The following is a 144,179-nucleotide window of genomic DNA, read 5'->3' as shown; positions in this document are numbered from 1 at the left end:
AATTCATTCCACCCTATTTTTTTTCACGATGGAGGCGAAAAGAACGGCTATCTTCCCTTTCTTGGTATTTTGGTCAAGAGGGAGGTAGATGGTAAGTTGGGACATTCCGTTCATAGGAAGCCTTGATTTATATCTACAAGCTGATAGTTATCACTTTCCGGCTCAACGTGAAGGAGTATTTCGTATCTTGGTTCGCAGGGTCCTTGTCATCTCAGACCTGAAGAGCTTGTCAGCTGAGTTAGCTCATCTTGAAGTCACATTTTGGCAGAATGGATATAGTGAAAAACAGATCAGACCGTCCGTTGCGCTGTCGATCAACTGTGCACCGGATGAGTGGTAATAATACTGAGTAAGCACCAAAATCCACAGCCTTTTGACTTACGCAGGGAGCATTTCAATCAAGATTGGTCGTATTTTGCGGAAATACGATGTGAGATGTATTTTTAACCACCGTCTAAGATCAGGGTCCTTTCAGGTTCCGTAAAGGATGATCTTGGTTTTGCGTAAGGCAGATGTCTACCGTATTCCTTACAGTTGTGGCACGTCGTATATCGGTCAGACTATCAGAAGTGTGGAGGACCAGTGCACTGAGCACAAGCGGCACACACGCTTACAACAGCCGAGCAAATCCGCCATTGCAGAACATTGTCTTAGCACCGGTCATCCTATGGAATACAACAACACGGAGATCATGGCATTCCCGTCCAGCTATTGGGATAGTATTTCTAAGGAATCTGTTAAAATTAAATTAGTAAGTAACCTTGTAAACACAGACGGTAGTTTACATTCTGCTTGGAATCTTGTTCTCTCTTGTCAAAAAATAGGTGGGCAGAAAATGGTTCAAATGGCTCTGAGCACTATGGGACATTACATCTGAGGTCATCAGTCCCCTAGAACTTAGAACTACTTAAACCTAACTAACCTAAGGACATCACACAAATCCATGCCCGAGGCAGGATTCAAACCTGCGACCGTGGTGTTCCTATACATGGCCTTGTCGATTTCCTGATTGACTTTTGTGGACTTTTTTGTGCGACGCGAGGTGTGGAACATTGTTTACAAAAGTCTGTTGAATCAGAAGATCTGATTGCCCCGATATTAGCAGCATCTGTATGAATTAAGGACATCCAACAGCCTTTGACAGTGTTAGACAGAACATGAACCACCGGTGTAGCCTCTGTTTACAAGTCAATGAAGGCATTTTTGAACTTCTGCTGTAAAAAATGGCTCAAATGGCTCTGAGCACTATGGGACCTAACATCTGAGGTCACCAGTCCCCTAGAACTTAGAACTAATTAAACCTAAGTAACCTAAGGACATCACACACATCCATGCCCGAGTTAGGATTCGAACCTGCGTCCGTAGCAGCAGCGTGGTTCCGGACTGAAGCGCCTAGAACCACTCGGCCAGATGGGCAGAGTTCATGCTACTTCAGCCACCGATTATTAATTACACTATCGATAACTTCTGACATCGGCCCTCTTTGGTTTGTGATGGCCCTAGTGTTTACGGTGTGTGAGTGTGTGTGTGTGTGTGTGTGTGTGTGTGTGTGTGTGTGTGTGTGTGTGTGTGAGTGAGTGTTGTGTAATTTTTCCGGAATTTCTCTGGAAACCGAGAGATTAAATTCCATTGCACAGCGCTTATTGTTGCAGTTTCTCCTTGAAAATGGCAGAGTGTGCTCCTGTCAAAATATCGGCGGTTATCGGCGACGTCACGCGGCTGCATTCTTGTAATTTATCTGAACAATGTGTACGCCAAGAGAAATTCACGTCGAGCTTGTCCTGTTGAAAAACGCCACCACCATACTGTCGCATGAGAGGTAACATATAAAGAGACATGATATCCGTGACGTAACATTGTGCCATCACAGTTGCCTCAATCATTGCCCTGATATGAAGTCATACACGACGGCTTCACTGGACTAATTGCGCTGTTCTCTCCAAAATACTGGAAGATCAGGACCTCTCACCAGGTCGCCGCCATACTCACCGACGACGGTCGTCAGGTGTAGTGAAAAACCGCTGGTCGTCTCTCAAGACAGTGTAATGCTATTTATCGGAAGTGCGTGCCTCCCGGTCACGGCACTACTCCAGCCATTGGTGTTGTGGTGCTAGCGGCAGTCTACATATGCAACAGTAATTCCCTAGTCTGGCTGCTGCTTGTCTCCTACCAATGGTGTGGGATAACACAGAATGTTGCGGGGAGTCCATACTTGTCTTCCAATGGCAGGCGCAGTTGTAAAGGAGTTACAGCGTGCTTGGTGCATAATAAAGCGATCCTCCTTTGTGGTGGTCAGATATGGCCGACTGGAAACTTGACTACGAGTAACCTACTCTCATGTTCCGATTGCGGTCCAACATTAAGCCTCTGCTATATTCGGTTGCCCCACAAATTTGGATATTGCACGATTCGAGCAGCCGGCCAAATGGAGACCCACAATGAGATCCCTTTCAATCTCTATCAGGTGCTGATGACGCTGTCTCATGTGAGTACGTGGCATCTCCCTGTCCTTCACAGAGGTCACTCAAAATAAAATCTGGTGCTGTTCGTAGTCCCTACTACACTACTAAGTCTTGTAACACGAAGCAGAAACAACACTAACGCACTCTGGTGGTGGTTTTTTCACCGAGAATTGCCATCATTTACATACTTACTGATGGTGTGTAAGTGTACTAAGTTACACTCACATTCGGACAATATCTACTGAATCTTCATTTCTTTTCTTGTGGTGCAATATATTAACAGCAGCCTGTATGGCGAGAAATGAATTACGAACCATCCGGCGTCATTGCAGTCAGCAGTAAAACTCAATATAAAGTCAAAACTAAAATGCATGACTTTCGCTAATTATCTGTCGCACACTGTCACAATCAGTTTACATCCTTCCGTGCGGAGTACATTCTGCCTGCTTTGGCAAGCTGTGATGTTTGACGATTGGAAATTAAAGGTGTACGTAAAAGTCGATGCCAAAGACAGACTAACCTACAGTGGAGTTGATAAAGTAACTGTGAGAAATCTCTAAACAAGATCTATTTGGTAAGTATTGACCTCCAGAAAACGCGAAAAAATAATTTCTCGATGACCTATGGAACGTTTTAAAAAGAATCTTACTAAATTTGTTAGTAGATTTTTTACGGTGTAAGAAACACATTAGTCCACTTCATAACAGAAATGAATCAGCAATATTCAAAGCACAGAGTTGAAACTGCTTAACTCGCGCCAAAAACGTCGAAGCTGGTTTCAACTGCCGGAACAGGAATGAGAAAGGAGTTATTTTTACTCATTACCATATGAAAGTAAAAACAAAAATCGACGTAAATTGCACTAGTCATCTGTACATCTGTACTAATGCGTTGAATTAATACACTACTGGCCATTAAAATTTCTACACCACGAAGACAGCCAGCTACAGACGCGTAATTTATCCGACTGCAAGAAGATGCTGTGATATGCAAATGATTAGCTTTTCAGTGCATTCACACAAGGTTGGCGCCGGTGGCGACACCTACAACGTGCTGACATGAGGAAAGTTTCCAACCGATTTCTCATACACAAACAGCAGTTGACCGGCGTTGCCTGGTGAAACGTTGTTGTGATGCCTCGTGTAAGGAGGAGAAATGCGTACCACCACATTTCCGACTTTGATAAAGGTCGGATTGTAGCCTATAGCGATTGCGGTTTACCGTATCCCGACATTGCTACTTGCGTTCATCGAGATCCAATGACTGTTGGCAGAATATGGAAACGGTGGGTTGAGGAGGGTAATACGGAACACCGTGCTGGATCCCAACGGCCTCGTATCACTAGCATTCGGGATGACAGGTATTTTATCCACATGGCTGTAACGGATCGTGCAGCCACGTCTCGATCCATGAGTCAACAGATTGGGACGTTTGCAAGACAACAACAATCTGCACGAACAGTTCGACGACGTTTGCAGCAGCATGGACTATCGGCTCGGAGACCATGGCTGCGATTACCCTTGACGCTGCAACACAGACAGGAGCGCCTGAGATGGTGTACTCAACGACGAACCTGGGTGCACGAATGGCAAAACGTCATTTTTTCTGATGAATCAAGGTTCTGTTTACAGCGTCATGATGGTCGCATCCGTGTTTGGCGACGTCGCGGTGAACGCACATAGGGAGTGTGTATTCGTCTTCGCCATTTGGCGTATCACCCGCCGTGATGGTATGGGGTCCCATCGGTTACACGTCTCGGTCACCTCGTGTTCGCATTGACGGCAATTTGAGCAGTGACGCTACATTTCAGATGTGTTACGACCCGTGACTCTACCCTTCATTCGATACCTGAGAAACCCTACATTTCAGCAGGATAATGCACGACCGCATGTTGAGGTCCTGTACGGACCTTTCTGGATACAGAAAATGTTCGACTGCTGCCCTGGTCAGTACATTCTCCAGATCTCTCACCAATTGAAAACGTCTGGTCAATGATGGCCGAGCAACTGGCTCGTCACAATACGCCAGTCACTACTCTTGATGAACTGTGGTATCGTGTTTTTGCTGCATGGGCAGCTGTACTTGTACACGCCATTCAAGCTCTGCTTGACTCAATGTTCAGTCGTATCAAAGCCGTTATTACGGCCAGAGGTAGTTGTTCTGGATACTGATTTCTGAGGATCTATGCACCCAAATTGCGTGAAAATGTAATCACATGTCAGTTCTAGTATAATATATTTGTCCAATGAATACCCGTTTATCATCTGCATTTCTTGTTGGTGTAGCAATTTTAATGGCCAGTAGTGTATATGAGTGGCCTAGAACGCAAAAGAAAAAACAATCGGGTAATGTAACAGTCCAGAAACTGGAAAGCAGAGCAATTTGAAATGTGTGTTATCACAAAATCCATAATATTCAACAGACAACAGAGTTTTCACACACACACACACACACACACACACACACACCTACACGCACACACAAACCCTCCTCCCCCCCCCCCCCCCACATGCCACAGATCACCATCTGTCCTAATTTAGAGAGCAGACATGCCTCCAGATACCACACTCTGTGAATAGTGGTGGTCGTCCGACCATTTAGTGTCTAATGGAATACCTCTTTCCATGTATGCTCACGACAGTAGCACGTGAACATTCCACCAGCTTCGCCGTTTTCGAGATACCCGTTCACTGCTCTTCATAATAATAATCCACCCTTTGTCAAATGCGTTTATCTCAATGGATTTCCCCATTTGCAACCTATATCTTCGCTAGGGTGATCCCCTTTCCGTGTGTACTCCGCTTACATACATCTCTTACCGCGTCTCGTGCCCGCAGCGCCACGAGGTGGCATCGAACTTCGCAGTGGTAGTGGCCCTCATCTTTCGGTTTATCATTGTATCAGTGTTGGTGAAAGCAATTTACCTACGTCCTTCTGATGTGGCGGTTGCCCGCACGGCCACCTGGTGTGCGAAGGAAACGATTACCAGTCGGATATAACAAAAAGTATTAGTCTAGATGATGAAGTACTTGATATCAGATAGGTCAAATGATTCTTTGCGCACAACAGACTACAACAGATTATTTATTCTTTGACTTGAACACATTATCACTGAATATGATCTATTACAGTTAGTTGCTAACGTAACTAACCAAATCACTAATGAGCGAATGCACCATGACCACCTACTTAATAGCGTGTGTACGCACAGGTCAAGCATTTTCTGTAAATTATAAGCCGGTGTTTTGTGGACGCGGAGCTGGTGCCCATTAACGTGCTATACGTGTTACAACGTGTTCAAATGAGACGAATTTGTTGGTCAAGACATCAACGTGAGATCGCTATAATTTTCGTCGTACGACTGTACCACGGTTCTGGCCTTTTAAGTGGACAGTTACCGTGCTGAAAGATGCCATCGCTCTTGGAAAAGTCATCAAGCATAAAAGGATGCAGTAATATTCACAAAGCGCACAGCTGTCTTGGTGCCAGTGATTAATGTACCATACGTCCCATGAAAACTCAGGCGAATGTTCCCCTTAGCATACTACTGTCCTTGCCAGCCTGCGTCTGCGACGAGATGCAGGTTTCGCGCAACCACTCGTCTGGATGACAGCATATCTTAACACGACCAATGATCGATAAACATGACAGTTTCGACAAGGCGACACGTTTTCATTGATTCACGGCCCAGTCTCGATGATCCCGTGCCCGCTACCATCGTATCTGGTGATGTCAATGACCCGACATGGGAACACGTAGAGGCCGTCTGTTTAGCTCCACGTTCAACCATGCGCGCTGAGCAGTGTGCTTCGAAACACTTTTGCCTGCACCAACGTCGTACTCTGTTAGATCTGCCACAGATCGCCACCTGTCCTACTTTATACTGCAGACAAGCTTCCGGACCATGGACTCATCCACGAAAGAAGTGGCTTATAAAGCGTTTGATCTCTCGATTCTTGAGTATTGTTCATTTATCTGTGATCCCTATCAGGTAGGACTGATAGAGGAGACAGAGAAGATCCAACGAAGAGCGGCGCGTTTCGTCACGGGATCGTTTGGCTGGTGAGAGAGCGTTACGGAGATGCTAAACAAACTCCACTGGCAGATGTTGCAAGAGAGGCGTTGTGCATCACTTTTGAAATTTCGGGACAGAGCATTTCAGGAGGAGTCAGACAGTATATTACTTCCCTCCACATACATTTCGCGTATTGACCACGAGGAGGCCGCGCGGTATTAGCCGAGCGATCTGAGGCGCTGCAGTCATGGACTGTGCGGCTGGTCAAGGTGGAGGTTCGGGTCCTCCCTCGGGCATGGGTGTGTGTGTTTGTCCTTAGGATAGTTTGCGTTAAGTAGTGTGTAAGCTTAGGGACCGATGACCTTAGCAGTTAAGTCCCATAAGATTTCGCACACATTTGAACATTTTTTTGACCACGATGAGAAAATTCTAGAAATTAGAGCCAATACAGAGGCTCACCCTACAATCATTCTTTCCATGCACTATTCGCAAGTGGAACAGGGTTGAAGGGATCAGATAGTAGTACTGAAAGTACCCTCCGCTACACACCATTAGGTGGCTTGCGAAGTATGATGTAGATGTAGACGTGGACTTTCAAGCACTTGTCGCCTACTCGTGATTTCACCGTCCCTCAGCCACTTTCCACGCATGCATGTGACGTAAACAGCCGATCAACTTAGCTGTTTACGAGGTATTTGTTTCCGACGATAACAATATACCCTTCGTCAAAATCGCTTATGTCAATGGGTTTCCCCATTTGTGGCTAGTGTCGTTGCTAGAAAGATTCTCCATTCGCCGCTGCTCCCCTTATATACCGGGTGATTATAATTAATCTGAGGCTGTTGAGAGTGCTGCATTCCGGTCTCTATACATCGCAGGACGCTGAAATATAGTAGATATCATCATCAATCGGTGCGCTGGCAGAGCATACTCAAAAAAATTACAGTTCCACATTTTGTCACCAAGTAATCACATGGCGCTGCAATGAATCAGAATATGAAATCTTTCCTGTTTTGACATCAGTATGCTGTTTGTCACTTCGCGACGCGTCTTGATTTCTTTTGTGAAGTGACTGTTGGTTTAAAGTGTTAAGGAGGCTGAAGTTTTCCGTACGAACACAATGGCTATTGAGAAGAAAGACATTACACAGCTGGTACAGTTGTTTTAGCAGAACGGCCGCAGCAGCAGAGCTCCTTTGCGGGAATATCGCCTACAACAGCTGCGAACTGGGCCCATGTTAATAAGTTGCCTAAAGAATACGAATCTGATCGAGATATCTGAAGAAACAGATGAATTAAGCGTTGCAACAGGGAGAATGAGGCGGCCCATTCCCCTGGCAGCTACTGGTGAAATTGCTGTAGCTGTAGCGGACCGTGCAGCACATGCCTCAAATTCTGCAGCCGGTGCTCGAGCTGTGTCAGGCGAACTTAATCTGCCCTGGTCAACAGTTTAAAAGATTTTGGGGAGCATTTTACACTGTTATCCCTGCAGGATTCATAATGTGCACCAAATGAAGCCCCAAGATAAGCTACAACGCTTTGACTTGATCTTTCCTTTTTTGATACGGAAATGGATGACGTATAGCTGGGAAATATTCTTTGGACGGACGAGACACATTTTACTTTGCACGATGCTGTAAATGCACAGAACTGCCGCATGTGGGACTCTAATCCTCCACATGTTGTGCATCCAACTTATGTGACTGTGTGGTGTGGTTTCAAAAGCTCATTCACTCTCGGTCCGTTTTTACGAGAGGAGACGACACCTCGCGGTCGTCTTAGGAGTACAGTGACATCCGCACGTTATGATGACCTCCTTGTGGAACACGTTATTCCAGCATTGCAAGAACGCAACTGTGTCCACATCACTATTTTCATGCAATTTGGGGCGACACCACAGGTGAAAAATTTGCTTCAAGAAAGTTCAGTAACGATCGTATCATCTCTAGGCAGTTTCAAAATGTATGGCCTTCCAGATCCCCCTACCTAATTCCATATGACTTCCGATTTCCGAGATGTTTGAAAGATCGTGTCTCACAGGGATACATCCGGACTCTTCCTAATCTGAACGGCCTTGCCGCAGTGGATACACGGATTCCCGTCAGATCACCGAAGTTAAGGGCAGTCGGGCGTGGCCGGCACTTGGATGGGTGACGATCCGGGCCGCCATGCGCTGTTGCCATTTTTCTGGGTGCACTCAGCCTCGTGATGCCAATTGAGGAGCTACTCGACCGAATAGTAGCGGCTCCGCTCACAGAAAACCATAATAACGACAGGAAGAGCGGTGTGCTGACCCCACGCCCCTCCTGTCTGCATCCTCAGCTGAGGATGACACAGTGGTCGGGTGATCCCGATGGGCCACTTGTGGCCTGAAGACGGAGTGCCGTCCTGATCTCAGGTTTAGCATATGGAAACATATCGCTCTGATTTCAGCAGATACGCGGGGATAACTGCCGACGTTGGAAAATAACGCATGCAGCATGTCGTACTGAACAAGTGTTGTAACTTGTGACCACATCTTAATTAACGTACCGGAACCAATGTTGTCATGTGTTTGATCATCCCTCCCCTTTTCCTGCACCCAAACCACATTGTGATTGCTTACAGCGCCATATTCTCACTTTATGGCAGAAAGTGTAACTATTATTTTTTCAGCATACTCCGCGAGCGCAGCGGTGAATGGACATATCTACGATGTTCCAGCGTACTTCCTGTGATGTTAGAATCCCGCAAAGCATCACTCGCAACACCGTCAGTTTAATTTAACCACCCAATATTTCCCCTACTGTATCACGTGTCCGTAACGCCACCATGCAGCGTTCAATCTGGAGGAAGTCAGTTCTCACAATGTTTTCGCCGATAAGAGTCAGTTGTGTGTCATTGCTCACTGTACTTGTACTGGATCAAACTGTAACAGCAGTTTTACATGCACTCTAATGGGTGAACATTTATGTAGTTAGTTTTCAAGTTTGGCTTTTTGTTTGATATATCCCGAAGTTTGATTCAGCGATGAGTTATGTGTAATTTAGACTCAATTGTAAACAGGAAACAAGTGGTCCTCGACCTCTAAATTTAAAAAAATAAAAGTCTCATTTTTTGTTGAAATGTTACGTACAGACATAGCTACCAAATAAGTTTATTACTTACAATTTAATTAATAATACTCGAGTGTTTAATAATGCAGTCTATAATATTTCCACGTACAATATTCGAGAGGCTAAAGTGATCGAATAGTCTCAATGTCTTTTAAAGAATCCCTAGTCTTTGGAAATTATATTTATTTTAAGCCGTGGAAACTTATGACAATACTCAACTTGAAGCTCATACTGCTTCTGTTTCTCCTTTTTTGTATGCAACTTATTGTCAATCTCCATTACGTTAACTCATCTATCAGGCGGAATATTTACAACTTCCAGTTTGTTAACTAGGTGTACACCAGTGATATGTCATTGTTAACGATCTCTCTTAAAGTACTAGTCAGTCAAGTCAAACGTGGTAAAAAATGCCTTATTTTCTTAGAAAGTGCTCGATGTCATTAACAGGGATTTCTGGTATTTAAACGTGTTACTTGAACACTTTCACTACTTTCGTCTTTAATTTTCATTTAGGAGATAAATTAGGAACAAATAATTTCATGGTGAGAAATGTAGCAGCCAGGTAACATAAATTATTTTACACATGTTGAAAGTCGCATAGGTGATATAACGATAAACAACCTGATGTTTATAATGTTTTGAAAAAATGCTGAAACCAATAAACACTATGGTGTCGAAGAAAGAAAAAAAAGCATGTATTGAATATACCTCTTACACTATGATTTCAAATTGATTGTGGAGCATAAAGGTTTCCATCACAAAAATAGCTTACGTCATACTCCTCACGCGATGGATAGCCCATGGGTCACAGTAAGATACTGCACCAAAAACACCACTCACAGTGTGGGTCTTTAACGCACGTTTAACTTAATCCGTACGCAAATGTTATGAGAAATCTTTAATGTTTGTTTCTTATTCCATGCAACTAATTCCCGTGGAGATAAATTTTCTCCTGCAAATGAAGACGCATGCCTTGTACTTGTTAAGACTGCTGTCCTCTCACGAAAGTGAAATGGTAGTCGGTGACAATTGACTTCCACCATATTGAATGCAGTATGGTGGCCTTGTGGACAAGTGACGCAGTAAGGAAAGTACTCAGTGGTTGAATTAAACTGACAATGTTCCGAGTCCTGCAGTGCGGGGTGAATACATCGCATGACCCTGAAACATCGTAGGTATGATCTTTAGTAGGTGTACTCACGGAGTAAGGTGAAAAACGTAATAGTTCCACTTTCTGCCACCAGATAAAAATATGGCGCTGTAAACAGTCATAATGTGGTGAGAGTGTGGGAAAATGGGAGGTCTGGGTTTGGTCGTAAGAAGGAAAGGCTCGTCTGCCGCTCCTGTCTCCATGTCTTGGCTCACTGCCCAAGACGGTACGTAATCAACATGTTATATGAAATGCGAACACATTCAGTCAACGAGGATGAAGTAAACAACCTGTCTTTATTTGGTATTTAATGAATTTATTACTCAGAAGCAATATATTGGAAAGTTTACGGTATTCGTTTTTCTAGATTTTGCGATTTTGAGAAGCAAGTGGCAACTCTTCCGTGTATATGAAATAAACGAAACTCCATCCACAGGACCTGGAGGGAGCAACAGTTCCAACCGACAGCCGTGTCATCTTCCGTGAACGGCGTCATTGAACGCGGTGTACCAAAGAAAAAACCCTAGCAGTACGAGGAATCGAATTCAGTTGTATTCATAACAGTCAGTCGCACTGACCACTCAACGGACCCATCTTTTACTCCTTCTTTTAGCTCAATGAATTCTTCTCATTTGCGAAACTTTTCATCTCAGAGTAGCACTTGCACCCCACATCCTAAATTATTAATTGTTGTATATATTACAGTATCTGTCTTCCTTTACAGGTTTTACCCTGTACAGCTTGCGCTAGAACAATTCAGGTTGTTCATTGATGTCTAAACACATCCTTTCATTCCCTCCCTTCTTGTCAGTGTTTTCCATATGTTCCTCATTCCCTATATCATCAGTCCTCCTAATCTGCTACGTTCTCCTGTAGCACCACATCTCAAACGTTTCGATTCTCTACTGTTGCGTTTTTCCTGTAGTCCATGGTTCTCAGAAATGTATTCCTCAAATGAACGCTAGCAATACCTAGGCATTTTCCATAACGCGCATTACCAAGGCGAGGAGGGGCAGGATAATTCATACCCACCCTAAAAAATTAAAAAAAAGCAAAAATCGTTAATTTTTGTTGAATGATATTAACAACATACTTTTTAAAGAGGTACTGATGTGCAGACTGGGTCCAGATCTCGAAAATATCCTTTAGATGATATACGCGCTTTCAGTAACATACCGATATCATGACCACCAGAAAAAAATTTAAAAACGCAAGTTTCGTTCATTTTTGTTGATTTTTATATTGAGCATACTTTTCAAAGAGATACCGGGTTGTTAGTAAGGCCCTGAACCTGGAAATATGGAATATGACATTCAATTGGAGAAAGCGACATCTACTACTGAGACTTAAGTTTTTGGGTATGGTTAATGATAAATTTGTATCACATGTATGGAATCGAGCAGATGAAATCATTAAAAACAATAAATATTTTCATTTGACATATGTCTGGAATCTGGTAGAAGAACTCATCAAAAACAATAAATATTTTCTACAAGCTTTAAATAATAAGTAACTGAATAGGTTACAATATTTTGGAATGATTGGCATAAAATTCCCCCACCCCAATTGTTATTGCGAGGTTTAAGGCCTATGTATTGGACTAGTAGATTTCTTTTGTTCAGGAAATTCTTTTTTGCTTGTCACAGTCCGCTTTTTATGTCCTTCTTGATTCGTCCGCCATGGATTATTTTGCTTCCAAGGTATCAGAATTCCTTAACTTCGCCTACTCCGTGACCACCAATGTTGATGTTATGTTCCTCGCTACCCTTATTTCAGCTACTTTTCATTACTTTCGTCTTTCTCTGGTTCACTCTCAATCCAAATTCTGGACTCATTAGACTGTTCGTTCCATACAACAGATCTTGTAACACTTCTTCACTTTCACTGAGGATAGTAATGTCATCAGCGAATCTCATCACTGACATTATTTCAGCCTGAATTTTAATCCCACTCTTTATTTTATTTCATTCCTGAGTGATTTATACTGCTGTATTCTTGTCTGTCCCAGAGCATTTTTGTACTTCCGAATTTCCGTCCATTAACTGAAGTATTTCCTCTGTTAGCCAAGACGTCTTCGCAATTGACTTCCCAGTATCTGTGTTTGTCTTTCCAACATGTGTTATTGCTCTTTTCACAGATGTCCACTCCTCTTCACCTTAACTGCCTATTGTGATATTCCTTATCACTGTATCCACCTCTTTAGCGAACTTCAAACGAGTCTGTCTATTCTTCAGTAGCTTGGTATCCCATTTTCTTCCACACAGATGCTTCCGTACGATCCTCTTGAACTTCAATCTATTCTTTCCTAAATTGCGAACTGAGACTATATCTGCTCCTCGGTACACCTTACGACCCAGTGTGTGATTTCGAAATCTGTCTGACCATCATGTAATCCAACTGGAATCTTCCCGTATCTCAAGGCCTTTTCCGTGTGTATCGCCTCTTGCGATTTTTGAACAGTGTGTTTACTATTACTAACTGAAATTTATTGCAGAACTCAGTCATTCTCCTCTCTCATTCCTACTACCAAGCCCATATTTTCCTGTAACTCCTTCTTCTATTCCTGCCCCTGCAACCTTGTTGCTACCCCCATGGTTATTAGACTTTAATTTCCCTTTACATACTGATTTGCCAATGGCCTTGCTGCAATGATAACACTGGATCCGTCAGATCACCGAAGTTAAGCACTGTCGGGCTTGGCTAGTACTTGGATGGGTGACCGTCCAGGTGTGCCGAGCGCTATTGGCAAGAGGTAGACATTCAGCTTTTGTGAGCTGAACTTAGGAACTACTTGAATGATAAGTATCTGCTCCAGTCACAAAAACCGACAGGGGCCTGGAGAGCGGTGTATTGACCACGTGCCCCTCCATATTCACACCCAGCCTATCGGCTGGTGGTACACAGCAGCGGTAAGTACAGTTGGGCCATTCGAGGCTTCTTCGGGGGGAGTTAATTACACAGTGGATTCCCCATTCAGTATCCTTATATCTCTTCTCCATTTCTTCATCTTGTGCTTGTGATGTAGGCGTGTATAAACGAACTATTGCTGTCGGCGATGGTTTGCTGTCTAATCTGATGAGAACAACCTTATCACTGAACTGTTCACGCTAGCTGACTCTCTGCATTACCATCCTATTCATAACGAATCCTATTCCCGTTACACCATTTTCTGCTGCTTTTGATATTATACCATTTCCGTCTGAAAATAAATCCGTGGTTTGAACTCGAGATAAGGACGACTGAGATCGGCGACCGGCCATTCTGATTCAGGTTTTCCATGATTTTCCTAAATTGCTCCAGGAAAATACCGAGTTGTTTCCTTTACAGGAAACGGCCTATTTCTTGCCCATCATTGAAACAAAGCTCTACTCCGTTTACAGGTTGAGAAATTATTTATCCCGACAAACTCTAGGAGGTTGTACGGGATACCAAAAAAAAACAATTTTCTGTAATGTCGTATATACCTGCAAGTATTTTTTAATTAGATAGAGTGCGGACGAATCAGACGAATCTAAGGAACGTGTTTCACGAGCGCTTGTTAATCCGTTTCATTTACAGCGGGAGCACAACCTGGAACCAGATGATTATCCACTCAGAGCTCAGGTTTTGCCGTGGTACCTAGAACAGATGGGTAGAGCGTGTGCCATGTGAGTAGCTGATCCTGGGTTCGAGTCCCGGTCGGGACACACATTTTCAACTGTCCCCGTTGACTTATATCAAAGCCTGTACGCAGCTTGGGGTATTCGTTTCATTGTAATAATATTTTGGATTCCGCTCCTATGCGAGTATCTGATTTCATTATCTACCCAATGCCGATGATCTACCAATAGCAGCAGAAAGATTTTTACTCATTAATATAACTTCTCCGGAATAGGTGCGGAAATAGCTTTTTATAAGTGAAAGCGATACTGCGTTTCGACAGTGTTCAACCATCCATGAACATCAGTACAGTCCCTTGGAATATCTCAGCAGAGGGATCGAAACTTCGAGCACTGGAGGAGTATGAAGAGGAAAGTACCCGTCCTAATGACTCATAAGATTTTATCATCGATACACGATTCAGCTGCTACAAACGCTTCATGACGGTGATTGACAACAACGTATAGACTTTCTGTGAATTCATTCTGGGCGTCTAGATCGAAAAGAACAATACACGCTGAGGTGACAAAAGTCATGGGATAACCATACGCCCATACACAGATGGTGGTAGTATTGCATAAACAAGGTATAAGAGGAAAGTGCATTGGCTGAGCTGTCATTTGTACTCAGGTGATTCTTGTAAATACCTTTCCCATGTGACTATGGCAGGACGATCTAGATGCCGGAATGGTAGTTGGAGCTAGGCGCAGGTGACATCCCATTTCGGAAACAGTTAGGAAATTCAGATTTACGAGGTTCACAGTGTCAAGAGTGAGGCGTAAATAACAAATTTCAAGCTTTATTTTTCACCACGAATAACGCAGTGATCGACGGCTTTCACTTAACGACGAAAGCAACGGCGTTTACGTGGAGTTGTGAGTGCTAACAGAGCACGCAACACTGAGTCAAATAACCACAGAAATCAATATGAGACGTACGATGAACGTATGCGTTAAGACAGTGCTGCGAAATTTGGCGTTAATGGTCTATGGCAGCAGGCGACCGACGACATCGGCTGCAGCGCCTCTACTAGGCTCTTTATCATATCGGTTGGACCCTAGACGATAGGAAAATCGTGTTCTGGTCAGATGAGTTCCGCTGTCAGTTGGTATGAGCCGATGAAAGGGTTCTAGTGTATCGCAGACCTCACGAAGTCATGGACCCAACTTGTCAACAAGACACTGGTGGCTCCATAATGGTGCGGGCTGTGTTTACATGGATTGGAATGGGTCCTTTGATACAAGTGAACCGATTATTCATTGTAAATGGTTTTTTTCGCCTAGTTGGAGACCATTCTGGTCTTCAAGTCCCAAACAACGAGGCAATTTTCAGGGATACAATGCGCCCTGTCACCGGACCACAGTTGTTCACTGTTGGTTTGAAGAAAATTCTGGACAATTCGAACGAATGATTGCCGTCCCCCCTCCCTTCCACCAGATAGCCCGACAAACTCATAGAACATTTATGGGGCAACACTGTGACAGCAGGTGGTGCACAAAACCTTGCTCCGGCAGCACTTCCACTTTAATTAGCGGCTAGAGAGGCAGCATGTCTTAATACTTCTCCAAGTGACTTCCAATGTCTTGTTGAGTCTATGCGACGTCTAGTTGCTGCAGTATGTAGGGCAAACGAAGATCCGACATGAGTTTAGGACGTATCCAATTAGTTTTGTACCTCAGAGTATGTTCACTTTTAGTGAGGTTTTGCCGTTACACCAAAACGATTTACGACTCTTACTTTTTGCGAGAAAGACATTGCAAGAGTGACGTACCTGGTTATGTTGGAGATCTTCCTTTATCCACAATTTCGACGATATGCTGAGAATTTCAGTGAGAATTTTAGTAAGCTGCCTGACGTAAGGATTCGCATTGCATGGTCGCCTGATCTATCTTTGTGCTAATGTACTCCCCTTATAAAAACTTCCGGTGAACTGCGCCGCCGCATTGTAGTGCAAGAGTAGCGAATGGAAACTTGGTCTTAAATGTATTTGGAAAATTTACATAAAGGTCGTTATTCATGTAGAAGATATAGTCTTATGAAAACTTCGAAATTTTTTTGAAATTCCGTGTATTTCCGGTAGGGATAACATTTTTTAACCCGGGGGCTAATGCTTATTCAATAGTGGCGTAAAAAGGAGCATTGAGAGTTAGCACAGTGGAGAAGTTCCACTACTGTACTGCGTGGATCCAGTCGGCCTAAATGCCTTGTTGTAGCACAGGTTTAAATACCTCCTTTTTACATGAACTAGTGGCAGTTCTTGTAATAGATAAAACTACAAAATTTATATAGAAACATTTACACTACAGCTCTTTTGGTAAAAAAGAGACTCATATAATGAACTTAGCTTATGCTTGCTTCCATCTGTGTGTAAGTTCTCACAGTTACGTCAGTTGTTGTGTAGGCGAGATAGAAGGTCAGAGTGAAAAGCGCCGAGTAGTTATTGTGTTTACGTGTCTTTCTTATGTAATTACAGGAACTAACATGAATGTGAGTAATAAAACCAATCGTTATGAGCAACAGATTGAGAACCAACCAATTTTTTTGTGTGTGGTCAGTCTCATAGAATTTCTGAATTGATAGTATCATATTGGCCATCGACAGCATTATTTATTACAGTTTCTACAATTGACCTTTGGCCATTTTCTGTTGGTCACAGATGCTGAAAACACAGCAGTTGGTCAACACTAATAAAATGAATGTAAATGACTCGAGCCTTTGTGGCCGTGTCAGCATTTGTCACATTCATTATCGGTATGTAACGGATGGGATTAAAACTCTTTGAACTAGATCTGTCCTTACTGCACCTGCCGGTAGCGAACACCGTGTAACACTTTTGTCGAGTATGGACTACAAATATTTTATGTAATTTCTTTCTCTTCTTATGCTTAATGTAACATCTCTGTCACCAAGTTCTTTGGTTAAGCATCTATGTAAATGTTTATTCATATTTTCTGTCAATTTATCTCACTGAAATCAATCTCTGTATGTAATTTTTAAATCTATGTTCTGTAAATGCTGTTATGTTAAAACAGATGATTCACACATTGCAATTAGGTTTGTACATGAAGCGCAAGGAGTCTTCATGACACTGTCAGTCGGTGGGCAGCATGCGAATCATTCATATCCTGTACGTTGAAGGAGGCAATAAAAGCAGCAAGACTGAGTAATAATGCCTCGGATGTAGATAATAATTGGCTATTTGTTCATGGCATCTATTGGTAGGCTCTGTACTACAAAGCACGGGGCCTAGAAGATAATTTTCATCGCCTTTACCAATCAAGAGCCACGAGTACATTCCCCGCTTTTACTGTAGCCACAGAAGATCGCCACCGCGTCTACATATATCTCAAGTAAAAGTTCAGAAATGTACTTACATGTACAAGTTATCTGATTTATTTGCAAATAACAATCCGTTTTAGTTTAACTTGTCGAGAACCTTGAATCACTCGTCTGTCATTTTACCTTCACAGGACCCTTTTCCTAATGATGCAATATATCCATGTGTTCTATTTAATTGACCTGCAAAGCATTTATTGCTATAATAGTGCTCATTAACTTCTGTGGAGTGATAAATTCCTTTAGAGCTCATTTAGTTTTATTTCTGAAATACTCCACGTAATTTTTCATAAGTGAAGAGTTAATATATTGCATAAGTGTAAATGCAAAGAGGAGAAGTAATTACTTTATTTAAAAGTCATCCTTACTAAAGTCTATATTCAATATTAAAAGTAACTGAATAACACAATGATCTTAATAAGGTGTTATTGGTCATTGCAGTTTAAGAACCAACTTAATGATTACCTGGTTCACAGGTTAGTAAAGGTGTTTACACTCATGTATTTGTGCTTAAAAGTGTTTCCTTATTGTGTCTTACCTGAAGTGTATGGTTCTGATCTCAGTCAGATGATAAAATAGCTTCTAGGTCCCCTTGCTAAATGTTGAGTCAGTATTAGCATCATTATTACAGTAAAAGCTCTAAGGATCTATAGTAAACATGTTAATGACTTTTGTGTTATTTAAAGCTAGACTGGCTACTTATATTCAGCCTATGAAAGATTCAGGGTCCCCATGCTTCATTTATTATCTACTTGATGCAAAGATCAGAAGTAATAACAATTTAAAGATTATTTAATTTTATCCATATTTCGGAGCTTAAAACGAGACTGGAAGTACGAATTAAAACACGCCTTCACTCACAATTTTTCGTATTTTTAAGTACACGATGCATTTCGGACCCTGTCGGTCCACCATCAGGTGAAATTTGTCTTAATACATGCTTTATTTATCTGTTGAATGAGGTGAAATGCATATTCCTGTAATGAAAAGGTGTGATATTAGGTTACGAATTTCGTAACCCAAACATGGAAAATATGTGTGAAATATGGGAAAAGATGAACAGTGTAAACCTTACCGCATAATCAAAGAAAAACGATTTTAACGTTTTAGTACCAGCATACACTTTTTTCTCCATCGTTTTCGTGCATATCACTTCATTCAAGAGGCACGTTTTCATACACGTTTGTAAACACTTAAAGATGTTTTTGTACGTGGTGTAATCAAATATGAATTTATTCGTAGTGCTAAAGACATCATTATTAAAAATGTGACATGCAGGAAACAACTTTAGAATAGTTTTTTTAAAACTACTGAAATAATTGTGTCTTGCGAAATCTGCTTGTTCATTTAACACAGATCCTGGTTTTTTGATTTTCTGGAAGTATATCTCCAGTCGTTCTAACAGATTTAAGGTATTCCTATTGGCTGCATTATGTAGTACTACCAAACTGTTTTCTAGACGATGACATATTTCATTTCCAAAATATTTTGTGAAATGACTGGTTTTTTGAAGTGGGTGAGTCTGAAAGCATTTACGTGTTCTTAAAAATAGGTTTTGAAGTTTCTGCCTGTTTTCCCTATATACTCGCAGTAGGCAGGACAACTGGGGCATGATACTTTGTACACTCCATTGTTGTTGTATGTTTGCGTATTCGATGTTATGTTATGAACGAGTAAGTTTCCTAACTTATTATTAGTTGAGAATGCAACTGTTACATTTGTTTTTTGAAAAGGTTAGCGATTTTTTGTGATATGGGGCCCAGGTACGGGATACCGACAAATATTTTCTCTCCTTTCACAGTGTGGCTATTCGTTGTCTTACTTTTGTGTATTTGTCTGTCTAAATTGTTAATTGTTTCGGCTGTGTAGCCATTGCTTATGGCAATGCTCTTTATTCTATCTATCTCATTCGTGACATTGGTTTTCTTTTAAATCAAGAGAGTCTACTCTGTGCAGCATGAAGCTAAATGCAGCATGTTTCTGTGTGGTGGGACGGCATGATGAGTTGTCCAGTGCTATGTCTGTGTGTGTGCGTTTCCTGTGTACGCTGAAGCCGGCCGGAGTGGCCGTGCGGTTCTAGGCGCTACAGTCTGGAACCGCGAGACCGCTACGGTCGCAGGTTTGAATCCTGCCCCGGGCATGGATGTGTGTGATGTCCTAAGGTTAGTTAGGTTTAAGTAGTTCTAAGTTCTAGGGGACTGATGACCTCAGACGTTAAGTCCCATAGTTCTCAAAAGCCATTTGAACCATTTTATGTATGCTGAATTTATGTTTTTGTTGGTGGTTGGTTATTTTAAGATTTAGGAAATTTATGCTTTTGTTGTCCATATGTTCTACTGTAACTTTTATGGTTTTGTGGAAAGAATTGAATATTGCCAGTACTTCTTCAATACCATCTTTTGTTCCGCCAAACACCAGCAAGGCATCATCAACGTATCTCCAATAGTATATTATTTCATTTTTTAGTCCATTGTTTTCATTAAAGAAATTACTTTTCACATTATTGCCAGAAAGCTTGATATACTGTTGCCCATGGGAAGACTCACTTTCTGTTGGTAAACTTTCCCATTAAATGTAAAGTAATTGTGAGACAATATAAGCCGCAACATGTCCTTTTGCACATATTTTTCGAGTTTGACTTACGAAAGGCATAACGTAAGATCAAACCTTCTTATAACAGGAATATGCAATTCACCACATTCAAGAGAAAAAATAAGCATGTTTGAGACAAATTATACCTGATGATGGACACAGAGGACCCTAAATGCATCGTGTACTTAATAAAACACGAAAAGTTGTGAGTGAAGGCGTTTTTTTAATTCATACTTCCAATGCCCTTAAACATCATTTCGATGTTAGTGTTTCTCCAGAATTAATGTGTGAAAACTCCTCATGACCATATGAGTTGTGCTCCTCCCTTGTGCATTTAAATTATGTAATAAATATTAGTTTTCTGATGGTGAATACAGAAGTTGTATGTTAGTGAAAGACAGTTTGTTGCCAGAACATTTTAAGATGAGACCTATCTTGCTCAGAGCAAGCTTCTGTTACAATACTCCTAGATTGTGCTGCTTTTTCGTGTCCTACTTGAAGAAACAAATTTTAGTCCCAAGTAAAGCTGTACGCATTAGATAATTTTTTAATGAATAGTATAATTAGTTGTAGCCCTTTGCCTAAACAGGCATTTATAGAATTTACAGTTTACTTTACAATTCCCGACAGCAAAACTACTGCTCCATATCAAACATACTCTTTTGGTTAATGGAAAATAGTCCGATACCTTTTTCATTACACACAAACATGGTCAAAACTTTAATTCCTTTCACAGGAGTAACATTATGGGCGAATTGCTATTTTGATAGTAGCAAATAGTGTTATAACCCTACTGTTAAAAATAGAAAATGACAAGATCGAAATTGCAATCATGGAAATTATAATAAATAATATAGTGGAAGGCGAGTGCGATATCATTTAAAAGATTGTGAGTTATTTTACTTATAGGAGAAACCAAGAACCACCATCCATGACACTGATTTACGATATTGTGGAGGTGGTACCTTCAATCGGTGGTCCTACCTCATCTGCTGCCAGACTCCTATACCGGAGGTCTGTCGTTCGAATGCGGGGCAAAGCGGCTGTTCGGCTGCTATCACCCCTCGGACAAACAGCTTACTGTCTGTCTCTTCTCATGTGGGCAGACACTGCTGCTGCCATGAGCCACCTCTTCCACGATGGGTATACAGCGTGATTCTCCGCGTCTCTGCACACCCGTCCTGTGCTGCCAGGCAGTCTTTAATATATGAGTATGAGCTGCCGCTCGCTCCTGAGGTCAGCGTCCTTGTAGAATCGCTGCTGTCCTCATCCTCTAGAAGCACAATGCCGCAATCTGAGGCCACGCCTCCTTGCCAGCTGCCTACCCCTTATGTCCTGGGGGCACTGACTTCTCCAGTTATCATCACGATTGTTATAATTGATGAACAATAAGTGAATGTCGATGTTGTCACGATTAAACTTCGGGTGGCTACGAGGCATCGACTCGCTGCTCCACTGCTACCTTGACTAGGATTTTCTGACCTCTGTCTAACTGATTCCATCAGCCACCATGAAGGCCTGGCATCCCAGGCTCTATAATATATTGTTGCTGTGGTTTTCAGTCCGAGGATTGGTTTGATGCAGCTATCCATGATAGTCCATCCTGTGGAAGCCTCTTTATCTCTGCGTAACTATTGTACACTAGATGCACTTCAACCTGCTTGTTGTAATCAAACTTCGTCTCTCTGTACATTTTTGTCTCTAATACTTCTGTTTGTCAGATTGTGCCTGAAATGGGAATACATAAAAAACTGGAGTTATCGTGTAGCGTGTTGTATTTGCACGTGGTGTGCTTACTCTGTGTTACTGTTTGTAAAACTTTATACGAACTGATAGCGCAATGCAACGTCCAATACTAATAAAGAAATACAGTCACTGCAAAATACATTCAGCCTCTTAGGTACTGAATCCTCTGGCCCAGTTCAAGACTGTTAACTTTGGTCCCTGTGTATATAACAAATAGATAAAATTGTCTTACCTCTACAACAGCAACGGTGGATCGCGTTATATTCTGCTCTCTCATGAAGAAAAATTAAATATAGTAGCTACAGGTTCAGAAGTGTGCAATGCTGACCGTAATACTTCGAAATATACATGAATTTCTATTGGCTGATAAATGAAAACATATAAGAAATATGGAATGTTTTTAAAAAGCGTATGTCCTGGTCAGGGAGGTGGTAGTTATTTGGGTGAATGACTAACACTGGCGTTTGCATTGGTGAAGTTGTATTCGAAGTTAAGTTAGGCTTTTCAAAACATCTGACAGTTGAAATTACGATACTCAGAAAAATTACATCCATTTTACTAAATGAAAACCCTTCTTTGCTGTCGTAGTCACAACAATGATATTTGCACAGCAAGTATTTTCTTACTAATTATCAACCAACTCATATAAATTAACGCGCTGGCAAAAGGAAAGTAATAAAAAATAACTTCCAGAATGAGATTTTCACTCTGCAGCGGAGTGTGCGCTGATATGAAACTTCTTGGCAGATTAAAACTGTGTGCCCGACCGAGACTCGAACTCGGGATCTTTGCCTTTCGCGGGCAAGTGCTCTACCAACTGAGCTACCGAAGCACGACTCACGCCCGGTACTCACAGCTTTACTTCTGCCAGTACCTCGTCTCCCACCTTCCAAACTTTACAGAAGCTCTCCTGCGAAACTAGCAGAACTAGCACTCCTGAAAGAAAGGATATTGTGGAGACATGGCTTAGCCACAGCCTGGGGGATGTTTCCAGAATGAGATTTTCACTCTGCAGCGGAGTGTGCGCTGATATGAAACTTCTTGGCAGATTAAAACTGTGTGCCCGACCGAGACTCGAACTCGGGACCTTTGCCTTTCGCGGGCAAGTGCTCTACCAACTGAGCTACCGAAGCACGACTCACGCCCGGTACTCACAGCTTTACTTCTGCCTCATTCAAGTTTTTTGTAATATTAATCCAGTAATCCTTTCTTGTCACAATTATATTTACATTGCTTCATTTCAGTTTACATTTCATTATAAAATCACTCATCATTTTTAACTACCTATTTTACGTGCGGTATAGCACAACATGAGAAAATTCCTACATTATAGTCTAACAGTTGGTGGCTTTACAGGGATCACCACAAAAACTGCCTACTGCATCCTCTTTCGTGCGCTGACTCATACACACTCACTGTTGTGCGCCAAGCCTTCTCTTACTCCAACACTACAATCTCAGACCAGAAGCAGAATCTTTGGCTCTGCCGTCGTGCAAAGTCAGCGATCCGCTTTATAGAGTCCATCAGAGACACACATCGTTTACAATACAATAGTTTCATTTTAGTTTACATTAATATCATAACAATATTCGGGTGCCACATGTAAGTGTACCCCAGTAGACTCCTCTCATCATGAACTTATTTTCTCTCAAATAGGAGGAGGAGGAGGAGGATAATGAGGAGGAGGGGGAAATTAGTGTATAACGTCCCATCGACAATGAGATCATTAGAGGCGGAGCATAAGCTCAGATTAGGGAAGGAGGGAGAAGGAGAGTGACCGTGTCCTTTCGAAGGAACCATCCTGGCATTTGTCTTAAGCGATATAGAGAAATCACAGAAAACCTAAATTAGGATCGCCGGATGTGGGCTTGGACCATAGTCCTCCCTAATGTGAATCCAGTGTGCTAACCACTGCGCTACACTGCTCAGTCCCTAAATTCGATTCAGTGCCTCTTCATTAACTCTTGCCTATCTGAGAGCTCTACGGAACAATGAGTATATAAAACCAAGCACAAATAGTGTTGCGAGCACACCGGCGTCATTTATACTTTGGAAAACATGGTTGGCATCTGCAGTCACAATATGACAACGCAATAGACCAGAAAGAGGCATTGTTTGGATATCATGGACCTACAGGACGTTCAGGTGCATCTTCTGTAACAGAGAGAATGGCGAGGAGTGTTCTCAGGGGCGAGAGGTAGAGAACGTTACCTCTCCTAAACAGTAGCTGGGTAATATCTGTTCACACAGTGAACTGCAAACGAAATGGAACGTCCATAATTTAAAAAATAATCATTTTGACCACACACAATGTAGAAGAGCGTCGATGAAGTTTTAAGAAAACACCGATCATCAGCTTCAGCAAAGAACTTCACAGCCTACAATAGATTGATGCTGTTCATTACAAGGAGCATAAATTTGTTTTTCATAGTTAGACATCTACAGAAAATCTAGCAGCTATGAATGAAATTACAGAGTGGTACCACGTCCATGGCGTGAGTGAGACCCTCAAAGGGCTGTTAGGTATTTGTATACATAGGTGTACAGGGTAGTTCACAGTCAAGTGTCAGGTCTTAAAAATCCTAACTGTAACGTCGCTACAGTGGTGAACGCGTGCGAACATAGGCCGAAGGGCCGTAGGCGTGTCGTGAAGTCATCAGGGCACCACTCCACTCTCATCATACTGTATGGTGGATTGTAGAGTTGCATCTCACACTGTCTTCCACCCTATCGTCTGCATCGTATTATACATACCATGTGGATAGCTGCATATTGATTACGTTATTAGTACTCTTGATGATCACAAAAAATTTGATTGTACACTTGACAGCAAAAAAAGTGGGTCACGCCTGAATTCCAACGTGTAGGCTGCACCTGAATGTATGCAACCAACATAGCATATCTGTGTTGCACATCGTCGCAACCCTCCACAGTACAGTCATTGTAAGATACACAATGGCTACTGCTAGAGACTACTAGAGAATACCGGTCTTTATGACAGTCCATCCAGATGTAAAGTAACACCACAATAGTGCAGAAGAGATCAGACAGTCCTTAACGTTTGTAAACCAAACTTAATTACAATAAGTGACATTTCAAATGTTATGGAACAACTAATTTTGTCACATAAATCGTTCAGTAATCCTTAGGCACAATGAAATATTTGAGACAGTATATGGATTTATGAAGTTGTATGGCGATTGGAAACAAGTTCTTTGCTGTCTAAAAGGTTTACCCAACACATGCTGAACGCCGTTCAATGTTCAACGTGGAGTGGTTTCGTATAAGCTTTATGTAATACTAAGCAGGTAAAAGAAAACGTGATTAACGGCGGCAAGCACTCTACGGAAACCCTAACATTAACAGCGAATCACAAGTAATATCATTGTTTACATTACTCATCGACAGTTACTTGTACACAAAGTTGTACTTTAAATGACATGACCAACGTCTTCGTTCTGGATCCGGATGCAAACCCAGAACGCAAAGCCATTGTTAACCAAGCAAAGCTTTGTGCCTTATCGAGACTCGATCACAAGACAGAAAGAGACGTCAAATATTGAAGTTTGCACCAGTATCAGTTATCAATTCTCAACTTGAACGTAAATGACGATAATGTCTGTACGAAACCAGGAACCCTAACATGACAATTACCTTGTTGGTAATTAACCTCGAAAGACGTTGTATATTGTTGCATTGTCAAGGAACAAAGAATGCACATGTTGAAAATTGAAATGCCATCATGTAATGCTGGTGACATGGATGTGAACCCAGCACCTAATCGGATTGTTGAATAAGTAAGTAAAATCAGTATATAGATATCACAGTTTGTCACCAGTAGTGAGGTTGGAACCTTAAATAACGACTGGTTGTATTGTCTGACCTGGATTTGAACCCGGTGCCTACTGCCGTCGTTGTCTAACCAGGAAAAGACGAGAAATGTCCAACGTTGGTCCACTATTAGCGAGATGTGCGCACGTTTAACTAGAAATAAGGCGACGAAAACGTCTATGCTGACTGAGAGTCGAACGCCGCACACATGGTTATGAAGACACGTTAATAATCAAATTCTTATTCAGTAGTAGCTAGGAGTAGCATGTTTAGTTGCAAACCTTAAGGCCTTTCTCATCCCTAGTAACGTGTTGCCTAATATCTGCGATATCATGGTGATAATTTACAAGTGGATTGACTGCCGTGAAGAGCAATGTTCTCTAGTAGTCGTTTATCATTGAGATGTAAATGAAGTGCCTCAGTAGAAAGTAATTTCCGTCGGGCAGCACGTATTGTTTCAGAGACACTGAGTACATGTTGTAAGTGCAGAAAACGTGTATTATATACTACGTATTTACTATTATTTGGAGAACTGCCGCAAAACCTGTTTACTTTTAATTCTTCTTAGTTGTCGTGGTTGGATACACGTTTTCTTAAGGCTACATCTAATACAGTTGGTTGGTTGGTTGTTTGGGGAAGGAGACCAGACAGCGTGGTCATCGGTCTCATCGAATTAGGGAAGGATGGGGAAGGAAGTCGGCCGTGCCCTTTCAGAGGAACCATCCCGGCATCTGCCTGGAGTGATTTAGGGAAATCACGGGAAACCTAAATCAGGATGGCCGGACGCGGGATTGAACCGTCGTCCTCCCGAATGCGAGTCCAGTGTCTAACCACTGCGCCACCTCGCTCGGTACATCTAATACAGAGTGCTTATAAGAAAGAGTAGTTTCCTGCGTCATTCTATTGCTAGCTAGGTGAAATATTTTGTGGTAGCTACGTTTAAAATGAATGTATTTTTGAACGTATTGTTCGTCAAATATTTGAATGAATCGTCAACTGTCGGTGTGCCTGCACACGTTCTAGCATAATAGCTGTAGCTGCGTTAGTTTATAGTACAGGCTTGGGTAGTTTAGGTGTAACTTTTGATCCTTCAAGGGGTGATCGTGGCCTTGCGGCCCGGGTCTGTACTAGCCACTGCTCGCGAGCTACGGGCCAGCCAGGCTGGCCGAGGCGAGACGGAAGTGAGCGAGCTCGTGGTGGCGTTGGTGGGCCAACAGCCCGGCACGATCCAGCACGGCTGCGCCGCATGCCTCTGCCGCTCCGTTTGACGTAAATATGTTTCCCTCCTCTCCTGGAATCAGTATAAGAGCGGCAAGCAGAAATACACATCAGGATGTCTGCCGTAATGGCTCACTGCGAGAGGTCTATTCGAGATAGAGTCGTCGCTCTCATTGAAGAAGGAGGATGTTCCTTCAGAGAAGCTGGCAGACGGTATGGCGCACCAAATACCACTGCAACGAGATGGTGGAGGATCTGCCTTCAAAGAGGCACCACCAACAGGGCTCCTGGCTCAGGCAGGAAGAGAGTGAGCTCACAGCATGAAGACAGGGACCTAGTGTCTAGGAGCAGAGTAAATCCCTTTCTGAACGCGAAGCAGTTACGGCGGGAGACCAAGTTCCCCGGATCCAGTGATACGATTCGCCGAAGGCTGAGGGACGCTGGACTGCAAGCACGACGATCCGCCGTCAGACAAGAGCACAGTGAAGACAACGTTTCATACCGGCTAGCATTTGCGGAGCTCCATCTGAGGGCGTCGTGGGACAACGTCATTTTCACTGGTGAGAAGGTGTTTTCCACCAGTAACGACGGTCCACGAATCGTTTGCAGGCCGCAAGGGACTCGCCATCGACGCGAATATGAAACCACGACGAGAAGAAGTGGCCGGCTATCTGTTAACTGCTGGGGTTGGATTTAAGTGAGAGGGGCGGGAATTCTTCACAGGATAGACAGCGTGCAGTATGCCCACATATTGGAAAATGTGATGCTTCCGTCAGTGCGAATGCTGTACGCAGAAGGGGACGTCACATTGCAAGAGAACCATTCTCCCATTCACAAGTCTGCATTTGTTCAGCAGCGGCTCTCTACGATTGGCGTCAACGTCATGGACTGGCCGCCACGGGCGGCTGATATGAACCCCATGGAAAACATGTGGACTGAGGTCGCCAGAACATTAACAGAGAACTGGCCACGAAACCAACGAACTACTGTGGACGCTCTTTGGGACTGCGTCCTGGAAGCCTGGGAGAAGTTGATTTTTCAGGCTGTTACGTCCGACGCTTATACATTCTATGTCAAGACGCATGATATAAGTACAAAATAATGAAGGATTCTGGGTAAAATATTAGAGTGCATAAAATGTTTTGAAATGTATTCTTTTTCGTCATTTTTCCTCATTGGGAGCTAGTGGAAGATCGCGTGGCAACAGAAAAGATACAATTTGTGTTAGTTTTCCTTTGAGTTTCCTTTTTAATTCAAGTGGGTTTCTTTTGAATATATAGTTTTTTAAATATTCTATTTTGATTTCATTTATACGCTGTCAAGATACTTATAAACTAATCAGCGTAGATGGAATCTGTCACAATGGTTTTTGTTATTTCAAACACATCTCTCTCTTCCCCTCCATCCATGAATACACCCTCCGTCCTCCACACAATACGCAAACGATTTCATATTATGTTTACTCGTTGTCAATATCTCCTCTATTCTCTCTCACACTCTCTCTCCCTGACACTATCGCCGCAAGTGCCCTTCTGTTCCATTCCCCCAAAACTTTATAAACAAATCTAGCAGTTTCCATTGACGCTACATTTTCTCTTTTAATTGCTGCTGTCTTTACTCTCTGTCATTCCTCTCAACACCTATGAAACCGCATTCTTTGACCTCCCCTTCCCTATAACCCATTCTCCGTTCTGAAAACAGTCCTTCCTTATCTCTCGGTCCTAAGATAAAACGAACTGTGGCACACATCTAAGAAAGCAATAGTTTGCAAGAATTTCACGCTTATATTTTTGCACTTCTGCACTTCTATCCATTCCCAGATCCCGCCCTGCTTCCTGTTACCCGTCCCTTGACATCTGCATCTACATCTAAATGAATACTCTGCAATTCATAATTATGTGCTTAGCAGGGGGTTCTGTGCTCTGGGGTATTAGTCTTGTATTGATGAGTAAAACGTGTAGGTTCACATCTCACGTCAGGCGTAGATGTTTAAAACACACAAGTAACTCCCCTTCACCCCAAGTAACGCCAAATGCAGAACGCCAATAAGCTCCGTAGTTCAATATCCGCAGTAAAAATAACATCCCTTCGCTGCCGACGGGGGCAGAGCGGCATTCGTTTGAGCTGTGACAGATGGAGAAACCCCGGAAGGCAGAGACTCTGTCAGCAGCAAGCCGTCGTAAACTAGAAAACGTATTCCATTTAATGAACCAATGGCCATGTAAGTTCACAAGGCTCTTACTTTATTTGAAACTGAGAAGTTGAAAATTGTGATGCTGGACTGGGATTCGAATTCGAGTTCACTGTGTTACCCAATATTGCAAACTCTTCTAGGCCTCCTCGAAAGGCACGTATCTGGTTTCGAATCCTGATCAGCACAAAATATTCATTATTTCATTTCAAGCCCTAGCATGTGCACTCCGAACTACTAGTGAAAAAAGTTGCATTTTCAACGTCTCTTCTTGCGTTGTCAGCTGTAACGTGTAAGTTTCACCTCACAACCACATGATGAGCTTTTTATCACAACATTAGAAGATCAAACTTTTCCTTACATCTTTTCAAGTTCAAACATTCCTCTCCATCCTACTGGGGAAAATGGATTTGAGTTTGACGTTGTGTTCGTTGTGATCACCAACGACGATATGTTGCGGATTCAGCTTCTAGCCAGCAGAGTATTTTCCATCACATCATTGAAAGTGCACACATGCCACTCCTAGCTATTATTGGAAAAGAATTTGATAGTTAAAGTGTCTTCATGACCACGTGTGCGGGGTTTGAATTCCATTCAGCACAGAACTTTTCGTCGCCTTATGTATAGCTAAACATGCGCACATCTCGCTACTGGTGAACCAACAATAGCTATTTATCGTCTGTTCCTGGCTAGAAAACGACGGCGCTAGATGCTGGGTTCGAATCCCAGTCAGGCAAAAACAATTCTATCGTCATTTAAGGTTCCAACATCTCGCTATTGGTGAAAACATTTGATATTTAACTTCTGATTATACGTACTTCGTTAACAATCCGAATAGGTGCTGGGTTCTCATCCCTGTCACAAACTTTACATGATGGCATTTCAATTTTAAACATGAGCATACCTTGTTCCTTGTGAATGACACCGTATTAAACTTCGTTGGGGGTAGTTCCCAGGAAGGTAACCGTTATGACAGGATTCCCAGTTCAGTACAAACATTTTCGTCATTTATTTTCAGGATCTGAACTGATAACTGATACTGGTGCAAACGTCTATACTTCACGTCTCTTTATGCCTAGTGATCCGGTCTCAATAAGGCACAAACAAAGCTTAGCTTAGTCAGCAATGGCTATAGGTACTGGGTTTGAATCCAGGTCCAGAACGACGACGTTGGTCATGTCATTTAAAGTGCAAATTTGCATACATGTAGCTGTTGATGTGTTACGAGAGCAATGATATTACTGGTGATTCGCTGTTAATGTTGAGATTTCTGTAGAGTGCTTCTTGCCGTTAATCGCGTTTTTTTACTGGTTCATCCAATATCCAGTTCCCAGAGCCACTCGCCGTTGAGCGACGTTCAGCACGTGGATGGAAAATCTTTTCGAGAGCGAAAACCATTTTTCCAATTGCCGTACAGCTTTGTAACTCCATGTATTGTCTCAAGTATTTAATTTTGACTAAGGATTACTGTACGATATATGTAAAATAATCTGTGTTCTCAGAACTTTTGGAATGTCACTTGTTGTAATAAAGGTTAGTTTATGAGTGTTATGGAGTGCCTCATCACTAAGAACGTGTTTTCTAATATGTTTTGTATGACGATATTAGTTGACGCTTAGACTGACTGCCATAAAGACCTTTGGTGACTAGTAGTCTCTTGCGGTACCCATTGTGTGTAGTCAAACGACTGTACCCTACGGGGTTTTGGTGTTTAGAGGACCTGCAACACAGCTATGTTATGTTGGTTGTATTCGGCAGTGACCCACTTTTTTTTGCTGTCAAGTGTACATACATTTTTCATATGCACCATACTCATAATACCTCTGACGTATTTCCTGCTGATCCCTCACGTCTGTGAATACGGGAATAGCAGGCCAATTGGAAACTAAACTCATTTTACGACAACCCTAGCTGGAACACACTAACGAAAGGGAATATGCAAGTCATAGCACATGAATGCGTCCACAATACATTATATTTCAAATAAACTACATTTGATTCCGCAAGACCATGTCTTCAGTGTGAATGAAGACAAAAACTGGGACTAAATTTTAAGTTATGCATCGAAACTGAAATTTTATGTCAGTACCAGTTGTAAGCTGTCAGTTGGTGTGGTAAGAGTCTTCCTCGCACAGCTAGCTCATACTTTACTCCCTGTGCATCGAGTCGAGATGGTTATAACACAGAGACGAAATGCATTTTGCATTCTCCGTTTCACCAATTGAAGTTCAATTATACACGTGTGGAATGATTTTTCGTACAGACTACGCCACTAAACCTCTGATAGTGTAAGTAATGGTTCAAATGGCTCTCAGCACTATGGGACTTACCATCTGAGGTCATCAGTCCCCTAGACTTAGAGCTACTTAAACCTTACTAACCTAAGGACATCACACACATCCATGCCCGAGGCAGGATTCGAACCTGCGGCCGTAGGAGCAGCGCAGTTCCGGACTGAAGCGCCTAGAACCGCACGGCCACATCAGCCGGCTGTAAGTAATGTACAGCTCTCCTATTGCACAACTGATCTCCAAGATGGCCTTATCCCTTTTTATGTAATTTTTCATGTATGAGTTTGTTAAATACTTCGACTATGTGTCTTACTTTCCAACGACTTTGGGTGAAAGGCAACACTTCAGCAGCAACAATGAACGCACGATCGATTTCCTTCCCATCCTTGACACAATCCGAGCTTGTGCTCTGTTTCTATCGACTTTGATGTCGGCGGGACGTTAAACCCAATCTTCCTTCCTTCCTTTTCCTTCCTTCATAAGTTCAGAGGACCTAGATTTAATTCCCAGTGCTGTCAGAATTTTTTTCCTGTTGCGTGGACCGGAAAAAAGGTGCTATCAGCTTCGTGAGGCCATATGAGGATCTCTTTTAACTCCAAGGCCTGGAAAACAGACAACGGCCAGGAGAGTGTTGTGTGTTACGTACGGGTACGCCTTACACACCAGCAAACTTTCTCGCCACAGAAGTGCACCAGAGGCCTAGCCTAGAAGAGTTTACATCAACAGATGACAGACCTTCAATCATGGAAGCTGCCTAGGTAAGCAGGTGGCAGATCAGCGCTGCCAGAGGTCGCTGGACCTGCGCATAAATTTGCCTCCGAGGGCCTTGTGATAACAAATATTTTCCCTAGTATCTCTAAGCGACCTGGGTATTTAGGGTAGCGCAATGCCGCTTAAAGATCTCCCGACTAATCCTGTGCCAGGCACTTTCTGTTGAAATGTGGGTACATTTCCTCAGAGACTCGATCGGAAATTACGCTACGTATAGCGCCGTGCCTCAACCGCCTCCGCCAACCGAGGGAACCGTCAGTGTCTGCCTTAACCATCACTCGGACCTGCATCGGTGACGACCAGGAGCTTGGTATGGCAGCCGACCTTTTGTTTTACTTTCAAATGAATATTAACTTCGACTGTCTCATCATGATGGCCTTCGGCATAGGTTCGAATATGTGTAAGTTCAGTGCTAATCACAAACTCTCGCAAGCTATTGTAGTAATTAACTTTTCTCCAACGAAGAAGTATTTTGGTTTATGTACTTTTGACTATAACTGTTGTACAGGGTGGGCAAGAAGATCCCGTACCCCTTGTTTAGTATCAAATATAATTATGCAGGTTGCTGTCTTTGCTTCTTCTTATCAACAGTTGGAGTTCATGTTTACTTGTTTTTGGTTTCGCAGTCACAATCGAGTTTTAATTTGTAGCCTAGTTACACCACTCAGGAGCGCTTATTGACAAGTGTGTATCCACACGAACGACAACACACAGAGCAGACAATGACGCAGATTATGGGAGCATTCCAGGAAAAGTTTAATAAGGTTCCAACGCGAACGACAACTCTCCTGGATTGGGACAAAAGTGATTTTGATTTTGGCATTGTAAAGGCAGACGGGGAATGGAAGGAAACCGAGGTGAGGAGAAACATATGCCGGAGTCTGTTCTTCGATTGAACAATTTCCTATGACGTCAGCACGTAAAAGAGCTTCGAAGATCTCATGAAAAAGACCTTCAGATCAGATCTTTTCGTTCGTAAACAACTTGCCGGATACAGACCAAAATGAGCGCGTTTTAGCATGCCGTGCTTTGTTAACTCAGTTTCAAAAATGCATTGAAAAGTGCAACGGTTGTGCCTTCGGATGAATGTACCATTTATTGCAACTCACGTACAAGAAATTTTGTCGTTTTGCCAAAGAGAATTCACATTGCACAGATACAGTCTTGTGAAAGGGGATGAAACTTTTTGAAACACATTGTTATGTGGAACGCTATTCTGTATTGCAGGCAGTCCCAGCTGCTCTGAACTGCTCCTACTTCGAACGGCGAGCGCTGCTCTCTGTGAGATGCCGACTCCAAAGCGGTATCTTCTCTCCATTGAGTTTTTGGAGGTGTATCAGTCCTGGACAGTAACAGACGTATGCGATACGCAATGTTCATTATCACTGCACGTAACGTCTGGACCAAATGTCAATATTTTCTCAGAATTGCCGTAAGAGAAGTGTAATTTTCACAAACAGCAGTGTATTGTACGTTTGTTAGATCACTTTAATTGAATAAAATCTTGTGTCACACTGTTTATAGCGTTCAGAAAGGTGACAACTTACTGAATTGCCGAGGAACCTTTACGTGCCATAGAAGTAAATCTGCAATTCTATCTACATCCGGATCCCTGTCCAGCTATTGTCGGGTCTGGGTGCTGACGAGTCCTCTCCATTTGGTTCGGTCCTCCCACCACTTTTCTTCCTCCTCTTGCTGACAGGTCACACCTCTACTTTCCACAGATATTCTCGCTCCCACTTCCACCGTGTTGTTGGGCGCCCTCTAGGTCTTTTTCCATCCATCTTTATTTAATTCTTCCATAATTTTGGGGAGTCTCTGCCCATGCAACCTCTTAACATGCCCGTACCATCTTAATCTCTTTTTTTTTCAATTTATTCTCTCATACTTTCTTGTTAAAGGTCCTTTCCAATTTCTACATGCCTTACTCTATCCATTCCTGTTTTTCCCTTAACTGCTCTGAGAAATTTCACTTCCCCTGCTAGTAGTCTGCTCCAGTCCGTCATTGTCCATGTTTCTCCACCATAGATGACAATAGGGAAGTAATAATTCTTATACATAAGGAGTTTTGCTGTTTCTGAAACTTCCTTATTCCAAATCAGGTGTTTTATTGTTTGGTAGAAATTGCCTCCCTTCTGTAACCTCCTATTAATTTTGTTGGTTATTCTTCCATCCCTAGATATTTCACTCCCGAAATAAGTGAACTTTCTACCACTTTGAGGGGGTCTCCAGTCAAGGTAATATTTCCGTTGATCCCTTTCTCTCTTCGAAATACCATTACTTCACTCTTATGTTTACTCATTTTTAATCCATATCTTTTCATTAACTCCTTCCACGCATCAAGCTGTAACTGTACATCTACCTCTTTATCACCCCATATTACCATATCATCTGCAAAAATCATCTTTTTGTCTTTTTCTTTTACTATATCTTTAACTACCCGATTCATTCACTCCATCACAACATTAAAAAATGCAGGAGATAGAATACTTCCTTGCTTAAGTCCTTGTCTTATTTCGAAGTATTCAGAGTTCCCCAGTGGTGTTCTAATTCTACAGTTGTGTCCTCTGTACATTGTCTTTATTACATTGGTGTATCCATCTTCTATATGTATCTTCTTCATTTCTTCCCAGAGTCTTTCCCTTTTAACTGAGTCATATGCAATTATTCAATTATAATCTGCAATTATGTCACACAATTTACGGCATTCAGAACAACGAAAAATTGTTGACTTTTTGATACAGTTATAGATTTAAATCTGCATTTATATTGCCGATACATCTGTTTATTAATTATTTTAATATTGAACTGACTACAAGTATGTTATCTTCCTCATTGACAATTATCACTTTCCTACATTGTTTCCGGCAATGGACATTTATGAAGAGATTTTACTAACTGACATTTTAAATCTCCTACGGGGAGACTTGATTTGGAGCGCTCATTTTAGCGCTCGGCTAATGGGGAGGGGCCACCTCCTGCCGCTTGTTTTCCCTCACGAGGATCACAACCGAGCTCCAACCCAGTCCCGACATAAACTCCCAACTCTTACTAACTTGCCTACACTGGAAATGTATGTTAATTGTCTTCATCGTCCATAATACATTGAATGACTTTTCTTTCTCATAATATCCTTTCTTAGTGTCCGTACAGAGGGAGGAAGGGTAGGGAGTGAAGGGATACACCTTCCACGCCAGCCGATATTGTGGAGAAACCTTCTATATCTGTATCTACATCTTACTCCGCAAGGTACCTCGTTGTGTGTGGCGGAGGGTACTTCTAGTACCACTAAATGATCCGATCTACCTGGTTCCACTCGTGACGGGCCCGTGGGAAGAATGGTTGTCGGTAAAGTCTCTGTATTGGTTCTAATTTCTCGAATTTTCTCGTCGTGGTCATTACGAGAGATGTATGTGGGAGGAAGTAATGTGGTGTTCGACTCTTCCTGGAAAGCACTCTCTCGAAATTTCAGTGCTAAACTTCTCCGTCATGCACAACGCATGTCTTGTCTTCCAGTGGAGTTTATTGAGCATCTCGGTAAAGCTCTCGCGCCGACTAAACGAACCCGCGACGAAACGCGCAGCTCTTCGTTGGATCTCCTCTATCTGTTCTATCAGTCCTACATGCCAAGGATCCCATATTGCTGGAAAATACTCAAGAATCTGTCTAACAATCGCTTTATAAACCACTTTCTTCGTCGATGAGTTATACATTTTTTTAAGATTCTTCCTATGAATCTCAGTCTGGCATCTGCTTTTCCTACTGTTTGTTTTATGTAGCCATTCAATTTAAGATCGCTCTGGCTAGTTACTCTTAGATATTTTATGGTAGACACTGTTTCCAGCAGTTTCTCATCAATAGCATATTAGTACAGTAGAGATTTTCTTTTCCTGTGTACGCGCAGTGAGCCATGCGCAGCTATTGTTCATGCCGTTTATTGCTTGTCATCTCGTCTTTACGGTACTGTCGCCTCGTTTCTTATTCGATTTTCTGGCATCACTAAGTTGCTGTTTTGCTTGCCCGTGAGTGGCAGCAGTGGCGCTTATCGATATGTGCACTGTCGTACTGTCTCTGGAGCGACCGCTAGTATTTCCGTGTCGTACTCTGTCGGAGTTCAGTCGGGACGCAGCGCCAGTGAGGACCGGACACACAGTACTCGCCGACCGCTTGCAACGCACATGACTGTCTGACGGAAGGAGACTGGAGCGAGAACGACCGTTGGTTGGTCGTTCGGTCGGCCGTCTCATCAGGCGACGTGTATTCTGTCCTTTGACCGTTTCTGATCCTCGTCAGTTGGTCATCTTGCCGCACGTCGGTCGGTTCCTTACTTGTGCAGAGATGTCGGGTGGCCAATGGGCAAGTGTTACCACTGCATGGTTGGGTCCGAGCCAGTGTGCCCGGGTCGCCGTGTCTCAGAGTTCCGAACGGACGTAGAGTTGAGTCGGGATGGAGCTGCAGTCAGGTACGGGCAGCTAAGACTCGCTCGACCGTTGCTCACACACATAACTTGATTGGGGACGACCTTGGTTGGTCGTTCAGTCAGTCTTCTCATTGGACGACGTAGGTTTGGTCCCCGACCACTTCGGCTTCTCTCTGTGTGTCAACTTGTCATTCGTCATTGTTGTTCCACAGTGATTGCTTTTGCGATTTTTTGAGTTCCTGTGTAAGTATTTTCGTGGAACTGTGTCTAGCCTGTGTAATTTAGACTGACCAGTTATGTTAATGCTGTCTGCGTACTGGATTAGGCCGTTGGTCGGTTGGGACAGTGCAGCGAGGAAGTTTCCGCGACGGGGGGATTAGCGTAGTGTTCCGCAGTGTGTGTTTTCCTCGCCGTGTTGATGCTGTCCGTACGTGTGTTGTTTGATAGCCTTTGGTGTTGTTCATATTTTTGAGTGGTTATTGTGCCTTGGCTGTATTTATACGCCAATATTTCAAGACGTAGTGCTGCTGGTATTTTCGTCCTCGCTGACATTTTCCGTTGTGCCGTTGGTCGGACGGAAGGGAATTGATTAGGTTGTTGGTCGGTCCTTCAGCCGTCCCTGGGTTGGGTTGCCATCCGATTATTTAATCTTACTTGGCTACCTGACTCGCATAACTTTGTTAGTTACCGCTGGAACACTTCTGAGCACTACTGTTCTGTTGGTTTTCGATTGTGATTTTCGTTTAGCCTGAACTACTGAGCGAGGCCTTCAGCCGTCTATTAAATTAGTTTGTTTTGTTTTTAAAATAAGGCCTTCAGCCGACTTAAACTAAGCTTTCAAGATTGATCGGCTTAAAACTATTTTAAACAGGAGATGTGCCTCCATTTTAAATCCTTGTTATCTAGGCCTTAAGCCCCCAGTTCTTATATGTCCAGTGTGTGGCCTTGAGCCGAGTATTTATGTAAATTTTTTTTTAACTAAGTGTGTTTTCCTAGCCGTGTTGATGCTGTCCGTACCGCGTGTAGTTTGACAGCATTTGTGTGAATTCCTTAAAGCGATTTAATAACTTGTGTTCGGGCCTTTAGCCGTATTGTTTTGAATTAAGTGTTTTTAGTAAAATAAAATTTGTGTGTTTTGTGCAACTGACAGTAACTAATCTTGGCCCCTTTCTACAACCATAACCTGATCCGCTCAGTCCTGCGAAACCAGATTTCACGCAGTATGTTACATTTTTGTAACTTCAAGATCAACTGCGAGAGCCTGCACCATTCCTCAGTTCAATTCAGGTCATTCTGCAAACTTATACTGCCTTCTGGCGTTGCTACTTTGTTATAAATACTTCCATCATCTGCGAACAGTCTTAAAGAGCGTCAGACGATCCCCACTAGTGGGCCGCGCACTTTCTCCCGCCGTCCCGCCTTCACTTGTACATGTTCCATATTTTCCTTCATCGATAGTCTCAGTTCACTGTTCTCGCGAAGTCCTCGCTTAAGACAGAATTGCACCTCTTGACACGACTCTATACTTATTAGTTGCAAACTCTTCCACTTCCTCGCTTAATATGAGGTTAAAGCGATTAATTACCATGCTGTTGAGTCCCGTGGAAACTCCATTCATTATTGTTTTAAATATTACAATAAAAATATGTTCTTGGCAGGAGTTCAACGACTGCGTATTATACTACATTAATAAATTACAACGTGAGGTATTTATAGTAGAAAAATTAATAACTTTAGAATAAGAGTCTACGGAACTTCACAATTAGTACTTCGTCAACGCTGCCAGCGTCTCCACCACATCACACTATGCTATGAAGGGGACGTAAGAGCAAACGGTCACCAGATAATACAGATACAAAGAGACTGGACTATTTCAATGTTGGTGGAAATTTTACGTTTAACAAGCAAATAGTACTGAAACCATATGAATGCGTGGTGTCTGTTCTTTCGGACATGCTTAGAAGAACAGCCAACACGCGAAATCTGCAGCTGTGATACATATTGTGTAAACTGAAGTCGGAGTGGGGAGTAAGGGTAGGAAAGGGAAGGAGCTAACGACATCAGCTGCATTGGGACTGAGCCGTGACCGCTCCAGTTAATTTTATCTTTGTCTTCCCGGTGTCTTCTTTCACTGGCGTCCCGATAGGCGGCACGCGTTTAGCTTGCAGTTTCCGTATATGATCGCTGGCTCAGAGAGTTTGAAATAGGTCGGCAGTGGGTTCTGAGGTGAGAACGGATAGGAGGGGCGCAGCGGAAGGGTATCACGAGCGCATTTTAGTGCGCAACGGTTTCTTCGGCCGTTAGATCTGTTTGTGCCGAGATCGACATGTCACTCCTTTGGCTAGTGGCAATCATTTTGCTGTATCGACGGTGTCCTCCTTTAATATATTTTGTGTGGGATCTAAAATTTAAAAACCTCTCTCATACCGACCTGATTTAGGTTCACTGATCAGGATAGTAAAAACATGCGTATATTAAGGGAATTTTCATTGACAAAGCAGGCTTATCACATTCACACAGTTCAATACTGCTCTATCCTGATTAAATTGAGCTTAACTTAAATTCCATAAGGCAGTGAAGCAATTTCGAAGTCTCGGTGCGACAAAAATTGTCAGTCGATCTCCTGGAAACATTTGTAATAATTATTAACTTTCGGTGATCACGTGGGGAAGACCGGAGATCTGCTGGTAAGACCGTGTTAGTCTATTTATTTGAAGTAACTGGATATCTTGAGCATACAAAACGGCAGGTTCGTCCAGTGTAAATCAGACGTTCCCCACTGATCCCGTGCAACACAGCGTAGTAAGCAGACACTGTCAATAATAATGAGTTAAATAATACGCGAAGACACTTACTTTAGTTTAGTTCACGTATTAAATTCCTTCTCATACAGAATCTCATCAAGATGGCGACTAGCCCAACAATACATACATATACACTCTTCTTTCACGACTAATCGGCAAGAAGTCCCCTATTCTTTTCATAAGAGAAAACATAGATAGCAGAAAAGCTATTCCATGGAGTAAATGGATGCTCCAAGGAATAATTGGGCTTGAAACTACTTTGCATTGATAATCGGTAAGATAAGAAGAGATATTTCGAGATATGTACTGAGTTATATAATTTATAAAATTTCTGAAAATATCGCGGAGAGACCGCTGCAAGATACATTACACTCCTATAATCTACATTGGATTTGCAGTTCCTTGTTTATCCATTCTGTCAGGATCTGGACGCTTATAGTTTTGTCCTCAGCATTTCCTCGTATGCAAGGACCATTATTGGAAAATTTTGTGGTCCCACTCGCGCTCTGATATCGGTGCCTCTGCTGTTGGTACCTAATGGATCATTCGAACATCGTAATTCATTGTAATTAATATTGACCGCATTGTATTATTCCTTAGCATTTACTTCATTGGTGTAAATTCTGGGTCTAAATTAGTGACTGTCCCTGTGTTGGCAATAAAGCGTACCACCGAGACCATTGCTTGCTGTAGGTTACCAAGGCCATGGGTTCCTAGTGAAGCTTAACTTTCGCCTAATGTGTATGTAAATTTGCTGTTTAAGCTTTAGTGTTTTTGTATTGTATGGAACCGGGAACCTAGAAACGACGGAGAAGCTTCAAACCCGCCGTACCCCTCAGCGGCTCACGACCCCACATCAGGCTACAGCAGCCCATTCACCCCACCGCCGCCCCACACCGAACCCAGGGTTATTGTGCGATTCCTCCCCCAGTGACCCCCCCCCCCCCCCCCCAGGAACGTCTCACGCCAGACGAGAGTAGCCACAATGTTTGCGTGGTAGCGTAATTATGGTGTATGAGTACAGAGACAAAGTATTTGCGCAGCAATCGCCGACATAGTGTAACTGAGGCGGAATAAGGGGAACCAGCCCGCAATCGCCAAGCCAGATGGAAAACTGCCTTGAAAACCATGCACAGACTGCCCGCCACACCGGACCTCGACACAAATCCGCCGGGCGGATTCGTGACGGGGATCGTGCGTTAGACCATAAGGCTAACCGGGTGAGCTAGTTTTAGTGTTTAGTGAATTGTTTACTCAGTTTTATTCACTTGGTCATGAGCCGTGTTTCATAATTCCTGTTCACTGAGTTTGAGTTTTTTTAGTTTTGGAAGGTTTGTAATTTTACCTTTTAATTATTTTAACTGAAATTCCCTGTATTAATGTGTGGTTTGAAACTTGGTTCTAGACCGTTGTCAAGCCTGAGGATTGATTCAAGGAAACACTGTTTGTAGCGTCTAGTTACTAAGTATTCTCTTGGACGGGTAAGATTAAGTATTTATTTGTTCCACCTGTTTGACTGAAGTAAGCACCTGCCCGTGCAGTTTTAAAGTTTACGTAACTTGGTCGGGGGAGACGTTAACTATTATATTTTTATACTCCCTTACCAGCGGTTTAAGAAGTAATATTTGCTAATTTCTTTTATGATCGATTTCTTGGAATTGTAGCCGTGATCTCTTAAGAAGCAGACTTTTGTTGTTCATGTAATTTGTATTTATGTAGTCTATATCTCAGGATGTGGTTAGTTGGCAGCGCCCCCTAGCCTTGCGAAGCGCGAGCCCGACATTTCGGTGGCTAACGGCCGCAAGGGCCTCTTGCTATTGCGCCCCTGCACATGCCTCCCGGCTGAGCAGAGGTGTGTCCGCTATTGCTGTACTGGGACTGTTCTTCTCGGCGCCTTGCCATCTTTAATGATGATGATGTTTGGTTTGTGGTGCGCTCAACTGCGCCGTCATAAACGCCCATACAAAGTCCCATTTTTTATTCAGTCCAATTTTTTTTACACAGTTCAATCTAGCCACTGTCATTAATGATGACGATGATGATGATGAAATGAGGAAGACAACACAAACAACCCGGCCGGAAATCGAACCCGGGACGCTGTGATCCAGAGGCAGCAACGCTAGCCACTAGACCAAGAGCTGCGGACTTATCTTCTTTAAGTTTCACCTTTCCGTTCTTAAGGCTCTGATGGACTTCCTTTAATATTCTGCCTAAAATCTTATATGTGTGCGATGCTGTGATTAAATTTTGAGGTTGTTCCTTTGCCTGTTCAAATATTTGCGTATATACTTGGTGTGCTGAAGAAAATTCCAATGTAATTTCCGTTCTGATTGCTAACTCCTTAGATTTCTGTTTATTATTACAACTCACTAACCCTTGCTTCAGCGTAATTTGTCATTGTATCTGTTCTGTGAATGTAAGAAAATTTGTCGGAACTGTCATACTTGAGTGTTTATTCTAAATTACTAAATAAACTTCACAGTGAGACTCTTTAAGAATGTGCAAGAGATATCTTTCACGTACTTGTTGTTTAGGAGAGGTTTTATTATGATTCATTTTTTTAAATTTGTTTCTCGCACTAATTTCGTGGGGAAGCAGGAACTGAAAGTTTAGTCACGTTACTGTTTGGTTAGAATTTAAAAAGGCTTGTTTTCATTTAACAAACCTTTTATGTTCAGAGATAGTGGGATATTATTGTATTTTATTTGGTGCTACATATACATTGTAAATAAATGTGTTTTACCTGCACCCTTTTAGACAAACGCCCTTTCTGTGGTTTCCTGAGACCATCTAACCTAAAAAAGCCCCTAGTCCTTTCCACACTGTCCCCGCTACCCGTGTAGCCGCTTTTTATATGTAGTAGTCTCCTGACCTATTAAGCAGAACCCAGAAACCCCCCACCTGATGGCGCAAGTCAAGGATTCTGCGGCCTACACGGTTACAGAAACGTCTGAGCCTCTGATTCAGAGCCTCCACTCAGCTCTGCACCAAAGGACCATAGACGGTTCTGTTGACGATGATGCAGATGGTGAGCTCTGCCGTAATCTCGCAAGAAAGACTGGCAGTCTTTACCATTTCAACTAGCCGCCTGATATCAGAGAGAATCTCCTCCATCCAAAGCGATACACGTCATTGGTATTGACATGAGCCACCACCTGCTGTTGGCTGAACCCTGTTCTCTCCGTGGCATCTGGAAGCACTCTTTCCACATCAGGTATGATTCCCCCCCCCCCCCCAGTCTGCACACGGAGTGCACGCTGGCTTCCTTCCCCTCCTTGGCAGCCATGTTCCTAAGGGGATCCATTAGACGCCTAATGTTGGAGCTCCCAGCTCCCAACTGCCAACAGACCCACCCTCTGTGAATGTCCAGACCTTGCAGGCTGAGAAGCTTCCTCTGGAACACAATGAACGACTGCATCCTGCTTAGACTTCGTCAGTCACTGATAATGCCTGAAACATGTTCATCAAATGAACTGGGGAGGCCCTACAATCGGCTCCTCAGAAAGTCTTCGCTGCCTGCCAGACTTTGGAAGGATCTCCCACTCGACCATGGGTGAGGGGTCAAACTCGGTGCAGGCAGTGCCAGTGGTGGCCACAGTGGTGGACCGATCGAGGGGACACATGGACATGCTCGGGGTCTCTTGCATCCCCGCGTCCGACTTCCCACAGCGATGTCCCTATGGCAGCAGCCTCAAGCTGTGTGATGGAAGTCAACAGTGCCTGTTGCTATGAGTGAATAGTCACCATATTGGCTCGCATCTATACACAGCAATCACCGTTTCTATCCATTACCGAAGTCGCTCATGTTTGATACTTGTAAAGATATGTAATAAACGGCGCACTTGCCATATTAGCAGCAGGAACTCGAAGGGCTCTCTCACTGACAGTCTAACCGACACTGCTCTTTTCTAGCCAAAACAAACAAAAGCCTGTACGATACGAGGGTCGATATAAGCATTGATAGCAACGGTGGTACTGTTCACTTCACTGTTTTTAAAATAAAAGGTTGTGCCTAGTAAGCACTCAAATACGGAAGAAAGTACAAAAATAAACCAGTAACTACACAGATAACTGAAAATACGTCGCTCCTGTTTGAAGTTCGTAAAAATATGTAATAAACGAATGGTGTACTTGGCTTATTAGCTGCAGGAACTCGAGCGGCTCTGAGGATGTGATCATTCAAAGAATAAATGATGTGAGAATTGTGGACCCACCATGCCATGTGATTCTTTTCCTATTCCAGCCTATATCAAGAGTTTTCAGAGACTTAACGTGCAATCGATGAGTGAAAATGTTTGCCGCACCTGTGATTTCCCGCTTATTAGGCAGCTGTGTTAACGTCTGTTCCCACAGTTACAGTGTTTATTGCAAATGTGCAGACTATGTTGGCTCGCCTCCCAGTCAACTGCAACTCTCATCTAACGCCACCTACGCACAGTCCTCGTCCATGACCTCCATGCACACTAATTTTAGATTCCCACTGGAGGTAGAACGTAAATGTGCATCCTAGGTGAAAGTTGTGGATTCATTGCCCATAGAGGCGATTCAATTATATGAATTCATAGTGTCTATTTAGCAGTTTAGAACACATTTTCACTCATTGTCTCTGATTCCGTATAAAGTCCTGATACAGGTAATACCATTAGTTGCTTCTCTTTCCTTTCCTATCTCCACAATCCATCTTCAATCTACACAATATGTAACACAGCTGCAGGTTTCTCGTAGTATCTGTTCTTTCGGACACATCCAAAAGAACAGACACCACACATTCATATAATTGATTGGCCTCGATGGGCTATGAATCCACAACTTTCAGTGCGGTTGCAAAGTTACATTCGACCTGCAGTGGGAATCCAGAATCAGCCAGCATGAAGGACATGGACGGGGACATTGGACAGGTGGTGGTAGGTGGGAATGTGAGCTGACTGGAGGGAGTGCCAAGCAGTCCACGCATTTGCGATAAACACTGAGTCTAGGTGGCACAGTGGTTAAAGCAACTGCTTAGTAAGCAGGTAATTGCAGATTCAAGTCAGAGTCTGACACACATTTTCACTAGTCACTGCTGACACTGTGCAAAGCCTCAAAGCATCTGGTGTCATTATTTCCTTCCTTTTCCTTTCCTTTCATCCCCCCTCCACCCCCAATTCCCCTTCCCACTCCCCCCTTCCCCCATCCAAACTTCCCCAATCCCCTCCCTCCTTCCCCCATCCACACTTACCCCATCCCCTCCCCACCTCCTCCCCTCCCCTCTCCACACTCTCCCTCTCCCACCCACCTTCAGTTTACATAAAACTGAAACTCATTGATACCAGAAACGCAGCATTATGTACTCTACACATCCGTTTCTTTGGAGTGATATTCAAGAAATATAGGATTGTTTACTTGTGGGAACACAATCATGTTTACACGTAATCTCATAGTGTTACAGTCAAGTAACTCAGCTGCAGTGAACCTTAGATTATGAGTTCTTCCACGTTTAGTACGTCGAACAGACGTGACATACTGGTAACAATATTAAATATCCATATAACAACGAAAGACTAGCCACGATAACAAATTTTGTGGTCACTATGCCAAACTCCTAGAAATAAGGAAACATCGCTTTCTTTAGGGTACAACTGCTTTGTTTCAAACAGGAGACTCTCTTGGCGCTCTCGGTAGACGAATATCTATATGGGGCTATCATATAACTTCCGTTTGATGGCGTTGCTGCAGCGTATATGCAACGTAGTGCGACTCTGATGCAGGATTATAATCACCGACATGTAGGCAAGGCATTAGTGTAGCGTTCGTATCTTTTCTGTGTGCGTTTGGTAAACGCGGAAACGTGAATTATGGTAAGTCATTACCAAATGCTTCCAGACAGAGCTATCGTGCTGTTACTTCTCGCTTAGCTGCCAAAGGACAAACACCAGCAGGTATCCATCGGAGAATAATTATGTGTATAGTGCATTAAGGTGGAAAATCTGGGAAAATTGCGACAGGGGCTACTGCTGCTTGATGATAACGAACATTCCCATATGGCAATGTCGTAACGCAGAAGTTATGTCAACTCAAGTGGGAAACACTCGACTAACCGCCCAGCAGTCCTGATCTCTCCCAATGCGATTATCACGCATTCTGTCCCTTAAAAAAAGGCCCTGAAGTGTCGACGATTCCTGTCAGACGAGGACGTGCAGCAGGCAGCTACGGACTTCTTCACGTGGCGAGACAGGGTGTTTTACCAGACGGGTGCATTATGGGATGCTCAAGGCGATTTTGCCTGACTGGCATCCCGATTCTGTACCGTACGGCCTTCAAACGGAAACTTTTGATCGCTCCTTATCTATTTTGAGCAGCTGTGTCCCTTACTCTTTTGGAATGTGTTATTAGAAACAAGAATTTATCGTTGTTCTTTTAGTGCTGCCAGTGAGGTTCTTAATCGAAGTTAGTTACATTTCTTTTTAATTACTGTATTTCCGTAGCTTAAGTCCCTATCATTGTCAAGGAAGATAATTTAATCGCCAAGATCGCATTCAATACTATTTATTCCTGATGACCAGTTTCAACCATTCAGACTGTCATCTTAGGTTCTTTAAAAAACTTGTTGCTGTACGCTCTGTTGCATTATCACTGCGTCACACATGCCACCTTGACATTATAGTGAACAGTAGGTAGTATAATGCCTATCATTGTCAAGGAAGATAATTTAATCGCCAAGATCGCATTCAATACTATTTATTCCTGATGACCAGTTTCAACCATTCAGACTGTCATCTTAGGTTCTTTAAAAAACTTGTTGCTGTACGCTCTGTTGCATTATCACTGCGTCACACATGCCACCTTGACATTATAGTGAACAGTAGGTAGTATAATGCCAACACGGCATGCGTGATACTGTCATAGTGGAACAGGACGTAAAACAAGTGTTTTTAAAGTCAGAAGATGACAGCTTTCACTGTTGAAATCTGCCATCAGATGTAAATAGTATCGAATGCGATCTTGGTTATTAAATTTTCTTCAAAACAGTTACAGATCGCTCCTTCTTATATCTAATTTTGAGAAATTTCAATCATTATCAAGGACTTACTTTCACAAGTAAGACTAAAAGCAAACAGATTAAGCTTATCCAATACGGGTATTATAGAACCCGTGACTGTTAATTGAATGTAAATACATAAAACTGCAACCAGTCACTTTTTTTTAATAGTTATTTATTATTCCATTAACCGGTTGCAGAACCTTTCCAGGTTCATCTTCAGACGATTTTCTGGAAATTACATCACTATTTGTAGCATAATGCTGGGTGTTGGCTCTGTGACAAGAAGATTTATTTACTGCGATAATATTTTTCGTTAGTATCCATCTGTCTGCTTTCGTTCTGATGGCCAGCTGGTACATTATTTCACACACTTTTACACAATCTGTATTCATGTAAAAGTGTGTGAAGTGATGTACCAACTGGCCATCAGAATGGAAGCAGCCAGATGGACGCTAACGAAAGAAGCCCCCCATACTGTCGCAGTAAGTAAACACCTAATTTGCATCCATATCGTCAGATACACAATATCCATGGAGACGTTAAAGCGTGTTCCATCTTCTTGTCACAGAGTCAGCACCCAGCTTAATGCTAGAGATAGTGATGTAACTTCCAAAAAACCATCTGAAGATGAACCTGATATGGTTCGAAAACCGGTTCGTGGAATAATAGATAACTATTCAAAAAAGTGACTGGTTGCAGTCTTTTGTATTTACATTAAAAACAAGCACGCTGTAGGTAATTACAGGTGGACCATTTTCAGTCTAGTACTTCTTTCACAAAGTCCCAAAGCTCTTTCTCTGGACACAGGACTTTATGTTAATGGAGGTTCGTATGAAACTCACGACTTCTTTTAAATTCATCGTGTACTCACCTCTGGACCACTGTGTGCACATATCTACTTTTATTGCAGCAGCATGACTAGTAGTCAGTCATAAAATATGAAATGTAGATACTGCTCGTTATAAATGAAAAGGATGTCCTATAGGAAACTGGGTACAGGAGAGTAACATGAAAAAAACGACATAGTTCATGAGCGGAGACCACTGTTAAACTTTCAAGCGTTATCAATTTATCTAACAAAACTGCGGTGTCACAACGATATTGATTCTAAAAGCATTACAAAATGTAACCGAATGAAAATAAATTATGGTTACATACACATATTAAGTTAATGGTGTTTGTTCTGTACAGTAAAGAAATAAAAGTACGTGTATCTGTACATTTCATGTGACGAATTGCTAAGACGAGACCTTAGGACACTCGGGCTACACATAAAATCACGAACAATGTCGCCACAACACTGGTACGACATGACTGCCATACGTCAGACGAGTTGCATTTTACAGGTGATGGAGAGTCAAGCTCGCAGTTAAAATCGATCTCTGCGCTAATTTAATAGCTGAGCTTATGGACATTCGCGTCCTTCGAAGTGCTCATTGTCACATCTATCTACTGGTTTACAGTTCGTTAACACGTAACTGGCGAAACATATGTAGATCACGCGTCTTCCGGTGATACATGCAGGGCAATACTAACAGTTAGCTGAATCTACGGCCTAGCCCTGATATCTGCAAGGTGATACGTTGTACGGCGGAGACTTCTGCCGATGATCAGAGTAGGGCCGAGGAGATGCTTGGCTTCCTTTCACACGTTCGCCATCTTCTTTCGTTGTCTAATTTCGGTCACAGCAAGCTCCAGGGTCCACGGTATTACACACAGCAGGCCAAGGACGGTAAGAACCCAGATACTTGAACTAAAGCTGCCAGTCAAATCCTTTAGTTTACCTGAAAAACAGAAACGGAATTGTATTAACGAGCTGATGCCTGTGAATTGTAGCATGGAATTTAACATTTAAATTACAAGTTTTACACATTCGGAGGGCTTAAATTTGCTGTTACAAAATGTGCTACAAACTATTTTGATTTGATTCTTGATTGAACTATAAAAACTGAAAGAGAATGATTGAAATAACATTACATTACTTCCTGTAATAAAACTAGTACGTAATTGTAACGCTCAATCTACAATGCGTTTTTCTCTTTTTTCATTTGCTTTGCTCTGCACAGTTTAATACTATTTTTGCAATTAATTTCACGTAATTTGGCAAATGTAAAAAATTATGGTGAAATCAAAGATATATAGAGTGGACACTGCGCATGACGTCTTTTTACTGAAACCAACATCTAAGTCTCGTGACTCGGCGCACGAAGCCGATTATGTCATTACGCATTTATAGTGCACGATTTACGACAGATTAGATTAGATTAGATTAATACTAGTTCGATGGATCATGAATACGATATTTCGTAATGATGTGGAACGAGTCAAATTTTCCAATACATGACATAATTAAGTTAATTTAACTACATACTTAAGTTAATATAACAACTTTCTCATTTTTTTGTGTTTTTTATTTTTTTATTTTTTTAATATTTTTTTGTTTTTTTTGTTTTCTTTTAATTTATATCTAAAAATTCCTCTATGGAGTAGAAGGAGTTGTCATTCAGAAATTCTTTTAATTTCTTCTTAAATACTTGTTGGTTATCTGTCAGACTTTTGATACTATTTGGTAAGTGACCAAAGACTTTACTGCCAGTATAATTCACCCCTTTCTGTGTCAAAGTTAGATTTAATCTTGAATAGTGAAGATCATCCTTTCTCCTAGTATTGTAGTTATGCACACTGCTATTACTTCTGAATTGGGTTTGGTTGTTAATAACAAATTTCATAAGAGAGTATATATATACTGAGAAGCTACTGTGAATATCCCTAGATCCTTAAATAAATGTCTGCAGGATGATCTTGGGTGGACTCCAGCTATTATTCTGATTACACGCTTTTGTGCAATAAATACTTTATTCCTCAGTGATGAATTACCCCAAAATATGATGCCATATGAAAGCAACGAGTGAAAATAGGCGTAGTAAGCTAATTTACTAAGATGTTTATCACCAAAATTTGCAATGACCCTTATTGCATAAGTAGCTGAACTCAAACGTTTCAGCAGATCATCAATGTGTTTCTTCCAATTTAATCTCTCATCAATGGCCACACCTAAAAATTTGGAATATTCTACCTTAGCTATATGCTTCTGATTAAGGTCTATATTTATTAATGGTGTCATACCATTCACTGTACGGAATTGTATGTACTATGTCTTATCAAAATTCAGTGAGAGTCCATTTACAAGGAACCACTTAGTAATTTTCTGAAAGACAATATTGACAATTTCATCAGTTAATTCTTGTTTATCAGGTGTGATTACTATACTTGTATCATCAGCAAAGAGAACTAACTTTGCCTCTTCATGAATATAGAATGGCAAGTCATTAATATATATTAAGAACAACAAAGGACCCAAGACTGACCCTTGTGGAACCCCATTCTTGATAATTCCCCAGTTTGAGGAATGTGCTGATCTTTGCATATTATGAGAACTACTTGTTTCAACTTTCTGCACTCTTCCAGTTAGGTACGAATTAAACCATTTGTGCACTGTCCCACTCATGTCACAATACTTGAGCTTGTCTAGCAGAATTTCATGACTTACACAATCAAAAGCCTTTGAGAGATCACAAAAAATCCCAATGAGTGGTGGTCGGTTATTCAGATCATTCAAAATTTGATTGGTGAAAGCATATATGGCATTTTCTGTTGAAAAACCTTTCTGGAAACCAAACTGACATTTTGTTAGTATTCCATTGTTACAGATATGTGAAGCTACTCTTGAATACAATACTTTCTCAAAAATTTTGGATAAAGCTGTTAGAAGGGAGATTGGACGGTAATTGTTGACATCAGATCTATCCCCCTTTTTATGCAAAGGTATAACAATAGCATATTTCAGTCTATCAGGGAAAATGCCCTGTTCCAGAGAGCTATTACACAGGTGGCTGACAATCTTACTTATGTGTTGAGAACAAGCTTTTAGTATTTTGCTGGAAATGCCATCAATTCCATGTGAATTTTTGCTTTCAAGCAAATTTCAGAGGGAGAAGTGGGTGAGATTTCAATTGTATCAAATTGCATAGGTATGGCCTCTTCCATTAACAGCCTAGCATCTTCTAATGAACACCTGGATCCTACTATATCCACAACATTTAGAAAATGATTATTAAAAATATTTTCAACTTCTGACTTTTTGTTCGTAAAGTTTTCATTCAATTTGATGGTAATACTGTCTTCCTGTGCTCTTGGTTGACCTGTTTCTCTTTTAATAATATTCCAAATTGTTTTAATTTTATTATCAGAGTTGCTGATTTCAGACGTGATACACATACTTCTGGATTTTTTAATAACTTTTCTTAATATAACACAGTAGTTTTTATAATGTTTGATAGTTTCTGAGTCACTACTCTCTCTTGCTGTCAGATACATTTCCCTTTTCCGGTTACAAGATATTTTTATACCCTTAGTAAGCCATGGTTTGTTACAAGGTTTCTTATGAGTATATTTAACTATTTTCTTGGGGAAGCAGTTTTCAAATGCATTTACAAAAATGTCATGAAATAAATTATATTTTACATTGGCATCAGGTTCACAGTACACCTCATCCCAGTCTAACTGCTGTAGGCTTTCCCTGAAATTTGCAATTGTTAAATCGTTGACTGAACGTACTACTTTGGAGGACTGTTTAGTATTGCTGAATGCAGCTATGTCATATTGTAACTAGCTGTGCACTATGATCAGAAAGACCATTCTCAACAGGCTGAGCATTTATCTGGTTAAACTTATCTTGGTCTATAAAGAAGTTATCTATCAGTGCGCTGCTATCCTTTACCACCCTAATAGGAAAATCAATAACGGGTGTCAAATTGAAAGAACCGAGTAATACTTCAAGGTCATTTTTCCTATTACCCTCTTTCAGAGAATCTACATTGAAGTTCCCACAAATAATAATTTGCTTCCCCCTGTCTGACAGATAGCACAACAAGGAGTCCAAATTTTTCAGAAATAGATGAAAATTTCCTGATGGGGACCTATATACAGTTACAATTATAAATGTGCCTTTATTTAATTTAAGCTCACAGGCACATGCTTCTATATGTTTCTCTACACAAAACTTTTTTGTTTCTATACTTTTTGCACAATGATAACTTTTGACATGTATGGCAACTCCTCCTTTCTCCATATTTTCTCTCATTACATGTGCAGAGAGCTTATATCCACTTACATTTACCTTATCCATATCAGTAACAATGTGATGCTCAGACAGGCATAGTATATCTATTTCATCCTCAGCTTCTAAATCTTCTAAACAAACCAGAAGCTCATCTATTTTATTCTTTAAACTCCCAAAATTTTGATGAAATATACTTACATTATTTTTAATTATACTTTTATGAGAACCTTTCCTTATTCTAACATTTGCAGTACTCTCCTGTCTGAGTTTCTCATTTTTTTACTGATCAAATGTTGTGTTGTTGTGCTTTTTCCTAGATACAGAAGTAAAGACCTTCACACATGCTCAGATAAGTCTTTCTTTGTATCCGTCAACTTAGGTAATGTGACGAAAATCTCAGTTGTTGAAGTGAATTACTTTAAAATACTTGCAGAGATGTTTCCATAAGTTGAAAGTTAGGATGTATGTTGGTCTGGGGATGTAAAACTTGGTGAATGACTAAGCTTTTGAGATGACATATCATTAATATGTAGCTCACTACGCCAGTATAATCCATAACCCATTACCCTGTCCTTTCGATATGCACTTCAGTTTCCCTCAAAAATTTCACTTTTGTCTATTTCGACACTTAGCCAAGTTTCTGTTTAAGTCAGTTCCTCGGTTTTTAAGTCTATTTCAAACTACGTCACTCTATTTGATGTGTTTCATCAAATTTCACAAGGAACTGAAACCTCATCTGTAAGATGTATTTCTTTGTGTCGTGAACCATAACGCCAGGATCTTGAAACGTAATTGACTCAATAGGTGAATAATATAGTAGCAAAGACAGAGACTCATTAAGGTATACAGCACATGCGTATTCCATAATCTAAAGCCTAGATATAGAGAGTCTGGCATTCCAAGATGCTGATAAGTAGATGTTTAACATGTTGGTAAGTGAATGAAAGATTATTTATGTTATTGAAAAATCTAAAACGCACTTTTGCATTCAATAATTACGTCGTTGTTAGATATAACATAATATCACAGAATTTATACAAAAGTATTCTTGTTCAGAATATGATTGTACACAATAATGCCATATTAAACAACCACTGCATACATTTGAGGAATTGTTAATCCTCTAAAACAAGTACCAAATACAGAGTGAATTTAACGTAAAATAATTTGCATCTGTGAAAAATATTGTAAATTCCCAGAAAGTCTGTAATATTTATTAATAATTGGAGGAAGTGTTAAGTAAATTATGATGTATAATAATTTATAAATTCATTCGTTAAGTGACAAATCAATTGTCACTGATTATCTGATAATGAAAATTATTACATTAATTATTAAGAAGACGCCATTACTATCAAGGCAGTAACTGCAAAGTCTGTCTTACTGTCTTTGTGTTTGTCTCAGAGTCTTAGTCTTTGTGAAGTATTTGAGTTTTCTTAGACATAGCAATGAACCACATGTATTTTCTATAAAAAGTGGGTGATTTTACAAAATTGCCGTACTGTGGATTAACAAAAGTTTTTTCCATTATAATCAAAATTTTTATTGATTTAATGTGATAACGCTGTATAAAATTTAAGAATGAGAAAATATGCAATACTTAAATAACATGTACACCAAAAAATAGACGTGGTGCTAGTTTCTTTTCGCAGTTTCAACAGAAAATACACAATGTGTAGTATTTACTTGATTTCGATCTTTTGAATGTAGAAGCAATTACTATTCAGCAGCTAGCCATTCGACAGTATAACATGGTTTAGACATAAGAATAGAAGACCCAGAACAAAGTTCTCGGATTAGAAAGGCTGTAAGACAGGGGACAGACTTTGGCCCCTACTGTTGAATCTACACGTCTAAAAAGCAAAGCCACAAATGAAAGAAAGTTTCAGGAATGGGATTAAAATTCAGGGAGAAAGATTGTCAATAATAAGATGTGTTGATGTTATTCCTATCCTCAATGAAACTGAAGAAGAATTACAGGACCTACTGAATAGAATAAACAGTCAAACGAGAACAGAATTTGCATTGAGACTAAACCGAAGCAATACGAAAACATCAGAAATAAGCGTAGCGACAAATGTAATATCTACGTCGGCGACCATGAAGCAAACGAAGTTAAGTAATTTTGCTAGCTTGAAGTCAAAATAATATGTGGAGGACGAAGCAAGGAGGATATAAGATGCAGACTAACACGGAGGGCGTCATTAATCAAAAGACGTCTACTAGTATCAAACTTAGGGCTTAACTTCAGGAAGAAATTTCTGAGAAGGTGCGCTTTGATCACAGCATTCTGTGGTAAGTGAATGATGAACTCTGGGAAAAGCGGAAAAAGAGGAGAATCGAAACATTTGAGATATGGTATTATAGAAGAACGTTGAAAATTGAGCGGTCTGACAAGATATGGAACGAGGAGGTTCCTCACAGAATCGACGAAGAAAGGAATATATGGGAAACACTGGCAAGAGGAGACAAGGATAATAGGCTATGTGTTAAGCCTCAAGGAAAACTTCCGTCATATTTGAATCAGTTGTAGAGGGAAAGACTGTAGGAGAAGACAGGGATTGGATCACATCCAACAAAGGGAGCACATGTAACTCTGAAATGAAGACTTTGGCACAAGACTGGTGATTAAAAAAAAGTAGATTATAGAGTATATCCTTTACCTATAGATCTCTGGGCTGGATGGAGAGTCACCTAATTGGAAATAGCCTTATGAGCAACCCAAACACATAAATCTAAGTGTCGTAATCGTCTGAGCCTTTTAGGGAGGCCCTACAGATATTTACCTAGGAGAGGCCCGAAGGCGACGTTGAGGAGCCCAGTGAAGACACTCTGCAGTCCGAAGGCAGCGGGGAAGCGATCCGGGCTGCACACCTCTCCCAGGACCAGTGTGAATACGCACAGGATGAAGCACTTGGAGTAGCCCAGCAATGCTGACAGCACCATAACGGACGTGTAATCCGCGAAGAAGATGTACACTGCAAACATAGGAATACTTACTTGTTTGACTTTATTTATACTTCAAGTTCCATAGGACCAAATTGAGGAGCAAATCTCCAAGGTCATGGAACGTGTCAGTTCAAGAAATTACAATGTAAAAGTAATATCAGATGAAAATAAAACGTTTATGAACCTGAAAAAAGTCAAGTCATAAGTTTATGTAAACTCAATCAACAGCACAACAAGAATCAGCTTAATTTTTCAAGGAACTCCTTGACAGAACAGAAGGAGTGATCCATGAGGACACTCTTCAGCTTAGATTTGAAAGCGCCTAGATTACTGCTAATTTTTTTGAATTCTTGTGGTAGCTTATTGAAAATGGATACAGCAGTATACTGTGCACTTTTCTGCACAAGGGTTAGGAAGTCCGATCCACATGCACATTTGATTTCTGCCGAGTATTAACTGAGTGAAAGCTGCTTATACTTTGGAAATAAGCTGATGTTGTTTACAAGAAAAGACAGTGAATAAAATATGTATTGTCAAATATAATGTCAAAATAACAAGACTGGTGAACAGGAGTCGACAAGAAGTTCGCAACTTACACCAATTATTGCCCGAACTGCCCGCTTCTGAGCGAAAAATATCCTTTTAGAATGGGAAGCGCTACACAGAAATATGATAACATATGACATAAGCGAATGAAAATAAGCAAAGTAGACTAATTATCGTGTCCAACGATCACTTACTTCAGACACCATTCGAATAGTAAAAATGGCAGCATTAAGTCTTTGAAGAAGATCCTAAATGTGGGCTTTCCACGACAGTTTTCTTCTATTTGAACACCTAGAAATCTAAACTGTTCTTCCCAAGTTGACAAATCCGATGAAAGTGTCTTGATGTTCTTAAATCTTGCTTCCATTATCAAGCACAGCGTCAGAAGTCTACCTCCCATACTTTACCTTTCCTACATCGAATATCATCGTCGTTTAACTGATTATCAGTTTTCTTCTTCATTATTCTGTATATTATTCTTGTCAGCACTGTCGACGCATTAGCTGTTAGTTGTGCGACAATCCTCGCTCTTATATGTCATTACTCTCTTTTCGACTGTGTATGATACTTTTCCGAAAGTCTGATGACATGTCTCCAGACTGGTAGATTCTACAAACCAACATCTCACAGCAAGTCTTCCAAACCTCAGTTAAACCCTGGCTGTAAAACTGGATGCTTTATGTTTTCGATATCAACTCCCAATTTTTCTACTGTTATGTCATCAGGCAATTTCTCCGCATCGCAGAGGCTTTCAAGGTACTTTTCTCGCCTATCTGTTCTCTTCTCTGGGTTTAATAGTGGAATCCCTCATGCATTCTTAATTTTGACGTTTTCGTTTCAATTCACGGAAGTTTGTTTTGACTTTTCTCTGTGCTTAACGACGATTGACTATTTCGTTTCCTATTTCTTCCCATTTTTCCTGCAGCCATTGCGCCTTGGTTCCTTGCACTTCGTACAAATTTCACTACTAAGTAGCTTTTGAATTATGTATCGCTCTATTCCTCTCTTTTCATGCATGTTTTTTTAATTACGTTCTTTCGTCGGTCCAGTTGATTTGTTAGATTATCCACGATTTCTAGCAGTTATCTTCCTTGTACTCATAGCTGTACGCCTTACTATCCAATACTTCGTTTCTAAGTCTCTGTTCCACAGTGAGGCTATCCATCTGGAATCTTCGCGTCTCTCAAGGTCTTTTTCAAGTCTGTTTCCTCCTCCAAAGACTTTTGAACACTATATTCGCTAATACCCCCCCTCCCCCCCTCCCCATGAACCATGGACCTTGCCGTTGGTGGGGAGGCTTGGGTGCCTCAGCAATACAGATAGCCGTATCGCAGGTGCAACCACAACGGAGGGGTAAAATATTCCGGACGAAAAATAGTCCCCCATTCGGATCTCTGGGCGGGGACTACTCAAGAGGACGTCGTTATCAGGAGAAAGAAAACTGGCGTTCTAATGATCGGAGCGTGGAATGTCAGATCCCTTAATCGGGCAGGTAGGTTAGAAAATTTAAAAAGGGAAATGGATAGCTTAAAGTTAGATATAGTGGGAATTAGTGAAGTTCGGTGGCAGGAGGAACAAGACTTTTGGTCACGTGAATACAGGGTTATAAATACAAAATCAAATAGGGGTAATGCAGGAGTGGCTTTACTAATGAATAAAAAAGTAGAAGTGCGGGTAAGCTACTACAAACAGCATAGTGAACACATTATTGTGGCCAAGATAGACACGAAGCCCACGCCTACTACAGTAGTACAAGTTTATATGCCAACTAGCTCTTCAGAAGACGAAGAAATTGAAGAAATGTATGATGACATAAAAGAAATTATTGAGATAGTGAAGGGAGACGACAATTTAATAGTCATGGGTGACTGGAATTCGGTAATAGGAAAAGGAAGAGAAGGAAACGTAGTAGGTGAACATGGATTGGGGGGGAAGAAATGAAAGAGGAAGCCACCTGGTAGAATTTTGCACAGAGCACACCTTAATCATAGCTAACACTTGGTTCAAGAACATAAAAGAAGGTTGTATACATGGAAGAATCCTGGAGATACTAGAAGGTATCAGATTATATAATGGTAAGACAGAGATTTAGGAACCAGGTTTTAAATTATAAGACATTTCCAGGGGCAAATGTGGTCTCTGACCACAATCTATTGGTTATGAACTGTAGATTAAAACTGAAGAAACTAGAAAAAGGTGGGAATTTAAGGAGATGGGACGTGGATAAACTGACTAAACCAAAAGTTGTGCAGAGTTTCAGGGAGAGCATGAGGGAGCAACTGACACGAATGGTGAAAAGAAATACAGTAGAAGAAGAATGGGTAGCTTTGAGGGATGAAATAGTGAAGCCAGCAGAGGATCAAGTAGGTAAAAAGACGAGGGCTAGTAGAAATCCTTGGGTAACGGAAGATATATTGAACCTAATTGATGAAAGAAAAAATATAAAAGTGCAATAAATGAAACAGGCAAAACGGAATAGAAACCTCTTAAAGATGAGATCGACAGGAAGTGCAAAATGGATAAGTAGGGATGGCTAGAGGACAAATGTAAGGATGTAGAGGCTTATCTCACTAGGGGTAAGATAGATACTGCCTACAGTAAAATTAAAGAGACCTTTGGAGAAAAGAGAACCACTTGTATGAATATCAAGAGCTCAGATGGAAACCTAGTTCTAAGCAAAGAAGGGAAAGCAGAAAGGTGGAAAGAGTATATAGAGGGTCTATACAAGGGCGATATACTTGCGGAGAATATTATGGAAATGGAAGAGGATTTGGATGATGATGAAAGGGGAGATATGATACTGCGTGAAGAGTTTGACAGAGCACTGAAAGACCTAAGTCGAAACAAGGGCCCGGGTGTAGACAACATTCCATTAGAAGTACTGACAGCCTTGGGAGAGCCAGTCCTGACAAAACTCTACCATCTGCTGAGCAAAATGTATGAGACAGGCGAAATGGGAGGGGGGGGGGGGGGGGGGGAAGACCAAACAGCGAGTCATCGGTCCCATCGGATTAGGGAAGGACGGGGAGGGAAGTCGGCCGTGCCCTTTCAAAGGAACCATCCCGGCATTTACCTGGAGCGATTTAGGGAAATCACGGAAAATCTAAATCAGGATGGCCGGACGCGGGATTGAACCGTCGTCCTCCCGAATACGAGTCCAGTGTGCTAACCACTGCGCCACCTCGCTCGGTCGACAGGCGAAATGCCCTCGGGCTTCAAGAAGAATATACTAATTCCAGTTCCAAAGAAAGCAGGTGTTGACAGATGTGGAAACTACCGAACTATCAGTTTAATAAGGCACAGCTGCAAAATACTAACGCGAGTTCTTTACAGACGAATGGAAAAACTGGTAGAAGCCGACCTCGGGGAAGATCAGTTTGGCTTCCGTAGAAATATGGGAACACGTGAGGCAATACTGACCCTACGAATTTTCTTAGAATCTAGATTAAGAAAAGGCAAACCTACGTTTCTAGCATTTGTAGACTTAGAGAAAGCTTTTGAGAATGTTGACTGGAATACTCTCTTTCAAATTCTGAAGGTGGCAGGGGTTAAATACAGGGAGCGAAAGGCTATTTACAATTTGTACAGAAACCAGATGGCAGTTATAAGAGTCGAGGGACATGAAACTGAAGCAGTGATTGGGAAGGGTGTGAGACAGGGTTGTAGCCTATCCCTGACGTTATTCAATCTGTATATTGAGCAAGCAGTAAAGGAAACAAAAGAAAAATTTGGAGTAGGAATTAAAATCCATGGAGAAGAAATAAAAACTTAAAGGTTTGCCGATGACTTTGTAATTCTGTCAGAACAGCAAAGGACTTGGAAGAGCAGTTGAACGGAATGAATAGAGTCTTGAAAGGAGCATATAAGACGAACATCAACAAAAAAAAACGAGGATAATGGAATGTAGTCGAATTAAGTCGGGTGATGCTGAGGGAATTAGATTAGGAAATGAGACGCTTAAAGTGGTAAAGGAGTTTTGCTATTTGGGGAGCAAAATAACTGATGATGGTCGAAGTAGAGAGGATATAAAATGTAGACTGGCAATGGCAAGAAAAGCGTTTGTGAAGAAGAGAAATTTGTTAACATCGAGTATAGATTTAAGTGTCAGGAAGTCGTTTCTGAAAGTATTTGTATGGAGAGTAGCCATGTATGGAAGTGAAACATGGACGATAAATAGTTTGGACAAAAGAGAATAGAAGCTTTCGAAATGTGGTGCTACAGAAGAATGCTGAAGATTAGATGGGTAGATCACGTAACTAATGAGGAGGTATTGAGTAAGATTGGGAATAAGAGGAGTTTGTGGCACAACTTGACTAGTAGAAGGGATCGGTTGGTAGGACATGTTCTGAGGCATCAAGGTGTCACCAATTTAGTATTGGAGGGCAGCGTGGAGAGTAAAAATCGTAGAGGGAGACCAAGAGATGAATATACTAAGCAGATTCAGAAGGATGTAGGCTGCAGTAGTTACTGGGAGATGAAGAAGCTTGCACAGGATAGAGTAGCATGGAGAGCTGCATCAAACCAGTCTCAGGACTGAAGACCACAACAGCAACAACATATATTTCGTGTTTTCGAAGATTTTCCTGCAGAATCTAACATGCAAAATTACCTTGCCATGTGTTTTTTACCCATTAAAAGTGAAACTGGACAAAATATGAAAAAATACGTATTGCATTATTTTGACCCTTCTACATAATCTTTATCTTGTATTCTTTTCTTTTGTTTCTTCTTTTTCATTTACTGCCCTGTCAGGAGGAGAACTATAATGGGAAGATACATGCAAAGAGCAAAATGAAATCAATGTTAACTGAATCTTCCGTCGGTTCTTGCTAGAACAACATTATAATACATTAAAAGCGCTAGTTTGCTTTTGTTCTACAGTATTACTTTTATTGTGTTAACCGGTTTCCGGCTTACAAGGCCATCTCCAGACATTTACCAAAGAAGTTACAGTGTTTGTAAACAATAATGGAAGGAAGTTACACATCTAGGTTGTAGCAAAACGTACAGCGTATAACATCTTTGACAGTTTGGTGGTAATGTTATGTAAAATGTAAAGGTTGAATAGTAAATACATAAAAACCGAGTTAAAAGTGAAAAACAGGAACAGGAAGCCCACATAAGTTTATATTAACAAACAAAGCCAATAAAATAAAATAAAACTAATACATCACAAGGTTACTTGTGGAGGTATAAAACATGGACAGTAATACACAAACCAACTACAAGAAGAAAGAATTATCAATTTATTTACAGAATGTATCAGGAACTCAAGCAATATCAGTAAGATAAATAGAAAGGAGTAGATGCAGGAAACTGGAGGAGTGGAGGGAACACACAGTAAATGCTATCTTTGAGAGTGTGGTGGTACTGCATTTTAAAATGTAAAAAAGCTGAACAATACACTAATTAAATTTTATTGGTTTTGTTTATTAATATAAACTGTTATGTAGGCTTGTTGTTCCCGTTTTGTGTTAAAGTTTTTTCCTGCATACTTCGTTTTTATTTATTTACTGTTCAAATTTTTATTTTTTACATTGCATTTCCAGCAACTGTCAAAGATGTTATTTGCTGTACGTTTCTGCTTCAATCTAAATGTGTAACTTCTCTTCCAGTGTAGTTTACAAACATTGTAACTTATTTAGTGACAATACTCAGTAGATGTCTATAGATGGCCTTGTAAGCCGAAAACCGGTTAACACAATAAAAGTAATACCATACAACAAATACAATGGATGTTTGATTTTAACGATATATTCTAGCGCTACGGAGTCTATCTGAGCAGGTGCTTCGGCCATCAGGACATTATCGAATGTCTTCTATTCATCGTAGACGTTAAACTTCCTTCTATGATGCGACGAACAGATGGTATTCGATTGAAAACAACACTCTTTACGTAGACAAATTTCATTCATTCCTTTTGACTGATAATAAATCCAAACAATTTTTTTCGTACGCAGCACAGGCCATCGTAGAATGCTTATATGCACTAGAAAAGTAATATTATCAAGTATCAAAGAAACTATCTCGTTACTGCTCTAATTTTAGTTGTTAGTGTTTTCTCTGTGTTTGGTATAGGACATAATAAATCTGTCTGCTGTTATAGGTCAACTCGTTCTTAAGCAGCGGTGTACCATGTCACAAAATGGCAACAATGGCTGTGAGTTGTGCATCATGAAATCGTAAGCTTTTGGTTCGCTGAGATACTCACTTGTTCTGAGGAGAACAGACACGGCAGCACTGATGAGGAATAAGATTCTGTTGTTGGGGATGCAACAGGCCCCTATTACCACAAGGGTGAATCGCCCTAGCAGGTCCGCCACGCCCGCAACTGACATGCAGAATGCGGATTCCTCGCGGCTGAGGTTGTTGTGGAACAGGTACAACGGCAGCAACGTCATGAACATCATGTCCACGAAGAAGATCAGCGACGTGCCGATCAGGACGTTAGTGAATCGGAGGTCTTGCATTAGCCGCAGATCCAACAGGTCTATGATTACTGTCCACCACCTACAAAAAAAAAAAAAAAGAAAAAAAAAAAACACAATTTAAAAGACTTTCATAGTAAAATGTGTTTGCTGCAACAGGAAGAATATCACACTATTTCAAGAAACATCATCCTAGTTACGGCTTATACTTTTGTTGACTTTTTCGTGTTAGCATTTTTTGCATACTCGGTGTAAGTTGTACAAGGTGACAGCTAACTAGTAAAATGCGTATAACAGTATCTACCTATTTTTTGTGAGATTGGTTACTGAATATTGTCAGTATTACTTACGTTTGGATTTATTTTTTCTACACTATAAAGGAAACATCGTGAAAATTTAATGAAACTGAATCATAACTAGGTACGTATGTACTGCAACTCTGTACGAATTGATCTTACCAGGAGAGAAAAATACCACTATTTTTTAACTTTGTCTTCTACCAAGATAAAGACTGCCACTCTTTGCGCCTCCTAGCCCGTAGCTTCCAGGGAGAGCACCATGAGTCACCGTGTAGCCACTGATAAGTTCAGTGAACTTCAAACAGCTGCAGTGGCCCCAAGTAGTGAAAAATCCAACAACTGATGTTACACTGCCTCGGCTAGAAGAATATGGATGCGCACAAGGCACGTTAAGGCTCGAACCATAATCTGATAATACAAGGCTACATTCAATGCAGTGGGAGTAATATGAATTGGGAACAGTTGTACTTGTCGTGTTGAGCTTAGGTATGACTTGCTGCAGATGATCTAAAGCTGCTGCAGTCTGCTGAGTGGAAGCTGCATGGAAATTTTCAGCTGTTCTAGGACAACATTACACATACTTATTTTAGTTTCGTGAAGAAGAAAAGCTGCCTTTATATGCTTATCATATTTTAACAAGAAAATACATCTGATTTTTGTGATATTATCATTCCAGTTATTGAGATCTGTATTTTACACATAGTGCTTCCAATTTCTATGCTGTTTTGCAGAAAATTTAGTTGTGACTTATAAATGTAACATCTTGCCCAGTCCGTTAAAGGAGCTGTGAAGATTTAACCCATGCAGCTTCAATGTGGTATCTAAATCTCTGTTCGTACAAGTGTAATTAAGATTCGACTAGAGAACAACAATCAGTAACACACAAATATCAGTAATATTTTCTTCGATGTTGTTATAAAGGAAATACTTTTACCTGTTACAACGTCATGTACGATTCGAATAGAAATTATGAACTAAATTTGTCATTATAATAGCAAATCAAAGTTTTACTTATTTTTCTTATGATGGAACATATCTGGTACTGACATATGGATAGAAACTTACTGCCTGCTTCACCATCTTGATCATTGTTATAATCGAAGAGCTGTGCAACAGAGAATACCGATAGTTAGTTGTCACTATAGTCGACATAATCATCTCCAGAGATTCAGCAACTGTATTAGATATTTAAGATAATTTTCATTTAATGTTCCCTCTCAGTTGCACATTATTTATTAGATTACGCGCTTCGAACATTCTGAATCATTTTCAGATATAAATATCTGATATGTGATTCTAAGTAGACAAGACAGGTTGCTGACACAACTACATAGATCTAAGGACAATCCAGGGTGATCTAACCATGTAATCTAATAGAATATATGTAAATGAGACAGAAAAATAAATGAAAATTATCTCAGTTGGTCAGCTGGTTACAGCATAAAATAAATAATTTCCCTATGGCGACCGGTGAGCGATGGTTTAACAGATTTACAGATGGAATTTCTGAAGATGAGTTGTGCTATTTCCTGCCTCAGTTATAAGTATGGGCACTGAACTGGTTATTGTATCCAGTGTATTCTCTTGCCCGTTTAGTTGTTGTTTCCAATGAAGCACTCAACAAAACTAACTTGGATGAATTGCCAATTATGAACTCCCTCAGCATAAGAATAATATATGTTTGTTCTATTCGGAGTGTCAAGATGTAATTAAGAAATGGTGTGGGTGGCGTACTCAATGATAACATAACAAATGAATATGTAATTATAACACATTAAATAGCAATGTAATTGGTGAAATAGCAATACAGGTAAAGACTAAACCTAACAGTAAAAATGTCTTCATGAGTAAAATTTGCAACTAGAGCGTAACAAAGGTAGCCAGTGAAAATACAAGTGGGAACATGCTTCAGAAACGATGATGTGAGAATTGTAGGTAACGAACCATTAAATGAAATTAGCAATTGTTAGGAGTGATTGAGTAATGATTGCGGATTACTTGTATTAATAATTAATATTAATTGATAGGATAATTTTGCAGCCACTGAAATGATTAAAGTTCGTTTATCCATACCAGTATGCTCCTGAGGAACTGCAGAACTATCTTACTGGTTACTGCACAGTTATCATCTCACATTCTTTTATTTAAGACGTTGTCCGCCGCTGGTAGCTGAGCGGTAAGCGCGACGGAATGTCATACCTAACGGGCCGGGTTCGTTTCCCGGCTGGGTCGGAGATTTTCTCCGCTCAGGGACTGGATGTTGAGTTGTCCTTATTATCATCATTTCATCCCCGTTGACACGCAAGTCACCGAAGTGGCGTCAACTCAAAAGACATGCACCAGGCAACCGGTCTACCCGACCGACTTACTCTGCGGACACCCTTCTTCTTCATGCTACATGGCGGACTTAGGGAGAATCTACTGGAATTCAGACTCTAGTTTTCGTTGAGCACCTGAAGCACTTTGAGTACTATGAGTTGTTTCTACTGTTCACAAACGACCAAAGCTTTGGTTCGCAGAAACACATTTATTAATTTTGAAGTACGGAATCCTGATTCCCATCAAAGTAGTATCCTTGATAATGCACACCCTTCTCCCAGCACTCCCGCCACGTTGGAAGCACTTCTGCAAGGCGTATTTTTGAACGGTGAAAAGTCAATGATGCACGCGAATGTACGGGTGCATTATCAGGACGGGTCTGCAGAGTATTGGCTACCCGCAAATCCAGACAGCGTCACAAGGGTGACGAATAACTGTCTGGTATTATTCCCTTTAGGTGGTTTGCCTTGTAGAGCGTACTCACGGTGCATCACCCAAAGACAGTCTAAGGAAACGGTCAAAATGATACTGCTGCCATCTTTTAAGAGGTTGTACCATTCCTTTCCCCGCGAGTTGTTCATGACTTCTTCCCCGAAAACGTTTCAAAACTTGGGAATGCTTTCCACTTGGGCACTGTCAGGTTCTTTTGTTAAAATTTGACGCAATATATCTGCTCAGTTTCTTTCGTCACCTTAAAACTTACTGGAATCCGACGAGCGCTCACTACACGCCGTCACTCACAGGCCAGCTGCCAGTGACTGACGCTTTCTATAGGCGGGAACAAAAGCATGGCTGCGTTCATTGTTCCCCACCACAACTCCATCAAATGTAGTCTCCCGCGCTCTATTGATTTACGCAGGGAAGATGATGGTCCGACAATTTTTGAAGACACCTGGTACATCTAAAGTAGAACAGTGTGTGCTTCATTTCATGTAGGCAATTTCCAACCCACCAAAAGTGTCTCTGTCTATGAGCTGCAAGCAGGAGTTTCTTTTCAGAGATAATACCTGAAAGGGGCTGCGGGTAGGGAGACGAAGTGAGTGCTTTTCCCAATTATTTCCAATTGACATTACCATTCATATAAGCTGCCCCTTCAGAGTGACATGGAGAGTTCGCATTGTCGTAATTAAGACTAAGGACTACGAAACCTCACGCATCAAATGGGTCAAATGGTTCTGAGCACTATGGGACTTAACTTCTGAGGTCATCAGTCCCCTAGAACTTAGAACTACTTAAACCTAACTAGCCTAAGGACATCACACACGTCCATGCCCGAGGCAGGATTCGAACCTGCGACCGTAGCGGTCGCGCGGTTCCAGACTGTAGCGTCTAGAACCGCACGGCCACCCTGGCCGGCCCTCGCGTATCCTTGCAGTGTATGCAAATTGGTTTATGTCTCAGGAGATGAACCAGATCTCAGGTGACGTGATTCGTACATACGAAATTTATATGGGAAGTCCAAAACAAGCGATAGTACATGCCATCTTGAGCTTCAAGTTCACAGAATGTCTTGAGTAAACATCTTCATGAATGTCCACTCATCAGTTACAGTTTCTGTAGAACCCCAGTAAAAATTACAAAACCTGCTCCATTCACGTGGCATGTACATAACGGACTGAGTATTTGCTTTTTGCTTAACAAGTTTGGCTTTAAAGGTTGTTTCAAAATCAATATAAGAGTTTTAAGACTTTATAGCATTTATTACATTTTACTTACAATTTTAAATAATACCTAAATTGAAAGGGAAACTCAAACAGTTTTTGTTACGAGCATTCAATGTGAGCACCATTCATCACACCTTGGGTCGACAGGCTAGTCCTTCCCAAACCTTGATCAGTGTGTCTGGAAGAGTAATCGTTTGACTAATGCTGTTTCTAATGTCAGGTGATCAGCTGGTACAGAGGCCCATACACATGATCCTTAATGAACCGCCCAAGATAAAAATCGCATGGCGTCAGGTCGTGTGTGAACATGGAGGTCATTCAAAACAAGCTCTGCTGTCCAGTCCCTTGCGCCCAGTCCAGCAGTCGGGAACAACATCGTTTAACCAATCGCGTACTCAGTTATGCCTGCGAGGCGGGACACCGCCTTGCTGCCAAATAAAGTTCTGTGGTTCAGCTTCTTCCAATTGAGGAAAGGACCATAGCTCTATCGCATCAAGATAACAAACACCCCTTACAGTTGCTTCATTGGAAAAGAAAGGCCCATAAACTTTTCCCGGGTAGGGCACAAGTAAACATTCAATTTATCGGAGTTTCGTTACAGCCGTATCAACTCGTGGGGGTTTGCTGAACCCCAGGTGCGGACGTTATGTGTGTTGGCACATAAACCGTAGTCTGTTGGTTTTAGATCTTGTAACAACTGCAAACGACAAGGGTGTAGTTTTAAGCGTCTTCTTCGAAGTCTCCACACAGACGCCACTGAAACTCCAAATCACGACTAGCTTCCGAAATGATTTCTTGGGGATATGCGTGAGAGAATTTCCCGCGTTCAACACGTTCTTCAGTCACCCTTAGTCGTTCCATACTCTTCCCCTTGCACACAGGTATACAGACAAAACTGTTTGAGTTGCTCTTTCATTGTATTATTCATAACTGTAAGTTGAATGCAATAAATGATACAAAACCTTGAAACCTGTGTATTCATTTTGAAAGACACTGTACTTTATTCGCAGAATCAGCTATCATCATTAAGGCCATTTTTCTTATATTTTTCGTTATAGATATGTAGCGCCTTCAGGTCGCAGTCCACTTCACGCCTATCCGCTGGCAATGTCGTGAACAATTCGAACCGTAAAATAAGCCCTCTCCAAAGAGAGAGCACAACGCTACCTGCCACTGCTCAAGGATTGGAGAGCGTGCGGCTGTCGGACGCGCGACTTTGTAGATACAGGCGGCACTCAATAAGTATCACAACGCATTTTTTTCTGAAAGCAGGTTCATTTTATTCAGGATTTCAATACATCTTATTGTTCTCCACTCTTTTGACTACGAAACCCTACATTTCAACATGATCTCCGTTCAACGGAATGGGCTTTATGTCCGCATGGTACCACTCTACTGGACAACGTGGGAGCCAACGTCTTGTCTCATCAATAACCTACCCATCGTTCATGTACTGCTTCCGGCGGAGTGAATCCGTCAATGGGCCAAACAGATCGAATCTGAATGTGCGTGATCTGGGATGTAGGATGGATGGAGAAGAACAGTGCAAATGTAGTTTTTTGAGCTCCTCCCGCATGTGCGGAATACTGGGAAGACTCGCATTGTCACGGAGAAGAAGAAGTTGGTTTACGTTTTTGATGTGACGAAGATGTTGAAGTCATTTCTTCTATTCATTGTAGCACAATGAACTTCAGCGTTGCACCATTATGGAGAGAACAGAGTCCTGTCCAGAGTCTCAGAAGACCTTCGCCATGATTTGACCAGCTTTTTCTTTGGAGGAGAGGTGGTATGGCGCCACTCCTTGGATTGCTGTTTTGTTTCTGGTTCGAAGCGATGAACCCATGTTTCTTCACCTGTGACAAAGTTTGAGAGAGGACAAGTTTTCGCATACGAAAAATTATTAAAGATTTTATAACTAACTGACGCTCTTGAGCGAGACTCCAGGAAGTTAACAGCCTGAACAGATGTTGATGGAGCTTGGTAGGGCGCTAAAGGCATGACGTATTTTTATGATTCTTAGCTCATAGAAACGGCTTGTTGGGAGTTGAAAGCAATTGGTGGCGATCCCATCTCTTAGTAAATCTTGCTGGACAGGTCCACAGCCATACAGGGCAGACAGGCAGCCCCTTGTCAGGACAGGGCTCCAGCAGAACAATGCCACGATACCTGCCATGGCGCTAGCAGAAGCCTGGGCAGGGGCGATGGTCTAAAGCAACAAATCTACACACTGGAGTCATAAACTGGGCATTGTGTGCAGAGCCACACGAAATAAAAATTCACAGGTTTTTGTGTACGCCGATTACATGAAGCCAGAGAGCCACTTCCCTTGGCCACCCCTGTTGTTTAAGAAAACTCTGGCATCTGAGAAACATTTAGAGATGGATTCTTTATTACACCTCTTAGCTAGGACTAACAAGCTCCAAGGCACCGGTGATTTAGGTAAAGATCTTTGAGATTGTATCTGTTCATTTAATGCTGTGGAAAGAGACATGACTTTGGAGAAAATCATCTTTTCCTCTGAGTGAGAACTTAAAAAAATGGCGGTTTCGTTTGTCATGTGATAGGGGAGATTTAGCGCCTCTATAGCCTTGTGATTGGCTGAAGACAGTGTGAAGGGGCTGTCGTTCATGCATTTTATGGGAAAACTGAATTTTTTCTGGATAGGTGGGAAGCACTTGGGAGCAGGACTTTGGTTTGGTAAGGTCTTCTGGTCGAAGCTCTGGCATGTGTGTTAGGTACTTGGGACCTGTCCTGAGACTGATTTCACTTGCAAGTAGTTTAGACTGGGGAGCCTGTAGCGAACTTACTCTACTGCCAGTGTGACTTCAAACATCTAGGACTACTCGTTTGCCGAGGGCAGACTTATTCGCTCTTGGTTTACCAGTTTTGACGTTTGGTATCCTTGTACACTCTGTCGTATAAGACGGTACGACCAGAAAACGGGTGTGTCACACACTGAAATCTACCGTCATTTCAGGGCTCTGGTAGAGATCTGTCTGCCTGATCGCTAGACCATGAGAGTTTTGCATTTATTTCGTGGCCGCGATCGATTCACAGGTGCCGCCTCCACATCTCACCTCCTCTGCCACACACATCTCGCCAGGTGCAAGTCACGTGGGCGCACGAAGTAGACAGGGCAACGTACTGCCGATCCGTCATTGTCAGGGTGTACAGATCTCAATCGCCACTTGCTCTCAGCAGGACCTATGTAGCGAAACTTCAGTAGATTTGATCAATCAAAGTCTGCTCAGCGTCAGATCAATTCAGCTTGCGTTATCCACATTTTTAGGGCCAAAGTACTTGACTCACTGATCACCTAGTTTAACTGTCTTTGCCAACCAGGCGCCACTCAGTGGAGTGTTTAATCATCTGTTAATTGTTTAGGGAATTCAATCTGTAACTTGTTCTGTATAATTTATGTCTTATTTGGTAAAATAAATGTTGTTAGTACATTAAATTTTGCCAACATTCTCAATCAATTAAATAGTCCAAACAAGTTACCCTTCAAGTTCGATAAAAGATTTTCACGATCAGCCTCGCAACAAAGCAATTCCGCACTGACGATTCTTCGTTGCATTTTACAGCCTTCTGTTAGGAACCCAACGGACACACGCCCTAGTGGACGAGTGTGTCAGCACTACCAACAGAGACGTCCAGTCGCACAGCAAGGTGTTTGATTGTGATCCATCTGTCATCTCGAATGAGAGTGTCCGCAATTGCCGACATTGCAGGAGTCACAGCTGCATGTGGCTGGCCGGCATGCGGGGGATCGGACAGGTTTGCACGACCTTGTTGAGATGATGTCGGACGCCTCGCCCGACGACTCACCGTGCTTTTGTTCACTACCAGCTCTCCGTAGACATTCTGCAATCGCCTACGAATAACTGCGAAGCTCTCGTTTTCTGTCAAATGAAATTCAATGATAATTCACTGCTTGGAACGCATCTGTGTTACAACGCCACTTTGAAGGCCACGTGTTGTGCCGCCACATATCGAAACTGCGAGGAACTACAGCGCCCGAAGCGGGAATATTACGCGATGTCGCACAACAAATCCGCATGTTTTCAACCGAAATTGACCGAAAAAAATTGTGTTGCATTACTTATCGAAGACCCCTCGTACTTAATAAATGCTACACTTCACATAAAGACAACACCTTTTAGTGATTTGCACAACAAGAAGATATATAACTATTACCACTTATATATACTATTGTCATCCCGCTGTATTACATAGCGTGCGTCAACGAACCGCACACACTCCGATCCTCGTGCCGTGGCAGATAGCGGTGTACTACCTACTAGAGCGCGCGGACTTTGCGGCGTTGTTCGCGACGCAGCCAGCGGATGCGTGTGGTGTGACCTCTGAATTGAGGTCGCTACGGACATTCCATACATTGGCAATTATTATAGTCATTTCAGTTAGTGGCAGTACGCCTTTGCTGTCACCGTACCGCAGTCGCCAGTTAACGCAAGGAAGGGTAATAATGTTCGTTATCTGTCTGCGACTTGGGTAAACATTCGTACGTTTTAATTGTTTGTGTGTATTGCGAGATCGGGGTCCGCCCAACGTCTGCACAAACAAGCGTAGGAAACCAGCCTGAAAATTACTGTCAGGTTGCCCCGCGTGAGGAGCCAGCACTCACAAATGCATTTCGTGGATTAGATGAAGTGGAGTTGATCTTCTTGTCTCTGTGTTAGAGCGTGTGCTATATACGAGAAGGTACACTTTCTGCACTAAGATTACACTTAACAAACATAAAGTTTCGGAAGGGGGATCGAAAACCTGAGAGCTGATTTGCTACCGTCACGTCCACTTAAATGCCTACTTGTATGTTTTTTAAGGCATGCAACAAAGCGACCGCTACAATAAATTGAAAAAGTCTCACGTGGTTAGATGCGCCACAAAGGACGCAATAACGTCCGCAAACAGAACAACCTACCACGACATCGAATCCTGAAAGCAAATCAAATGTTCTTGCTTTCTCTGCGGCAGATGGTTGTGAGGTCTGGGCGGTTCCAAGGGAACATAGGAGTGAACAGCACGAAAACAATAAAACGATCGTTATGGGTGAAAAAATGAATGAGCAAACGGGAGAGGAGGGGAAACTTGATATTTCTTCGGAAATAACTTTCTTTCGAGAAAGAGTACCTGTTTCTAAATTACTTGAGAGCAATTGAAGCTAATTATCGATTCCTATTGAACTTTATGCAACAAAAATTAAGAAGCAGCACATTCTGATCAGGAATGCAATTATGTATTTCGAGAAGTTATCGCCAACTCTAAAAAGCCCACCGCACCTACTCGTAATCACGGATTTCTTTCAAATTTGTACTTTCAGGACTTGGCCAGACATAAGAGTGACATAACTGAGTGCTCCAGATGACTACACGTTTTGAAAAAACATACGCCGCGGGTTGGGCGAGGCAAGATGCATTCATGTTAACGTTGTCTGCAGGCAGCAAGAGGCGCAGCGGAAAGAGAACAGAACATCAATTCAGGGGTCGTGGGGGTCGAATTCGTACGCAGTGAGTTACGTTACATACACCGCAAACAAGCTGAGATAATACTGAATGTATTGTATTTATTAGTATTTTAATTAAAGGCATGGAAACAAAAGCAAACGAAAATCTGTGGTTGCAAATTCATTTCCAAGAAAGAACTGTACTTAAAATGTCCACGAGGAATTTACAAATAATTATTCAAAAAGGTATTTTAATTAAGCCTTACTGATTCCCGTATTCCGTCAGTTTCATTCTGACCTTTGAATAGCCCTCGGCAACTGCATGCGAACAATAGGTTCCCAGTGCATCCGAAACGGCCCATCGAGAAGGAAAAAGAACTCACTTCCAGAGTAGACTGAATCAAAATACAATCCTTTTATGAATGTAAAGCAAGTTCGTTCTTCTATCGAAGCTTTAAAATAACTACGTAATTGTAAAAATGAGACGCTTATAACGCGTGCAAGATGGAAACTAAGTCTTCGTTTGTTTCCGCGATAAACATCACCCCAGCACCCGTAAATCATCAACTGTAAAATAATAAATCTATTTAATGTTGTATGTGAAGTAAGCATTACATACACTTCTTAGAAATTAATTTCCGGTCGTAACTTTCCTTTGCCTTTCCTTTTCACGTGTTTTATGTTAATAGTAACAAATAAAATATATTGACATTTATTTCGAGTTATTTGCAATGTAAGTAACGTAAAAACTCAAAGTAAAAGAAATTTCCACACGGGGACTCAGCTCCGCGGCCTTAGGATCACCGTTCTGTACTGTTTTCGCTGCACCAACCAGCGGATGGCAAATGCAGTTTGGAATTCCTGTGTGATGGTCTGGATAGATGTCTCCCTATTACACGTTATGATCCTCTTCAAGTGTCGGCGATCTCTGTCAGTCATTAGACGAGGTCGGCCTGTACGCTTTTGTGCTGTACGTGTCCCTTCACGTTTCCACTTCACTATCACATCGGGAGCAGTGAACCTATGGATGTTTAGGAGTGTGGAAATCTCACGAACAGACGTATGACGCAAGTGTCACCCAGTTACCTGACCACGTTCAAAGTGCGTGGGTTCCGCGGATCGCCCCATTCTGCTCTCTCACGATGTCTGATTACTGAGGTCGCTGGTATGGAGTACCTGGCAGTAGGTGACAGCACAATGCACCTAATACGAAAAGCGTATGTTTTTGGGGATGTCCGGATACTTGCGATCACATAGTATACAGGGTGTTACAAAAAGGTACGGCCAAACTTTCAGGAAACATTCCTCATACACAAATAAAGAAAAGATGTTATGTGGACATATGTCCGGAAACGCTTAATTTCCATGTTAGAGCTCATTTTAGTTTCGTCAGTATGTACTGTACTTCCTCGATTCACCGCCAGTTGGCCCAATTTAAAGAAGGTAATGTTGACTGCGGTGCTTGTGTTGACATGAGACTCATTGCTGTACAGTACTAGCATCAAGCACATCAGTACGTAGCATCAACAGGTTAGTGTTCATCACGAACGTGGTTTTGCAGTCAGTGCAATGTTTACAAATTTACAAATGCAGAGTTGGCAGATGCCCATTTGATGTATGGATTAGCACGGGGCAATAGCCGTGGCGCGGTACGTTTGTATCGAGACAGATTTCCAGAACGAAGGTGTCCCGACAGGAAGACGTTCGAAGCAATTGATCGGCGTCTTAGGGAGCACGGAACATTCCAGCCTATGACTCGCGACTGGGAAACACCTAGAACGACGAGGACACCTGCAATGGACGAGGCAATTCTTCGTGCAGTTGACGATAACCCTAATGTCAGCATCAGAGAAGTTGCTGCTGTACAAGGTAACGTTGACCACGTCACTGTATGGAGAGTGCTACGGGAGAACCAGTTCTTTCCGTACCGTGTACAGCGTGTGCAGGCACTATCAGCAGCTGATTGGCCTCCACGGGTACACTTCTGCGAATGGTTCATCTGACAACGTGTCAATCCTCATTTCAGTGCAAATGTTCTCTTTACGGATGAGGCTTCCTTCCAACGTGTTCAAATTGTAGATTTTCCACAATCAACATGTGTGGGCTGACGAGAATCCGCACGCAATTGTGCAATCACTTCATCAACACAGATTTTCTGTGAACGTTTGGGCAGGCATTGTTGGTGATGTCTTGATTGGCACCCATGTGCTCAATAGAGCACGTTATCATGATTTCATACGGGATACTCTACCTGTGCTACTAGAACATGTGCCTTTACAAGGACGACACAACATATGGTTCATGCACGATGGAGCTCCTGCACATTTCAGTCGAAGTGTTCGTACGCTTCTCAACAACAGATTCGGTGACCGATGGGTTGGTAGAGGCGGACCAATTCCATGGCCTCCACGCTCTCCTGACCTCAACCCTCTCGACTTTCATTTATGGGGGCATTTGAAAGCTCTTGTCTACGCAACCCCGGTACCAAATGTAGAGACTCTTCGTGCTCGTATTGTGGACGGCTGTGATACAATACGCCATTCTCCAGGGCTGCATCAGCGCATCAGGGATTCCATGCGACGGAGGGTGGATGCATGTATCCTCGCTATCGGAGGACATTTTGAACATTTCGTGTAACAAAGTGTTTGAAGTCACGCTGGTATGTTCTGTTGCTGTGCGTTTCCATTCCATGATTAATGTGATTTGGAGAGAAGTAATAAAATGAGCTCTAACATGGAAAGTAAGCGTTTCAAATGGTTCAAATGGCTCTGAGCACTATGGGACTTAACATCTGTGGTCATCTGTCCCCTAGAACTTAGAACTACTTAAGCCTAACTAACCTAAGGACATCACACACATCCATGCCCGAGGCAGGATTCGAACCTGCGACCGTAGCAGTCGCGCGGTTCCGGACTGAGCAAAAGTAAGCGTTTACGGACACATGTCCACATAACATATTTTCTTTCTTTGTGTGTGAGGAATGTTTCCTGAAAGTTTGGCCGTACCTTTTTGTAACACCCTGTATATTAACAGAAAGGTATATCATATACTTTTCTGTGGCCCATCGAGAGATATATATAGTTGTTATACATTAAAATGCTCTGGACAGATTCTCCCAGGTGCTTGACATCAATCGGTTTCTAGTGTTTCTTCACCGATTCTGTAGTCAAACGTAATCTATTCTTTTCTTGTGGGTACACTTCTGTTGAGGCTTCTGTTGATGTCAGTCTCTTATGATGGTGTCGTCAAATGATTATTGCTTCCTTATGACTTGTACCAATGGGAAGAGAGAGCACTCTAACCTTTTTGACTGGTTTTCCGTCGTCTGCATGGCCTGTTCCGGGAAAGGAATGCTGTTGAAGCTGGCGATAGAGATGCGTGGACGCAGGACGGCGTCGCTGATCCTTGCCACGTTGCTGCTGCGCCGCCGCTCCTGCAAAAATACATCACACACAGAAGGCGTTTCAGTAGCAGCTGATTAAACTGGGAAGGTTGCGCTGCATCCAGGGCAAGGTATGATTCCCCTACCCTCACGCAGGGCAGCCGTGTGGTCAGATGTCTTGCCCTTTGTAGTATAACCATGAGCTGTAGGGAAGCGTCCATTTCACGGGTGAGTCGAAGTTTGGACCGAGGGGTGAATCATCTGACACACCAGAGACTCGTTACAAGCCTGCCATTATTTTGGAAGTGGACGGAGACGGACGTGGAGACGCAATAGTAGTGATTTCAGGTGGTATCATGTCATGAGTGGAGCACGATTGTCAGTCCGTGTGCCTAACAAGGATGCTATGGGTATTGCGGTTTATACGACTGAGAACGACAGCCTTCAACAGCATATATGTCTTGTTCTTGATGCATTATGGCCTAGGTTCAGTTCTGATAGACAATAATGTCCAGTTAAGCAAGGATGAATAGAGCACGATTGCCTGTATTATTGGGACATGATACTCCCAGAATGACCAACGCACTCCCTCGTCTTAAATCCTGTTGAGGATTCTTTCCTCTAGGTGTAACATGGCGTTGATGAAGAAGTCATTAGGGACGGCGCTGAAGCTGGTATCGGGGAAGTACGGAGAAGGAAATACGTCGTGCCCTTTGAAATGCGCCTTCCAGGCTTTGGGCTTAATCTCTGCAAGGAATCTACGAGTAACCTAAATCTGGACTGAAGGAAGACATCGAAGCAATACAGATGCGGGCTGCTACATTTGTTACCGGTAGGTTCCAACAACACGTCAGTGTTACGGAGCTGCTTCTTGCACTCAAATATGAATCACTGGAGGGAAGGCGGCGTTCCTTTTGAGAAACGTTGTTGAGAAAATTTAGAGAACCGGAATTTGAATCTGAATGCCGAACGATTCTTCTACCGCCAACAAACACTGTGCGTCAGGAACACGAAGATAACGGAAATTAGGGCTCATATGGAGGCATATAGACAATCGTTTTACCACACCTCTATTTGCGAGTGGGACAGGAAAGGAAATGACAAGTAGTGGTACAGGATTCCCTCCGCCACGCACCTCACGGTGGTTGGCGTAGTAGGTGTAGATGGCGTAGATAGATGGCCGTCCTACCAAATATGAATCCAGTACCGAGTGAGGTGGCGCAAAGATCAGCACAATGGGCTCGTATTCGGGAGCACTATGGTTCAAATCCGTTTCAGCCCATCCTAATTTAGGTTTTGGTTATTACCCTAAATCTATTAAGGCATATACCGAGATAGTTCCTCTGTAAATAACAAGGGCGATATTCATCCACTTTCTTGTCTAATCTGAGATTCTGCTCCGTTTCTAATGACTTCACAGTCTATGGGATATTAAACTCTAACCTTTCTTTTTTCGAATTTACTGTCTTGCCTCTGCGTCACCTCGCTCGATTCTAGCAGGAAGGCGTACAGCGCTAACAACACCGACAGCAATGACAGTCTCTAAAATTATTTGTGCATAAATGGAAGTTGCTGCTACCAGCCATGTTGAAACAACCCAGGCGAGATATGTGCCTTATTTATTCCTTGTAATGGCACCACACATCCTACTGACACTTTAGGGATACTGGAGACGGGACACCCAAATCTCATTATCACCGTCTTGCCTGGTATACAGAATGTTGACAAGGTACGTCCAGAACACTAATTATCGCCTTATCACACGTTGTTTCGTGGCCGTGGAAGAGAAGATTTTAAATCACTTAAGACGATGTGACGAGATGATTCCATTGCAAAAGGACAACAAACCCGCCGAATACAAGTCAATGTTCCGACTGTAACAACCACGTTACCAACATTACGTTCAACTACAGTTTTCCTTGCTTTCGAAGAGCTCTTAAGTTATATGTAAGAGGACAAATGGCTCCTGATTGTCATTTACAGGTTTGTAGTTTGTTAATTATCTCTATTCAAACCACCTCCATTACCGAGCTCACTAGACTTCGGAGGTAGCCAGTTCAATACTGCTGGTGGAAGGGATATTCACCGCCAGTATTTGGCTAGTAAGTGGAGGAAAGGTTCCACATCACCCGACTTTGCGCCAGTGTTCTGCGTTAAATTAGAAAGACCCTGCGAAGTGCCTCAAGTACATTGGTTGATGGCGATCGGCGTATCTGATTGACAGGTTAACCTCTGCATCTCCTCTGCTGGTATTCAAGAGAGCTGACTATGCGACAACACCAGGTTTCATTCACCCCCATTGCTTCAGTCATAACAACACAAGCGCAACCCCACACTACACAAGCACTCATCAGTTATCCACATTTGACACTTCGTAATAAGCAGAGCAAGGCAACGCCAAACCACCTGCACCAGGACTTCGTCCATGACGCCCACGCTTGGTTCCCGTGTCCGCCACTTGTATTCTTTTTTTTCTATTTTTGTTTGCCTTATTTGGTCTTCAGCATTATAACACTATTTAGTCACGCTTGTATTATGAGCGTACGGCCAACTTTGACATCTGTCCACGAACTCCTCCGCGTTCAGGAGAAACAACTTTCATCGTGATTTGGTAACTCTTGTCTTGTCTAATAGACTTTCTTGTGGGAAAATTGTGAAAGAGGCATCTGAAAGAGATCCGTGCCCGCTTAGATTTACAGGAGGGTACTGCAGAGGATTTTCGTTACTGTTGTTGCCTGTGTGAGTATCTGCATGATCCTCAAACAGAAATGGATCGGTAAAAAAATCGTTCAATAAATATACAGTGCCCCTGTGGTTAACATCGCGAACTGCATACCGTCCCCCTACATGATGTATGCGTGTAGAATCCGCAGATAATTCTAAAAACTTTCGTTTGCGTTATCAATATTTTAAAGTGGGTTGCAAAAATATTGCTTCTTAGAAGCCAGTGAACCAAAAACGTGCAAAAAATGTTAACTTATTGAAATCCCTAAAGTCTATAATCAGGCTGTTAGAAGAAATTGTAGTTTTCAGCAGATGTATTACATTGTTATACAATTTTATTCATCAGTATGTAGCCTGCCATGATCATTTCTTGTTGATAAAAGGAAGGAAGGCTGATCAAAAAATTAATCGGTCAGTCGACGAAGAGGTCATTAGAAACGGAGCACTACCTGGAATAAGGCCAAGATAGTGAATGAAATAGGACGCTTTCATTTGAAAGGAATCGTTCCAGCACTCCCTTTATGGATCAGTGAAACCTACAGATCGGTTCCCAAGACAGGGCCTTGAGTCATACTCCTCGCGAGTGTGAGTCATTTGTGCTAACTACTGACTCATCTCACTCGGTTTCTCGTTGGTGCTGTTGTGGTCATCAGTCCGAGGACTTGCTTGATGGAACTCACCATGCTAGTTAGCGCTGTACAAGTCCGTTCGACTCTACGTGCTTACTGGGACCTACATCCATTTGCACCTTCTTGATACACTCGAACCTTGACCGCCCTGTAAAATCATTCTCTGTCCTCCCACGTCTCTCCATTACCAAATTAACAATTCTTGACGCCTCAGGATCTGTCCTATCCAACCATCATTTCTTTAAGGAAATTTGTGTCATCAATACCGTCTTCACTGATTCTTCTACTTATCCATACAATCTTCAGCAGCATTCTGTAATATCTCGTTTAAAAAGTTTATACACTCTTCTTGTCTGCATTGTTTATCGTCAAAATTTCACTTCCATATAGGGCTACGCTCCACCTAAATACTTTCAGAAAAGGCTTACCAACATCTAAATGTAATGGTTATTTTATCCATGCTAGATCTCGTGAACTCCGCGACCGTTAACGAATGTTATCTACCAAACATGAATGGTTTTATTTTAGAGCCATAACCAGCTTCGGGCATTCATACCCATCTTCAGATGGCTAAAGTTTCCAGTTACTTCAGTGTTTTCAAAGCAACAGCATCTCCGGCACTGCACAAGAATATTTCAATTAAAACAAAAATCTTGTAAACTATTTAACCTAGTGTGGCTGGTTGCGATATTCACCACATTTAAATGTATATTCGACACGCGGTTCACTCCTCGTTCTCAAGGTTAATACTAAGTACGTATCTATGAGTGCGCTCTAACGACTTGTCTGGAATAGCGGTGATAAATTACATTCTCAGAATCTCATGCTTGAAAATGGCTTAATGCTGAAATTGCAATCGCATAATAAAATACTAAAAAGCTAAAAGCAAAATTAAATCCTTTAAAAAATTGTAGAAGCTCTGGACCCTTACTGAAAGAAAAAACTTTATTTTTTCTGCCTGAAATTTTAACACATGTTCCAAATTTGTCTTTAGTTCCCTTCACTGCCTGTTCAATGTAGGCAATTAATAACATGGGGGACGGGCTACAAACCCGTGTCGCTGCCGTTTCATAAAGTCTTCCCTTTCATATCCTTCAACTCTTATAATCGCTTCGGGTTTCAGCACAAGTCATAAATAATCGTTCACACCATTTATTTCATCCCTGATAATTTCAGAGTTCCAAAGATTATGTTTCAGTTCACGTAGTCAAATGCTTTTTCTTCAATCCATCTTCTCAGACAAGTCGTAAGTTCAATATTGCCTCAAGTGTTCTTGCGTTTCTCTAGAACTCTAATGCATCCTCCTTCAGGATAGCGTCAACAGGTCGTTCCTTCTACAGACAACCCGTACTACTATTTTTCAAGAATTAATTATTAAATTGATTGTTATTGTTCATAACCTACAGTAATCAGAGATGCGTTGCACTGATCTATTTTCGATTCACATTACTATAGAACGGTTATGTGTAGAGAAATAAACTCAGTTATCCTCCCAGCAATAATATTAACACAAAATGCCCACACGGTGTTTTATTAGGGAGGCTTAATCAGTTCTCTTTCCATGTTCCTTCGATTTGAGAAACATGTGCGGCTTCCTTGTCCTAGCAAAAAATCGCTAGTGCAGAGTGAGGGAAGATGTTTGCAGCGGTCTACATGGTAGCACAAACATTCGATACAGGCACGCTGCAAAAGTGTGCGGTAACTTAGTGACTATACTGTCTTGATCTGTGGGACAACTAACGTGAAAGAAGTCTAATATTGATCGTTGTTGATTGAGGTCTGTGTTCTACTTTTCTGTTCATTTATGTTAACACAGTTAACAAGGTGTGACTTCTCTAGTATTAAGCACCGCTGAATTAAAAGAGAAAAGCAAGTGTTCCTTGCGAAATGCAAATATGGTTCCCAGTAAAAAGCTGTGTACGACGTTGAAAACTGATCAGCCGCTGTGGGCAATACAGTGGCACTGTCTTAGCACACAATGATCCTGCGAGCCAGTAGACAGGGCAACAGCGTCAGATTCTGGTAACTGCCAACATTGACGCATGTGGCGATAACTACATGCTGTTCTGAAATAGATGGTTGTTATGCGTGTGGCACAAACAAATTGTTGGACTTAATGATCAGAATGTCTTTGTACATCCAGCAAATATCAGCTGCAGAGAATCTGTAGATTATTTGGTATACGAATCCGTGATTATTCCTGTCCAATAATGTCTCTGTCCCTTTGCAGTTGTCAAGAAGTGATATGTACTATCAGTAGCTGTTTTTATAGTGTTTATAGTTGTTTGAATTGTCCTTATAAATTATGGTATATACTGCCACAAACTGTTCCATTCTTGTCAGTCTCACAAGCTTGACGCCAATTTTTCTTACCGTCATGTATGCCTTTTACAGAATTATATAACACCATAGTTTTACTACTTTCTACTTGTTTCATTTATATGTAAGTAGTAGGGAGAAAATAATGCTACACTTGCACTAGTTTTCTGTTTACAAAGCATTCTAGCATATATTTTCTCTACGAAGATTACACTGACTACGACTGCATTATGCTTAGATCATGTATTAGCTATCTACTAAAGGTGTTGAACAGGGCCTGAAAATGATTGCGATTTTCTTAGATGCAATATATTGTATTTAAGAAAGCTATAAAGATCAGCCACCCAGGAAAGTATATACGCATTACTTTATGTTTAAATATTTTGCGGGACATTTAGTAAAATTTTCATTGCATTTCACAGTGAACTGTACAATTATGAAATCCTTTAGGAGTCCGCTAGGCGCTATTAATTTCTTTACGATTCTGCTAAGCCTTACGACTAAGGATTCCGTAAGTAGTAACTACTTACAGCTTTAGTACTGTGCTCTGATTGTTGTATTTAAACTTCAATTAAATAAAGAAACAGAGAAACTGTGTGTGGCAAGGTCATTGTACTCACATTAGAATTGTTGCTTTTCTCGATAAGATCCCGTTTTTCTTCTTCTCGCTGCGTCACCAGGTCATCCGCAGGCATCCTCTCCTCCTCGTCCAGATTAATAGGGCCGTTGGAAGTCTCTTTCTGCTCCTCAATGTCTTGATTGACTTCCTCATTCTCATAATCCACTCCCGCTATCTTTCCAATAGCTCCCTTCCTTTCTTCCCCGGCAACATGAGGTCCGGATTCCTGGTCTGTCAACTTACGATGGGTGTCGGCACCCCCCTCATTCTCCTCATATCTTAGAGGTTTCATAGGAAGAGCTGCGGGTATAATCAACAGAACAAGCGCACTGATTATAAACTGAGTGGTTCTGAAGCCGAGAGCAGCAACTAGTTTTTGTGTCATTACGGGCACTCCAACTCCTCCCACGCCTATTGCAAACTGTACGAAGCCCATGACAAAAGTCCTTTTGCGGTCGAAATATGAATTGATTGAGGTAAAAATCGCTGGTGCGATGAGTCCAGACCCAGCACCTGCAAAAGAACAATACATGATTATTTCTACTGAACGAATACATTGGACAAAATAGTGCCCCGTTGGCAGCCCCTTGAAATAATGCTTCCTGTGGGAACACCGCTACCCTCTTACATCAAAAAGTGTGAAAGTGTGAAAGAGTTTAGAAACGAGTCCCAGTCAGAACAAAAATAATGAAACATAGTTAATTAATTTAATATACACACATCAAAAAAGTTTTGCATCACCCCGGTTCCCAGAATTCCTGAAGATAGACGTTGACTGTGGACACTGTATCACAGATTCAGTCCCTTTGACTGTTAAGAGATGTCACCAAACCCGCCCAAAGATGTAAATAACCATGCATGAGCAGCGCCTATTAGACGGAGGGGGTCCGACAGACGATCAGTTCCAGACACACAACCAGCCGCGGCTCGTGTTGTCTGCAGTTAAACCACGCCTAGACGGTCAATACCGCAATACGATCGCGACCGCATTGTTACTTTGTAGCAGGATCGGCTATCAACAAGGGAAGTGCCCAGGCATCTCGTGGTGAACCAAGCGATATTGTTCAGACATGGAGGACACACAGAGAGACAGAAAATGTCGATGACATGCCTCGCTCAGGCCGCCCAAGGGCTACTACTGCAATGGATGACTGCTACTTGTGGATTATGGCTCGGAGGAGCGCTGACAGCAACGCCACCGAGTTGAATAATGCTTTTCGTGCAGCCACAGTACGTCGTGTTACGACTCAAACTGTCCTCAAGAGGCTGCATGATGCGCAACTTCACTCCCGACGTCTATGGCGAGGTCCATCTTTGCAACCATGAAACCATGCAGCGCGGTACAGATGGGCCCGATAACATGCCGAATAGACCGAGGATTGGCATCACGTGCTATTCACCGATGAGTGTCGCATATGCCTTCAATCAGAAATCATCGGAGACGTGTCTGGAGGCAACCCGGTCAGGCTGAACGCCTTAGGCACATTGTCCAGCGAGTGCAGCACGGTGGAGGTTCCCTGCTGTTTTGGGTTGGTATTATGTGGGGTGGACGGAGGGCGCTGGTGGTCATGGAAGGCGCCGTAACGGCTGTACGATACGTGAATGCCATCCTCCGACCGATAGTGCAACCATGTCGGCAGCGTATTGGCGAGGCATTCGTCTTCAAGGACGACAATTCGCGAGACCATCGTGCACATCTTGTCAATGAGTTCCTTCAGGGTAAGACATAGCTCGACTAGAGTGGCCAGCATGTTCTCCAGACATGAATCCTATCGAACATGCCTGGGATAGATTGAAAAGAGCTGTATATGGACGACGTGGCCCACCAACCACTATGAGGGATCTATGCCGAATCGCTGTTGAGGAGTGGGACAATCTGGACCAACAGTGCCTTTATGAACTTGTGGAGAGTACGCAACGACGAATACAGGCATGCATCAATGCAAGAGGACTTGCTAATGGGTATCAGAGGTACCGGTGTGTACAGAAATCTGGACCACAACCTGTGAAGGTCTCGCTGTATGGTGGTACAACATGCAATGTGTGGTTTTCATGCTCAATATGATGTTTATGTTGATCTCTATTCCAATTTTCTGTACAGGTTCCGGAACTCTCGGAAACGAGGTGATGCAAAACTTCTTTTGATGTGTTTAGTATTTCACCTTCCCGAAACGGATACTAAATTTCCACACATACTGTAATAATTACAGTAAGAGTCTAACAATGCTGTTATTTAGGAGAGAGATACCGAATGCTTATTGCTGGGAAGGATAATCTTGGAGGTGTGTCTGGGGGCTGCCTGCCTGCACCAACGTTTTCCAGTGCTTTTGCCTTCAGGCACCTACGCTATCTCACAGGTTGTCTCTCTACAGGTGCACTTCTAAAATTGTCAACAGAGGTGACACACGCTTTTGGTGAACTGGGGAGTCTTATTAGTGGGACTCCTCGCCATTTTATTCACGCATGTGCCCAAGTCGCACCCTCCTTCATCCCTTCCTGTGATCTCGCCACAGGTATACGTAGAACAGGAGGGCTGAAAAGGTATAGGCAACGTTTGCTGCTTCGTCTAATGCTCAAATTTCATCCAATGCTTTCGTACGGCCCCTAGTGGTTCTAACTTGTACATGAGAGCAAACTTGCGCTCACGCTGCATTCCAAAGGGATGAGATCATGTTCAGTGGGTTTACAGCCCCATAATGCCTTTAGAGAAGTGTTTAATCATCTAGTAGGTGTAAATTGTATCAAAGGTTGTCAAGAATATGGTCCTGTTGCTCATCGGATTGCGAACTGTTGTTTTTTTACCGCGAAATTCGTGGGAATGAACGTACCAGGGTAAGGAATGATTTTATTGATGCCCTTTATGCCACTCCTTAGGGCATACTCTTGTCGATTTTGATCGGCGGTGAATATGGAATGCTTTCGTCGACCACACATAAGAAAAAGGCATGATTTCAAACCTGAGCGTCATGGTTATGACCTCCATTAAGTAGGTGTCACAAGAAGGGGTGAAATGTGGAAAAGAGCGTCTCGGGCGACCTTTCCATTGTGCGACACATCCAGGGTGACGCTGGGCAGAATTGTGGTAAATCTGATGCCAACGTCGTGATATTTTGTATTTAATGCCATTAGTTCGTGCGTGGCAATGGTAATGAATTTCGAGCACGGTTAACTACTGAGTCACTGTTATTTTCAATGACTGTTAGTACGCAATGTGTAATATATTTCAGCCGGGGGGGTTCCGGTATTTGCTCTATTAATTGCTGTCAGTTCGTGTGTTGCAGTGGTGATGAATTGCGAGTGCGGTCTAGTATTTAGTCACGTGGTATTTCAGAGGTCCAGAGGTAGATTACTTTTCGCAAATTGGAAGCTGTTTACAGTACCATGTCGTAGTGATTCAATCTAATGCTTTGCGCACTCAATTTCCGTCATCCTCTCTTGCATCTCAGGTTGTTTACTGTGTTTCCGGAAGGCGTATATAGAAAACTCGTATTTCTTTGATTGCCAGAAATCCTGTTCACGTTCACATACATGTACTGTAAAGCCCAAGTGGTACATATGAACTGTTTGATTATTTTGAGTTTTCTGATTAGTGGTTCCCGTGTATGTTCTCTTCAGTCATTTTCGTAATTTTCGTGAGTAATCTTGCAGCACGTGTTACGCGACACACTGTTGGATTCACGTGTTGCTAATATCCTCTTCTGTTAATTTACTGATTATCTACGGTTCATTTAATGAAGTAGTTCAGTCATGCACACTTTCTCCCATGAATTACTAATAAATATCCCACCCTCTGCACGTATAATTTTCAGGTCAGATCAAGGAGAGTTTCGTCGATGACGCAGGGACGGAGATTTGCTGTGGCGGATTTTTATGGAATGTATTTTGATGTATACATGTAATTGCGCAGAACATAATAAGAGGCATCTAGCTTTTACAACAGCGCGTTCAGATATCTTCCTGAGCTACATCAGTACCGTATTCAATTACTTTGGTGAGAAATTTATTTTCAGTGCTACATCATTCCGGTTTATTTCAGATAAGAATATTGTGATTACATTCAAGGGAATCAGCCCATTGCACCCTGCTTAGCTACAAGCTAACCACATTTACACTCTACATTTCTGAGAGGCATTTATAAGTGATTACACCCTCTTGGATGTTCAGTTACACAAGCTACACATATCTGTTTGACGTTGGGTAGATATTCTGTATGTGTTTGTTATTGTGATTAGTTCTTTTGCTTACTTCGCAGTCAGGTAGCATTTACAAACTGATAATTGGATCATGAACATTCATGTAACAGTACTTAGCTTCATGAATAGGGGCTTAGTCTAAATTCATTCAGTTCTAAACGCAGCGCTCAACTTGCATCATATGGTCCCAGTTCAACTTCTACATGAGAAAACCGTGTGATTATATCGCCTTCTGAATCCCTCCAACAAGTTGTGGAGTTTCTGAGACCTATCAAAATTGGTTCAAATGGCTCTGAGCACTATGGGACTTAATATCTGAGTTCATCAGTCCCATAGAACATAAAACTACTTAAACCTAACTAACCTAAGGACATCACACACACCCATGCCCGAGGCAGGATTCGAACCTGCGACCGTAGCGATCACGTGGTTCCAGACTGAAGCACGTAGAACCGCTCGGCCACACCGGCCGGCTGAGACCTATCCTGTGAAGGTGAATACGGGGGCTTTCACGATGTAAGCGCTCGCTTTTCATGGCCGTTAAGTACAACGAATGTCCCGACCCTAAACTATACCGTCATGTTGGATTAATAATAAATATGTGTGGCCCAACGGCCTGGTATACAACATGCGCATACAGCAGTATGGCATAACGTGCAACTACTGAATTTTTGTACGGTAAGTTTTAATTAGTCCTAGCGTATTTAAGGATTTGATTTTATACTGCATTTAATTTTTAACCTACTACTAAGGCACTGAGTTCGTATAGCTTCTGTTTATTAGCATCCTTGAAAATAGCCTAAAACCGAAATTTTGCAATAGCCCAACAAATAAAGAAAACAACTGAAACTTCAGCCAGTGTCAAGACATTTAAACAATCAACTATTAAAGTACGCGAGAGTGTGTCACATACGCATCCCGTTACATGCCATCAGTGTCTCATATATGCCTTAATGCTCACGATGAAGGATAATCACAAAGTTCTACAATTTTTAATTTATTCAAGTGCAATGTAATATAGACAGTTACTGGAGCAATCATTGTACTTACCCATGATAACAGAGCAAAGTATGAACTGCACGAGAGACGTCCCAAGTGCAATACACCCGTTTCCTAATCCGTATAGCAGGCCGCCCATCATTGCAATCTGTCTGAAGGAGAATCTCCTGAAGAGTGTGTTGCATAAGAGTCCTGGAACAAACAGAGGCAAAATATTCTTCGATTAGAGATTACAAATCTGCCAAAACAAAATGCCTTTCTTGGGTGGAAGCAAGCAACCCTAAAGACACATTATGTCATTGTGGCTGAAATGAGGTGACTACATCGTTTCAATGGAAGGTCGTCTTTGTGCTTGATAGAAGACAATTGATTATTACAGATATGACGCAGGGTTTAACCTAATGCCCTGGTTAATGTAAGACATTTCTTAATCCGTTAAAATTTTTGTCTCTGAAAGCCGCTTCAATAAAGCAAGCGACATTTCAGGAAACGGATTTACAGTAAATGCGAGTTAGGTCAGATCAGTGAGCACTCACACTGCTTTCGTATTTCTCTCTCTCTGTCTCTCCCTCTTCCTCTCTCTCTCTCGGTCTGGTTCATGTAACTTTTTGTTTGGTAAATATCCAGATGTAACTATAATTCCTGAGACCAACAGCTTCTTATCATAACTATTACTCTATTTTTAGTCTTTATCTGGTATAGGAGAGACTCACTAAGTACTCAGAGCCGTATTTTACTAGGAAAAGTACAAAGTGTTATTTAAGGATATGGGTAATACTCAAGACAATATCCCCATGCTTACGTAACAGTATGTTTCGTATGACGTCCCCACGAAATTTTATAATTCCTTTGAGTTTGTGAGACAGATTATTTATTACGAACCGATATTGGAATATGCTCTTGTTTAACATAGGAAACAGAAGATCAGGCGGCGCCTGCTTCGAATATGCACTGATGAAAAAGAGGATTGAACCACCACGAAGGAGTTATAAGACATAAACAAAAGTTGGTAGGCGTGTTTCAACATCTGAAAGATTTCGCGAGAGTCGCATAAGAGCGGCACTACGAGTAGTAGCGCCAATATAAGGATGCTAATCAGGTTTTCTCTAAATACACGCTGTAAAGGTCTTAAGCGTTATTTATCTTTGAGATTGGACGTGGTGAGTTGATATTAGTAAAGAATGCCTTTAAGACGATCAAGACGCCTTTAGCAACACCTGACTGAGTTTGACCGAAGGCATGTAATAATACTACGAGGAGCTGTGTGTATCTTCTGCGATATTGAAGGAAGTTTTGGTAGGAATGTAGCTATTGTACATGATTAGTGGCAGGGGTGGTCACGGGAATGTACTGTCACAAGAAGACCGGGTTCCAGACGGCCACGAGAAACTACCCGCAGGGAAGACCATCGTGTTCGGCAATAATAGTATAAAACCTTCATTTTAAGGCTGATTATTTACGAAAATGTTGTATTTTAATGAAATATAGGTGACTCCTTTTTTCTGATACGTTCCTTTCGTCATTTTTCATTTTCCTAACAAACATATCGACTTTTTTGTTACATAATTGACATTTAGTATTGAATTACCGACCTTTGCATGGACATGAATCTCAACTTTTCGCTCATTTCTTTAAAAAATATAGTTGTTCAAATCAATGTTAATAAATCATGTAGAATACCTTCATGATTTACATTCCTTTCAGTTTGTCATCTTATGAATTCATCTTTGTATGTTAGTAAGTTAAAGTTTCCCGCTGCGTTTTTCTATCTGTATGTAAAGGCTAATTTCAGGAACCACTGTGGGAACTCTGACAGGTTTTCACCAATAGACAGACTGGTTCACGAATTAGGTTTGCGAGTATAATTTATTACCACTACACCAGACAAATCGTCCAGCCATAGGTAATTAGTGCTATTCTTGCAAAACTAGGGCTGGTCGTTACTTAAACCCTACATTGTATAGTAAAATTCTATACAATTAAATAAGACCTTAACTGCTGCTTTAAAGCCTATTACATAAAAATGCTCTTTAGAGGTTTTTGGGTATTACTTATTACAGTTTCGCCTGGTAGCACCCTGGCTGTGTGCATGTAAGGAGACAGGTGACGGGACGATGGTTGCTGGCATAGGGCAATGTAGCACGTGGCGCTCCGTTACCAATACCAGAAACGTCATTCTGCTGCGCTTACTGAAGCGTGCACTTTGTGGATGACGTGGAATATTTAAGCGCTGATTTTCATATTAGTATAGGTACGATCGAGATGCTTCAAGAATGTAGCTTCTGTTAGAGCTGCCATGAAAAAACACAGTTTTAAAATGAGAAGCAATAGTGACAGTTTGTTGAGCAGATATAAATTTGTCTAGTGTGCCGCTTGGCTTCAAATTCTAGTTGTCATGAGGTTCTTCGACTTCGTGCGGTGGCGCCAGCTGTAAGCGACTGGTTGAAGGGCGCCCGGACAGCCTGAGCAGGCAGTCTGCTGTGATCATGTCGAAATACTGTACTTGAAAACTGCGGGCTCCGGTTGGTTGACGCAGCATCGGGAAGCTAGGCATCGTTAGTCGTTTGACTCTCGGCCACATTTTCTGCGGCACGCTGCTGGATAGCATTTCTGCTGGAATTGCTGTCTAATTAGCTACGACACCTTGGAATATTAGAGTGGGTTGAACTTCAAGGAGTGGAAATCTTTTCGATTAGTTATACGGCATTCCAAGGAGTATTAAACACATGCGGTACGTTTCTTCTGTTACCTAACGTGGCTTGCTTAATCTATACTGTGTCCTCCGAGATTGTGGATTTCTTACCTGCTGTTCTGAGGTTTCGTTTCTGAACTCGCGTGTTGGGGCTTAAATAAGGAAAATTGTTCTGAGCTTGCAGACGTAACAGCACCTCCCTTATGGCAGTGGATGTTGCTGACATAACTAACTGAGCACTGGAGCTGAAGTTTCTGGAGTTGTTACCACTGTGGGTCTTGGTCGTTGATCTTGTACGGCCAAATTGTGAGAACTGAGATAGTAACATAAGTTTTACCCAAGTGTTTGCTGTATTAAATTGATTTAATATCCTGGACCACAGTCGTGGCCAGAAAGTGTGATGTAAAAATTTCATTTAATGTATTTTAAGACAGATGTTGTAGTGATTAGTAGTTCTATCTTTGCCACATTGCCTTGGGGTTCCAGAACGTATGTGGGGCTGGTAATGATAGTGGGTTAATGGGCGTAATTTTCAGTTATTTTATAGAAATGCTTGTTGCATGTTGAGCCTTGTTCTGAAAGAGTTTTGTTTTAAGGCATATTCTCTTGTGTAGAATAATTACTGTGCAGAGTGTAGTTTGTGGGTTTATTAATGTGTTCTGAAAAGCTAACTATGATTAAACTGGAATATAATATCCATATCTGGGGAGGGGCAGGAAGGAAGATAATACTCTTCTAATAGTAAATGAAGTAGAATTTAGTTTTCAAGCAAGGTTCTGAATATGGGCCTTCCACGACAGCTACCTCGACGCCCAGGAATTTGAACTGGTCAGTCTCACCAATCACATTCCCCTTCTATATAATCAAACAAAAGTTTTTGTTGAATTGTTGACTTCCTGAAACTTTCTGGCAGATTAAAGCTATGTGCCCGACCGAGACTCGAACTCGGGACCTTTGCCTTTCGCGGGCGAGTGTTCTACCATCTGAGCTACCGAAGCACGACTCACGCCCGGTACTCACAGCTTTAGTTCTGCCAGTACCTCGTCTCCTACCGTCCAAACTTTACAGAAGCTCTCCTGCGAACCTGGAGAAATAGCACTCCTGAAAGAAAGGATATTGCGCAGACATGGCTTAGCCACAGCCTGGGGGATGTTAAGGTAGAAGACGAGGTACTGGCAGAAGTAAAGCTGTGAGTACCGGGCGTGAGTCGTGCTTCGGTGGGTCAGATGGTAGAGCACTCGCCCGCGAAAGGCAAAGGTCGCGAGTTCGAGTCTCGGTCGGCACACAGTTTTAATCTGCCAGGAAGTTTCGTATCAGCGCACACTCCGCTGCAGAGTGAAAATCTCATTCTGTTGAATTCCTTGTTACCAAATGCAAAAACTGAGTTTTACTGTGATTTAATATCAATTTATGTCTTGAACTGCATTATTTAATACTGTGTCAATATTGCACACAACATCCTCCATTACCAAGCTGATGTCATCAACAAACAGAACCGAAGGCATATCATTTATATATAAATAAGTAACAGTAACAGCTCCAGCACCGACCCCTGGTCACCCCACCATACCCCTCCCCCGCCCCCCCCCTCCCCCCCCCCCACGTAACTGTGCCCCGTTGGGATTGTACGTGGTAGCCGGTCGCAGTCCTGTCTATCCTTAAAGTAAGAGGTGATCAGTAGTGAACTACTCTCCTTATTCCATAATGGTCCAACTTCTGCCCCCATATTTTGCGATCAACACAAACGAACGCCTGAGTTAAATCATAGAAGACGCCTAGCGTTCGCAACCTTTTATTTAATCCGTCCAGAGCCCTCTAGAGAAGAGAGAATATTACAGTTTCAGTTGTTAAACCATTTCTAAAATTGACAGCAAATTATGTGAACTGACGTCTTGTAACCTGTGGACGCACCCTCTGTATAAGTATCTGCCAGTGATACTCTTCATATGACTGTATTTATGTAATATTATTGCTCTATTCCGTAGGAATTAAGCTTTTCCCTTAAATTTTTTACTAATAAATTGTAAGTGTTTAATTAATAAATTTTTGAGTTGTAATTCCGTACTTTAATAACCCAAACATCGCTCGACTACACCATGTGGAACACTAGAGAGAGTCAGAAGTACAAACAGTGGCCCAACGTGGCGCTCACCCCAGCGTTGCCAGTTAGCATAGTAAGCAACGGCTGGGGCGTGAGGCGTGGGAAAGACAGACACCGGGAACACACTGGAGAGGCGACACTGCAAAGTATTCTGCATCCTTCTGCGAGCGCAATGGGTCTCGCACAAGCCGTGTCACATGAAAACTACCGTAACAGCTTGGCGGAATGATACATCGCATCTGACCAATGACAGCAAACGGACGTTAAATGGTGTCGTAGAAGGCATAGAGAAGGGGAAACCAGGCAGTCAAAAAGCCCTACATACAAACCAATGAGGAAGACCAGTCTGGTGTCGTTAATAACTGATCTACGAATTTTGACGTTGCCTAATCGTCCGAGATGCACGCATTTCTTCGCCAACTGATCGTCCTCACTAGGTGGGCCATCGCTGAACTCTGATGTTCATAATTTTAGGAGACATTAATATACACTGAGGTGACAAAAGTCATGGGATGCCTCCTAATATCGTGTCAGACATCAATTTTCCTCGCGTAGTGCAGAAACTCGACGTGGCATGGACTCAACAAGTCGTTTGAAGTCCTCTGCAGAAATACTGAGCCACACCTGTACAGCTACTGATAACTGTTAAAGTGTTGCCGGTGAAGAATTTTGTGCATGAACTGAGCTCTCGATTTTGTCTCATCAGTGTTCAGTGGCATTCATGTCGGGCAATCTGGATTGCCAAATCATTCGCTCGAATTATCCAAAATGTTCTTCAAACCAGCCGCGAACAGTTGTAGCCCAGTGACGTGATGCATAGTTGTTTTGAACATGAATTCCATGAAAGGCTGCAATTGGTCTCCAAGTAGCCAAACGTAACCAATATCCAATCCCTGATCCGTTCAGCTGGACCTTAGGACCCAGTCCATTCCTTGTATACACAGCTGACACCATTATGGAGCCGCCACCAGCTTGCACAGTGCCTTTTTAACAACTTGCACTGCACCACACTCAGCTCTTACCAAATGAAACCAGGAGTCGTCTGACCAGTCCCGTCTATGGTCCAACCGATATGGTCACCACACCAGAAGAGGCAATGCAAGCGATGTCGTGCTGTTAGTAAAGGCACTCACGTCGGTATTCTGCTGTCATAACCCACTAACGCCAAATATCGCCGCCCTGTCCTAACAAATACGTTCGTCGTACGTTCCACATTCATTTCTGCGGTTATTTCACGCAGTGTTGCTTGTCTGTTAGCACTGACAACTCTACGCAAACGTTACTGCTCTCGGTAGTTAAATGAAGGCCAGCGGCCACTGCGTTGTCCGCGGTGAGAAGTAACGTCTGAAGTGTGGTATTCTCGGCACACTCTTGACACTGTCGATCTCGGAATACTGGATTTCCTAACGATGTCCCTTGCATCTAGCTTCAACTACCATTCAACGTTCAAAGTCGGCCGTGCGGCCATTGTACTGTGTATTGAACAGGGGACCTAGAAAGGACGGAGAACCTTCGTCCCGCCGTGGCCTCAATGGTTCACAACCCCACAACAGGTCACAGCAGTCCACCCACACCACCGCCACCCCACACACCGAACCCAGGGTTATGGTGCGGTTCGGCTGGGCGGGCGGATTCGTGCCGGGGGCCGGCAAGCCTTCCTGCTTGGAAAGCAGCGCGTTATACCGCGCGGCTAGCCGGGCGGGATGCCGTGCGGTCATAGTCACGCCGGAAATCTTTTCACATGAATAACCTGAGCACAAATGACAGACCCGCCAATGCAGTGCCCTTTCCTACCTTGTGTTCGCGATATTAGCGCCGTCTGTGTATGTACATATCGCTACCCCATAACTTTTGTCGCCTCAGTGTACCCTGCACCATGGGGTCAATGCTGTAATCTGTTATGGATGGGCGCCTGTAATTGCAGTGAAGTAGGAGCCCCACCTCGTACAGCCACTGGTGACTGCTGAACCTGAAACTGACTGAGATGAAAAAGAAAAAAATATAATGGCCTGCAAAGTGGGCGCCCTCGACTGCTTAGCATTTACACAGCAGAGAACAGCATACCTATGAATGAACTGACGCAGGTCCAGACGCTGACAATGGTGGTCATCGCTTCGGCACCCTCACCGAGCTGCTGCAGGTAGTCCGCGAAGACGAACGGGAATGACAGGATGGGTATAATCATCAACGCCTGCAAATGAAAATCCTCGATACAATTTAGAGAATATCATCTTATCTGGCGTTAAACTCATTAGCCATTGGCTACATTTCTGCTTAACAAATGTAATAATAAATGGATTCCACATTATCTGAGTGACCAACATGAAACCGGTGAGTACACAAGGACAAAGTTCAACAATTCTGTATAATACGCTGTAGACAGGTGCATGCTAAGCAAAGTTATCAGGCTTTAGCAGCCGCGTTGGATAGCTTCTACCTGAGTGAAAAGAGCTTCATTGAAAATGTAACCGAAGCCTCATAGACAAACAAAAATTGAATGAAACCAAAATTGGCTTGAGGATAGTCTCCCGTGAAGCGTTCACCGAATCCGAAAATAAAACCGTTCTGACAGAAAATCCTAATAAGGTTTGGTCTGATGTTAAATCAGTAAACGGATTAAAGCATTTATCTAGACGCTCGACACGGTGAGTGACAGGTAAAATCCTGAAACCTTAAGCTCTTGATTCCAAAACGGTTTCATTGAGAAACATCGTACTGTGCATCCTTCTTTAAATTTTCACACAACCGTCAAAATGACAGGTGCCAAAATGAGTGACCTCATCATCAATAAATTTAACGTATTATGGACAAATAAGTAGAAAGCTCTTTTATTGTTTAATTATATGATTCCAGAAGAATCCGTGCAAACGATCACATCCATTAAATACATGGAATTGTGCGTACAAAGTGATTTAAAGTAGAATGATAGCATAAAACTAATTGCTCCACACAACTTGTGTCGTACGAAACACGGCAAGGGAAATTTCAAGTCATGTGATATGACGCAAATAAAGGTTTGATGTAAACAAGTGCTACATCCACCTTTGTAGTTACTTCCTCTGTTTAACTTCTATTTTTGGTGTAAAAAAATTAAAAACCACTGTCTTGGGTTCACACGTGTTCTCCACTCGCAGGTAAGGCAGATACCAGACATATTCATTGGAAGTATCTTCAGGAAGTGTAATTCACTCACGAAGGAGGTAGCTTACAAAACACTCTTTCGACCAATACTTTAAAACAGGTAGCCAGTCTGAGATTTGTGCTATATGGGATTGATAGAGGAAATGGAGATGATCCAAAGAAGAAAAGCACATTTTGTTACAGGTTCATTTAGTAAGCACGATAGCGTCACAGAGACGATCAACCAACTCTGATGGGGAATGCTGAAAGAGAGGCGTTCTGCAACACGGTGTGGTTTACTATTAAAGTTTCGAAACTACGTACCTAGAAGAGCAATATATTGCTTCCTCCTTTTCACGTGAAAAGTTCCCGAAGGTAAAATTAGAGAAATTCGTGCTCACGAGGAGGCTTGCCGCTAATTGTTCATATCGCGGACCATCCGCGACTGGAACAGGAAAGGTGACAGGGAGCACCCTTCAGCACACACCGTAAATTGGTGTACGATGTAGGTTTATAGCACATTCTCAATCTATTATCTAGTTCCCATATCTACAGTTAACGATCACAAAGAGTTACGGAACTGTACTACAGCATGTTTACCTCTTACTCATGATTTCCCATTACATTCTCTCTTCTGCATTAAGTCAGTGTTATTTATTCTGATATGATACTGTGAAAACAATGAAATAAATTGTATTGCCGCCATCCATATATCGTATACTGAAGAAATGAAGTACATAGTTCTATATCTCTGTGTATTAAACCAAAGATGTGGTTAGCAGTTACGAGGTAGTCTTCATATTTAAGAGGAAAGTGGTTCAAATCCCCTTCTGGGAATCTTGACACTAAGTCACTCTAGGTGGACAGCAGGGTATTTTTTTAAACTTATCTGTTCTTCCAGTATCCATTCATCCACGACCGCACATGTACTTTGTCTCTAACGGATTTATCTGTGAAATATATTGCTAGGAGACTGGGATGAAAACTAGCAAGACATCCAGCCTCCATAGAATCGAAACACTATCCCTAGTAGATGAGAAGCCTCAGATTACTAAATTATGATGTATTGTAATGAAAGACATTAGAAAAATGGATGGTTAAACTACTTCAGCTAAAACCCATTACAGAAGTAAAGTGGGGTGGAAGTATGTGTGTATGTTTGAGCTGTCCTTCAATGTCCGTGGATAGATTTCAACCAAATTTAGCACAGGAACAACAGGAATCACTAGTATGAGCACTGTGGGCTTTATAACTTCCTCTCTCCAATAGAAGTGTAGATACAAACAAAAATTACTTTTTTTCAGTCCCTATCATATAGTCTCCCCTGCATGACAGACATCTTATATTGGGTTTGCTCTGCCAAATCAATCTGCTTTGTAGGAGAGCCTACATGTCTTGGGCAAGAAACAGTTTTCCAGACCATAACATGTAGGCTGTCATACAAGACAGGTGTGTTGTGTTAGAGTAGTATAAGCCTGCTTTATCAACGTGCTTTGCATAGCGGCCTGTATGTCAGGGGAAAATAAATGATTTTCAAGCCCCTAATATCTAACTTATCCTGCACGAAATGTGTGTTGTGGGAGTAGTATCAGCCTACTTTATTGAAAAGTGTTACAGGGGCTGCACATGCTGATGAGCGTGACTGGGACAGGTTGAGATGGATAGAGGAGGTGATGAACAAAGCAGGGGGAAGAGGAAAGAGAGGGGGGAGGAGGGGAGAAGCATGAGGCAGGCAGTAAGTTAGAGCAATAATGTGCAGACGGAAAAGGAAAAAGGGGAGGCAGAGATGGGAAAAGAAAGGGGAAGGAGGATGTCGTCAGAGGGAGGAGGGAGAAAGGCATGGTCAGAGAGAGAGGGGGTGTAGGAAGTGAGGAGGATGAGGTGAACAGACAGTGGAATAGGTGAATGTACAGAAGGGAGGAGGAGGTGTGTTCGAAATATGTGTCAAATAAGTACACAGGTGAGGCTGTGGAGAAGAGGTTTGTGTATAATAAATAGAAAATACTCAAACATGACTTATGTCTGAACGACACACTGTCTAACAGCCTGTAAATGAGGAAATGCGGTGCCAGTACGATTTTTTTTTTTTTAGGTATGAAGGAACAGATTCAGATGAAAGATGCTATAGCAGTGCAAGTACATCTTCTACTAAGGTAGAAGCACCCAGAATCAAAGAAGGAAGTTAAACTACAATGTCATTTCTAAGGCAAAATTTCGGGCATTTTCTCTATGCGCCAGTGAAAGTAGTTTCTAAATGATAAAGGAGATAATGGGAATTATTTGTAAATTGTAACTATAAGACGTTTGCTGCACCGAAATCAAATTCCAAACAGTGAACATTAAAAATCAGCTTAAAGAGATATTTAAACAGCAAGCAAAACCGAGCTACAATGAATTTTCTCTGTAGCAGAGTATACTTTGTAATAAGTTGAAAACTTTGTGCGGTAGAGACTTTAATGTGGAACCCTGATATTCACAAGTACCATTCTTGCAATTTAGCCTTTCCAACAATCGGTGATGCATTGTTAAACATTGAGAAGAGAGCGGATAGGGAAAAAGAATATATTTAAGGCCTCTACGAAAGGGAGGAACTATCTGATGGCCTGATGCAAGAAGAAATGGCAGTAAATAGGGAAGACATTGGGGATCCAGTATTACAGAGTTCAACGTAACTTTGACAGACTTGTGATGAAATAGGGTATAAGAGGCATCGCTTCGAAATTTCTTAAATATTTAGGGGATGTGGAATCCAAACGACTACCCAGGTTGACATGTGGAATACCCAATACCCGAGAAATACCATCAGACTTTCCCAAAAAATATCATTCAAACTACCCTGAAGACGGCAAAGGCAGGCAAGTGTGAGACTACCTGCTAACAGCCCATGTATCATAACTGCTGACAAGAATAATATACAGCATAATGGAGAAGGAAATTGAGGACTAGTTAGATGACGATCAATTTGGCTTTAGGAAAGGTAAAGGCACCAGCGAGAAAGTTCTGAGTTGACAATGGTAACTAGGTTTTAAAAAAATCAAGACACGTTCATACAATTTGTTGGCATGGATAAAGTCTTAACCATGCAAAACGCTGCAAAATGTTGGAACTTCTAATAAAAATAGAAATAAGTCATAGGGAAAGACTGGTAACATACGATATGTACAATAACCAAGGGGGGCAATAAGTTTTCAGACTAACAATGTCGTGCTCGAATATGTCCAAGAAGCAATGACAGTGATGAAAGAAAGTTTCAGGAGTAGGATTAAAATTCAGGGTGAAAGGATATCAATGATAATATTTGCTGATGGCCACTGGCATCCTCAGTGAACGTGAAGACGAATTAATGGCGGGTTGAATGGAATGGCAATCTAAGTACTGAAGATGGGCTCACAGTAAACCGAAGAAAGACGAAAATAATGAGTAATGTCAGAAATGAGATTAACATTAACTTAACATCAAATTTGGTAACAAGGAAGTAGATAAAGTTAAGAAATTCTGCTAGCTTGGAAACAAAATATCACATGTCCCACAAAGCTAGGAAAACATAAAGAGTATACAAGAACAGGCAAAGAAGGCTTTCATGGCTGAAAGAATTCTACTAGTATCAACATAAGAAATAATTCGAGTGGAAACACAAGTACAACTCCAAGCCGCCAAGAACGCTGTTGTATAGCATTTATTGTGATGAGTTTCAGCAAAACTGCGTTTGCATCGTCAGATTTGTAAATCATAGATCAACATATTCAAGAATATCGTAATCAGATGTAAGGGGTCGTAATAAAGTTCTACATAAACGTGAACTATACCATGGAATATAACATGCCAAAATGGTTCAAATGGCTCTGAGCACTATGGGACTTAACATCTATGGTCATCAGTCCCCTAGAACTTAGAACTACTTAAACCTAACTAACCTAAGGACATCACACAACACCCAGCTATCACGAGGTAGAGAAAATCCCCGACCCCGCCGGGAATCGAACCCGGGAACCCGGGCGTGGGAAGCGAGAACGCTACCGCACGACCACGAGATGCGGGCTATAACATGCCTTCTGCAGCACATTTCACTGAATTTTCATCATATGCATGTTATACGTCATATGATAACGATACTTCATGAACTGGAGAACAATAATTATTACATAAAATAAGGTATATATTGCACTGATTACACGAACTCATGTTAGCAGAATGAAGACTGAGATTCTCAAGTAAACAATGTGCGGAAAAGGATATGTTATATTCCATGGTATAGTCCATGTTTATGTAACACTGTACTATGACCCTTCACATCTGATCTCAGTGTGCTTGAATATGTTCATCTATGCTGTACAGGTCTGATGATGACAACGTATTTTGCTAATCCGGTAATAGCGATAAATACTGCACACAAGTGATCTTAGCTGTTTGAAGTTGCACTTCTGTTTCGACTTTATTCTCGATCGCTCCCTAAATTGATAATGTCAAGCAGAAAAGAAATAATTTGAGGAGTCAATTTCTGAGACTGTACATATGGACCATATCATTGTACGGTAGTAAAGCATGGACTTTGTGGAAATCGGAAAAGAAGAAAATCGAAGCATATAAGATGTGGAGCTAGAGAAGGATATTGACAATAGGTAGACATATGAAATGAAGTTCTCCACAGAACCTGCAAAGAAAGGGATGTGTGCGAAACGTAGATAAGAAGATGGCATAGGGTGATATGACATGTGCTAAGGCATCAGCGAATAACCTCCGTGGTACTAGAGGGGGCTGTTGTAGGCAAAGGCAGAGATTGGAATACTTCCAACAAGTAACTGAGGACGTAGGGCGTAAGTGCAACTCTGAGATGCAGAGAATGTAACAAGAGAGGAATTCTTGGCGAGCCGCATCAAAGCAGTCAGAAGACTGGTGACGAAAAGAAAAAAAGAAAGTCTTCAATGATTGTGTCAACAAGATACGGCTTAGCTGAAAAAGAGAAAAAAACGTGGACTCGCTTCGTCACAGAAGTGAGATACTTACCAATGCTAGGGGCGATGTTACACGGTAATGGAGATGACTAATGTATTGTCCGATGTGTTCATGTGACAACTAGCATACCGCCCACAGCTTAGCTTGCTTAGACTGATTGGTCTGCACACATATTTTTTCTTTAATCGAATTTTTATGTTTACAAATTGCAACGCCTTGTAAACGTTTCACGCTAATTAAGGCCAAAGAAGCATGGTCTTTTCTGAATGTATTTCTGATGAAAACAGATTATGGTAGTTGGAGTCCGAGGTTTTTGTTTATCATCCCTTCTGAGTTCTTGTAATGTTTCCACAGAAACTTTCATCTTGTATCACACATTTCTTCGTATCTAACCGAGAAGTCAAATACCAGTTTCCACAGACTCAGCTTTAAAAATGTTGTCATACAACGAAATATTTTCCTTAAAATTTTCAGCCTGCATTTCACCCCATCAGGAGCTGGATTTCCGAAAAAGAGTAAAACACATATTTTTTTGTTTCTAACACAGAAGCCAAATACAAATTTTCATGTTAGCTTTGACAATGTTTTCGTAATTAAATAATTTCATAAAACTTTTCACCCCCTATTTCACTCCCTTATGGGACTGAAATTCCGAAAACAATGAAACGTGTATTTTTTATTTCTAACCGAGAAGTCATAACGGTAACTTCAAACTGCTTTCGTTTTTCTTTAATAATGATTTATGCTCTAAAAATGACTCACCCACTGTTTTACCCACATAGATGTCGAACTCACAAAAATTCTGAGACAAGTAATTTTGTATTTCTGACGGGAACAAAATACCAATTTTCGTAGTTTTAGCTTCAAGATTGCCTTAATAGAGAGATACTTTCAAAAAATGTTCAGCCCTTATTTCACGCCCTTAGGAATGGGATTTCGAACAATCCCCTGTTAAACTTTGGCTACAGTATACGATGCACACTCTCTCCAAATTTCAAGTTTCTACACTTAGCGGGTTGGGCTGGGAAATGACGAATCAGTGAATCAGTCTGCCTGTACCTCATCCCTTTACGAGATGAATATCCAAAAACAGTTGAAACGTCCCCTTTGACAAATTATACAAGACTGTACTTAACCTGACACACAATATTTTTTAGCGCAACGCAATCTGACTTTCAAAAATCCCTACAAAAGAATGGCCCTGACTAACATTCACCTATACCTTTCACAAATCACTTACCTCACAAAAATCTTCATTACTCGAACTACTGCAACAGCGAGCGCCACTACTGCCAGCTAAATAAAAGATTCAAACTACGGAAGGCACTAACTACTGATAGGGATAGTTAGCAAATGAAAGATATTAATAGAGAACAAACAATGTATTTACCTTAATATCATCACAAGTCATATGTAATTTCAAAACTCCGCCATCTCTCTCCTCACATCCACCACTGCTAGCGGCTCACCTCCAACTGTGCAACGCTACGCGCTGTTCACATCCAGCTGCCGCTGCCCAACGCTACAATGGCAGACAACAATGCAAACTAGCACACAGAGCGCTACGTAACGTTGCCAATAAGAAAACATAAACAGCCTACTTACATAAAGAAAACATAAACAGCCTACTTACATAGCCCCCATGCTCCCCACAAAAAATTTTACAAATATTTTTGGCCAGTGGCCAATACAGATTTGAAAAATTTTTTCATAATTACAGTAAGAAAGATATCAAATGCACACACTGATTAATACAATGTTGGTCAAAAGCTAAAATTTTCTCACAGTCCATAATGACAGTCCAGATTGTTCATCACAATAGTAATTACAGTTTTTTTTTCACAAAGTTTCATTAGTAAAAAAAATTGCACACAGAAGTAGTGGATTTCCATGCAGTCTTGAAGAAGTAGTGTTGTCCTTCCAACGGAAAGACAGTGCTGACTCTTGACATGCAGATAGGTAATGGGCCACAACAGAGCAAACCCACAGCAGAGTCATTCGACGTTTTGAAGAAGATTGGTAGATAGGTCATCACAGAGTAGACCTACTGTAGTCTTGGTAGAGAGTATGGTATTGGTGGGCCACCAGAGGTGTAGACCCACTGCAGTCCTTGTAGAAATAATGGTATTGGTGAGTCATCAAAGGTGTAGACCCACTGCAGTCCTTGTAGAAATTGTGGACAGGCCCACTGTAGTCCTGGTAGAGATGACCAGCAGCCATCTGTTGCGACGGTGCAGGTGCACAATCACCATCGAAGAGTCTTGCAGAGAAGATAGCAAGTCCATAAACCACCACTTGTGCACTCACAAAGTTTTTTGGAATTGTCCTTAGAACCAGCAATGCTGTTATGCAGTCCCTTGCTGAATTATTAACTCACGTGCAAACACTAACAGTCCCTACTTCTCACATATTGTCCATATACTATGACCAACAGAAATGTGTGCAGTGAAAGGAATGCTTACAAGTTACTTAATGTGATTAACTGGCGTCAATCACAATATTATAACATGAGAATACAATTACAAAGGTACAAAATACATCATTAAAGAACATAACAATACAGATAACATTTGTAGTACAGGCTTTACAACAGAATAGAAATAAACATATACATCAGTGTTACAGGAATTATGACATGAGTACATACATAAAAGATCAGAATAACTTGCGAAACATCAACTTCACACATGAGCATTAAAACAAAACAGAATAAATAATGTCTAAGCATCTTTACAAGGTAAATAACATATTATTAATGCCAATTATATTTGAGGATAACAGTATTCCTCATCATAGTGAATATAGCTTAATACACTCCTGGAAATTGAAATAAGAACACCGTGAATTCATTGTCCCAGGAAGGGGAAACTTTATTGACACATTCCTGGGGTCAGATACATCACTTGATCACACTGACAGAACCACAGGCACACAGACACAGGCATCAGAGCATGCACAATGTCGGCACTAGTACAGTGTATATCCACCTTTCGCAGCAATGCAGGCTGCTATTCTCCCATGGAGACGATCGTAGAGATGCTGGATGTAGTCCTGTGGAACGGCTTGCCATGCTATTCCCACCTGGCGCCTCAGTTGGACCAGCGTTCGTGCTGGACGTGCAGACCGCGTGAGACGACGCTTCATCCAGTCCCAAACACGCTCAATGGGGGACAGATCCGGAGATCTTGCTGGCCAGGGTAGTTGACTTACACCTTCTAGAGCACGTTGGGTGGCACGGGATACATGCGGACATGCATTGTCCTGTTGGAACAGCAAGTTCCCTTGCCGGTCTAGGAATGGTAGAACGATGGGTTCGATGACGGTTTGGATGTACTGTGCACTATTCAGTGTCCCCTCGACGATCACCAGTGGTGTACGGCCAGTGTGGGAGATCGCTCCCCACACCATGATGCCGGGTGTTGGCCCTGTGTGCCTCGGTCGTATGCAGTCCTGATTGTGGCGCTCACCTGCACGGCGCCAAACACGCATACGACCATCATTGGCACCAAGGCAGAAGCGACTCACATCGCTGAAGACGACACGTCTCCATTCGTCCCTCCGTTCACGCCTGTCGCGACACCACTGGAGGCGGGCTGCACGATGTTGGGGCGTGAGTGGAAGACGGCCTAACGGTGTGCGGGACCGTAGCCCAGCTTCATGGAGACGGTTGCGAATGCTCCTCGCCGAGTCCCCAGGAGCAACAGTGTCCCTAATTTGCTGGGAAGTGGCGGTGCGGTCCCCTATGGCACTGCATAGGATCCTACAGTCTTGGCGTGCATCCGTGCGTCGCTGCGGTCCAGTCCCAGGTCGACGGGCACCTGCCCCTTCCGCCGACCACTGGCGACAACATCGATGTACTGTGGAGACCTCACGCCCCACGTGTTGAGCAATTCGGTGGTACGTCCACCCGGCCTCCCGCATGCCCACTATACGCCCTCGCTCAAAGTCCGTCAACTGCACATACGGTTCACGTCCACGCTGTCGCGGCATGCTACCAGTGTTAAAGACTGCGATGGAGCTGCGTATGCCACGGCAAACTGGCTGACACTGACGGCGGCGGTGCACAAATGCTGCGCAGCTAGCGCCATTCGACGGCCAACACCGCGGTTCCTGGTGTGTCCGCTGTGCCGTGCGTGTGATCATTGCTTGTACAGCCCTCTCGCAGTGTCTGGAGCAAGTATGGTGGGTCTGACACACCGGTGTCAATGTGTTCTTTTTTCCGTTTCCAGGAGTGTATTAAAAGATGAAAAAATTCTATGAAACTACACAGAGACAGGAAGAAAACAAATACACAAGGGTAAACAAACACATAGTGGGATAACACAAAAGGAAAGGACAGGGTTCGTTTTACTGCAGTATTTTGCATGGAGATCTCCCTTCGTTCATCATTATTCCCAAAAGTCCTATCTAAGCCTGCTTTCTGTATTCTGTTCACATCCTCTGTCAAAAATACTTTTTCTCCACTGTACAGTATCCTTTTTTTTCTTTTTTTTTGCCCAAACCATTTTCATATAGCTTCTCAATACATTTCTTCCAAGACATCATAGTTAGTTTCTTATATAGTCTACCCCTCTTAAACTAACTTAAATCTACTGAGCTCAGATATATACCAAGGGACGAGGCAATGCAGCAGCATACAACAAATCAACACAAACAGCAATGACAAAAAAAATGCCAATTTGCAAAGCAAGCAGCAGTAAATCTAAATTAACAGATAAAATGCAAAATTACAACTAATATGAGCCAATGTGCAGCAACAAGAAAAGCTTAACAGAGTAATACAAAGTTAAATTTAGCAGCACTATGCCTGGCAAACAGCAGCAGCAACTTATATCTAAACATGACATAGCTCAAGCAAAAAAAAACATTACACTAAAGACAACAATGCAGACAAGGGAAATGCATATTCACATCTTAATGTCTATGTAATAAAGTGGTGCACCACAAAAACTTATTGTAAAAAAAATATTACTATGTACTTGAAAAGAAAATTATGTGTTACTGTTACTAGTTCCTTCTTATTGTTCTTTCCTTTCCAAGTGCTCCTTTTTTAAAGAATGTGGATCATAAAATAATTATTTAATAGATCTGTTGACAGAAAGTGTTCACATTAGCAAATGCATTTCATTTTATAAAAGCAATGCTGCAACACAGCTGGAAACCAGATATCAAATGAAAAAAGCAACTATGAAAAGCAAAGCATAAAAATATCATTCAGTAGTCATGTGACATTTCATAAGTTAGTAGAAATTCTCTCAACTCTCATAGAAAGACGCTTGTCATAATCAGGTGTGCAGATGTAAAAATATTTCTTGTCATTTTATTAGGCATTTCAGTAAATATCATAAATTAAGAGCTCCACAGTGTTATCATACGTTTTTAATTTCGACCAAGTCGTTTTTGCGATGCTTTCTACAAACGAATGTCATTAGCGGGCTTTAGGCCTCCTTTTTTTTTCTACCTGTGCTTCCGGAAAGGCACACCCTAATGGCTTGTTCTCCAGGTGTCTGACACAGCTGTGTGCCGACGACGCACGTGCAGGTGGTCACTTAACTTTCTTATGGAAATATTTACGACATTTTTCCGCTACAGAGACAGTCTCATATAAAAATTTCACAGGTCGAGAATTTACGTTGCAAATGTGTAGAACCAAAATCCTATGAATATAACAGTGTCCAAAAAAATTTTCGCCGGCATTGTGATACATTCACGCATTTACACACACATTTCATAACTCTTAAAGTACGATTCTCGGTTTCCAACATCCTTTTTCACAAGTCAAGAGTCCTTAACTTCTTTCATTATTCATATACATATAAACACGTAATCACATTCCTCATATATGGTGGCATCATCTTATTGACATAAACATACCTCAACAGCATAATACACATCGTCGTCGTAAAAATAACATCATAACACCTCAGTCAAATCTCAAAGTCGTCGTAGCTTTCTGCAATAATTTCAAAACCTAAAGAAAATTCTCTGCTCATGTCAATAGTGTCATCTACCTCAAACGTACTTTAAAAATCATGATCCCATACCAAATACATCATTCAAAGCTCTCATAGTATCACAATGGTTCCGAAAAAATATGAAAGTTCACACAGTACAGACAGAATACAATTTCATAAGTGTGAAGTTACCCAACGGTGTAATTACGTAAACATGTGTCACTGACGTAGTAAAAAACATGTTTATCTCTCAGTTAAATGATCAGATAGCTCTGTAATTTATGTGTTAGAGAAATATGGTACCGATGTGTTAAATTGTATAAGCAAATACCATATTAGCTAGGGCTCCTTGTGCTTGCCAAACACATGATACACAAAGTAGGCGTGTACCCCCCTGAGGATTAATGTAATTATACCCTCAGGTGTTACAGATTACAGCAATGGAATGAAATGTATCACAGAAAACTTTCTTTGTACTTCAAAAATCTTGAAAAATAAATGGTTTAAGTACAAAATTAAGCACTCAAATGCGTGTCCTGTAGCGCTAAATATGCGTCTTGCTGTAAGATCATCTCTGTGGAAGTGTCGTAGTTATCGTCCTCCAACAGCTAAGTTCTGCAGAAGTCAATGTATTTACCTCATGATAAACAAAAGTGAAATGCTTTGCGTATAGATATCTTACTTATTACGCTTATTGCCGTGATGAAGAAAGTACTGTGCTGTAACGTATTGTTGTGCTACAGAAAAGGCTGTCTCCTTGTAGCTATACCACAAAAGTTACTACTAAACCTTGTTTTACTTTACAGAACAATTGAGAAAAACTGTGCAGATATAAAACAGATACACCACAAAAGCAACATTGTAAATTGTCACTCATTAGTAGCGTCATGATAAAATCGTGTAGCTGTCACATAAACTAACCACTGTGTCATTTGGTATCTCTCAGAAAGTACTTTAAATCCAGAATGTATTTTCAAGTACAATAAAATGTTGCATTAAAATCTCATTAGCAGTACTGGTAAATGTTCTAAGTATGTGAGCCTTATAGTCGTTATATAATCGTGCAACTAACAAGCAAGAATGCACACACACAATAACACTGTGTCGTATGTTCACAATAACAATGCATTCGTAATTTCAGTTTAAATAAGTTCTCTTGGTTCTTGACTGGATATTTAACTTCAAACATTGTTGCAGTGTAACAGTTTCTCAGTGTGACAAATTGTACAAGTTGCATGAAGTGAAACGTTTTATGGCAAAGACAAAGTTAAAAAGCAGATTATTTTTCAATAAACGGTTTTACGTATGAAATGTGGTGTAAACCTTTACTCTTCCTAGTACGCAGAGTTTCAACTTTAACGCAATTATCATGTGGTATACATCGGTAAAGAATACTGGAATTTTTCTCAAGGTTAGCGTCTATGTTATTTTTCTCTGAGCCAGCCAGCGCAAGTGGCTGCCTGCGGTGTGAATCATTGTCTGTTTCTTTGTTGGCGCGCGTCGTTACTGGGATTAGGAGGCCTAACTTCTACAAATTCGCCTTGCCGAGAGGGCTCTGCTCTGTTAGAACCCCGTCAGTGCTGATGAAATTCACGTCTGTCGTTTTGTCGGTAGTTTACATAGTTTCTTGTTTGTCGGTCATGTGGTGGAGAATTTCTCCCTGAATTATCACTGCATGGTGGAGCGTTGCGTCTGAAGTTATTCTGTCTCCTGTCATAATAATTGTTTTGGTTCCCATATTGTCTGTTTCTCTGATTGTCTCTGTGATAGTCATTACTGTGGAGAGGTGATCTTTCCATGTAATTATTACTACTCTGCCAACGGTTGTCATACGGGTGGTGTCTATTTTGGTCACGATTTGTGTGGTGAGAATAGCCTTGTCGCGTCCAGTTATCGTTTCTGTCGTCACGGAATTGTGATGGATGTGACCTGTAGCGATTGTTTTCCTGTTTTCGCATCCCGCGACTGTCTGTGTCAATTTCTAATTCTTGTAACAGTCCCTGAAAAGCTTCAATGTCGTCTTTGCAACGTCCTGCTAAAATAATATGTCGTAAATGTTCAGGCAGTTTGATTAAGCAAATGCGGATGAGTTCTGAGGGGCTGTATGGGTTTGACAGGTATTGATTCTTGTGCAACATGTCTTCAAAATATTTCACAAGACTGGAAAATTCAGATTGTTCGAAGTGTTTCATCATTATGATGCTATGTTTTACTCGGTCTTGTGTAGCTTGAGACCAATATGCTGAGAGGAAGGCATGATAAAAATCTCCTTCACTGTGACAGTCGTGAATGACCGATCGCATTCTTACACCTGGTTCATTCTCTAAGTAGCCACACATAAATTCTAACCTGTGCTCCAATGACCAGTTGGGAGGGAAACAATGAGAGAATTGATGGAGCCACGCTTGTGGATGAATGTCGTTGGCAGAATTCTTAAACGTTTTGAATTTACGTGTAGTAATGAACAGCTTATAGTCAAAATCATCGTGTCAGCGAGTAGCATATCGGTCATTGTTATGTCGTGTCGGCGGTTCCATCTCAAAATTCAGTGTACCTTGCCAATTTCTTTCATAATTACCGAAATGCCCTGTGTTATTATTTTGTGGCTTTTCCGTATTTCTAAGTTCCTCTTCCCGTGTTGGAGCGCGAGTGTCCTCTGAAATATGTAATTCTTGTATTACCTGTGTCAGCTGATCTTGTACTTCCCGGATTTCTCTTTGGTGTTGCGTATTAATTTGATTCAGATTTTGTTTCAGTTTCCTAATTTGTTCGCACTCTTCTGTGTCATTAAAGACTACCAGTTTTGTGTCATTCAGATTATCATCTACCTTCGCAGATAAATTATTTAGCTGATCCGAAAGTTCAACTACTTTCTCTGATAATGGACTAATTTCCTCCATGTGTCTTTCTGAACCAATTTTCAGAGTATCTACTGTGTCCTTTAAGTTTTCCTGAGTTTTTGCAAGTTGCGTAACTGAATCGGTAGATGCAACTGAGTCCATTTTAGCTTGCAAGGTCTCATGATTTTCATGAACAAAAGTTTGCAGTTCTTTTATGGCTGCTTCGTGATTCTGTAATGCATTTTCATGCTGTGAAAAAATAGGCTGAAAATGCTCACAAATTTGTGTTTTTACGTCATTACAGACTTTTTGACATTTCGATTCAATGTTATGTAACTCAGTAGTTAAATCTTCACGTGTTTGTTCAAGTGTGGTGTCTAACTTCCGAAGATTTTGTTCCATTGTGTCTAACTGTTGCTGTGTTTGTCTCTGGTGTTGTTCCATTGTGTCTAACTTTTGCAGCTTTTGCTGTGTTTGTCTCTGATTTCGTTCCATTGTGTCTAACTTTTGAAGATTCTGTTCCAGTGTGTCTAACTTTTGAAGATTTTGTCCCATTGTGTCTAACTGTTGCTGTGTTTGTCTCTGATTTTGTTCCATTTGTTGCATTAGTTGTAATAACAATGCATTAGTGTCTGGAATCTGTTCCTCTACTCTTTTCGGCAGTGCATTTGCACTGGCAACATTCACATTTTGACAAGCTGAAAATGTGTCTTGACTTATTTGAGAAAACGGTGAGGACGCAAAACCTGAATCTACAGTATTTGTAAAATTGTGTCCTGTCATTTCGGATTCCTGAGGCAAGCTGTTGCCGACCGATCGATCGATAATGCTTCCCTGTTCACAACCTGTTTCACTGTCTACACTATTATTTGCCGCCCGCTCCATTTCCCTATGCACAATTACCAAATTACTACTTGGAACGTCTGTTAATTCACTACACAGTGGTGCTGATAAGCTAAGCTCATCGTCACTATTATTTCTCAGTTTACTTTGGAGCCTAGCGTTACGTTTTTCACACGCCATTATTGTGACAATATTTCACACGATAACACAGAAAAGCACAATTTGAAGAGCAAAAATAAGAGAACACATTAACATAGAACTGAAAATAATATCTAGTTAATTGCAGCTGCGAAATACTTGGTGCAAATCTACATGCATGCCACAACTGTTTTACAGTACAACAATGAAAGACTGCAACTACAAAGGAGATTCTCTCTACAATTACGCGCTAGTAATAAACAAAAGCTACACTAAATACACAAACTACAAGAAAAAAATCAGAAGATTCCAGTGATGCTGTTGAGGTATGTTTATGTCAATAAGATGATGCTACCATATATGAGGAATGTGATTACGTGTTTATATGTATATGAATAATGTATACAAGTTAGGGACTCTTGACTTGTGAAAAAGGATGTTGGAAACCAAGAATCGTACTTTAAGAGTTATGAAATGTGTGTAAATGCGTGAATGTATCACAATGCCGGCGAAAATTTTTTTGGACACTGTTATATTCATAGGATTTTGTTTCTACACATTTGCAACGTAAATTCTCGACCTGTGAAATTTTTATATGAGACTGTCTCTGTAGCGGAGACTGCTGTCGTAAATATTTCCGTAAGAAACTTAAGTGACCACCTGCACGTAATGCGTCGTGGGCACGCAGCTGTGTCAGACGCCGGGAGAACAAGCCATTAGGGTGTGCCTTTCCGGAAGCACAGGTAGAAAAAAAAGAAAAAAGGCAGGCCTTTATCCTCGCCATTGACATTCCTTTAGAGAAAATATTGCAAATGCGACACCCTCATTACTTCCATTAACCTTGCTATTGACATTCCTTTGTAGAAAGCATCGCAAATATTACACGCTCATTACCTGAAAACATATGGTTACTCGTACTTTGTGCTAATTACTGAAATGCTTATGAATTGATGGGAAATATTCATACATCTGCACACCTGATTATGACAAGTGTCTTTCTATGAGAGTTGAGAGCTATTGACTTACGAAATGCCACATGACTACTGAATGATATTTTTATGCTTTGGTTTGCGTAATTGCTTATTTCTTTTGATATCTGGTTTCCAGCTGTGTTGCAGCATTGCGTTTATAAAATAAAATGCATTTGCTAATGTGACCACTTTCTGTCAACAGATCTATTAAATAATTATTTTATGATCCACATTCTTTAAAAAAGGAGCACTTGGAAAGGAAAGAACAATAAGAAGGAACTAGTAACAGTAACACATAATTTTCTTTTCAAGTACATGGTAATATTTCTTTTTACAATAAGTTGTTGTGGTGCACCACTTTAATTACATAGACATTAAGATGTGAATAGACATTTCCCTTGTCTGCATTGTTGTTTTTACTGTAATATTTTTTCTGCTTGAGCTATGTCATGTTTAGGTATAAGTTGCTGCTGTTTGCCAGGCATAGTGTTATTGAATTTAACTTTGTATTACTCTGTTAAGCTTTTCTTGTTGCTGCACATTGGCTCATATTAGTTGTAATTTTGCATTTTATCTGTTAATTTAGATTTACTGCTGCTTGCTTTGCAAATTGGCATTTTTTGTCATTGCTGTTTGTGTTGATTTGTTGTATGCTGCTGCATTGCCTCGTCCCTTAGTTTAGCATCTGAGCTCAGTAGATTTAAGTTAGCTTAAGAGGGGGTAGACTATATAAGAAACTAACTATGATGAATTTATAAGAAATGCATTGAGAAGCTATCAGAAAATGGTCTGGCAAAAAAAAAAAGGATACTGTACAGTGGAGAAAAAGTATTTTTGACAGAGGATGTGAACAGAATACAGAAAGCAGGCTTAGATAGGACTTTTGGGAATAATGATGAACGAAGGGAGATCTCCATGCAAAATACTGCAGTAAAACGAACCCTGTCCTTTCCTTTTGTGTCATCCCTCTATATGTTTGTGTACCCTTGTGTATTTGTGTTTTTCCTGTCTTTATGTGTTTAGCTGATGAGAGCTATGTTGTAGAATTTTTCTAATACTCTGTTATTTACTTTGTAAAGATGCTTAGACATTATTTATTCTGTTTTGTTTTAATGCTCATGTGTGAAGTTGATGTTTCGCAAGTTATTCTGATCTTTTATGTATTTACTTATGTCATAATTCCTGTAACACTGATGTATATGTTTATTTCTATTGTTTTGTAGAGCCTATATTACTACAAATGTTATCTGTATTGTTATGTTTTTAATGATGTATTTTGTACCTTTGTAATTGTATTCTTACGTCATAAAATTGTAATTGACACCAGTTCATCATATTATTAACTTGTAAGCATTCATTTCACTGCACACTTTTCTGTTGGTCATACTATATGGACACTATGTGAGAAGTTGGGACTGTTAGTGTTTGCACGTGTGTTACTAATTCAGCAAGGGACTGGAGAACAGCATTGCTGGTTCTAAGGATAATTCCAAAAAACTTTGTGAGTGCACAAGTGGTGGTTCATGGACTTGCTATATTGTCCGCAAGACTCTTCGATGGTGATTGTGCACCTGCACAGTCACAACAGATGGCTGCTGGCCATCTCTACAAGGACTGCAGTGGGTCTACACCTTTGCTGACTCACCAATACCATTATTTCTACAAGGACTGCAGTGGGTCTGCTCTGTGATGACCTACCTACCAATCTTCTTCAAAATGTCGAATGACTCTGCTGTGGGTTTGCTCTGTTGTGGCCCATTACCTGTCAGCATGTCAAGAGTCAGCACTGTCTTTCCGTTGGAAGGACAACACTACTTCTTCAAGACTGCATGGAAATCCACTACTTCTGTGTGCAATTTCTTTTACTAATGAGAAACTGTAATTACTATTATGATGAATGATCAGGACTATCTTTATGGACTGTGAGAAAATTTTAGCTTTTGACCAACATTGTATCAATAAGTGTGTGCATTTTATATCTTTGTTACTGTAATTGTGAAAAATTTTTGTCAAATCTGTATTGGCCAGTGCCCAACACCATTTGTAAAAAATTTTGTGGGGAGCATGGGGGCTATGTAAGTAGGCTGTTTATGTTTTCTTTATGTAAGTAGGCTGTTTAGGTTCTTATATTGGTAACGCCGCCGGCAAGTAGCGCTCTCTGTATGAAAATGAAATCACTGGCTGTGCTGTGTGCAGTCTGTGGCTAGTTTGCATTGTTGTCTGCCATTGTAGAGGGGCAGCTGGATGTTAACAGCGCGTAGCGTTGCGCAGTTGGAGGTGAGCTGCCAGCAGTGGTGGATGTGGTGAGAGAGATGGCGGAGTTTTGAAATTACATATGACTTGTGATGATATTAAGGTAAATACATTGTTTGTTCTCTATTAATATCTTTCATTTGCTAACTATCCCTATCAGTAGTTAGTGCCTTCCGTAGTTTGAATCTTTTATTTAGCTGGCAGTAGTGGCGCTCGCTGTTGCAGTAGTTCGAGTAATGAAGATTTTTGTGAGGTAAGTGATTTGTGAAAGGTATAGGTGAATGTTAGTCAGGGCCATTCTTTTGTAGGGATTTTTGAAAGTCAGATTGCGTTGCGCTAAAAAATATTGTGTGTCAGGTTAAGCACAGTCTTGTATAATTTGTCAAAGGGGACGTTTCACAGTATAACACGAATTTTATTCTTTTCTAACTGAGAAGTCAAATGCAAATTTTCGAAGATTTGATTTTAAAAATATTTGCACAATGAAAATTTTCATAAAACATTTGACCCCCTTATGGTTTGAATTTCTAAAAACATTGAAAGACGCATTTTATTATTTGTAATTTTGAAGTCTAATACCAATTTTCTTTGACTTAGCTTCAAAACTATTTAAGTAGTTCTTTAATAATGACTTATTTTCAAAATATACTTTGCGCCTCCAGACATTAAATTTTCAAAACTGCTGAAACACATTTTGCCTTATTACTGACTGAAAAAGAAATACCAATTTTCAAAGGCCTGGCTTCAAAATTGCCTTAATAGCGTCATACATCCAAAAAATTTTCTACCCCTATTTGACCCTCATAGGGGTGGAATTTCAAAGAGTCCCTTCTTATACGTCGTCTACGGTATGTGGTCAGCACCCTGTGCAAATTTCAAATTTCTGACATTAGTAGTTTGTGGTGGGTGATGATGAGTCAGTGTGTGAATCAGTGAGTAGGGACATTGCCTTTTATGTACACAGGTGGCTGAATAGTAGTACTGCCTTCAGGAAAAGTGGTTGTGTCGGTTGCGGTACAGAGCTAGGCTGGTGTGGTTGTGAGTAGAGTAGGTGGGGGTTCAGCGCGCTGTGCTACTCACGGCGCTGAAGGCGACGGCGGCGGCCACGACCCACCCCCAGCCACCGTCGGGAGCCGGAGGGTGTCCGCTGCCCGCGGCCGGCCCCTCCTTCTGCTTGTGGCCAGTGGACGCCTTGGCCTTCCCCGGGAGTTCGTCGCTCTCCGGGGCCTCCGGTCCCTGCTGCAGACCTCCGTTCTCATGGTTTTGATCCTCAGCTTCCTTCTTCTGCTGTTTCTGTGCGTCGATCAGCATCTTTGTCTGTCGCTATGGCGGGACAGCTGTAACAGAAAGAAAACCCCAGACATAAAACACCAAAGAACTGCACTGTTGGTCATTAAAACTGCAACAAAATGTATACCGTATGCAACAACATCGAAATGGCATGGCGCATACTGTGTACTAGTATGCGCAAATGATAAAATTTCTTTGCGACAGAGCGAACTTGTCAGAAGTATTGTCAACTGCATTTACGTACAGGTTTCTCATTCAGCAATTGAGTGAGTATGTTGATTTGGTTGTAAAAATACAGTGATATGCCTCGTGCAGAAAGAAGGAACTTCTACAAGCACACGTCGGAGTTCGACAACACCAGTGCCCTGACGAAACTGCACTTTAACCTTTGAGTCACAAATATTTAAAAAATTTCATTTTAAAATTTTGCAAGGGAGTGACCCTTATCGTCACAGTAAACAACGAATACAAGAAGAAATTGGCAGAAAGTAAACAATCAATGCCTTTAAAGTTGTGGTTTCCCTCTGTAGGCATTGGACATAAAGTTTTCAACCTGCCATCAATTGATGAGATATATTTGAAGACAATGTCGCTTTATTCCTAGTTACAAACACACATCTCGAAACTTTCAAGTATTCATAGTGCCTGAAACAAATTATAGTCCTACACAATAACCAAATTGGGCTTAAAATTTATAAATTTGTATCAAAATTACATAGTGCTCCATTGGTTTCATTTCGAAACCTCTCGTAACAACAATAGGACGAACTCAAGCTTACGTTACAGTAACTGTAAATACACTTGCTTTCACTGTCAATAGTTTCCTCAGTACGATCACTGAAAGAAAAATGATTACACCGAGGAAACTCAGTGTACCACTAAATGTCTCTGTGTTCCAGTAGAATCAGTGGTTTCATGCAAAAGGCAATGCCACTTTAAAGAGAAAAAATAATAAAAAATAGTAGTTTCAGACGGAGACGACTGACTGTAAAATAGTTTTATTTAAAGTCACGACCAGTTTTCCACGAACTGAAGACACATCCTAATGCTGTAAGTACAAAGATTAATAGTTTTCTTTATCAATTTCTGTACAGATCACGTAAGGATGCGTCTTCAATTGATTGAAACCGGTCGTCACACTGAACAAAGGTATTTTACAGCCACCGCAGTTCATTTCACATAAAATGTGGAAATGTGGTTGCATTTGCACGTAGTTTAAAACAACGAGCTCAATAAATAATTGGTACTCATAGGGATAAAGTTCTGTGATGTTGCTATTCTCGTTGGTCGCCATTCCACTCCTGACATTCGAATATGGAAAGGGTGGGCTCAGGAGAGCCATACACACCACGCTCACACGACTAGCGCCCGGAGGACAGACATAACTTATTGTTTGTGCAGCGGTGCAGGATCAGACAGCCAGTAAAGCACCTTTAATAGTGGTATTGTTTGCAACTAGACAAATGTCCGCACTTCGGTGCGGTGGCACCTGGAGCACCGTGGATTGCCAGCTGCGGCTCCTTTTGAAGCGGGAGCAGAGATAGGTGAGCCGACAGCGCAGCACCGGCGACAACACGGAATACAGGAGTACCACGACACCGTCGTTTCATACGAATTTCGATTCAGTTTTTCAAAGCTAAACCACACTTGCCCCTGTAATCCTCCCTCACCTACCTCGACACACTGGATATGCCTCTTTTTCTCTGGTCAGCACGTTCAACGTATCTCTCGCTAACTGAAAATATCTAGAGACGGGTTGCCAAGAAGCAGGCACGCCACTACATTCCAGCCACAATGATTCATGAACTGTGGCATATAACTGAATTAGCTTGGATGCCTAGCCTTGTTAGAGCCATTGTTACTGGCGAAAGTGGCATCTCTGTATTCTTAAGTTTGCGTCATGTATTCGCGCAAATAATCAAATATTTTCTTCCCTTCCTTATGTTGCAATTTTGCACCTTTACAGTGTTCACAAGGGGATGGAGAGGGAGATAGGGGGACGGACGAGACACATGCCGCCTCCTGCAAACTGGTGTGCTTTTAGCTCATTCTAAAATAATGTGGCTGTGGCATTAACTATATCGTGCGCAAAACTTAACGGGGAAAGTCAGGGTGACGGTCGGAAAAACACGAAATTTTTTTTATTATGTAATTCGAATTTATACACATTGAAGAATTATTTCCCAAAATATTACGTGCAAACTCCAAAAATTAATGATTTTGTAAGCATTTGAAGCTAAAGCAAAAGGTGAATTGGAAAGTTATAAACACAAAACGCGACTGCCACAAGTCGTTATTGTTGCCATCACCCCTGTTTATACCGATTTGAGTAAACCTGATTTGCTGGAGTGTTGTTTGCGCTATTTTACTCAAAATTTGAACGATAGTTTCAATAGTCTCATTTGGAGGCACGCTCCAAAAATAACATCCAACAGAAGCAAAATTGTCAACATTGCTTCTAATTTGTCAGTCGGTCTATTCAATATAGGAAATAATGCTTTAATTCATGTGGCAAATGCCCTTCAAATCAAAACTGGTGATGAAATGCGCCGATTCTGTGAAGATAGAGACATCAGCGGCGATGCGCTCAGCGAAGAAAGGCGATTTGAGGACGAAAATGAGGGCTTATCAGTTCGAAGTAGCAGAAAGCGACCATCCACTAGCCGGGGCGACAGTTACTATAGACCAATAGACCAGACATCGATGATATCGCGGAAGTTTCAAGCTTTGCCCCTTTTTCTTATATGACACATAGTTTTCAAGCTTTAAACGCGTATTCTCAAAACCATGCTTGTCGGTATGGTTCTCGCCGACGCTAAAATTTTTAGCAGATTTTAATGATTGATGGTCTCCCTTGAAGAAAACTGAATTCTCTTCAGTTAATTGTAGCCGATTTTTTTATGTTGATACTTGATATTTTTTGTTCCAAAAAAGAGGAATCCCAAAATGGTCATTTTTTCAAATATCTATAATTTCGCCAATTTTTTTCCTTGAAAACCCCTACAATGAATCAAAATAACATATACACATCACGCTGAATTACTAATTTCATGTTTCACATAATCACAACTGGAGTTACAGCGACAACTGTCGATCTACCTCCTTTCAAAGCTGCCTCTGGAAAATTCTAATTACAGAGTGAAGACATTAATATTTCTCAACAAAAAATTCAAAAAAAATTTCAGTGCATGCTTCATTCATTGCAGCAAACCCCACTTGTCTACTAAATTCCAGTATGGAGAAAAATATCCTCAATGAGAAAAATATTTTCGTGTCACCTTGTCATTCCGCCATACGCATGACATGTCATTGATAATTAACATAGCTCGATGAAAGTTGGAGCATAAATAGAAAGAACTGCCGCAGTATAGTCCAAAGACAATAATTACGCTGAAGTCACTGTGACTCACACTTGTACGGTGATATGTGCGAGTGTGTGAAGCACCCAGGGACATTTGCGAACATATACGAAGATAGTAACTTTTCTCGAAAGAACAGATTCCATTGGGGACCGTGCAGCTTCTCTAGAATAAGTGATAATTAATTGAAACCCTCAGCTGCCGACTGGTGTTGTTGATATACCTCGATGGGAACAGTTGAAAATGTGTGCCCCGACCGGGACTCAAACCCGTGATCTCCTGCTTACACGGCAGACGCTCCATCCATCTGAGCCACAGAGGACACAGATGAATAGCGCGACTGCAGGGACTTATCCATTGCACGCTTCCCGCGAGACTCACATTCCCATCTGTCCACAATCTACATACGTAATGTACACTCTTTGACATAAAAATCGACCGGCGGCCGGCCGCTTCAGATGCTAAGTCCGCGCCGATCGCGACATGGGACAAAAAAACTGGCCAACTCGCTAATTCTCTAAGTCCGGTTATCTGCACAATCTGGCAACACTGTAGACTGCGGCACTTCCTGGAGGAAAACTTGTCCCAAGATAGAGAGACTCTAGGCTGATTACGCCTGTGGTCTAGTTACTAAGTCGAAATCGGACGAAGATTGATGTTTAAAGGCATTCTTCAGATTTCGCATAAGAAATTTTTACTAGCAGTTTGCAACTCCATTAATTAAAATGGAAAATAAAAGGTTGTAGTCAGCGGCTTCTACCGTGATTCGAACTTATAGTACAAGCACTGCAACGCACAAGGAAACCTCTTTTTTTTTATTTTTTTTTTAAATGTAGAGCTTCTGTTGACCGAGTTACGTAACGGTGCTTAGTTGTGCCTACATGAGTGAATATATTATCTGGTGTGCGTAAAATTTTACAGTGCCCATACATAATCAGTTGTCCTCTTATTTACGTGTAGCCGAAGGTTGATTCCATTTAATGTTTGAAATCAGGCGCCAAACGTTGTGGTACAATATGTAAGACTGGCGTGTTCTTTGGGAGCGCCAGTCCTAAAACTGTGTGCCGGATTAACCTAACTAACCTAAGGACATCACACACATCCATGCCCGAGGCAGGATTCGAACCTGCGACCGTAGCGGTCACGCGGTTCCAGACTGAAGCGCCTAGAACCGCACGGCCACATCGGCCGGCAAGAGCTAACGACACACTGGCGGCCAGAGGCGGACTATAGTCACTGCGATGTTGCCTGAGCCTCAAAACGCAACCTTAAACACACAAACAGAGGAGGTGGAGATTACTGTTTTAACGTCCCGTCGACAACGATGTCATTAGAGACGGAGCACAAGGTCGGATTAGGGAAGGATGGGGAAGGAAATCGGCCGTGCCCTTCCTAAGGAACCATCCCGGCATTTGCCTGAAGCGATTTAGGGAAATCATTGAAAACCTAAATCAGGGTGGCCGGGCGCGGGATTGCACCGTCGTCCTCCCGAATGCACACACAAACAGGTGTTACTTATGTGAAGAACGCAGTTCTTGGAGTCCAGAAATTAAATATACTTTCTAATTGTGTCATCTTGCAGTGGATTATATCGTACGAGTCTTCGATGTGGAAAACGAATGTCAAGTGAATTTAGCGAGGTAACGCCGACCTACACCCGGAAGTAAATGCACTATCAGAGTGTTGACAAATACTTGCTACGACGCTGCCATTTCTCGGCTCTCTGACAAGGCAGCTCTTCAGCGAAATGCTTGCCGTGATTCTCCGATACGGTTCTTCAGAGTGGAGACGCGCGCGCACGTTTGGTTTTTATGCGGCGTTCTCCCCTGATGGTTTCTGACGTCGCCTTGTGGGCTATGTATACATATGAGACATTCAATTATCATTAATCCAGAATGATACAAGTTTCAGCTTCCGGCGTGGAAGAAGGCTGTTGACGCCGACATTATATCATTTCAACGTAGGGAAAGCAAAACGGATCATTCAATGTTTCTCATTCAACATAAAGCATGTGAGATAAATTTCCGTAACGTTCATAATCATCTAAAAATACAAACGAAGTAAAAATACACCGGAAGCTTTTTCGAATTGAATATAATGTAAGATACCAAACGCTTTGCACCTCGATGTCGAATTTGTCCACTTGCAATCGTTTGCAGCATGCACATAGAATGTCATGATTACCACGAGCATGAAGAAATATGTTGGTAAGGATGGAAGCAAGAAGAGACGCAGTCAACAAATATTCTATTCCTCATGGCATTAATTTCATTTGACACGTAAGAAGAGGTAAAGCGGGAATTTACTTTCGTTAACACGAAAGATATGCCGCACATATTGATAACGAGGAAGTCTGCGTCTTCATACGTTTCCTCCTTGAAATCTGTATGCTCTATTATATACTAAGTAGCCCGATCATTGTTTCAGTAATGTTACCCTCTTGTTTGACCCCGTAACGATGAACAGATTCCAAATGCATGTCTCTGCGTGAAAGTAGCTGTTCGAACCCTTCCTGGGTTGTTTTTTGTGTTTTATTGCTTGGAATTCCTGAAGCAGACCACTGTGCCTTCCCCCCTCGTGGGTTAGGTCTCAAAACTAAACCGCTTTGTATCCAATGGCATAATTTATTCATACAGCATCAGCATAAGACTCTTGCGTGTGAGAGAATGACAATAACAATCGTAACAAGAACAAGCAAATAATGAATGATGTTTATTCCAACGCAGAACGAGAATGGCTTTAAATATAAAAATCTATATCTATATCCATATCTATTGATCTTTGAGTTGGCACAATGCAAATATATTCTTAGCATTTAGTTACTGAATTTAGTTCTGGATGTTTGCAGAGAAAAGGAAAAGTCGGTACTTCTCGCTAGTGTAATATAATGTGAACCAGCAACTACCCTTTCCTTAGAAGACGACTCAAGCAGGTCCTCAAGTAGGCACTGCTGCATTCTGTTCCCTGACATTGCTCTGATGACGGTTAATGCAGATAGTTCCGATTATGAAATACAAAACGTATTGCAGGTTAGTTCCTAGGATAGTAACATTAAATTTGCGTTGTAGACGGCACATGAACGTGACGACTATCCATATTACTCATCAATATAAAAAGACAATATTTTGGGAATTTAGCAGGATTACTCAAAATGAATTCTGAAATTGGGTGACTGACCGCACAGGTGCGAAACGTCGTCAAGAGTATACGATGTCCTAATCGCATTAGGAATATGAAGATCGTCTTCGACAGCTCGCAACTTTCACATTGCTATCTCCACCCTACTCCAGACAGCTCTCGGTGGAGTTGCACTACGTTGCCGATGTTATGGAAGGCCTTCAAACCGACAACAGACCACATATTGAAAAATACAAGCGAATTCTCTTGCAGCGTAAGCTTATTGTAACTAATCTAAAAATTATTGGAGAGGAACTTTGTCCTATTCAAAAAAAGTAAAATGTTACACACTGTTGACGTCAAACGGACATTATCTATGTCCTGTCTTGTGTCCTACTCATCTATAACATCAAGTGTACTATGAAAATGATTATATATAATGGATTATAAGGTAATGCATTGATACCAGATGGTGGGGGCCGGCCGATGTGGCCGTGCGGTTCTAGGCGCTTCAGTCTGGAACCGCGTGACCGCTACGGTCGCAGGTTCGAATCCTGCCTCGGGCATGGATGTGTGTGATGTCCTTAGGTTAGTTAGGTTTAAGTAGTTCTAAGTTCTAGGGGACTGATGACCTTAGAAGTTAAGTCCCATAGTGCTCAGAGCCATTTGAACCATTTGAACTATTTAACACAAAATGACATTAAAAGTTTAAGTTATTCACGAGCAGCTAGTTGAGAATATGTATGAACATTAAATGACACGACGAACCGTCTTGTTCTGCATATGGATTCAAACCCAGCTCATGCAGACTAAGCAAAGATTTCGTGACTGACGGAAACTAACAGTCATTCCTGATTAGGCATACAGAGAGTGATATACCTCGGTTTTAGACAGTATCAGTTAGCAAATATCAACTTTAAATTGCATAACGCAAACATTTTTAACAGACGCGAATTCCTACCCAGCATCTATTGTCCCTGTTAACGAACTACGAGGGATGTTAAATATTGCTTCTTCACAAGTAACTTACTTGAAATGCCGTGAGGTAAAGCTGTGTGTTGGACACGGATTCGAACCCGGAACCTAATCGGATTGCTATCGAAGCACAGTCAAATGTGACATATCGGAATTTCGCGGCAGTAACTAGATGTTTTAACTGAAATGACGAGACGAAACATTAATTTTTTCCTTCCCAGGACTCCAACCCGGCACCTATCGCTGTTATATTCTAGAGAAAACTAAGGTTAAATATGGGTTTGTTGCACCAGCAGTGACATGTGAGCATGTTTGAAATGAAATAATATGACGAAGAGTTCAGCGCTCACTGGGAATAGAGCCCCACACATATCGTTGTTGACTACACACAAAGAGACGTCAGCTACCGAATTTTTCTCCACCAGCTGCTCAGAATAGCATCTTGAACTTACAGTCATCTCGCAAAGTTCTGTGTCTCACTGGGAGTTAAAAACGTCGGATATCGTTAGTGTTGACAGCGAATGAAAATACATTAAAAATCAAAATTATTATCCATCAGCAGATAGGTGTTCTCATGCTAGAGCTTGATAATACATAATTAAATCTTTAGTGCCGGCCCAGGATTCGATCCCATTCACGCATAATATGTGAAGGTGTTGAGGAATCTGCAGTTTTGAACAAACAACAAATTGTAGCCGAGCTGTATTGCCACGAAGGGATCAAATTCCGCGTTAAGGGCGGTCTGAGTTGCATCCCCAGTTCAGAACCAATTTTATCGACATACAGAAGCTCAAATAAAAGATGGAATAAGTGTCCTGTGACCATACATAGCGTCTGTGTCGTCACTTGAAATAAATAACTAGTATAAGAAAGGTTACTGGCGATAGAGTTTCTACATGTCGCCACTCCAGACTTTATTGTGGTTCAACCTACCGTCTACTTGGTAAAGAAGGAATATCATCTTTAATGTGAATTTTCAGACCACGCAGCCATTATATCTCCTTCACTTGGTGTAGCCAGGAGAGAATGGAATCTGTCTCTCCCTATCTAAAATCATTGACAGAAGTGGGAATCGAACCCAGACCATAGGTATAACAACCTACCATCCGTCCAACAGACCACGAAATCCTCTTCTCTGCGAGTCATTTTTCTATCGTATCGCAGTTGCGCCACACTGGATGAGAATTCTGACACACAGGCTCCCTGTAGTAATTTGCAGCATGTTCAGTAAATTCATTTACTTGGTTGGCCGAATCACCATGAACTAGCTGCCTCGGCTACCCAGTGCATACATTCGACTATTTTGTAATCACAGAAGTAAAATCACGTTACTGCCACCTACACACAACTGACAACATTGTAGGATGCAGAAGTTTAAATAGGAAGTGTTCCTTTCCACTTGAGCTATTCTATTGCGCTATCTGTTACTAGAAAACGTCGTTCAGTCCAAAAGAAAAGCTGTAACTGTTTGTCTCTCAGAAGTCAAGACCTGGCCATCTGCATAATCTCACAGTGCTGTGGAATCCAAAAGTTCTGGAGGAATAGTTGCCGAGCTCTGGAGCTGTTGTAGCTACGTGTCAGCTTGTAGCATAGATAAGATGTCGCGAGTTCGAATACATTCAGTGCTACATTTTTTAAAACGCAATTCTGCTCTCTGCTGAAGTTATCAATCTAATGGAACTTTGAACATAATTCCCTTCACTTCTCAACCCAAAGTAGTCGCATGTGGAAAAAGGACTAACTACTGTGACATTTATTTCTATTCAGGTTTAATAGACAGCAGGCAGCAGATGCATCTCGAAGATGTGCAGGGAGAGCGCATCGTGCCATAATATGTCAGCAAAGTATTTTCTACATTAGCCGTCGTGTGGTAGTGATATTTTATTCTTCTTCAAACTCTGATTGACAGCTTTAACTCAGAACAAATTTTCTACATGCATGTAATCAATAAACTGCATGTGCATTGTCAGACTGTCATAGGTAACATCAGAGAATTCGCATATATCGTTGATGATTAATTTCTCTCTCATGTTTACTATTGTTTTAACAACACTAAAGGAAACCTTACGAAAATTGTGCACTGTATTATAAGAAATGAAATAAAACTAACCATGATAACCTTACGACGAAAGTATCTGTACACAAGCATGCCTCTATCGACACGAATTAGTAAAATACTACTCCCTTAGATTTTGATTGGGTCTGTGTTTTTATTTGGTATGCTGTGTCATACTCAAGAGGTATGCAAATGTGGCATTTCATAAATGTAGTTACGTATTCCTAGAAACCCAAAATTCGCTTGTCAGCAGCGGAAAGAGGCGTTACCTGTTGTGCAGCATTGTAAGTTTTTCAACATTGCACTATGAGCTGAAAGCATTTTCTTGCGATTTCCTTATTGATGTTTGATCTGACTGCTTGTAGCTCTTTCACAGAAGGGATAAAAACGTTTCAGTCAGTGAGACTGGAAATGCGAACCGTAACAGACGCTGTTTCACAGGTCAGCACGTTACCACAGAGCTGGCGAGGAGGTATGGGTCTCAGCTTCCTATTACGATGGCAATGGTAACTAGAACACGTAAACCGCTATTTAAAGGTCGAGATTAGTTGCGATTTCCACCTGCAACGACTTTCCTGGGCTTAAAACCGTAAATTTTCAATCTTTTGTTACCCTTCAAGCTATAATACCTCAGATTATTCAATGGAAATGACAGGTAAAATCAAGTGAACTTTGAGGCTTAATTCCGTGCACACCAGGAAGTAACTCGTCGATCACAGAGTTGCCAAACATACGTTGCCTTGTTGCCAAATCTCAGTTACAGTACCAGCAGGAAGAAGACGAGCCGATGTGATCCTACAGCGGTCTGGGAAGTGACCATAGCTGGTGTCTCCAAGTCGCGGCTGCTACGGCCTGGAATACGTAATGCGTCTGATTCGCTTTCTGTAACTAGGTTTAGGGACTGGAGCGTAGTTACTAATAATACTCAGAACTGACTGCAAACTGAGCATCATAAATCAGTAACTCTCGTGGTTGTTTTTATATTTCTTTCGTAAGTGCACTCAAAACTAAGAAAGTCATTCACAGGCGTTTTCGTGCCTCGCCGATAGTCGAGCAAAACATACAAATAAAAATAAAAAAGAATGTGTGTGTGTGTGTGTGTGTGTGTGTGTGTGTGTGTGAGAGAGAGAGAGAGAGAGAGAGAGAGAGAGAGAGAGAGAGAGTGAAATAAAAAGCAATGAGAGAGAGTGTAAAAAATTGTTGTAAAGAAATTGAATCATGGTATTTAAAGAAATCTTTCATTAAAATGACACGTTCCACATCATTACGAAATGTCGTATTCATGATCTATGGAACAAGAGTTAATCTAATGTAATCTAATCTAATCACATCATATTGATGATTAGCCATGACGAGTCCTGAATTACCGAAAGTTTTGCCAATACCAGTAACCAAATCTAAACTTGAAAATAAAAGACGACAATTTTTGTAATAAAGCGTGACTCCTATCAAGACCCTTTCATCCCTGTTATCTAACCACGAAAGATGTCGGATATACCTCCATTCTGAAGTAACAAAGTGTGCATGCATTTAAAGATGAAGTGCATGATGTGAAGTTCTGTGACGGAGATACGAACCCAACACGTAATCCGATTGTTAACTAAGAAAAATCAAATGTTACGTATCGGTTTTTCTTACGAGCCGCTAGGTGTCTGAATCTAAAATAAGGATACAAACGTTTGTGCCTAAGCGACAATCGAACTGCACACCTACTGTGCATCCACGAATATAGCTTAAGTATCAGTTGCTTACTCATGAACAGTAAGATGTGTGCGTGTTTGACCAGAAGTAACGATACCTGTTGCGATTGTTGGCAACACATGAACAGACATTGAAATTGCGCGTTAATTTTCACTAGCAGGTGGGTGTGCACTTGATAAAGCTAGAAATGAAATTATGAATATTTTTGTACTGGATCAGGTTTCAGTCCCACATACTTACCTTTGGAGGAGACCTAGAGAAGATTGCAGTCTTGGGAAAAGGAACGAAATGACTGAACTATACTGTTCCGAGAGATTCAGATCCTCGAAAGAGGAGATACGAATTCGAATCACAGTCCAGCACCAAATTTTTAAACGTCTCTAGTTCGATCAAGTACAAGTAAAATAAGAGCCCTGTTCCTTTAAATGGCTATCGGTTCATCAAATAAAATAAAATTTTCTAATGTAAGTAAGCTAACTGGCGACTGTATTTCTTTTTACCATGACTTCCGCTGTGTCATTTCCCAACGTAAACCGGCTCTGCCCAGTTGGTAATGAAGGAACGTGATGTTTAATGCGGATTCTGGATTATAGCGTCTTTCTCTTGAGGTTACCAGAGGTAAAACAAATCTGTTTGTGCCTCTTAAAAGTAAATGCCTGAACCCACGCATTGCACCTGTGATAGCTCGTTCCACCAGACCATTGTGGCCACATTACCCAGCCCCAGGAGTGTGCTGTAACGGATGATGTGCTTAGCTTACAAAATTAGTCACGGTGGAAAAAATGCGAGTCTATTAAATGGTCAAGTAGAAGCAAGCTTCTGACGCAGAGATTATGCTATTCTCATGTCAGCAGGATGTAAAGACTCTTCTAGGCATCATGGGCTGGATGTGAAGCCATTTTGATTTTTCACAAATTCAGCAAATTTCTTAGTTCGAGAAAATCCACAGTGACGTGTGAAGTTGCCGGATAATTCGATTATTACTGTTATAATTAATATCATTTTATTCATACCGCTGATGGAACACGACCGTAGTCTTGAGGTAAAACGCGAGACCAGCTAATATGACGTCTGGCGACCGAAAGCACATATCGACAACATTTTTATCGCCCCTTTCCTCTCGGTGCTGAAGCTATGAGTGTAATTCAAGCGAATCTACAATATCATATTAGCTGGTCTCGCGTTTAACCTCAAGACTTCGGTCGTAGTCAAGAGTAATGTACTAAGACTGGAGTCAAGACTTCCTCTGGGAAGTGCCGCAGTCTACATGTTGCTAGATCGAGCATATTGCCAGACATAGAATTCTGAGAGGAGCATGACTGTATTGTCCACCTTACGTGAACGACTCGGCGGTCAATTTTTTGGTCTGAGACTGTATCTACAACACATATTGCACGCTTAAGACCCAGAAGAATTAAAAAAAAAAGTAGTTTATGAGAGCAACGTTAACCACAGCGTTCGAAGTATTCATAGTATTGTATACGTGTGTGTAAACGCCTTCCAATGACCACTCAAGAAAGACAAGGATACACAGTCTAGTTGCAATATTATAAATACGCCTCAGTTTGTGGATGAACTCAGACTTAGGTTGATAATAATTTTGAAAATATAGCAGCACTGTACCCATTGGTGTTAAACTCGTTTTCAACCAATGATTCCTACAGCTACAGGGATACTACTTGTGATACCTCTTAGACAAAATACTTAAACAGTGTTATCAGACGAAAAGATCAACCTGACACAAACTGTGGGAAGTTTGTTTCACAACCTTCGTACCTGGATATTCAGCTTTTTCCTATTTGAGATATCTGTGAACGTTGCTGCTTAAGACGATTTAAGCAGAAACTAAATTCCCTCAGCTTCGACAATGTTTAAAGAAATCGTCTTATCGGCACTAAATCGTGGTTTGTGAATTGTTTACCGGCCGTACTCTTCCGTATTTTGCCGGTTGGAAGGCGAAAGCTTACTGACAAATTTCACACAGAAATTACTGTTACAGTGTACTTATGGAGCCAAATGAGTCAATTGCGTATTTTCCGGTGAGAAAGAGCACTGGCAAACAGTCTTCGCTACATTAGGTTATTTAAACTGGTGTCACTCTGAGCTAGAATTTATGGTCAGCGACTAAGTGTAAGGTCAACGTTTCGGATGCGAGTTTTGCGACTGTGAAATACTTTTATACATTATAGAAGCGAATATTAAATTTGCACTAATATTGCGAAAATTTTGTACTTGGACAGCTTAGAATGAAAATACTTCTGTTTATTGCAAAGGGAAACAAAAAATTTTCTAAAACACTATGTGTCATACACTACTTGAAACAGGTCATGTCGACCAAATCATGTGGAAGAACTAACAGCAACGTATATCGGAAGGCAGTAAGATCTCTTGCCTTTTGGTTTGTCAGTACTCGATATCCATTTTTAGGCGAAAGTAAATGAAGAAAGGCAGTGCGTTTTTGTTACCAAGTAACGTCTTCGTCAATTACTTTAGTTTTAATGTAATCTACGAGTGTTTGATATTAACATGAAAAAGATTCCGCAGACAGAGAAAGAACCTGTTGTTGGGAAACTACTTCTATAGTGACCAAAAGGCACTAAATAATGTTCAAGCACTTGTGTTACAGCAGCAGTATGAATAAAATGATATTAATAATAACAGTAATAATCGAATTATCCGGCAACTTCACACGTCACAGTGGGTTTTCTCGAACTAAGAAATTTGCTGAATTTGTGAAAAATCAAAATGGCTTCACATCCAGCCTATGATGCCTAGAAGAGTCTTTACATCCTGCTGACATGAGAATAGCATAATCTCTGCGTCAGAAGCTTGCTTCTACTTGACCATTTAATAGACTCGCATTTTTTCCACCGTGACTAATTTTGTAAGCTAAGCACATCATCCGTTACAGCACACTCCTGGGGCTGGGTAATGTGGCCACAATGGTCTGGTGGAACGAGCTATCACAGGTGCAATGCGTGGGTTCAGGCATTTACTTTTAAGAGGTACAAACAGATTTATTTTACCTCTGGTAACCTCAAGAGAAAGACGTTATAATCCAGAATCCGCATTAAACATCACGTTCCTTCATTACCAACTGGGCAGAGCCGGTTTACGTTGGGAAATGACACAGCGGAAGTCATGGTAAAAAGAAATACAGTCACCAGTAAGCTTACTTACATTAGAAAATTTTATTTTATATGATGAACCGATAGCCATTTAAAGGGACAGGGCTCTTATTTTACTTGTACTTGATTGAACTAGAGACGTTTAAAAAGTTGGTGCTGGACTGTGATTCGAATTCGTATCTTCTCTTTCAAGGATCTGAATCTCTCGGAACAGTATAGTTCAGTCATTTCGTTCCTTTTCCCAAGACTGCAATCTTCTCTAGGTCTCCTCCAAAGGTAAGTATGTGGGTCTGAAACCTGATCCAGTACAAAAATATTCATAATTTCATTTCTAGCTTTATCAAGTGCACACCCACCTGCTAGTGAAAATTAACGCGCAATTTCAATGTCTGTTCACGTGTTGCCAACAATCGCAACAGGTATCGTTACTTCTGGTCAAACACGCACACATCTTACTGTTCATGAGTAAGCAACTGCTACTTAAGCTACACTCCTGGAAATTGAAATAAGAACACCGTGAATTCATTGTCCCAGGAAGGGGAAACTTTATTGAAACATTCCTGGGGTCAGATACATCATATGATCACACTGACAGAACCACAGGCACATAGACACAGGTAACAGAGCATGCACAATGTCGGCACTAGTATAGTGTATATCCACCTTTCGCAGCAATGCAGGCTGCTATTCTCCCATGGAGACGATCGTAGAGATGCTGAATGTAGTCCTGTGGAACGGCTTGCCATGCCATTTCCACCTGGCGCCTCAGTTGGACCAGCGTTCGTGCTGGACGTGCAGACCGCGTGAGACGACGCTTCATCCAGTCCCAAACATGCTCAATGGGGGACAGATCCGGAGATCTTGCTGGCCAGGGTAGATGACTTACACCTTCTAGAGCACGTTGGGTGGCACGGGATACATGCGGACGTGCATTGTCCTGTTGGAACAGCAAGTTCCCTTGCCGGTCTAGGAACGGTAGAACGATGGGTTCGATGACGGTTTGGATGTACCGTGCACTATTCAGTGTCCCATCGACGATCACCAGTGGTGTACGGCCAGTGTAGGAGATCGCTCCCCACACCATGATGCCGGGTGTTGGCCCTGTGTGCCTCGGTCGTATGCAGTCCTGATTGTGGCGCTCACCTGCACGGCGCCAAACACGCATACGACCATCATTGGCACCAAGGCAGAAGCGACTCTCATCGCTGAAGACGACACGTCTCCATTCGTCCCTCCATTCACGCCTGTCGCGACACCACTGGAGGCGGGCTGCACGATGTTGGGGCGTGAGCGGAAGACGGCCTAACGGTGTGCGGGACCGTAGCCCAGCTTCATGGAGACGGTTGCGAATGGTCCTCGCCGATACCCCAGGAGCAACAGTGTCCCTAATTTGCTGGGAAGTGGCGGTGCGGTCCCCTACGGCACTGCGTAGGTTCCTACGGTCTTGGCGTGCATCCGTGCGTCGCTGCGGTCCGGTCCCAGGTCGACGGGCACGTGCACCTTCCGCCGACCACTGGCGACAACATCGATGTACTGTGGAGACCTCACGCCCCACGTGTTGAGCAATTCGGCGGTACGTCCACCCGGCCTCCCGCATGCCCACTATACGCCCTCGCTCAAAGTCCGTCAACTGCACATACGGTTCACCTCCACGCTGTCGCGGCATGCTACCAGTGTTAAAGACTGCGATGGAGCTCCGTATGCCACGGCAAACTGGCTGACACTGACGGCGGCGGTGCACAAATGCTGCGCAGCTAGCGCAATTCGACGGCCAACACCGCGGTTCCTGGTGTGTCCGCTGTGCCGTGCGTGTGATCATTGTTTGTACAGCCCTCTCGCAGTGTCCGGAGCAAGTATAGTGTGTCTGACACACCGGTGTCAATGTGTTCTTTTTTCCATTTCCAGGAGTGTATATTCGTGGATGCGCGGTAGGTGTGCAGTTCGATTGTCGCTTAGGCACAAACGTTTGTATCCTTATTTTAGATTCAGACACCTAGCGGCTCGTAAGAAAAACCGATACGTAACATTTGCTTTTTCTTAGTTAACAATCGGATTACGTGTTGGGTTCGTATCTCCGTCACAGAACTTCACATCATGCACTTCATCTTTAAATGCATGCACACTTTGTTACTTCAGAATGGAGGTATATCCGACATCTTTCGTGGTTAGATAACAGGGATGAAAGGGTCTTGATAGGAGTCACGGTTTATTACAAAAATTGTCGTCTTTTATTTTCAAGTTTAGATTTGGTTACTGGTATTGGCAAAACTTTCGGTAATTCAGGACTCTTCATGGCCAATCATCAATATGATGTGATTAGATTAGATTAGATTACATTAGATTAACTCTTGTTCCATAGATCATGAATACGACATTTCGTAATGATGTGGAACGTGTCATTTTAATGAAAGATTACTTTAAATACCATGATTCAATTTCTTTACAACAATTTTTTACACTCTCTCTCATTGCTTTTTATTTCTCTCTCTCTCTCTCTCTCTCTCTCTCTCTCTTTCTCTCTCTCTCACACACACACACACACACACACACACACACTTTCTTTTTTATTTTTATTTGTATGTTTTGCTCGACTATCGGCGAGGCACGAAAACGCCTGTGAATGACTTTCTTAGTTTTGAGTGCACTTACGAAAGAAATATAAAAACAACAATGAGAGTTACTGATTTATGATGCTCAGTTTGCAGTAAGTTCTGAGTATTATTAGTAACTACGCTCCAGTCCCTAAACCTAGTTACAGAAAGCGAATCAGACGCATTACGTATTCCAGGCCGTAGCAGCCGCGACTTGGAGACACCAGCTATGGTCACTTCCCAGACCGCTGTAGGATCACATCGGTTCGTCTTCTTCCTGCTGGTACTGTAACTGAGATTGGCAACAAGGCAACATATGTTTGGCAACTCTGTGATCGACGAGTTACTTCCTGGTGTGCACGGAATTAAGCCTCAAAGTTCACTTGATTTTACCTGTCATTTCCATTGAATAATCTGAGGTATTATAGCTTGAAGGGTAACAAAAGATTGAAAATTTACGGTTTTAAGCCCAGGAAAGTCGTTGCAGGTGGAAATCGCAACTAATCTCGACCTTTAAATAGCGGTATACGAGTTCTAGTTACTATTGCCGTCGTAATAGGAAGCTGAGACCTATACCTCCTCGCCAGCTATGTGGTAACGTGCTGCCCTGTGAAACAGCGTCTGTTACGGTTCGCAGTTCCAGTCTCACTGACTGAAACGTTTTTATCCCTTCTGTGAAAGAGCTACAAGCAGTCAGATCAAACATCAATAAGGAAATCACAAGAAAATGCTTTCAGCTCATAGTGCAATGTTGAAAAACTTACAATGCTGCACAACAGGTAACGCCTCTTTCCGCTGCTGACAAGCGAATTTTGGGTTTCTAGGAATACGTAACTACATTTATGAAATGCCACATTTGCATACCTCTTGAGTATGACACAGCATACCAAATAAAAACACAGACCCAATCAAAATCTAAGTGAGTAGTATTTTAATAATTCGTGTCGATAGAGGCATGCTTGTGTACAGATACTTTCGTCGTAAGGTTATCATGGTTAGTTTTATTTCATTTCTTATAATACAGTGCACAATTTTCGTAAGGTTTCCTTTAGTGTTGTTAAAACAATAGTAAACATGAGAGAGAAATTAATCATCAACGATATATGCGAATTCTCTGATGTTACCTATGACAGTCTGACAATGCACATGCAGTTTATTGATTACATGCATGTAGAAAATTTGTTCTGAGTTAAAGCTGTCAATCAAAGTTTGAAGAAGAATAAAATATCACTACCACTCGACGGCTAATGTAGAAAATACTTTTCTGACATATTATGGCACGATGCGCACTCCCTGCACATCTTCGAGATGCATAGATAGAATAGAACAAAATGTCACAGTAGTTAGTCCTTTTTCCACATGCGACTACTTTGGGTTGAGAAGTGAAGGGAATTATGTTCAAAGTTCCACTAGATTGATAACTTCAGCAGAGAGCAGAATTGCGTTTTAAAAAATGTAGCACTGAATGTATTCGAACTCGCGACATCTTATCTATGCTACAAGCTGACACGTAGCTACAACAGCTCCAGAGCTCGGTAACTATTCCTCCAGAACTTTTGGGTTCCACAGCACTGTGAGATTATGCATATGGCCAGGTCTTGACTTCTGAGAGACAAACAGTTACAGCTTTTCTTTTGGACTGAACGACGTTTTCTAGTAACAGATAGCGCAATAGAATAGCTCAAGTGGAAAGGAACATTTCCTATTTAAACTTCTGCATCCCACAATGTTGTCAGTTGTGTGTAGGTGGCAGTAACGTGATTTTACTTCTGTGATTACAAAATAGTCGAATGTATGCACTGGGTAGCCGAGGCAGCTAGTTCATGGTGATTCGGCCAACCAAGTAAATGAATTTACTGAACATGCTGCAAATTACTACAGGGAGCCTGTGTGTCAGAATTCTCATCCAGTGTGGCGCAACTGCGATACGATAGAAAAATGACTCGCAGAGAAGAGGATTTCGTGGTCTGTTGGACGGATGGTAGGTTGTTATACCTATGGTCTGGGTTCGATTCCCACTTCTGTCAATGATTTTAGATAGGGAGAGACAGATTCCATTCTCTCCTGGCTACACCAAGTGAAGGAGATATAATGGCTGCGTGGTCTGAAAATTCACATTAAAGATGATATTCCTTCTTTACCAAGTAGACGGTAGGTTGAACCACAATAAAGTCTGGAGTGGCGACATGTAGAAACTCTATCGCCAGTAACCTTTCTTATACTAGTTATTTATTTCAAGTGACGACACAAACGCTATGTATGGTCACAGGACACTTATTCCATCTTTTATTTGAGCTTCTGTATGTCGATAAAATTGGTTCTGAACTGGGAATGCAACTCAGACCGCCCTAAACGCGGAATTTGATCCCTTCGTGGCAATACAGCTCGGCTACAATTTGTTGTTTGTTCAAAACTGCAGATTCCTCAACACCTTCACATATTATGCGTGAATGGGATCGAATCCTGGCCCGGCACTAAAGATTTAATTATGTATTATCAAGCTCTAGCATGAGAACACCTATCTGCTGGTGGATAATACACTCCTGGAAATGGAAAAAAGAACACATTGACACCGGTGTGTCAGACACACCATACTTGCTCCGGCAACTGCGAGAGGGCTATACAAGCAATGATCACACGCACGGCACAGCGGACACACCAGCAGCCGCGTTGTTGGCCGTCGAATGGCGCTAGCTGCGCAGCATTTGTGCACCGCCGCCGTCAGTGTCAGCCAGTTTGCCGTGGCATACGGAGCTCCATCGCAGTCTTTAACACTGGTAGCATGCCGCGACAGCGTGGACGTGAACCGTATGTGCAGTTGACGGACTTTGAGCGAGGGCGTATAGTGGGCATGCGGGAGGCCGGGTGGACGTACCGCCGAATTGCTCAACACGTGGGGCGTGAGGTCTCCACAGTACATCGATGTTGTCGCCAGTGGTCGGCGGAAGGTGCACGTGCCCGTCGACCTGGGACCGGACCGCAGCGACGCACGGATGCACGCCAAGACCGTAGGATCCTACGCAGTGCCGTAGGGGACCGCACCGCCACTTCCCAGCAAATTAGGGACACTGTTGCTCCTGGGGTATCGGCGAGGACCATTCGCAACCGTCTCCATGAAGCTGGGCTACGGTCCCGCACACCGTTAGGCCGTCTTCCGCTCACGCCCCAACATCGTGCAGCCCGCCTCCAGTGGTGTCGCGACAGGCGTGAATGGAGGGACGAATGGAGACGTTTCGTCTTCAGCGATGAGAGTCGCTTCTGCCTTGGTGCCAATGATGGTCGTATGCGTGTTTGGCGCCGTGCAGGTGAGCGCCACAATCAGGACTGCATACGACCGAGGCACACAGGGCCAACACCCGGCATCATGGCGTGGGGAGCGATCTCCTGCACTGGCCGTACACCACTGGTGATCGTCGAGGGGACACTGAATAGTGCACGGTACATCCAAACCGTCATCGAACCCATCGTTCTACCATTCCTAGACCGGCAAGGGAACTTGCTGTTCCAACAGGACAATGCACGTCTGTATGTATCCCGTGCCACCCAACGTGCTCTAGAAGGTGTAAGTCAACTACCCTGGCCAGCAAGATCTCCTGTGTCTATGTGCCTGTGGTTCTGTCAGTGTGATCATGTGATGTATCTGATCCCAGGAATGTGTCAATAAAGTTTCCCCTTCCTGGGACAATGAATTCACGGTGTTCTTATTTCAATTTCCAGGAGTGTAATTTTGATTTTTAATGTATTTTCATTCGCTGTAAACACTAACGATATCCGACTATTTGCGAGATGACTGGATGTTCAAGATGCTATTCTGAGCAGCTGGTGGAGAAAAATTCGGTAGCTGACGTCTCTTTGTGTGTAGTCAACAACGATATGTGTGGGGCTCTATTCCCAGTGAGCGCTGAACTCTTCGTCATATTATTTCATTTCAAACATGCTCACATGTCACTGCTGGTGCAACAAACCCATATTTAACCTTAGTTTTCTCTAGAATATAACAGCGATAGGTGCCGGGTTGGAGTCCTGGGAAGGAAAAAATTAATGTTTCGTCTCGTCATTTCAGTTAAAACATCTAGTTACTGCCGCGAAATTCCGATATGTCACATTTGACTGTGCTTCGATAGCAATCCGATTAGGTTCCGGGTTCGAATCCGTGTCCAACACACAGCTTTACCTCACGGCATTTCAAGTAAGTTACTTGTGAAGAAGCAATATTTAACATCCCTCGTAGTTCGTTAACAGGGACAATAGATGCTGGGTAGGAATTCGCGTCTGTTAAAAATGTTTGCGTTATGTAATTTAAAGTTGATATTTGCTAACTGATACTGTCTAAAACCGAGGTATATCACTCTCTGTATGCCTAATCAGGAATGACTGTTAGTTTCCGTCAGTCACGAAATCTTTGCTTAGTCTGCATGAGCTGGGTTTGAATCCATATGCAGAACAAGACGGTTCGTCGTGTCATTTAATGTTCATACATATTCTCAACTAGCTGCTCGTGAATAACTTAAACTTTTAATGTCATTTTGTGTTAAATAGTTCAAATGGTTCAAATGGCTCTGAGCACTATGGGACTTAACTTCTAAGGTCATCAGTCCCCTAGAACTTAGAACTACTTAAACCTAACTAACCTAAGGACATCACACACATCCATGCCCGAGGCAGGATTCGAACCTGCGACCGTAGCGGTCACGCGGTTCCAGACTGAAGCGCCTAGAACCGCACGGCCACATCGGCCGGCCCCCACCATCTGGTATCAATGCATTACCTTATAATCCATTATATATAATCATTTTCATAGTACACTTGATGTTATAGATGAGTAGGACACAAGACAGGACATAGATAATGTCCGTTTGACGTCAACAGTGTGTAACATTTTACTTTTTTTGAATAGGACAAAGTTCCTCTCCAATAATTTTTAGATTAGTTACAATAAGCTTACGCTGCAAGAGAATTCGCTTGTATTTTTCAATATGTGGTCTGTTGTCGGTTTGAAGGCCTTCCATAACATCGGCAACGTAGTGCAACTCCACCGAGAGCTGTCTGGAGTAGGGTGGAGATAGCAATGTGAAAGTTGCGAGCTGTCGAAGACGATCTTCATATTCCTAATGCGATTAGGACATCGTATACTCTTGACGACGTTTCGCACCTGTGCGGTCAGTCACCCAATTTCAGAATTCATTTTGAGTAATCCTGCTAAATTCCCAAAATATTGTCTTTTTATATTGATGAGTAATATGGATAGTCGTCACGTTCATGTGCCGTCTACAACGCAAATTTAATGTTACTATCCTAGGAACTAACCTGCAATACGTTTTGTATTTCATAATCGGAACTATCTGCATTAACCGTCATCAGAGCAATGTCAGGGAACAGAATGCAGCAGTGCCTACTTGAGGACCTGCTTGAGTCGTCTTCTAAGGAAAGGGTAGTTGCTGGTTCACATTATATTACACTAGCGAGAAGTACCGACTTTTCCTTTTCTCTGCAAACATCCAGAACTAAATTCAGTAACTAAATGCTAAGAATATATTTGCATTGTGCCAACTCAAAGATCAATAGATATGGATATAGATATAGATTTTTATATTTAAAGCCATTCTCGTTCTGCGTTGGAATAAACATCATTCATTATTTGCTTGTTCTTGTTACGATTGTTATTGTCATTCTCTCACACGCAAGAGTCTTATGCTGATGCTGTATGAATAAATTATGCCATTGGATACAAAGCGGTTTAGTTTTGAGACCTAACCCACGAGGGGGGAAGGCACAGTGGTCTGCTTCAGGAATTCCAAGCAATAAAACACAAAAAACAACCCAGGAAGGGTTCGAACAGCTACTTTCACGCAGAGACATGCATTTGGAATCTGTTCATCGTTACGGGGTCAAACAAGAGGGTAACATTACTGAAACAATGATCGGGCTACTTAGTATATAATAGAGCATACAGATTTCAAGGAGGAAACGTATGAAGACGCAGACTTCCTCGTTATCAATATGTGCGGCATATCTTTCGTGTTAACGAAAGTAAATTCCCGCTTTACCTCTTCTTACGTGTCAAATGAAATTAATGCCATGAGGAATAGAATATTTGTTGACTGCGTCTCTTCTTGCTTCCATCCTTACCAACATATTTCTTCATGCTCGTGGTAATCATGACATTCTATGTGCATGCTGCAAACGATTGCAAGTGGACAAATTCGACATCGAGGTGCAAAGCGTTTGGTATCTTACATTATATTCAATTCGAAAAAGCTTCCGGTGTATTTTTACTTCGTTTGTATTTTTAGATGATTATGAACGTTACGGAAATTTATCTCACATGCTTTATGTTGAATGAGAAACATTGAATGATCCGTTTTGCTTTCCCTACGTTGAAATGATATAATGTCGGCGTCAACAGCCTTCTTCCACGCCGGAAGCTGAAACTTGTATCATTCTGGATTAATGATAATTGAATGTCTCATATGTATACATAGCCCACAAGGCGACGTCAGAAACCATCAGGGGAGAACGCCGCATAAAAACCAAACGTGCGCGCGCGTCTCCACTCTGAAGAACCGTATCGGAGAATCACGGCAAGCATTTCGCTGAAGAGCTGCCTCGTCAGAGAGCCGAGAAATGGCAGCGTCGTAGCAAGTATTTGTCAACTCTCTGATAGTGCATTTACTTCCGGGTGTAGGTCGGCGTTACCTCGCTAAATTCACTTGACATTCGTTTTCCACATCGAAGACTCGTACGATATAATCCACTGCAAGATGACACAATTAGAAAGTATATTTAATTTCTGGACTCCAAGAACTGCGTTCTTCACATAAGTAACACCTGTTTGTGTGTGCATTCGGGAGGACGACGGTGCAATCCCGCGCCCGGCCACCCTGATTTAGGTTTTCAATGATTTCCCTAAATCGCTTCAGGCAAATGCCGGGATGGTTCCTTAGGAAGGGCACGGCCGATTTCCTTCCCCATCCTTCCCTAATCCGACCTTGTGCTCCGTCTCTAATGACATCGTTGTCGACGGGACGTTAAAACAGTAATCTCCACCTCCTCTGTTTGTGTGTTTAAGGTTGCGTTTTGAGGCTCAGGCAACATCGCAGTGACTATAGTCCGCCTCTGGCCGCCAGTGTGTCGTTAGCTCAGAGGTTCCCTTGTGCGTTGCAGTGCTTGTACTATAAGTTCGAATCACGGTAGAAGCCGCTGACTACAACCTTTTATTTTCCACTTTAATTAATGGAGTTGCAAACTGCTAGTAAAAATTTCTTATGCGAAACTGAAGAATGCCTTTAAACATCAATCTTCGTCCGATTTCGACTTAGTAAATTAAGTTAATATCATGGATTTCTGCTTTGCAAATTCCAAGGTGCTTCACTGTAAAATAGGTCCTGAAAAGATTCAGACCGACTGTCAACGATATAAATTTGAGCTTTGTTCGTCATATAGGTCTAACATGTCAGAAGGTTGTTTATGAAGTGCACATGTTCATTAATATAGTTCCCATCTTCTAAATTTTTGCAATAGCATTTAACTGTAGACGTTTTCTAACACCGGCGTTAGCAATTCCTTTCCGTTCTCTGAAACCTTCAAAACGACAAATTTTTCTGGTTTAAATCTGATGACCTTAACTATCACTTCCGATCAACAATAAATACTTCATGAACCCATACATGGAACTCCAAATGTGCAGTGTGCCTGCACTGCTACAGAGCATGCATTGCAAGGTATTCACACAGTTTATCGCATAGATTTACCATAAGGAATGAAACAAGAACTGTAATACACTTTCCACCACAGACGCTCACTCTGGCTTGACGAAAACATCCAAACATTGACCAAAAGTTGCACAAATAATTAAGTTTGAAAGGAAAAGAAACGAGGTATGAAGCATTTATAAGTTCATCGAATGTAGTGAGGTGGTTGAATTTCGTCCCAGTCTATAAAATTAATTTCGGGCCATACTCAGCTCTTGCCGATTACCCGCCTACTAATCAGGGCGTCTGTCTCCGTTGCTTTTGAGCGTGAATGGAAATTGTAGAAATTTTCTGTGGAGCAACATTTAATAATAAAGCGTTTTAAATCATCAAAAGCGATGAGCGGTAGCAGGCGCTTTCGATAAAGAACGGGGGAGTGCAGCGCCGCTGCTGTCGCCACGGCCGCTGCCAGTAGCCAGCAAATGGATCCCGGAGCTTTGCCGCATACGGCGTCCAGAGGAGGACAGTCTGCAGGAAATCTGCCGCAAAATCGTTACTAGATAAAATTTTGATATCGGTGTGTCACAAAGCGAAATAGATTGAATCTGCGCTACCATTACATTCACGTCTTCAGCATTCAGACAGAAGAGGCTATAAAAATATTTTATGCCAGCTGCTCTCGATCCACTGACATTATGAACAGAAACAACGCTCGCTACCGCTAGACCACAGGCGTAATCAGCTTTGAGTTTCTCTATCTTGGGACAAGTTTTCCTCCAGGAAGTGCCGCAGTCTACAGTGTTGCCAGATTGTGCAGATAACCGGACTTAGAGAATTAGCGAGTTGGCCAGTTTTTTTGTCCCATGTCGCGATCGGCGCGGACTTAACATCTGAAGCGGCCGGCCGCCGGTCGAGTTTTATGTCAAAGAGTGTACCTAATAGATATTTGCCCATCCCCTCATTACTCGCGCCCACTAAGGTGCTGATTCCTGTAAGACTTCGGGCAACCTGCGCGCATTCGCACAGACGAAGGTCAATGCCGTGTAGCCTTTACCTATATATGAAGATAGTAACTGTTCTCGAAAGAACAGATACCATTGACGACCGTGGAGCTTCTCTAGAATACATAATAATTAACTGCCCTCGGTGGCTCAGATGTATAGTGCGTATGCCATGTAAGCAGGAGATCACGGGTTCGAGTCCCGGTCGGGGCACACATTTTCAACTGTCCCCATTGAGGTATATCAACAACACCTGTCGGCAGCTGAGGGTTTCAATTAATTATCATTTATTTTCGAACGTGAGGTTTTCGGTGATCCAGGTGTTATGGTGTGAAGGGTCATTAGGTTGCATGGGCGTACTGACCTTGAAGTCTTTGAACACAGTACACTCACTGGCCAATTTTATTGCGGCACTATACCCTTTCCCCATGTGTGTCTTTTCGGGGGTGTTATTAGGCCCTTACTTTATTTTCGTGGATGTCAAACCGCGACCGCATCAGACTGCGCAGGTGGAGGAGCTCTCAAAACGAGAAGATTTGGACGAATGGATCGGCTTGCCCGTTATTGCGTCTGAAATCCCACCCAAAATCTGTGGGATGCATTGGGGAGATGTACTGCAGGACGTTCACGTGCATCAACAGCCGTTGGGCACTTCTTAACTTCAGAACACCTTATCAAGTTTGTGGGCAACATAGAAGAATGTTGCAGAGCGCACATTACCAACGGTATTAAGAACAATATCTGGCCTTTTGTGATGTCCAGGGGCAATCATGAAACGTGTTGACTTCAGTGTAATTGTTGCCTTTGAGCGAAAATGGCATTTCGGTTCATCTCCTCGAATATTTATATCAGTTATCTTTTGCACTGTGCTGTACTATAGTAGTTCCTTCTATGTATGGTCCAAGTTCGATCGAGCTATGTCACTTGGCAGTCATGCATCACACGAAAGTTACTTCTGTCCTTAGTTTTGCACACCAGGGTATACGGGGTGCACCAGGACCCCACCAACAGACTTTCAAATGTGGTAGTATCGAGTACAACAAGAAAGTAATGTCTAGTATACATGGACTGTGAAGTAGTTTTTAATCTTCGTTAATGTGAGAAAAATTGTTTTTCATATTTTGTGATGTGGTAGTATGTACGAAAATAAGGAAAAAATGTCCAGTAAACGTGAGCTCTAAAGTGCTGTGAGCTATGAGGACTTGTTCGTCTCCTGTGTGAAACAGCTGTTCTGCTGAACGTGCTCATAGCTCTTAAGATATGCATTTAATTAGACATTTTTTCCTTGTTTTTGTCCATCTACCACAGCTGAAAGTAGCCTGATTCTAGACTTTTAGTAAGAACAGTACCGGTACATGTAGGCCATTGTCAGAGGTATCTTGACGATTTTCGTTTATAACTTTCGCCCCTGTCGTTTCTGGACCAGGATACCTTACCTCAAATTGACATATTTCTCCTTCTCCATCACCCCTGAAAGTTTTAGGCGACATCACATAATCATCTCTTATAAGGCCTGGTAACAATCTTAACCACTGCCAACAATAATACTCTCTGATGGGCATTCTACCTGTCACCGAATTGTAATCATCAGAGTATTGTAATTCCCGTGGATGGCGTGTATTTGTACGAAGTTACGTTTCCATCCGACCATGTCTTCTAAACGCTTTACATTTTTTCTCAGGCAATGTATGCCTATATTTCGATTTCTCGTGAGTCTGCTAACAGCTCGACTGTTTTGCGTCCATAGTAAACTGCCCGTCCACTTCTATCAAGTAAATTGAGCCAGTTGGAACTTTCCACAGCGTCAGAACACAGTTCAAAATTTAGAAACAGTCAGGCTCTGATAGGTCACATTTAATAGTTCCTTAGCAACACAAGGTGTGTGTATTCTTTCCGGTAGGACATCGTAACCAAAAAACACAGATAGCCCTCTCTACAAATAGATTGAATTTTGGGGGTAGGCTAATATCTGTAAGCAGCCATCATGGGTTAGAGAATAATGTCTACCTGTCGATACTAAAACATCACCACGAAGACGATCATGGCAGTCGTTGCGATTACCTAGTAACCTTTCGTATGAGTGAATCACGAAGCATCTCGCAATGTAATATTGTCTTCACGACGCTATTCTTGCTTGTTACCGTCAACATTTGACTTGTTTGATTTTGATCTTATTTTCGTATGGTTTTCCAGGTTCACACATTCTTCATAACACCTGTGTGCTCCAATAAGTGTACAACGATCTGATTGTGACTGGATTTCACATTAACTGAAGCATTCGTTGTATGACAGACAATGGGAGAGGCAGTTTACCACTCGATTGGGATGCCGAATGTAGCACATACATGTACGATCACCACTGTTCCAACCAACAATGATTTTTAACTAATGCGATTACTTTTGTAATAGGTTTTTAGCATCATGTATACAGTCAAAACGTTAGTGAACACCGATTTTGTTCCTATAAACAGCTAATCTCTCTATACTTCCTCGCTGCAGAAGGAGTATACTTTCGTACTGTAGCAACTAAGAATCCTATATATCAGCCGCCTTGTAGCTAATTCTGCTATCAAAAGTCACTTCCGCTATCTGTTCCGTACGTTGAAAAACAAGATAACGGTGTTTATTACCTTGAACTGCTGTGTGTTGGCGTTTATTTGCACAACACATTATTGTGAATGTAGGTTGTTGCACTGGGTACGCATTGCTCCATAATGTGGACACACAATGAGTCTGCTTGCTAGAAGAGAAACATTTTAGTTTAGGAACTTTTCAGTATTGACTCTCTTTAGTACCTCTGAAGCAGTAGTGAAGCAGACGAAAATGTAGCACTTGAAAAATAGCCTTTGTGGAAGTACATCGAATGTTTGGTAAATTAGATTTAAGTATCGAGCGGGTATTCTCATAACAAGCAATGAAATACAAACACAAGGTGTTTCAAAGAGGAGGAGGAGGTAGAAATTAGTGTTTAACGTCCCGTCGATATTGGAGCCATCAGAAACGGAGCACAAACTCGGATTATTGAAGGATGGGGAAGAAAATCCACTCCCTTTCAGAGGGGCCACACCGGCATTTTCCTGTAGCGATTTAGGGAAATCGTAGAAAACCTAAATTATATTGGCCGGACGCGACTTCGCAGCGTCGCCCTCCCGAATGCGAGTCCAGTATGATAACCACTGCTCCACGTCGCTCGGTTTATTTCAGAAAGCATGTCCATAAAGTCCTGGCATCATTTTAAAAAAAATTATAATTTTGAAACTACTGCCGGTAGAGCAACGTGGCTTCTTGTAAAACGTTCAGCAGCTCCAAAAGTTTTTAATCCTTTTGTGCTTTATTACAGATCGACTTGGAGTGCATCAAAATGGCGACACACCAGGAGAACGCGCAATTTACCATGTGGAATGCAGAACCAAGGTCTGTGACAACAGTACTGCAGAATTATCGACACCAGTATGAGGGTGCACCACTGGTAAAAACAAGCATAATGAGGTGGTTCCTCGCAGAGAAAACCAGAATGTTTACCTGGACATGCTCGAGCAGTTCCTGGTGTCATATATTGAAAGGCTGCAGCCTTCCACCATGTTCCAGCGTAAGGTGCACCTCCACAGTGGATTTTTAACGTGAGGTTTGTGCTGAATGACATATTTCCTGAGAGATAGATGGTTTGTGATTGTCCCATTGCATGGAGTCCGCTCTCTCCCGATGTCATCCCATTACACTTCTTTTTGTGGGGTTATGCGTGTACACAACAGCGGTCAGTCATATTGCTACCCTTACTGCAGGAAACATTGCAGCAATTAGAATTGTTGATGGTGCAATGCTGAACCGTACAAGGGCAGAGCTCGAGTATTGCCTTGTTCTTCTACGGGCGACGAGTGGGAATTACATTGAATATATGGCATAACTGAAAGAAAGTTTGAGAGCTGCTAAATGTTTTACAACCAAACGCGTCTGGAACCGCAGGGCTGCTACGGTCGCAGGTTCGAATCCTGCCTCGGGCATGGATGTGTGTGTTGTACTTAGTTTAGTTAGGTTTAAGTAGTTCTAAGTTGTAGGGGACTGGTGACCTCAGATGTTAAGTCCCATAGTGCTCAGAGTCATTTTTGAACAACCAAATTCGGTGCTCTTTCTCTAATAGTTATAAAATTATGGCTTTTTGAAATGAGAGCGGGACTTTATGTATACCCTAAGAATTTTGTAAACCTGCAAAAAAAGTTTTATCTGGATGAAAATTACTTAAAACGACAAAACTATAGGTTCAAAAATGACCCCACTGACTTGTAAACAAAGGTTACACCGGCTGGAAATGTTATGTCTAACACGGTCAAAGATTGCAGGAGTGTCTTTAATTTTTCCTGCTGTTGCTACTCTCTGGGAAACCAGATGTTCCAATGATTCAACAGCGGTTTTGTAAACAAGGATGCGCATCTGTTCCCATACCAAAAAAGGCCCGAGCAGGCCATGGCAAAGGACCATCTCTGCCAATTCACTTTTCTGGAAACTGTCTGCTCAAGAATCGACTAACTGGACTGAAATGTGCTGGAACCACATAAGCTGTCTTGTAGCGAGTGGCACGTCTTTCATTGATTCTGGCAATGCTCTGATGAGGAAATTGTAATAAGGACAACCTTTTAATGGACTAGGTGGGAGATATGGCCCACTCAAAATGTCGCCGACAACACCAGCCCATACACTCACGTAGAACCGTACTTGATGAGTGCGGGTAAATGTGCCAGACAGGTGGATTAAACTCATTGCTATGTAGTAAGCACCAACCACAACGGTGTACTGACTCCAAGTGTATCGCTTCGTTAGTAAATAAATACTGCGGTGGGTCAAGACATACCAATAAACGTGAACGTGGAACAGCTACTATAACTGAAGGGTGAAGTACGCCCTCTATTTGTGCAACAGGAGCCGTTAGCACAACAAAACAATCATTACGACTGAAAAGAAAATACGTTCTCTACGGGATTAAACACTGCTCACAGGCAGGTATGAAATTAGAGAAAAATATTTGTTTTGGTGTCCCATGTAACCTCACAGAGTTTGTCGCTTTAAACCATTTCCACCACATTTGTCTTCTACATGAGCTTGGTGTGAATTTAAAATTTTAAGTTACGCTTGCAACTGCAAAGTTTTTATTTTCAAAAGAACCATCCGATTTT

At 41.8% G+C, this 144,179-nt stretch overlaps 2 protein-coding genes across 2 annotated transcripts; both read right to left on the bottom strand.

Annotated features, from left to right (window-relative positions):
* Positions 1 to 48,217: 48,217 nt before the first annotated feature.
* LOC126176996 (uncharacterized) lies at positions 48,218 to 61,616 on the bottom strand. Its single transcript, XM_049924208.1, has 3 exons — positions 61,410 to 61,616; positions 54,490 to 54,681; positions 48,218 to 48,365 (listed from the first exon to the last, which is right to left on the bottom strand). Exons 1-3 carry the CDS (start codon positions 61,606 to 61,608, stop codon positions 48,226 to 48,228), a joined length of 531 nt encoding a protein of 176 aa, XP_049780165.1. The 5' UTR covers positions 61,609 to 61,616; the 3' UTR covers positions 48,218 to 48,225.
* A 29-nt stretch (positions 61,617 to 61,645) lies between these two features.
* Positions 61,646 to 113,413, bottom strand: LOC126176465 (monocarboxylate transporter 9-like). The gene is made up of 6 exons (XM_049923622.1): positions 113,183 to 113,413; positions 93,095 to 93,221; positions 92,899 to 93,009; positions 81,047 to 81,558; positions 74,650 to 74,805; positions 61,646 to 61,708 (listed from the first exon to the last, which is right to left on the bottom strand). The coding sequence occupies exons 1-6, from the start codon at positions 113,411 to 113,413 to the stop codon at positions 61,646 to 61,648; spliced, it is 1,200 nt and encodes a 399-aa protein (XP_049779579.1).
* Positions 113,414 to 144,179: the final 30,766 nt, after the last annotated feature.

Source organism: Schistocerca cancellata, chromosome 3 (assembly GCF_023864275.1).
Source record: "Schistocerca cancellata isolate TAMUIC-IGC-003103 chromosome 3, iqSchCanc2.1, whole genome shotgun sequence".
NCBI classification, from domain to species: domain Eukaryota; kingdom Metazoa; phylum Arthropoda; class Insecta; order Orthoptera; family Acrididae; genus Schistocerca; species Schistocerca cancellata.
The sequence above is the reverse complement of the archived record's forward strand: the minus strand, read 5'-3'. Positions and strand labels throughout refer to the sequence as shown.

Coding starts and splice junctions, on each gene's coding strand:
- LOC126176996 (XM_049924208.1), bottom strand. CDS start 61,608: ATGATGTTCATGACGTTGCTGCCGTTGTACCTGTTCCACAACAACCTC. Junction 54,682..61,409: donor GTCTGTTCTCCTCAGAACAA/GTGAGTATCTCA, acceptor CTATGTTTGCAG/TGTACATCTTCTTCGCGGAT. Junction 48,366..54,489: donor CGCCTTCGGGCCTCTCCTAG/GTAAATATCTGT, acceptor TCTGTTTTTCAG/GTAAACTAAAGGATTTGACT.
- LOC126176465 (XM_049923622.1), bottom strand. CDS start 113,413: ATGCTGATCGACGCACAGAAACAGCAGAAGAAGGAAGCTGAGGATCAA. Junction 93,010..93,094: donor CTGCGTCAGTTCATTCATAG/GTATGCTGTTCT, acceptor TTTTCATCTCAG/TCAGTTTCAGGTTCAGCAGT. Junction 74,806..81,046: donor AGAAAAGCAACAATTCTAAT/GTGAGTACAATG, acceptor GTATTTTTGCAG/GAGCGGCGGCGCAGCAGCAA.